We start from the raw sequence: 144,179 nt of genomic DNA, 5'->3' as shown, positions 1-144,179 counted from the left end.
CAGGCTCAAAGACACTCCTCATAACTACTTCACAGGCTCAAGGACTGATAGGTTCTTCCTTTTCTCTACACGTTAAGGGTACACCCAATCAGAAACGGGTCCACAAACTGCTTTAGTCACCCTGTTGTTTTACTGGGAAAAGTACAGGACAAGTGTGACCATGTACTCTTTGACAATAGCTTGTGAAACCATCAGGCATGCTATTTTTCTGCATAGGTTGTTTGGACTGGACACACAGTCCTACCTGCAAGCCAAATTCCAGAACATGATGCTAGGTGGTTGCTGTTTGGCTCTGTAGCATCCCACAGGGTTCCATCTTGTCTCCCATGTTTTACAACATCTACATGACAATGCTGAATGAGGTCATCTGGAAATTTGGAATCAGGTACCATGGAGTACGTAGCTGATACCTATTTCTCCTTTACATCTGATTTAAGTCAGGCAGTGGAAGCGCTAAATCAGCATCAGGCATCAGCAATGGGACTGGATGTGGCCTAATAAACTGGCAGAGAGAGCATTATGGGTCATTGTCTCAGAGAAGATGCATTCTGGACAGTGTTTGACACATGAGTGTTTGATCAGTGCTTGACAAATCCAGCTGTGTCACTGGAAGCTCATGTGCCTTTCATGGGATGGAATGCCTTCCACCATCTAAAGCTGGTACAGTCCATCCCAGATAGAGAAAACTTAGGCAAGTTAAGCCATGTGCTGCAAACCTCCAGATCAGACTACTGTAATGTGTTGCAAATGCCTTCTTTCCTCCCTAGCTAGAGCTCAAGGTAGATAGTTCTCCATCCTCTTAATTTATATCTGCAACAACCCTGTGAGGTAGGTTAGGTTGAGATCCTGCGACTGGCCTAAGGTCACCCAGTGAACTTCATGACTAGATGGGGATTTGAACCTTGTCTCCCAGATCCTAGTGTGACACCAGGGGTGCCAACCTGAATAAAATATTGGGGGCGGAGACGCAAGCCCCGCTCCACATAAGTGTTTACATGCCACACTGCATGCACACCATTTGAATGGCAATGCCCATAAACTGGGGGGCAACCCCCCAAATATTTTATTGGGGGATGCGAAGGGACCTCGACTGCTAGGAGTTGGCTCCTATGTGTGACTCTCTTAATTACTACTCCTTTTAAGCCTCTTGAAGACGGTATGTTTATTTCTCTCTTTCCCCCCAAATGCTGCTGTTGTACCTGCTGTTTTCACTTCCGACATCGTTTCTTTCTCGGCTTTATTGATTTCATTTGCGATTGCTGCCTGTGGGCCGCCGCTCTGGAAATGCTTGCATTGACTGGAGGCCGACGGGGAGGAAATAAATCTGCAAAATAAATACCTCAGTCAACGAACCATGCCGGCGCGCCTGCCTGCCTGCTCGCTCGCACATCCCGCCCACGCCTCCTCCTTCCCCCTCCAGGCGCCCGGTCCCCGCGCGAAGGACGAGCCCTTGCTTCCCCTCCGTCCCCCCCTCGAAGGCCTCGGCCGGCAGCCGCGCGGGATTCCCCGCGCTAGGGACGCGCTTGGGCCGCGCAGGCGGGAGGCGGGCTGGCAGCGTCTGGCCGAGGCCTAGCTGAGGATGCTGAAACGCTTGTGTCACTAACCGCGAGAGACACGGCGTCTCCGGCACCGGAGGAGTCGCAGCCAGGCGCCTTGTCGTGCGGGATGGGGGTCGCTCGGAGGGGACTGGCTTCGCCTGCCACACATATGGGGAGGAGGAGGAAGGCCCAGTGCGGGAAAAGCGGGGCGCCAAAGCGGAGAGATTTGGCGTGGGGGCTCTTGATGAAACCCAGACCGACGGTTCTGAAGGACAAAGTTGGGGGTGTTGCGGGTAGGTGGGTAAGGCAGAGAGAAGCTCCATTCTGCGTTTTCTTTGCGCCAAATCGGGGCCCTTGCCCACCACCACTCTACTAGGTCTCCTCCGTGTGCATCGCACAGCGGGATCCTGTGCTCAGTGCTCAGGGATCCTGTGCTTCTTTCTAGGAAGTGTGCTTAGGGTTGCAGCCTCTGCAATGATTGATCTTCTTAGGGCAGGAGTGGGAGGGCATTAGGACTTCCACTCGCTCAGCTCTTCCCTCCCGCTCCAATCCCCAGTAAACAGCTGCAGGCAGAAGTTCAACATATGGTGTATCTCCAGCCTGTGACAACTACACATGACCAATTCCCCCCCACCCCCCGCTTTAGTTTTCGGATGGGGGTGGGTCAGGGAAACAGCCTGAAGGCTGAGTGAGAGGTATGTGACACTGCATGCTTGCAGGGTGAATTGTCATCCCAAAGTAATACAGGGTTCTGGATCTGATCCTCCTCAGGTCAAGCTGTGCTTTTTCTTTGGCAAAGACATTCCAACTCCAAGGGTGTAACTGCAGCTAGGGATTCCTGCAGGCTTCACCTGCAACCACTTTCTGGTACCTTTCCTGTGAAGCTATTCCGAAAGGGGTGCCTTTGAACATGTGATGAGTGCTTCCCTACCACCACTGCTTAAACACAGCCAGCCGGTCCCACATCTGAGATGAAACACTCTCAAGGATGACTTTCTCAGTCTTACCAAGTTATGCCTGTATTGGCTGCCTGCCCATGGTGTTCTGGTTAGGTGCTGGCATAAGAGAGCACAGGGTTTAGCTTTGCATGCCAAAGAGAGCTTGGCAGTGGTGTGTTAAAAGCGCCAGTGTATGGTGGCAGTTACAGACCTGGCTTAACCACATTAGAATTCTCTTTAAACAAAAAACAAAACAAAAACCCCTAGAATTTTTAAAGTAATGAATTTAACTGGATTTTTTCTTTTTAAAAAATCAGTACAGAATAAGGATATGGTCATTATTCCACTTTAACTGAAACATAATTATAAGAACATGACCATGTACATATATGAGTATCATAAGTTAGATGTGGCTTTATGCTGGTGTTTCTGTATGTATGCATATATCTGTATATAAATGCTCCTGTGTATCATCATGAAAAGGAATAGTGTTTTGTGTGCAGTTGTGTGTGTGTGTACATCTCTGTTCAAGTATACACATTGTAAGCACAGCACATATAGATGTGTGGTGGTGGCCTAAGTTAGCTTGTGTTTGATGGAACAGCAGAGTGTTGTGTGTGTGTGTGTGTGTGTGTGTGTGTGTTTTATTCAGATCAGTATGCAAGGGGAAGGCAGCCTGGAACAGAGTACTGTGTGTGGGGAGGGGGCTAACCACTCAGTCCTGCCCCTGTACAGTAGTGCCTGCCCCCAGCTATGAAAGCCCCCGTGTCTGGCTGCCAAAGTAGCGAGCCTGCCTGGTGCCAACAATATTTCTCTTGGCCAGTGGCCGGGCTTCAGGGAACACAGAGCCCTTGTAGTAGACTCACTCCGGCTGCCTGTGTCCCTGAATCCCACCGGGGTTGCACCTGTAGGTGGAACAGCGGCACTAGAGGGCTCTTTCCTTCTGGAAGTTTCTCTTGGCCTCTTCTGAAACCCATTGTTTTTAGGTGCAGGCTCTCTTTTTTGGTACCCAAGTCAGCCTCCTCATCCCCCATCACCTCATGCCTTTTCATACAGCATGACATAGGGCAGCCACAGCCCTCTGCATCCCAGAGAAGAGACAGCTAGCTCTCAAAGTAGGGCTCAAGCCCCCTGTTGGAGTGGCCAGCACTTTTTCCTGGCAGAGCTCCTGCCTCTAGGCCCAGGGGGGACCACCTTGGTGTGCCCTCCAGATGTTTTGGAGTACAACTCCTACCATCCTTGGCTATTGACCATACTGGCTGGGGCTGATGGAGGTGCAGTCCACAACAGAAGAGGAAAGGGTGCAGGGAGGGAGGAGGAAACAGCTATCCCTGCTCTAGCTGTATTTGGAAGTTGTTTGCTTCTGTATTGAATGATGGGGATGGAGAGGAGGAATGTATTTATTAATTTATTACATTTGTATACCACCCTTTATTCGCAGATCTCAGGGCAGTTCACAACATAAAAATACAATATAAAAGCAAAAAATCCTTTACAAAAACAAGGACAAAGCATACAAACAAACCAGTAACCCCTCCCCCTCCCTTCCAACAAACACGTTTAAAAGGGGTATAAGATGCCTGGTTGAAGAGGAATGTTTTCACCCAGCACCCAGAGATAAATAATGAAGGCACCAGGCAAACCTCTCTGGGGAGAGCATTCTAGAAATTGGGAGCCACTACAGAAAAGGCCTGTTCTTGTGTTGCCACCCTCTGGACCTCTTGTGAAGGGGACACATGAAAAAGGGTCTCATATGACAATCTCAGGGTCCGGGTAGATTCATATGGAGAGGTGGTCCATGTGGTATTGCTATCCTGAGCCAAATGGGGCCATGGTGAGTAGCCCCTGCTGTGCATGCCTTCCCAAAGTCTGCATGTCTGACGTAAATGGAGGAGGCTCTTGTGCATATAATTGTATGCAAGAAGGCTTCATGTTCCAGGGAGGACTTTGAGTGTACACATGCGAAGGGTCCCTGCTTTAGTAGACATTCTTCTTTGGTGACCACTCATAGCCAAGTAGGATTGTCTTCCATGAATATGGTCTTAGCAGTGTGTCCGTAAAGGACTGTGGAGGCCAATTCTGGATCTGCACATCCTTCCACAGTGGGGAGACATTAGCACAGTACACACAGGTTTTGGGGACAGGACCGCTTGGCGTGGCCGCACTCCTTGCTCCTGCCTTGTTCAGAATGAGAACGCCCCAATAGGGCTTTTATAGCAGCTGCATGACAAGCTGAAACCCAGCAGGTGATGCTTTGCATCTCCAAACTGAATTTCTGTTTACAGAAGAGTCCTACTAGGAAATAAACAAAAAACAGTTGGCAACCATATATGCTGTTCTTCTGGGAACCCAAAATGTTTCTCCACATCCTGTCCTTGAACATTTCCATACTTTCTGTCGCTTTGTTCCTTCGGGTTGCTGTAAAAAGTCAAGCCGTTCCTAGAAGCGGCTGTATTTCCATGCATGGTGGTCAACAGGGCTGCCAACTCCCCCCGCCCCTGTGGCAGGCTTCTTGCGCCATGACGGAAACCCCTGGATATTTTTAATACTGAGAGTGCTCCCAGTGACTCCACCTGCACAATTTGAAAGGCTGAAGCTCAGGGGTAGGACATCTGGTTAGTAGGCTGAAAGTCCCAGGTTCAATCTCTAGGTTGGATTGGGAATGTTCCCTTGTCTGAAACCCTGGAGAGTGCCTGCCAGTCAGTGTCAACAGTACTGAGCAAGATGGACCATGGTCTGTCCTGGAACAAAGCAGCTTCCTAGGTAGGCCCTGCTCTGGGTCCCACCACTGACTGAGATACCATGCCTGGACATTCAAAAGAAGGACCTTCTTGGTGACTGCACCCGTCTTTGTGAACTCTTCATCTCCAAGTATCTATTTGGTTCCTTTCTTATCGGCCAGTTTGGAAGATACATTACTATTTGAACATTCTTTTGACATGTATGGAAGTTGATGGTTGGATTAATTTTATTCTGATTATTTTTACCCCAGCTATCAGGGCCAAGATTTTGGGTTCCCTGCCTAGGTGGTTATGCTTGATTTTGCTCCTCCTGCTGCAGAATTGTGATTTCTTAAAATTATTTTTGTTTTTTGCTGATTGGTATTTTTTATATGTAAGTGTCTTGAAAATGTTTTTGTGAGAGGGAAAGAAATATATAGAACATGATAGTTTGATTCATTGTTAGTAGTCTTGAGAATTCATAGTCAAGGTGAAAGTCCAATATGGTGGAGTGGTTAGAGTGTCAGCCCAGGAATGTACTCAGCCATAAAGCTAATTGGGTGACCCTGGACCACTCACTCAGCCTAAACTACCTCACAGGGTTGTTGTAAGGGTAAGAGTGGAGGGCAGTGGGGGAAGAATCATGCACAGTGCTTTGAGATCCATGGGATAGACATGTAAGTAAATAAGCAAGCAAGCAAGTGAGCAAGCTGCTCCTTCAAAAACTGTGTGACAGATATTCAAGAGCTCAATCTCTTCCTGGTTTGGAGATGCAATGATGGGGAGAGCTTCACCTCTTGAAATCTACAACCATGTGATTGTTTGCTTCATCCTGTCTTTTTCACCCAAAAGCAGTTGAATGTGGGTGCAGTCAGTGTGGGCTGAGTTGCAAACTATGATGCAGCCATCCCACTCATTCAGATCTGTTCAAATCATTTCCCCATCAAGCTGGTCTGCACACGTGAACCGGATCTATTCCTTCCAGTTTTCGTGTTGACATTTCCAAGCTGAGGAGGAATACAAGGTGAACAAAAATTTAGCTATAAATCTGGATCCAGAGTTTGCACCCACTGTTTGAACTGTTCTGCCACAGGGACTGAGGCCAATAAAATTCGGAGTCTGGTCATGCGTCATGAAAAAGGAAAATGAGGGAAATAGATCTGGCATATCCCAGATCCCCTACAGAGATTAGCTGTCCCTACCCACTCGAGCAATCAGGAATGACGCAAAGGACAACTTAATAGAATCAGGACTACGGTCTTTTCTTGGGTCTGCACCCGCTAGAGAGATCCCCCTTTGTCTGCTGGGGGCTGTGTGCCTTTGGCTGCCCATCTGTGGGACCCCTGTCCCATTTGTTATGGCTGAGGAGACACATTTGCTCCTGGGATGGCCTGGTCCCCCTGGTGGATCCTTCATGGACCCAGCTCCTTACGATCCAGGCAGGGCCCAGCTCGGGCTGCACGGGTGCCTGTAATTAAAGGCTCTAATCACAACCAGGCGCCCTCCCCTGCACACACATCTGCACGCAATTTAATGCTGGCGACGATGAAGCCACAAGGGACAGGAGTGTTTCTGGCACACTGTCCCGTCTGCAGCCCCCGCCTCTCTTTGGGCCCCAGCTTTGTCTGCCAAGAGGGGATAGTGTGGTGGGAGGGCTTGCTGCCATCTCACAGGAGCAGCAGCGGTTGTCAGACAATGAGCCAGAGAGCCCACTGTCCCTGCTGGGGAAGCTTCACAAGGCCGCCTAGGTCCTGGGTGCAGCATGTTTTCCTTCCTTTCTTGTTCCTCAGGAAATTGGCAATAATCTATTCCTGCAGGCCTGAGGAAGGGGAAGGAAGCCAGGATGGGGACCTGGATCAGATTTTATCTGCAGGGAATTTATTGGTTGGCTCAAATTGTTGACTTTGCGAGCCTGGGTTTGTCATTTGTAAAGGCAAAGATCCGATTGCTTCGCAAACTAAGCTAACGAGCAGCTTGCCCCTCCCATCTTTTGATTTAGTACTGTAAAACTTTTCATTTTTATGGAGCATTTAATGCAAAATACTCTACAAGGTTCACTCTCATGACTCCGCCTCTGACAAAGGTCATCGATATTCCCATTGTGCAGATGAGATGGGAGAAACAAAGGCAGAGAGACAATGACTTGCTCAGTCTTGCCTAATGAATTGTGAAATGAGGGAAGAATTGAACCCAGCACTTCTTCCGCCTGGTCCAGGTTCCTACCCATCAGAGTACACTTGTGCGCTGAAATCTATCTGGCTGTGGACTCCCGCCTAGCGCAACCTGCCTTCCTGCTGCACCCCACAAACCCAGGCCAAAGTAGTGTGGGGTTTTTGCCCCTCTCACAGGGCAAGGCTAGTCATGTTTACTCGGCAGTAAATCCAGCTGTGTTCAGGGATGTACCTATGATTACAGCTATAGTCAGTTTTGATATCATATTCAGAGGGAGAGGGAGAGAGAGAGTGTGTGTGTTGCATTGTCCTCCACAAAGGAAGCCGTATTTCACCACTGGTCCTAGAGATAATCCTAGGGTCAGTGTCATCAGAAACGGCCCTCCTCTCTTTGATGGATTTAGCTGTCCATAGTCAAAGAGAGTAATTTTCCAGAAGCCACTTCTTCCAAGACGCTTCCCGTACAATATCAGGATCAGCCCCGACCCATCTCCCCCCACACTTTCCCCTCTATTCTTTCCCCACCCACCCCAACCTCCTGACCCATCTCACCCATCTCCAGGTCCAGGCCCCATTAAGCACAAAGGCGCCTCTCCCTATCCAGGCCTGACAAGTGTGTGAATTCCCTGCCCAGACGACCAGCTGAGGGAGTGGGGAGGGCGCTCTAATCCATGACGAATGGCTGCCCCAAGGTACTGAAAAGCTCCGGGGATGGAGGTTGCTGTCTGCTCCCCAAACAAAGCTGGGCGCGGGGAGAGTTGAGGGGGCGGGAGGGGCTCTCTCTCCATCTCCTGCTCATTGAGATGTCAAGCTGAAAAGCCCCCATTGTTCACCCGTCGCTCTCACCGGAGATGGGACCAACATGCCTTGCAACTCAATTTAGCACTGGGGTGAGAGGGGGTGAGAGTGGGAGAACCTATCTCCCCACCCCCACCCCGCAACCATATATACACGAAGCAAATAGTCTCCCATGGGTCCCAGGCCTGACTTAGGTATTCCTGCATTGCTGAAAGGAGCTTAGCTCCCACAGTAGTGTTAATCCTGCATTTGTGGGATACCCACGAATTGGAGCACGGAATCTGCTATCACAGTGTGCAAGCCTGGCTGCTTGCTGGAAACCAGTTAGCACAGAAGGCTGCAAGCCTTTCAACTTGGGCAACTCACTGGGCACGTATCTCTCATGCCAGTGTTAAAAGGATATTCGTTGGCTGGTAGTTCATATCTGAGCAGGTACTTTGAGGCTGTCAAGCATCTGGTACCAAAAAGAATTGGAACCCTGACTCCCATATCAACCAGCTAATGTTCTCTCTCTTTTTTTAAAAAAATAAATTTTATTTTCCAGTTTTCACAAGATTACAAATACACACTACAAACACATATTTCGAATACAATTACATATTTGACTTCCCTCTGACCTCCTTTTGTGGTTACTTTTCTACTTTAGATTTTTAACACTGCATATTCCATTTTATTCCAAGTTATTCTTCCTTTTGTCTTAGTAATATTTTTAACTGCTTGTTTTAAATTAATCCTACTAATGAACTTATTTGTATGCCAGAACATTTCAGATATTCTACAATTTCCCCCCATTCTTTCATACCCCCCCCCCCTTTCTTGGTTTCTTATTACACCCGTCAGTTTTGCCATTTCGGCATAATCCATCAATTTAATCAGCTGCTCTTCCTTGGTTGGTATAGCATCTTCTTTCCACCTCTGGGCAAACACAATTAGGCTGTTGTTGTGGCATACAATAACAAATTTTTAAGGTCCTTCAGAATCTCTATGTTCACAACCCCTAAAAGAAAAGCTTCTGGTTGTTGTCGTGTGTTTTTTTAACTAAAGGTTATCTTAAACATTTTCTTCAATTCATTATAAATCATTTCCCATAAGGTTTTTGTTCTTTTACAGGACCACCACATATGAGAGAAAGTGCCTTCCTTTTCTTTACACTTTCAGCATGAGTTGTTTTTTATTTGTACATTTTCTCAAGTCTCCTAGGAAATAGATACCATCTACACATCATGTTCATATAGTTTTCTTTCAGTGTACAACATGCTGTGAACTTTAAATTGATATTCCACAACTTCTCCCACGTAACCATTTCAATATTATAACCAAAGCTGATGTTCTCCTTCAGTTATACCCTCCATCTAAGGAGTAGTGCAGGTGGTGATTAAGGAGGGGGCATTTCCAGCTGGAGGGCCCCATGAGGACTTGCCTGCCGGCCACCTTGATAGCCTTTTTGAGTCAGGCAATTTTTTTTCTTTTCCCCAGGCGGCTCAGGCTGCTGTCTTACTGCTTTCATGGTAATTTTATTTTGCTCAAATTCATTCTGTAAATAGCCCTGCACGAACATTATAAACAGTCCTGCAGATGTTATTTTCCTTCTATTTAAATGCATCCTCTTAACACAGGGAGCCTGTGGTGCTCCCAATATCCCTCCCTGATGGCTAGCCATGAGAGCTGGGGCTGGTAGGTGCTGGAATCCAACATCTGGAGGGCCACACATTCCCCATCCCTGCTCAAACACTTCCTGCAACAAGAATGCTGATTGAAATCAGGCAGCTTATAGCCAATCTTTTTTTTTTTTTAAAAAATTTTTTTTTATTAAGTTTTCTTTCGAACAGTCAGGAATTTACAGAATAAAGAATAAAGAATGAAGATACAAGAAATAAGAAATACATAAAAACCAACTTTCCAGAATATTTTTACCATTCCAATCGGACTTCCCCACATCTTCCGAACCCTGCGTTCTTTGCAATTAAAACATCAGCAATTTGTTACCTTGTTTCATATCTTACTGTATCTTTCAAATACTATGTTTCTAAGTTCAAAATACTGTATCTCCGTTATTTGTACCTTAAAAATAAACATAGTATAGTTATTTCATATTGTCCACCTCGTCTTTCTTATAACTTAATTTCCAATTCACATATTCAAGTTGCTGAAGCAAAAGTTTCCTAATCGTACACATTCTTAACATTCATACAACTTATATTGTTTTTGCAAATAGTCCTTAAATTTTTCCCAGTCCTCCTCCATTATTTCCTCTCCCAAATCTCGGATTCTGCCAGTCATTTCAGCCAGTTCCATGTAGTCCATCAACTGCGTCTGCCATTCCTCCAGCGTGGGTAAATCTGGTGTCTTCCAATACTTTGCAATGAGAATTCTTGCTGCTGTAGTAGCATACATAAACAGAGATCTATCCTTCTTTAACACCTTCTGGTCCACCATGCCCAGGAGGAAGGCCTCTGGTTTCTTGGGAAAGGTATATCTAAATACCTTTTTTAGCTCATTGTAAATCACTTCCCAGAAGGCCTTCACTTTTGGGCAGGTCCACCAGAGATGAAAGAATGTCCCTTCCGCCTCTTTACATTTCCAACATTTGTTATCAGACAGGTGGTATATCTTAGCCAGCTTAACTGGAGTCAAGCTTATAGCCAATCTTAAAAGAGAGGAGAGTTTGAAGTCTGAGACGCTCCCTTTCCCAGTGTAGTAAATGCAGGAAATATAAAGGAATGCAGTGTCAACTGATCAGGGTCTGCACATCATTTTTCTTTTAGAAAGTGGTGAGGAGAAACTATGCTCAGGATTTGAAGTTCTGTCGCTCACGTGTGCAAAAAAACCACACAAGCAAGTAATTGTCCGTATGTCCTCCTGGGATGGGGTAGCACATCACCTCCCCCCGGTATGTGCATGCATGGAGATGTGCAAACACACCCCTTTGATAAATCCCTTTTCACAAATAATACACAACAGTGTATGCAGCAGTGTAGCTAACAATGGCGACTATTTTTTAAAGCACTACTGTGTCCCAGCAGGTGAGAGGTTTGGGTTCCTTTACATAGACTAATATACACACTCCTCACTTCTTTCACGCTATTCCCAGTGGAATGATACCAGATTTAGGTGTTCACAGATGACCTTTCTCCCATAGCCCTCTAAGTTTCTCTTCATTATTTTCTTAAGTTGCCCAGGTCCACTGCCTTGAGCGTTCCTTGATTGCTGCTGCTGTTCCTGATTTCCCCCTCTTCTTTCAAGGCTGGCTGAAATAGCACCAAGGTTCTGTGTGACCTTCTTCCCAATCTTCTTCAACAGAGTCATAGAGCTCGAAGCATGTGTGTCAAGGGGTGGGGGCTGAGGAGTCTTCAGCCCCTCCAAATTTATAAAGGAAGGGGCTAGGCTCCCCCACAATCCTGTGGCCCTACTCCACCTCCTCCTCCCAGTTGATGTCGTGCAGGGAGGAGGGGCCCAGCTCCACGCTCCCCATTCCCCACCTGGGGCGCGAGTACTGGCATTGTGGTGGCAGGACACCCATGCGTCCCAACCCGGCGCATGAGCACTCGCGCACTAGCTGGAGGCAGGACACATCACGTGACATGCACATTGAAGTGTCATGTGATGTTCCCCTGCAATGTGGGGGGCAAGTTGACTCCCTTGGTTGGAAGGGACCTGTGGGTTACTGAGTCCAACTCCCTGCAATGCAGGAATCTCCACACACAGTCCCCCATCCAATTTGAAACCACACCAAACCCTGCTTAGCTCTGCAAATGTGCTTCCTGTTGGTTAAGTCTCATTATGCACAGAAAGGGAGCACAGGGTCCAGACTGACGACTTCCCAGAGGGGAATAATACAAGGCCCCATGGTTTCTCCAAGTAAGGCTGAAAAAGACTCCTGTTTGAAAACCTGGTGAGCTAGATAGACCAACAGTTTTGTTTCCACCTGAGAGTTCTATGAGAGTTATCTAGCAATAACCCTGGGTCCTTGTAACACTGAAGGCTGTCAGTAAGATAGCAAGTAATTTATTGATATTGCTGTACGACGCATTGCACCTGAATGCCTGAAGAATAGAAAAAGCCGTTTAAATTTTAGTCGGAATGCCTATTGCTGTGCTGACTAGAGTACTGGGTAACTACCTCCCCACCAAAACTCAGCAGCTAGTAAATAACTGCATTTCACCTGCTGAGGCAGCCACCATAGTTCAGCTTTATTCTAGGGTAGTAGGGTTTGAGCAATCAGCAATTCCACCATATCAGAAATGCTTGCTGAGCTGATCATCTGGCTGATTTAGTGACAGTTACACAACCCTCAGAAGCATAAGCCACAGAATCTGGAAAGGCCCAGTTTCATATAGTGTCTGGCACATTGTAAACATGACCTATTTGTCAAATAGCAGTAACTGTTATCAGAAGGAAGGGCAAGGGGAAGAGCATCAGAGGGAGAAGCAATGTGCGGCACAGTTATAAACTGAGATAGCCAGAAGGCAGGGACATGGCCGGACACTTGGGGAAGGTTGTTTGCTTCAGACTGATGTCCATTCCAGTGGGGGTGTACTGAACCAACAGGGGGCATTTCTCAGCTGTTTCACCTACCTTGCAGAGTGAGGTAGAGAAGTGGAACAGCTGCCATTTTGTTTCCCCAGAAATCCCCGTTCTGAAGGGGTTTTTAGGAAAGTCAAAAAGGCCGCACCACAAAAAATGGTTGCCTCTTTTGGGCATATCTCCTAGGCTTGATAGGGAAAGATATACCGCAAGTGAAAAAAGAGAATTTTTCTATATGCAACTACGGCAGCCAGGGTAGTGATTGCTTCTAAATGGAAATCTCAAATCTTGCCCTCAAAAGAGGACTGGATTTGCAAATTAAATGAATATTTAGAACTGGCAAAGCTAACCTCAATCATAAGATATCAGTCAAATCAAAAATTTAAAAAGGAATGGAAATGTTTCGAATATTATATGTTAAAATATTGTTCTAAGAAAGATATGCTAATATGCCTAAAATAAAAATGTAAAGTATATCTATGAATTGGAAAAGAGAGATAAAAGAAATACAAAGAATGATACATTTGGAGAATGCAAAGGTAAAGGTGGAAATAGAGATTCAAAGAAGTCGAATTGTGGTGAAGGGAAGCTGGGGGGGGAGTATTATATGGTAAGTATGTAATATTTGCTTCCAATGTTTTTGGATTGTCTTCAATCTCTTTTTCTTTCTTTTTCCTTTTCTTTTTTCCTATACTACTTACTTAAACAAAATAAATAAAATTTGGAAAAAATAGAAAAAAATGGTTGCCTCTTTTACCACTCCCCTGGAGGCATCCTTATAAAGATCAGCTGGTGATACAGAAAACCATTTTTACAGAGTGGGTAGATCGTTCCTCTAGCTAGCACTTGCCATTTTGTTTGAGTGGTGCAGTGTTAAATACCTCTCCAAAAGAAAGGGAAGTGAATGAAGCAGGCTATTTTTCAGCTAAATCACTGTGTGCATGGAATTACACCCATGAGAGCCATGCAATGTCCCCTTTCTCTCACCCCCCTGCACCCCCTACGACTGCTCTGGAGGATATGGGACACCCTCTCAGCAAATTTGGGGGACACAGGGAAGGAGACAGAGGTGAAATCCTGCTGTGTTCATGGAAGTTATTCAGCATGCACAATGTTAGTTGGATACAATCCATAGTCACAGTATGCTGTTCCACACCACACTATTTTTGAAACCTGAAATTGTACAGGACTTGTATTGCCTTTGGATTTAGAAAAGAAAAGAACGCCTTGCAAAGCCCCAAAGATAACCTTATCTAAAAGCAGATTCCAAGCTTTAAAAGCAGTTCATTGCCCACTTTTGGGACGTGTGTGGGAAGGCACCAGCTGCATATTGAATCAGCAGTAAGGCCCATTGCATTCAATGAACTTGGTTCCAAATAAATGTGAGTTGGTGAAATGCTTTAGTGAAACAAAGTTGGGATGATTTCATGAAACAATTGCTCCTCAAATTAAAGGGTCACTGTCATATTTTGGGGGACAGATCACTCTTTCACGCCAGCTCTACTCTACTGTGTAACCCCCCCCCAAATAACATAATCAGCACCATCAGTGCCTGGAATGCTAGAGAATTAAGCTTAGGCAAGTACAAAAACTTGATGTCTATACAATAGATAGCCTACCAGGAGGCTCAGATACAGCCCTCAAACGTCCCTCATTGCAAGGTACTCTTCCCTAAAGCTCTTTCATTACAATTTAATAGTCTTTCCCTGTGTGTGTTCCTGTATTGCTGGCTTTACAGAGCTACAGTTAATGGTAATGAAGACCACTTTGGGGCCTGAACCATCAACAAAGTGGCTGATGTCCAGCAGCTCCATTGCTATTTAGAGCAGAAAGCTCAAAGGAAACAGGAGGGATATATTTATTCTATGTGCCTCAAGTTATCTCAGAGGTTTTGGTGTTCCACTTACTCAGCCATAGTTCCCAACTGCTGTCAGGTGCAAGACTCCCCTTTAAGTAGGGAGAAGGAATGCTGAATGCATACCCTCCAACATTTCTCCAATGAAAATAGGGACGTCCCATTCCATAATGGTAATTTTTCTATTTATACCTCCCACATCTTACTAGGTTGCCCCAGTCACGCTGGGCAGCTTCCAACATATATATAAACATAATAAATCATTAAACATTAAAAAAACTTCTCTATACAGGATTGCCTTCAAATGGCTTGGGAGTCGGATCACTCCATATCCTCCAACATTTTCCCAATGAAAATAGGGATATCCTAAGGAAACATTCCGGGATCAAATCAGAAACCAGGACGGCTTCTCTAAATCAGGAACGACCCTGGAAACTAGGGACACTTGGAGGGTCTGTGAATCTAGGGCTCCAACCGAGGGTTCCCCCCTCCAAAAACCCCTACACTTACTCTGCCGAGGGCCATTTTACATTTGGCTTCCAGCGTGATATGCCTTGCCTGGCCACAAGATACATTCACTTGAAGGCCCACTGTCTGCCTTCCTACACTTTCATCAGACATTAGCAGCACAGCCATTAGTCTCAAACAAATGTCATACACACCCCAAATGATATGTTTTTAAATCCCTCCCTCTCCCTCTCCCCCCCCCCCCACATTATTGTTCTAACATGTGTGTGTGTTGCCCTGGGCTCTTTTGAGAGGAATGGTGGGACAGAAATGTAATTAATTAATTGTGGTGATGCAAGTATGCATCTTTGTGCTTTGTATTTCTGTTATTAACTGGAAGAGCGTTTCAGCCTTTTTGATGTATTGTTTTTGAAGAGATTTCTAGTCTGCTTTGTGGGGTGGAGTGAGGAACCTAAGGCCAGGGCTGAACCTGACCCCCCCCCTCCATGTGGCCCTTTGGACTCTCTGCAGCCTCACCCCTCAGCTGTCCTTCTTTGCAGCCTCCTTGCATGTTTTTAGTTGGAAGGCACCCCGTTTGCCTGAATGGAAGACAGAGGTGTTGTGTGTGTATAAACTAGCCTATTGCAGAGAGAAAATTAGCATTTGTTGCTCCACCCACATTTGGCTATGGTCCCACCCACCAGTGGCATGTGGCCCTTGGAAGGTTGCCCAGAAGACAATGTGGCCCTCGGAGGTGAAAAGTGTTCCATTTCCCTTGTGTGTACCCTCCCCAAGCCAGGCTGCACATTCCTCTACGTCCAGCCAACTGCTTTATGCAACCCTTCATGCCAAGACACAGAAGGGAGCTTTATGTTCCACCTTCCACCATACACAACCCCATCCTGCGAAAGCCAAAGACTGGCTCCATCTCCCCAGTCACTACAGCCACAGTTCTGGGCCTCCTCAAAGAGGAACGTTTGAGGTGGAGAAGCCTGGAGTTGGCAGCTGGCAGAGTGACCTGACCTCTCCCCGTTTCTAATGGACTGAGTGACTCAGAGTGACCAGCAGCCAGCGGCACCTCTTGGGCTCCTTATTCCACATGCCTGCGCTGATCTGTGCCTACCCGGGAAATGCTGTAGGTGATTATGCTAATCCCTCTTCCCTCTCCCACTGCAGAAATGGCCAGAAATTAAGAGCTTGTTCCATTCCTTCCAGGAGTAGCTGTCAGGCCTCCCCATTCCTAGTACTGCAAACCCCAGCCCATCCCCCTCCCAGCCAAGCCGAAGGAATGTTTAATCCAGGCGGCCTATTCTAGTCACGGACAGGAGCAGGGGTTGTCTGATCCGTCTCTGGGAAGAGGTCAGGCAGGCATGGGATGCGGGGGGTGGGGTGGGGCTTGTGCTCCGGGATGCTTTAGGGTGCTGAAAGGAGGCAACAGGAAGGGTGCAGAAAGTTCCAGAACCAAGACAAAAGCATTATGTGGGCTCAGTAGGCACTTGAAGAGCTAGGGCTTGGGGCAAGCAAAAGACTAAGGAGATAGAAAGAGGCCGAAGCAATTTAAGACTCCATTGCAATAGCACAATGTGAGAGGAACACTAGTGTGGAAAATGGGAATAATGAGGACCATGACCACGATGGGACTCAGCTTGCGGCACAATAAACGTGCATTTACTGTTTATTGTCTGCCCAGGGTTTTACTGATCTTGCCTTGAGGTTCCTACTATTGTGGTGGGAATACTGACTTTTCAGAGCGAAGTGCAGCAATTCATACCTGGAAGCTCCGCCCTGCCCATCTGTTGCCATTAGCTCTTATCAGTGACATGTGGCTGTGTGAATTATCAATAGGACATAACACTAGACCAGGATCTAGTGAGGAATCATTAGAGAACCATGACTGCAAATTCCACAGTGGGCAAAATGGCAAAAACCTACCACAGGCCAAAGTGAGCAAGTGCTTCATTGCTATTTTGGCTAATATATATGGCCCTCCTGCAGTACATCTGGCCCAGTGGAAGTTTTAAAGCTTCCTATTCACTAGCTAGGTCATGCCCTTGTGAATAGAGTGGTACCTCAGTTTAAGAACGGTCCGGTTTAAGAACGATTTGGTTTACAAACTCCGCAAAACAGGAAATTGTGTCTTGGTTTGAGGATTTTACCTTGGTCTAAGAACGGAATCCGAATGGTGGAAGAGCACTGGTGGCGGGAGGCCTTATTAGGGAAAACGCACCTCAGTTTAAGAACGGTTTTGGTTTAAGAACGGACTTCCGGAACGTATTCAGTTCGTAAACTGAGGTACCACTATATATAGCTCCTATTTCAGGCAGACCCAACCCAAGCCACTTCCACCTCTTGCATCAGCCACTACCAGCTTCATTATTAAGATTTAATTTACCTGTCCTGGCTCTATGCAGGCACTGCTCCCAAGTACAACAGCTCTTGAAGCTTATACAGTGGTACCTCAGGTTACATACGCTTCAGGTTACAGACTCCGCTAACCCAGAAATAGTACCTTGGGTTAAGAACTTTGCTTCAGGATGAGAACAGAAATCGTGCTCCAGCGGCGCGGCAGCAGCGGGAGGCCCCATTAGCTAAAGTGGTGCTTCAGGTTAAGAACAGTTTCGGGTTAAGAACGGACCTCCGGAACGAATTAAGTCCTTAACCCGAAGTACCACTGTAGTTATAAAAATCTAAGAACCCTGTTGGATCGGACCAAAGATCTATCCAGTCCAGTATTCTGTTCTCAGAGGCAGCTACCAGATGCCTCCAGAAATCCTACAAGCAGGGCAGGAGAATGCAACAGCATTCTCCCCATTCATGATCCTAGGTATTTAGGGAAATTTAGAGAACTGTCTGCCCAACCTGCTAAGAGGTGCTCAGCATACATAAACCTGACAGCCCAAAGCCTTAGTCAACACCACTTGGGATTTGACACAGGCTGAGCTAGAGAGTTCAGCTCACTCCCACTCAGTTTTTGAGGTTAGCGTATTAAGCAGCTGCATTTCTCTCTGGCTCCTGGAAGTTTTCAGAGGCTGGAATTTTGTGAATGAAGCTCAGAAGGTAGGACAAAGAGTGGTATAGTAGTGGCTGAAAGTCACATTGCAGCTGCCTGGCTGAAAAACACAAACAAAAACAGGAAGCTGTCCCAGGCACCAGAAGTGGAAGCATTTAGGTGGAATAAAATGCAATCTGGAGGGACTGCTTGAGTTAGACAGTTACGGACTCACATGTAAGTCTCTGTTATTTGTTGTAAATAGCCATTTAGAATAGTGTTAGAAACTGAGATATGAAAGCTAGGAGCTAAATGGCACCTTAAACCCAGGTTATGTGCACAACAACAGAATTCTAGGCATGCTTTTTTATAACAAGAATACAAAGCTGAAAATAAACTGCAGCTAAAATATTATGTTCATTTTTCACATGGTCTAGACCTTCCCCTGCCCACCCCCTAATATTCTTAAGAGGGTCTCTTCTCCAGTCTTCAGAGAATAGCTGGAAGAAGGGTGGCAGAAAAAGGTCCTCCTTTCCTTCCACTCTGCAGTTTTATTCTGAAATCTTTGGTGCAGTACTGTGCCCAGAGCTCAGAAACTGCTCACACTAATGAAATTCCCTGCCACAAAATGCGCCTAGAAAAATGGGAGTTTAAAACACTGATTTAGAACCAACAGTATGCTAGGTATTGCATTACCTTTACCAAGTTTACTAACATGGACACAACCAAAATGACAATGGCAGGTGTGAAAATGTTAAGGAAGCAAGAATATGAGATCCCTACTAGATCAGAACTAGGGCCCACCTAGTACAGAGCAGGGGATGCAGGTAGCAGCCCACTAATGTTCTTCAGACTCTTGTTTTTAGATATATACTGTCTCTGGATGTGAAGATTCTCTTTAGCTATGATGGCCAAGAGCCACTGATCAATCTATTAATTTAATAGTTTTTCTATATACGATTAATTTATATTGTTAAAAGCCATTTAAGCTAGTGACCCCCCCTCCTTTTTGGAGTGGGTGTCATTAGCTATAGCTATGCTATTATGTGAAATAGGGTTTCATTTTATCTGTTCTGGGCTGGTTGATTTAACTGGGTGATCCTAAGTTCTAGTATTGAGGGAGAAGGATCTTTAACCACTTTTTCAAAAACATTCCTAATTTTGTAAGCCTCTACTATCATTGATGCCATTTTCTAAACCGGAATGATGCAAAATACTTTCTTTCTTCAGAGAGTGCTGCGTTGTGCTGATGAGTGTTATTAACTGCTCTTTTCCGTAACTTTCCAGTACAAGATTATTGTTTAGAGGTGGAGTTATCAGAATTGAACACAGTATTCCAAATGTGGCTCCGCCATAGATTTATAAAGGCATTATGATATCAACTAGCAGTTTTAAACCCCTTTCCTAATAATTTCCACATTGAGTTTGACTATTTGACTGCTCTGCACAGCACTGATTTTTTATTTTTTTGGGTGAACTGTTTATCGTAACTCCAAGATCAGAGAGCTCTTTTTGGAGCTCCTGGCAGTCTGTTGGAATTTTCACCATCCTGATAACTTGGGTATCATCTGCAAACTTGGCTACTTGACTGATCACCCTGGCTCCACAACATTTATGTGTAATTTAAATAGCACTGGTCTGAAGACAGGTCTTTAGGGGAACCCCACTGCTTACTTCCTTGTGCTCTGAAAACTATTTAATGACTGCCCATGTAATAACAGGGGAGGTAAAGGCTTAAGTGAGAGCAAACATTGTAGCTAAGTTGAAAGTGAAGGAGGAAAGGCTTTGTGGAGAGGAGGATGCCAAGAAGCAATTCAGAAGCAGAGAGGGAATTAGTTTCATGGAGAAGAAGAGGAAAGCAGCTCCAGGAAAAGGGAGGGGCACTTTGTGACAAAGGCTCAAAAAGAGTGGATGCAGCCCTCAGTCCATGTTGCCTTATAGAAAAACGTACTTATTCCAGATGCATGGTCAGGTGACTTCCTTATTTGATGCAAGAGAACATTGCCAACCAAAGACATTGAGCTTCCTGACCTGGAGCCCAATTCCCCCATCCCCAGATATTTTTAAAAAATGCTGTCCTAGACACAAATCCTCTCTTCATATATCCCACCCACTACTTTTTCAGGTAGCATCTGAAAAGCAAGTTCTTTCACCCTGCTTTATGGAAAACCTTTATGGTAGCACTATGTTTTAACATAACCGCAGTGTGGTTCCCTCTCTGCTGGGATGTAGGCCATTTGTTTAGCCGTTCTTGGTTTATCAAACTTTTGGGAAATACGTTTCACTACCTTTTTGCATTTATTTTATAACTCTTGAGTTGCTGTTGTTTTTAGGATGCTAGACCAATATATTATTTTGAATGTAACGACTTCAGATCACATTCTGTGGCAATAAACTGCCTTGTGTGTCCACTGGGTGGGAAAGTGTGGACAAATAAATAAATTAAACCTTTTGTGAAATCTAGCAGTGGAAAGGTAGGTTCGTTCAGAGCCAGAATGTATGGTAGGGTGGCACTTTTGTAGCAGTACGTGGCTCCAACCACATATGCAACAAAACTGCACTAGGAAAGTCTTTCTAATGTTTGACACAAAAGCAGTGTTATTTACCAACCCTGCATTTCTGCAAAAGAGACTTCATCCACATACCTGCTGAGCCAACAAGCACGTCCACCAGATATGCATGGATGTAACTGTTTACCTGCAGTGTCCACAATCTTTAGTGTGTATGTCACTAACAACAGGAAACACAGCTGGAGCTGCGGCAACAGTAGTTATGTGCCAAAGCTAGCAAAAAGCAAGAGGATGGGGCAAGAGCACAGCAGAGGAAGTTGCCTTGTAAGCAGCTCAGACTGTTTGCCCATCTAGTGCAGCGTAGTCTGACAGGCAGCAGCTCTCTGGCCATTATAACTAGAGATGTCAGGGACTGAACCTGGGACCTTTGGTATGCAAAGCTTCTGCTTTGCCACTGAGCTGTTGTCCCTCCAATGACATTTAAGTTACAATGTCAGATATTTCTGGAAAAAGGTTACCAGATTTTTTTCAAAGAATCCGGGGACACTTTTTTTGAAGAGAGAAAAGTTATTTATTTTTTAAAAAGAAGTAATATCTTCTCTTCTGTGGTCTCCTCTGTCTCGTGGCCTTCCTCTGGGCCCCAGCCTGCTCTCTTGGAGTGCTAGCTGCCATGGAGTAGGCTCGGGTCGGGCCTGGGCTCGGCCACGTGTCCTTGCCCACCCTCTCCTTCTCAGCAGCAGCGGTGGCAGTGGCACAGCAAGGTCGGGGCTCCCCTTTTTTCTCCTTCCTCTTTCTCTCTCTTCCTTCTCCTTCTCCTCTGCTCATTCTCCTTGCGTTGGCTCCGGGGTTTTCCTGGCCCCGGAGTGCTGCTGGGCAGTTAGCCAGGTGGCTGGGTGCTCTCACACCCGGCTCGATTTGAGTCGTGGGGTGTGTGTGTCCCCATATGATGTGTCTTGTGCCGTTGAACCAATCACGCAACATTCATTCCCTACTAATAAATCTACAACAATTAAAATATAAATCCAGGGACATTAAATGAAATTTGGGGACATTCCGGGGATGGATTTTGTCCGGGGACAGATTTGTAAATCCGGGGACTGTCCCCAGGAAACGGGGATGTCTAGTAACCATATTCTAGAAACAAATCCAGAGACAGCACAGAGGACCAAGCAGCTTTGTAAAATGGAGAACACAGAACAAATGCCTAACCTGCAGCACCTTCTCGCTTTCCAGTCCCAGCTTACTCACTTCATTCCAAGAAAGAAAACTGCAGCAATGAAAAGCACAACTACATTTTATGAATCATGGAGCTAGTCAGTGAGGAGAGTGCTCCATGCAACAAAGCCAAGGAAAACAGCCCACATCAGATTAGGAAGCTAGCACAGCAGCGAGTTTGTTTACTCCACAGAGGTACATTGAAATCAATGGTGCTCATTTTCAAGCATGTTTTGGATTGCAGTTTTAAAGCTGTGGGCGACTGAATGCTCCTTCATCACCCCCGTGTGGCCAGAGATGTTAAAAACCCAGAATTCTGCATTTATTCTTCTGTTCAGGCAGCCGGAAAGTAGTTTAACACACTGTATTCTGAACTCAAAACATGGTTTGGGACTAGTGCTTGCCAACAGATGAGGAGGTGGTAAGCCTATGAAGAGACTCATCGGCAAGAAATGGAACTGTTTTCAGATCACAAACATAGCCGTATGGCAGAATGCTCTCTCTCTATACACAGAAACATTCTTTTCTATATGTAGAGTAGTAGTCAATTATATAAGCCTGCTGCATGAAGTGGAACAATGTAGATGGAGGCGTCCCACCTCATTGAGTAGTGAGTAGGTCCTAGTTGGAAACCATAGTTCTGTTTTCCGAGTTTGTAATAAGGCACAGAAGGACAGAGACACCAAAGGCATTCCCTGCCCCTTAAAACAGAGAGGAGGAAACTGGTGTTCATTCAGATTCCATCAGCTGAAGTGAGCATAGCCAACAGCCAGCAACATCTGGAAGACCCGATTCTCCTACCCCTGCTTTAAAAACACTGCAGTAGGCCAGATATTTCTCTCCTACCTCCCCTTTTCCCCATGCGGTTCTTCGTCTGATAAAATAGCTCTTATGTATCACCAAGCTGATGTTCTGATGTGTTTGTTGCTTGAAGCTTTGGAGGGCCTGAAAGAAGCCAATTTCTGGTCTGCCTTATTCACCAGGGAGGCGCATGGAAACCCAGGCATGTCAAGGAAGCAACACTCAACTTTCAAGGGCTGAAAGATCACAGGAAATAACTTTCAAACTATATTCAGTTAAGTGACCCTTACACAGAGCTTATTTCACATATTACACAACAGAAAGACTGTGTTTGCCACCGTATCTACATATTAGAGGGGGCCATAGCCCAACTGGGCTGCCACCAGTGCATGTAGGATAAACACCTTGTGTTTGCTTTTAGGTGTAAGCTGCCCTCCCTTCATGTGCTCCTAAAAACTGTAACAGATGAACAGGAATGACTCCAGCTTTTTACCAAGCTCCAGCAGTGGGGATTTTCCCTTGAGAAACCATGTTTGTCCAGTTGAATATAGAGTTTATACACACACACCTCTGTCTCTCCAGGAGCTCTTTACAAGAAGCCCAAAGACAAGTTGCGAAATTTTTAAAAAGCCTGAGGACCTGTTCATAAGTATCTCATGACTCAGACCCTATTGCATGATCACTGAAAACACATTAGCTTTTTTAATTTTGAATTTGCAAATGCTAAGGAAGACCACATTTACCTAAGTTAACTCACACATTTTACGATCTAGGCCCCAGATTCTAGGCGTAGTCACAGAAGAGGTGTGACTTGAACGGGACAAAATTGATTTTCACAAGTTTGGAAAGCAATGAAGTTCAACTTTGTTCAGCTGAATTAATAAAAATCTAGTGCTAGCAATAAGTATTCCAGATGTGTACAAGACTTGAATTCAGTGAGCAAGTCTGGTAAATTTAGTGTTTGACATAGGAAGGAACCAGTGTTCCAGTCTTAAGAGGACGTCAGGTAGGCAAACATCATTTCCTCCAGGGAAAGATGTCCAGGGCCTTTGCAATGAGGACCTCTTCCTCCACAGCAAAAGCTGTCACACTGAACTCCTAAGCACAAGGAATGTTGGATGAGAAAACATGGAGGCTCCCTACCAGGATGTAGGTACCATCCTGTTTGCACTCAGATGTACAGGAATAATTGTTATTCCATGCCTAACAACTGGTGTCTGTTTATATGCAATAAAACCACAGTCAACTCGTTTTTTGAGGGGCATCCAGCTGTCTTTCCTCAAAGTATGTTTCCGCAGCAGGACCGTCATATTTTCTCAGCACTCACAATTACAGAATTGTGCCGTTCTGAAAATGTATTTTATCTACACATCTTGCATCCATGTGGAAACCCTCTGGGAATGCCGTGCTACAGCAGGTTCTACAACATGGATGAAGTGCTTCTTCATAGTATACAAAGGGCCATGCTGTGCTTCCAAATCATCCTTACACTTCAGTAAGCTTCTGTCGTTCCTGCTGTTTCTCAGACAGAAGGGCTGTGTCCTTGAAAGAGAATGGTGATATGGCTACTCCACTCTGTGCAACAGCAGCCTTGAAAATAGGAGTATTCATAGCAGACCCACAGCACTACTCATAGTAGACCCATTGACATCAATGGATGACTTAGGTTCATTAATTTTAATGTGTCTACTCTGTGTATCACTTAGCCAAATACAACCAAATGTTCAAGCAGGCAGTCAAGTTATGCTATGGGCAGAAAGCTTCTTTTTTCCTTAACAGCAACAGAAGCCAGACAAACCACGGTTTTCAGCTTACAGGTGCCCCGATAGAGACGGATGCAAAATCCTCCCTGATCGCCCCCTGCTCCGACTATTTCCCTGTAATCCATCTGGTCTAATTCCTGGGATGCACGTGATCTTTGCTTGTCAATTTCTCTCTAAATTGGGAAGTATTTATGGTTACTTGGGGAGATTCAGCAAAGATCCAAAGATTCCTTCTCCGTGATTAAATATGACACAGAGAGCCATGCATTAGCAAGGCTTTGTGCTGCCACCTGATGGTAAAGCTCCATTCATAATGAGGAAAACTTGCCCCAGGACATAATATATGCAGACACTTTCCTCTAATTTGCAGGCACATGAAATATTCAGGGATCTCAGAATATATATATTTCCACAGCAGTTTCAACGATGAGTGTCTATTGCAGGCAGAGGAAACACCACACTGAGGAACAGCTAGGTTCTTTGGTACAACGGAACAGCGAGTTTAGCAAGCAACAATCTAACTGGGTCATCCAATCTAGGGCTTGCTTTTACCAAACTCTTAACCATTTCAGAACATATGCCTTTGCTGTAAAATATGCTGCTTCACACACACTTTGTTTTTTCTTCCTTCCCCCATTATCCTGAATCTTCACACTTCTATCATTGCAAGAGCATATATTACCTGATAGTGTGTGTGTGTTTTTTTGGGGGGGGGGGAGTTTATTTTAAAAAAGGACGAATGATTCAATTATTTCTAAATCATATTAATAATAAAAACCAAAGAGGGAGAGAGGGAGCAAGCAAGTACGAGACTAAACTCAGTCCCCTACATTATTACAAAGTTCATTCACTTGTGCATCACTGGAAAAGTTAGGAAAGGCACAGCGAACCCTGCAGGAGTTTTACCTGCCCTAAGACAAGCTTTTTCACATTTAAGGAACCATTCTGCTAATGATCATAAACTTCTTTGATTTGAATTTGACCACTTGTATCTTTGGTTCTTGTCGAAGAGATTCCTTGAGTCTCTATGCATCAAAATATGAATTTGCACTGTAGTAGCTAGTCTTCTGCTACAGAAGCAACCAAGAAGCAGGACAATGTTCAGGTAGCTCACTGAAGTTTCTTGAAAGCCAGAACTTTAGCAGTGTTTGTAGAGGACATTGTAGTATCCAGACAGATGAGACGTTTCTTGGCATCCTTCAAATATGCCACAAACATATCAACAGGCCTTGCACTGCCACTTCTATACTGTCAATAGTTAATATTGTCAGCAGTTCCGGTTCAGTTCAACTCTATTGCACCTCATCCCAAGCCCTCAAAACAAAAACCCAATAGGTATCTACTGTTACTAGATCATGGTAACCTCTTTGCGTATTGTGCTGAGAAGTGGATCTTCATGGGCTATAACACACACTGCCATAGTTTCACTTCTATGCATGCTTTAAAGCAAGATTCAGCTCCAGTGGCTGTGGCTAAAAGTAGTCTCTCTCCCTTCTCCCTGTAATCCAAGCAAGCTGTTCAAGCACACACAGTGCAAGTAACACACATCAAATTATGGTATTTATGCTAATTTCTCATTTTACATAATTTGTCTCAAGTGCAGAATTTGGGTTTTCCTGGAATCATGTTAAGACCAGCCCTGTATGTTGATACTCAGCTCCTAGGGTAAAAACTTGACACAAACAGAAATGGAACATCTACTGTTAATATGAATAGAAAAACAAAACTTTAATCTCTAGAATAAGGCGGAGTGTACCTGGCTATCTATCTGTCTGTCTATCTATCTATCTATCTATCTATCTATCTAAAACCCCAACCCAAATAACAGGCAAGAGACAAATGGAAATTCATGAATTTATCATGACGCTTCCATATCAGGCTGAGCCAGCATAGTCATCATGTTAATGATGTAACAGAGTACTTACTCAGCTTTGGACTTGCCAAAAATATCTGTTCTTAGCAACTGTAACAGAATGCAATATACAACAGAAATCAAATTATAAGGTTAGATCTTCATGGAGGCAATCATCTTGCTCAAATCTCTACTCTAGGCTGCGAAAGTTCATTGGGCAGGTCAAAGACTAAAATCCAAGTACAGCACAAGACACTGGAGAACGCCAAAACAGAAAAGTCAAATGCAGGAAAAATATGAAGTTTAAAATAAAGGGTTAGGCACACATAGCTACTGTTTAAGTCAGAAGATACATTATTTGTCCCATCAATTATTTTCAGAAAAGCTGCATAGCATGTGCATGTATGCAGATAGAGCTTTTCACCACATGTTGTAAGAGCAGAGCCTTCTGCACAAGGTTACTTCAATATCTCCCCTTTAGTCATGGTGTTTGATTGAGGCTAAATAAAGAAATAAAGCAATTTTAGGGACTTACAAACACGGCTCAGTCTGTTGGAAATGGGAGATGTATATCCAGGAGGACACCTAGCCTCATCACTCCACCCCAGTACATAGTGGCAATATATATATATATATATATATATATATATATATATATATATATATTCATCTATGCTTGTCCTGTGTTCTACATGTAGAGAATATCTCATACACAAAAACCTGTCATTGGTGAAAAGAGAAAGATAAGCTTTTTATTGTAAGAAAGACTGCTTACTTGGAATGCGGTAATGAATCGTCATTGTAGGGAAGATAAGAGGGAATGCAAGAAAATGCACCGCTGGTGTGGTCTGACATGAACCTTACCCTGACTAACAATACTGCTGGGAAAGCACAGACGAAGACTCTCTTAAGTGTTCTAGGGTGGTACAGACTGAGTACACAGACATATCCAAGAGGAGTTGCATGTTAAGTGTAAATACTGGTAGCAATATTCACTCATTTCTATCGGAGCAATACAGCAGATGGAGGCACAGAGGGTATCAGAAAAGAGAGAAAGAGTGTGTCTCCAGTCAATACCCTGCCCCACTCCTGTAGTCAGAATGGAAAGGGGAGCAAAATCACAATGAAAGCCACCAGATAAGGTAGAGGACAGGATAGTCTATCTCACATACCTAGGTTCCAAAAATAACTGCCACCCAGAAGATGAGGTCAGGAATGTAATGAAGAATGAGAGGCCCTATGAGACACAGAATTGAACCGTCTACATAGAATACTGTTTTGCTGCTAATTATGGGGACTCATGGGCTAAACAAACTTATAAGCAGGGACGACTCCAAAGCTGTAGTCAGTCAAGACTCAAGAGTACAAGCTGTCCAATTTTAATGAATGTCCATTTTGATCAATAACACTGAAGCAATTAGGTAGGAAGGGAGAAGCACTAAGGAAAAAAGAACCACATCCTGTTTTGAACACGAGTAGAAAAGCAGTTTAACGATGGGCTAGGCAAGAGAGGAGTATCTCACATCTCTTGCCTTTATGCTTATGTGAGTGGGGTTTTTTTACAAATAAGATTAGCATTTCAACTGATTGTTTTGGAAACAGGCCATCTGGCAGACTTGAAACAAACTCAGATGTTAGGAGACTTCAAGCTTACCATCTTATATCCATACAAGGGAAAAGGAAATGACCAAAACGCAAACTAATTTTACCTCTGTCCAAACAAAGCATAGTCAGTTTGCCTCAAGCAGCATTCCCAGCTGCTACCTATGTTGTTTTCCGAGTCTCAGGAAGCAATCGGAAAGAATGTCTTGTCTCTGAGAAATGGTTTCACATGGATGGAAACTAGTTCTTGGACTTGCAAAGTTCACAAGTGGAAGGCCCACAATGCTATGCAAAGCACTATTTTCCAGCTTAGAATTGCCTCAAAGTCAGACCATAGCTGCTTCTTCTTTCACCCTTGCTAAACCTTTGTACAAATTAATTAAAACGCTTTAAGGTTCTGAAAAAGGACATTTTTTCAAACCTTCCATCATACCAAAAAAACATTTCTGATGAACATTTAACACAACAGAAAGCTGTACATAGTGAGGCTCAAAAGCACAAGTTTCCACAAGTATGCCAGGAACCGAGGGAGAAGCGCAGTTTTCTGGAGGCACTCCTTCTGCTTGCTTTTCTGAAGCAGATTATGCATACTACTAACAGAAACAGCTTTTTATTAAACAGATTACCAGATGTTCCAGAACCAACATCTGCAGAACTACAAAAAGGATGCAAATGGCATATTGGTGACCTAAGAAACTCTGCACACAAACCCAGTTAATTCAGAAAGGGGCACGACAAACACAGCGATGCAACACCCCATTTCTAGGCAAGGAGGAGATCATCAGTCTGTCCATTATGCCCATTCCACATCTCACATTTAACAAGCACCCCATAACCAAGAATTATGAACTTTCTTCCAAAGGTTGCTCTTCTCTGGCTGGTAGTGGGTGTAGAACTCCCGCCTGCTTCTTCCGGGCAGAGGGAAAGGATGGGCTCGAGATAGAACACTGGTAGGTGCCAAGTCTTACTTGTGCCAGACACAACTCCTACTCCTTCCCACCTCACCCATCAGCCGTTACAGCAAGAGATTACACAATGAAAACTATTCTAAAGGTCTTTGCAAATGCCAACTAGTATATCTGTCCCTTCTAGATCCTTTAGCCAATAGTTAGTTCTGAATCAGCTAAACTTGTACACTGCAGGATAGGAGGGTTTCATTCAGCCAGAGGAACAATAAAACCGTAGTGGGTTGAGAAGCGATGTTCACTTTTGGGCCACCGGCAATCCAAAAAGAGTGCAGGAGCTTCCTCTCTAGAGATCTTGGCTAAAATAGCTGTAGCCATCAGGGCCCGTTGTCTCCTCTCGTGTGTACAGCTGCTTCTGGTACCGTGCTGTAACAGGTATTCCTCCTGGTATACTGTGGATTGAGACAGAGATGGGACAGATTATTGAAACCGCTTCAAAAATTATCACTGCAAAGTGTACAGAAAATGAACACCTGCTTATTGTGGAATCTCAAGCTGGACCAATACTGTGCAAAATCCAGTTGTCTTGAAAAATCCCACTTCCATTCACCACAATAAAACACCCTGCAAGTGAGTGATGGGTGGGGAGAGCAATCCGATAAGATCTGCAGTTTTAGCATACAAAAATGGCCTCACCTGTAGATTTAACTTCATACCAACGGAAAAGAATTATAAATCTTCAGATGATTTCTGCTAAAAGTTAACAGGATTATATGCAACAAGGCAGTACTGTCCACTTTTGGCAGAATGCCTAACCTGCAGCACAGACAGAGCCACAGCCCTAAAACTTGTTTGTCATGTAAAATGCCATGCATTTGGCAAACAGAGTTTCCCCAGCAAGTTGAGTGCATCCACGTGCTTGCACAGACTTGGTAAGACCAATGCCACCATCAGGATATAGCATCACCCAAGTGCTTAACGTATGCCATACAGAAAAGGTAATAAGATTTCTTTGATGCCATACCCTGTGAGTCTTCATGTTTTGCGGCGATTCCATGGTGCTTTGACTGGTCCCATAAAAACAAAATTAATATAATAGAACAATCTGCAGATCTCTGTGTTAAAATGATATAATAGAAAATATTTTTCCTTGCCACCCCCACGGTCCGAAAGACAGGCAACACACCACATGACATGTTCTATGTAAAATATTTTGCTTTATGGAGTTCTCCAAGAAAACCTGTACTCATTTGACAGTGACATATACTGGAAGTCCCCCCCCCCCAAATTTCTCTACAAACTTTATCAAAATTAAAAATGCTTTGGTGAAACAAACAAAAAAACAAAACAAAACTTTGAGTAGTAGATGCTGGGTATGGTACCTAGGAACTTGATGCTAATGACCAGAATAACAAGAGAAAGTCAAGAGGCCTGTTGACCTGTACATGTCTGAAGCACATGTATGGAAAGGCTACTACCCAAACCAAATAAGAGGTTACAGTTGCCAAATTGGCTTCATCAATTTGGTTCTGACCAAGTAGAGGGGCTCCACACCAGACAGCATCATTTGGAAAATCTGCAATGTGTCATTTGACTCATAAACCTCTCTTTCCCCAAAATGCTTATTACCTTTGGTACATAAGTAGCAACATAGACCTTTTAAACATTAGAGCTGCCTGCAGATGAATCTGATTTTTTTTTGGTAAAAATCCAGACTATAAGCCAGATGCGAGACAATGCTTCCTATTCAGTGGCAGATTATACAATGTAGCTACTACAGACAGAAGAATATTTAAACACTTACTGGTTCTTGTGTTTGAAGCCGCTGATGTGAGCTTGGTACTGCTCTATGGAGTTCAGTACTATGTTACAGCTTTCACATGGATATCCCTTCCCAGCTGAAAGACAGGGTTAAACAAGTGTGAGCACCAAATTCACTGAAGCAAACACCCCAATGTCAATTACCAATTCTGAAGTGTTGCTCACAGTGACTAAGCCAAAGATGATGGTAGGAGTTCTAAGCCAGGGGAGAGGAACAGGATCCATCCAAATAGCTGGATTGTGAGTTCCCCCATGTGTCACTGGACAGGTGGAAAGGGCCATCCTATGGCAGGTCATCATGACAGCAGGAGACAAAAATTCATAGGAAAAATTTGAGGGACTCATGATTTTCCCTGCTAGCTTAGCTTGAACTCAAGCTGGGCTGCAAGGGAAGATTCCTGCCAAAGCAGAGTTTGCAGAGATAGGCTCCACTCAGGAGTTGAGTGGAATCAGCCACAGCATGGCTTGCATTGGGCACCAAATATAAAAGGTTGGTCAAATACAAGCCCCGCTTATCAACCAGGAGTGCACATCTGTACCTACCCCACAACCGATGCCGTATGTCAAGTGTGGGGCAGGTGGGCTTGATTTGGGGGACCTTGCTGGGCCTAATTAGGCCCGTATTAAGCTCATGGTTCCAGAGCTTCCCCACCAGCACACAGTGAGCTTAATCAACAACGTTTCCAAGAACAATTCCTCTGACTCAGGGTCAATTACAGAAGATGTGAGAGATCCACGATTAGATCTCCAAATATATCTATTTTTGCTGACAACTACTGAAGGGAGTTTCAAAATCTGAGTAGAGCACTGGTGCTGGGTAATTCTCCCTCACACCATTTTTATTATCTAAATGTTTTTGCCCCAGCTGCTGTTTGCCCCACTGGGGAAAAATACACAAGTATCTTTTACCCCGCATGGTAAACAGCAGCAGCTGCTGCAATACATGGGGGTGTGTTAGATAAAGAAAATGACATGGAAGGTATTAGGCCTAACCCCCTGCTTTCCTAGGGCCACTGCTCCAATTAAATTTAGTGGGGGGGGGGGCATTTAAAATAAAAATAACCAGAACAGGGTGTGGAGGGAGGGAAGGAGGGAGGGAGGGAGGGAGAGAGAGGAGGTTATTCCATTTGGCAAGCAATGCTTGCACTGACAAACGACCGGCACAGTGTGATGCTGAATTCCACTTCAAGTGTCTTGGGGCACCTTAAAGAATAACAAATTTAATACGGCACAAGCACTCTAGTTCTCAAAAGCTTATGTACTAATAAATGTTACCCTTTAAGGTGTCACAATACATTTTGTTGGTTTTGCTGCAACAGTTTCAAGTACGTGCCCTTCTAGAAAAAGTAAAAACAGAAATACAGGAAGATGTGATCACCGATCTCCTGTTCTTCACAGGACTCCCACTGCAATTTTATTTTCTATATTTGTCCCTTTTGCTCTGATGCTTAAATTGTTCCAGAAGAAAAGTAGAATATTTTAAAGCAAAGAAACAGAATGAGACACAGTGTGTTTCATAATGCAGTAGTATTCCATTTTGTGATTCATCTGCTTCAGGTCATCTATAGTTACTAGGGCTGCAATCCTAAACCAACTTGCATGGGACTAAGTCCCAAAAAACACACTGACACCCAATTCTGAGTAGATATACACAGGATTGTACTGTTGAACCACCTTTTGTAAGTATGGTATATAATGTATTCAAGCTATGTTGGTGGATTTTCTTCAGTATAGTTCTCCAGTAAAGACACGTATGTCTGTTTTATCATCTAGGGGACTGGTATCAGTGAGAGGAAAATTTAAGAGGCAAGGAATACACCAGTGTCTTCATGCTAATACTGCACAAGTATGGATGCCACATTGTAGGAAAGAATGAAGAATGGGTATATTATAATGGCAACTGTGCACTATGGAGAATTCCAAGGCTCAAAGCATCTGCTCAGATGAGAAAAATTGTGTTAAGGCTACATTCTAGAACGGTTTCTAACTGTGAAACTGGATCAGCCACTTGTAGAATCAATTTGGTTGGAAATACAGATTGTAACCATCTGATGCCTCAGAATTCTCACTTGGGAAGCATATTAAAGTGTTCTTGCCTGTAACTACCATCTCCTTTGCTGTAACAGCCCCAACTTTCTCTCTCAATGGGCTTTAATTATAGGAAATGCAGTTATGTAAGTAACTTGAACACTGTTGGAATATCTGTTCCCCAATGGTTAGGAAAAGCAACTTTTTACACAGCAGTAGTAGGAAATTTTTGAGTTTGTCTAGGCAAGGGTGGCCAATGTGGTGTCCTCCAGATGGTTCTTGGACTACAGCTCTCCTCAACCCTAAACATTGACCATGCTGGCTGAGGCTAATGGATGGAAGGCATTCACTGGCAAAAGCCTAATCCCCTGCTGTAAACCCACCTCCATAGTACAAGTCTACCATGCTACCCTGTGTGGAATATAGGAGTCAAAATGGGCATCCACATGAAAGGAGGTGCAGCACACACAGAGGCACAGTCGACAAGCATGTGATGTGGCTACTTAATACTGTATGACTATGAAACAGCAGACATCAGTCTTCGGCATCCTTCCACTTCCCCCAACTTATCTTAGCTGGAAATAGTTTTTAAGCAATTTCTGTGAACAATTTTCTCAGTTCTAATTTGCAAGTGTTGACAGTTTGGGAGTTCCAGATCTTAATAAAACTAACATTTTTGGGGCCTCTACCTTAACTCCCACCTGTTCCCATTTCAATGAATCAAATAAATCCAAACCAAGAAAATGAATTTTCTGTCTTTTCACTCAAGGATCATGAGAAATGTAAAATAAAGTTCTCTAGTCAGCTAGAAGGGGAGTCAATTTATCATAAGCACAACAGCACTAAAGGCTTAATCAAGGCGTATTTACCCAAACCTTGTAAACAGCCTGATGAAAACTCTTCTCAAAAGGATTGAACATACTATGGTGAATTCATGACACTGCTTCTGTACACTGGCTCACCAATCACACTGCTAAAGACTCAAGAGGAGCATTCTCAGCAAGGAGGAACAAAATACATTAAAGGTTTCAACAAAAAACAACACACATAAAACTTGAAATATCTCCCACCATTCAACGTTAGATGAGCCTGGGAGAAAACGTGTTCCTATCCACTTTCTCTATACCATGCATAAATTATAAACCTCCGTTATGCTCATGGGTCTCACACCACCGTTTTTTCCCAAGCTAAGAAACCTCAAATGTGATCCTTCCTAATAGGGGATTTTCTCCTCCACAGCATCATTCAGGATGCCTCTTTCGGCACCTTTTCCAGATATACAACTTTTCCCCTGACGTGCAGTGACTACTACTGTACACAGTATTTCAAGTGTGATCACACCATAGACTTATATAAAGGCACTTACATTTTTTACTTTTCAATTCCTTTCCTAATGATCCCCCATCACTGAATTATCCCTCCCCCCAGCAGCCAAACATCAAGAACAAAGGATTCATTCTGTATGTACTGGAAGAGAAGGTGAACTATTAGCCTATGGGGAAAAAAATCTACTGATTTCTAAATGAACAAAAAACGGGCATGAGAACAATACTGTTGCAGAACTGTGAAACTTCACTGTCTTTCGATGGAGGAAGATTTGGGCTTTTAGTTGAATTTACTGAAATGACACGCAATTCTTATTCCTGCTACGTTGTGCCACAGAAGTGAAGGTAATCAGCTGTTGATGATTGGTTTTATTTTGAAATGCCAAACCCCATTGAGGAGTTGGAAGTCAAAGTATTATGCCTTTCTACATACCTTAAATTAAAAACTCATTCACACTATTTGTCTGTGGTTACTGTACGGCAATTCTCATCAACAGCCTTCTAGGCCTCCTGAAAACCTACACAAATGGGTTGGGGGACACTCTGAATGCAGTGGGGGAAAGGGGTACTGCCTCTACCCACCCTTTCCTCCTCCAGCTCACCACACCACAGCCTACTGCATTCAGGAGTGCCTACCAACCACTGACAGTGGCTTTTCAGGGGGCTTAAAAGGCTGTCAGAGAGGGAAAGGGCAAGATGATTACCTTCCGACTACACCATTCTGCTGCCATTTCCCTGTTACCAAGCAACTGATACCAAGGTCTGCTTCATTAACACTGAATAGTATTTTCACAGCCTTTATATACAGGATATCTGTTTGCAAGAGGGCAGCAGATTTCCCACTTGCACAACAGGACTTCCTCTTTCTTTCTTCTTCCTGCATTCTCCCCCAAAACTGCTCCAAAGGGTTGGGGGACCCCTCCAGAGCAGCTCTGAATGGTGCATGGGGCTTCTGAGGAAGGAAAAAAGGGGGAAGCCTGTTCGTATGACCTTGCATTGTAGTCATATTTGTATAACATATATAGTCATGTAGTCCAGCACTGGCTGGTTTGCTGGCTACAGCTCCTTTCAGACAGAGATGAGTTGGCTACTGTACTCCATGCTTCCTAAATTCAAGATGGGGTTATTGCAAAGCACTCTACATGGAGCTGCCCTTGAAGATGACTTGGAGACTTCAAGTGGGGGTGGTGGCCTGGGAGAGGACATTCTCTGTGGTGGCCCATATGTTGTGGAGCTCCTGCCACACAGAGGGTACCATCATTATACAGCTTTCAGCAAATGCTGAAGACACACCTCTTTACCCTGGCTTTTGAAAATTTAGATGTATATTTTTAGGGCCCACATTGTTTTAAACTCTTTTAAATATTGTGGTTAAATGTTGTAACCTGCACTGGGATGCTAGGGTGAGGGGTTGGTAATTAATATCATTCATATCCTCTGCTATTTTTTCTTCTTCAGTAAGGACGTTTTCTGTACTTTATCAATATTCTTTAAACTTGACACCAACTGTATACATCTAATACAGCCACATCATACAAATGTTTGTTCCTTCTTGAATTCAGCATTTTTTTTCATTTGTATGTTTCACATTTATGCCAAGAAAGAGGCCCCTACGGCAGCTAACAAAATTGCAATGTAAGATATAATCACAAACAAGTTTCCCTAACATTATCAATAGTGCTAGCAGTAGTAAGAAGAACAGCAGCCCAGAGCACTTTCCTCAAGGGACTTTTCCAGGGAAGATCAGTCTTGGGACCTTTGGAAGGGGAGGGCATACCATTTATGCCTCCTTGGAAAGGAGGTTCTAAGGAAGGAGCTCCACTGGAAAAATCCCTGCCTATAGTAGCCATCCATCTGAATGTGGAGGCATCTAGAACAGGACCTCTAATGAGCTCAGCTTGAGAAGTTTTGAGGTGGTCTTTAAGATAGCTTGATCTAAGTCCTTTTAAAACCCTGAAGGTCAAAACCAGGACTCTTAATTTGGGTAGAATCCAGTGGATTTATTTATTTATCATTACTGTTCCACTCTTCTAGTGCTTCTGCTTGTTTCCAAACAAAGCAATTTTGAATTGGACATCACATATCATTTGCTTTTTATAACGTATTTGTTTCTTTTCTTCACTGTCCCTAGGAATTCTCTTTTCTCTTTCACCACTTCTTCCATGCCCTATAACATTGCTGCTCTTGTATTATCATTTTAGCTATTTGTTGAAAATAGTATAACCTGTATCAATGTTCTTGTATATCTATTTCCCCCCCTTGATTCTTACCAAGAGTATTTTTGTGCTCTCCTTCCATAGATAAGTTCCCTGGTCCTTGGTAAGATTTTGGTTCTGGGTTTCCCCCTGGGTTTGATCTATATTAAATAAAGGTTATTATTACTTTTCTATTTTTTAAAAAAATATTTAGATCTGCAACTTACCCTCTATGCATACATTGTTTGCATATTATTTGTTCTATATACTCTGCTGACCATGTTTCCCTCTCTCTCTTAAATATGCATTGCTTTATTTCCCCCCTTCTTCAGGATGTGTTTGAGGAGCTTGTTAGTTTGCCTGGATTTTGTAACAGGACATGGGGGATAGTCAACCCTGTGTCTTCTTTTCCCTCCACAGTCCCCTGTACTCCCCAATCTCCTCCAGAGGGTCCCCCTCCCTCTGGAAGAGATTCCCGGGATGTGCAGCGGCTGGAGAGGTAGAAGAAGTCCCATTTGCACAATTGGAAATCTGTTCTGACGCAGCCGGATGTCACCCATATTTTTTGTGTGTGCTTTTCTTAACAATTTTTTTAAAAAAACACCCTCAAAAAGTATCTGAGGATATCAGATAGCAGCACAAATGTAGAATTACCAAACCTCTCCACTGTTGCAATACCTCGATAAAGTTATATTAGTATAAGTTATATATTATATTTTAAGACAAATGTTCTTATCTGAGAACACTGCCCCCAAATTACAGGCATCAAGGAGCTAAAGGGGGGCAGGACTGGTGTGTGTGTGTGGGGGGGATGTGATGAGCAAAGTTCAAGCTAGGTGGCAAAACTCAGCACTGCTCCTCCTGGTAATGCTAGCTACCTTTCAAAATCCCCAGAGCTGCTAGAATGAAAATATGCAATGATGAAACATCTTTCTGACAGGGGCATCTAAGGACTTGTCATCATTGACTTTTGCCCTCTATCTTCTGAAACATTACCCCACCCACCCTTCTTCTTTATTCTGTGGTGATCGCTCGTGGCACAGTAAGATTGCCTTCCATGAACATGGTTTTAACAGTGAGTCCGTATGGTAGCCTGCATATGGAGAGGCTATTTTAGTTCAGCCTTTTAGTTTTGACTCACATTAAATTTATATAATCTGCTTGTGTTCATTTGGATACCAAATTCTCCTTCTGCGTTTCAGTTCTCTCTCCCTGCTTCTACCCTTTGCTGAACTGCTCCTCTCTGCACCTACTATCTGCCAGGCATGTGAAAAGCACATTGGCACATTAAATACCCTGCTCCTAATCATTATGTTCCTATCAGTCCTACTCTGTGCAAAGTTGTGCATTCCAGTCTATTGTGTGGCATGGAACTTATTCACATCAAACTCTGTACAGAATCACACTACGCATTATTAAAGTTGAAAGGCAGAGGCTGTTTTTAATTGAGAATTACTTTTTACTTGGGAATTACTTTCCCAATTAAATGCACTTAAAAATAAATAAGGTTTCTGGCATATATATTCAGTATTCATCTTTAGGTTCTTATTCTGCAATCTTTAAGAGTGAACAATTTTTGTATATGTTCAAAACACACAGTTGAGAGCTCCACTTATTATGCCACTTTGTGTTAATGAACCTTAATACCATCACAATGTCTTTTTTTCAACAAAATGCATAGCTAAGTCACTACTTTGAAAGAAATTTCTTGGATGCTTTGCACTGCGTATCATTGCTTGATACAAGCTGTAATAAAGGTTCCATTTTCTAATCCAGAGAGATACTGCACAAACCTTAACAGGTTCTCATTGTTTTCTACAGATGTATATTTTGAATATTCAACTTTTTTTTCCAAATCAACCAACTGTGGCTTGACTTAAGTGATGTAATAAAACTTCAGCTACTTCAAATGGCTTTGAATTTGCCAATGCTTGCACTGTCAGACTAATTTGTAGATGGCTCAAGCTTTGGGGTTGGATAGCCCAGACTCATTTATTAAACCATATGTTTCCAAGATGTTACTTATTTAAATTCCATAGTCTTAACTACCTTGCTGAGGCAATTTTGAAAATACATTAATTCCCTCCCATAGGTCAGCTTCATTTGATGGTTGTCAAATCCACAATGTATGCAAACATTTGTCCTAATCAAAAAGGCACTTTGAAAGATATTGTTTCTTCAGCGGCCTTTTCTATATACCCTTTTATATTGCTTACTTTTAAATGTTCATAGCTGCTGCTCTACAGTACATAGAGTTAGATCCAGGTTAACAGGTGGATTTTATATTCTCAGAAATGGGGACTCAGTCATCCTTCTAACTGCTGTAAATGCAACCTCAAACCTGCAAAGCATCTATCATACCTTCATTTACTAGCTCTTCCCACATTCCATCTTAATGCAGACTCCATACATGGAACCAAGACCAATTGTTTTCCCTCTCTCTCTACCACTTTAGGGCTAACCTCTTTGAGTGCCTCAGTGGTTAGCCCTAAAGTGATCAGACCTAAACTAGCATCTTGATAATCAAGCAAGGAGTTAAACCTGGCCTGCATCCAACATCTTACATCTTACATGCTGATGAGGTATTCAACACAGGTGACTATCTTGGAAATGGGTGTAATAACACTGTTTACTGCCATGGTTGATGTCTTCTATATTCTTTGTACTGAATACAATCATGTTGTGAACGACTATGTCACGTTGGGAGCTGGATTTTTATCCCAAGCCAAGGAGAATGTTCTATGCTGGATATGCAGTACTGTATGTCTTCACTATTTTGTTTGACCTATTGATTACAGTGTAACTATCACAGAGCCACAGTGAAGCTTTGTCTCTTTCTCCCACCTACCCCCCATGCTCATGTAATTCAGAAAGTTTCCTTTTCAAAGTGTTTAGACCAGGCATAGGCAAACTTGGCCCTCCAGATGTTTTGGGACTACAACTCCCATCATCCCTGACCACTGGTCCTGTTAGCAAAGGATAATGGGAGTTATAGTCCCAAAACATCTGGAGGGCCGAGTTTGCCTATGCCTGGTGTAGATAGACTATTAAAAAAAGAAAGAGAGAGAGAGAGAATACACTGTCAATTCTCTGCTCTCCATTCAATCCAACACCTCCAACTACCTGGTAATTCTCAATATAACCTGGACAACTTCTCGTACTTTCTCAGAAGCCCTTATTTCCCCATTCACATGCTTTTTCAATTGGCACTGTCACCACACACAGGCATAAACTGTTGCTTTTCTTTTCAACTTTTGCCCCCCAAAGTCGGTCTATTTCCAAGTCATCTTGCTTCTCCCTTTCCAACATTACAAAAATATGGGCCCTTCTCTTTGCCCCTTCAGCAAAAGCTCTTGCCCATAACTTGGTCATGCCTTGCTGTGACTCCTACATTCTTGTCTAGTCTTCCACTGTCTCACCTTCACTCACATTCATCCAGCACTCTGCATTTTCCTCTCACCCTTCCAAGTTTCAACCACCTCCCTCCTTTCAAGTACACATGTGTGGCTGGAGGTTCTTCTTCGTGTTCAGGATTTTGTGGGGAGCTGGGAGTCTTTCCCACCTCAAACCAAGATTTTCCCGACTACTTCTGCCTGTCCCCAACTGAAGGGATCAACTCAAGCCCATTCCCTCTACAACTGGTATACCTAATGTAGTGAATTATTTGAGAGCTTGCTTTCCATGCAGGGCATTCCCAACAGAAGGCGAGTTGTGGCTTTGCAAACCTTTACAACTCTTCACGCTCTTTATTCTGGAAAGTCTTGCTGTTAAAAACTCACCTGTTGAAGCTGCAGGTTCATCGGGGCTTCTCCCATAGTGTGCCATTAGCTTAAGTTTGGTCTCCTGCTTTTTGTGTTTCTTGCCCACGTAGTGTTGTTTTGCCATCAGGGGATTGTTGAATGTGGCATGACAGAGACTGCAGAATTTGTCTGGGTCAGAAGTGTTTTGGTTCTCTTCATTAGAGGGCACAGTAGTGGGAGGCGGGTTAGCTGGTTGTTTCTGAGCAGGTACAGCTCCTGTAAAATCAACCCCCCCAAAACATATGAAGAAAATCCAATCAGAAAAGTCTAAGGCACAATTTCATGTAATCAGAACAAGCACAATAATCTCAATTGTGCCAAAACATCCCACTTAGAATAATTATTTTCTACATAAGGTTTGGATGAGCTTACTGTGGGCATATACATAAATATTAGCTACCAAAACAGTGATCAAAGATAACAAAGAAAGATTTTGGTGTAAGGTTTTTTATGTCTATCTATCTCTGACCTCCAGGGTCATCAAGAAAATTAATCACACCAGAATGCAAAATTTCAACTGGAAAACATGTTTTCTTGAACTCCCTCAGTGTCTGCCTCATTATCATATATGTGAAGCAGGGTTCACTCTTCTGTGTTTGTACAATAGATACCCAGGAGCCTATTCTGACCTGGACTTTTCAGCACAGCACCAGGAGACAATTCCTCTGTACCTTCTGCTTTAGGAGGTTGCTGCTTCAGCTTCAGATTCTTGGCATGGGTCTTGCCTAGGTAATGGGAGTTAGCCACAACAGGCGACGAAAAGGTCATATTACAGATGGGGCAGCATTTGTTCCTGTCTTCTTCACTGCTGCCCTCCTGTTTGTAAGAAGGAATGAAAAAAAAATTACTGGGGCTGCAGAATGAAAGTTCATCAGCAAAGTGTTCCACGTTCAGTAACTGGAATTTCTTTTGTTCAGATTCACCCTATCCTTTACGGAACACACTGAAAGAAGCTAGAGAAGACTTTTAAAGCTATTCAAGACAAGTTATGCAGCAAGATACAATTGCCATTCAGTTAGTAGTTTCTGTTACTACAAACAGAATTCTCAATAGTGTGCCAAGGCTGAATTCTACTTTTCAAATAAATTTAATATGAAAAGGGCTTATTATAAGTAGAGCATATAACCATTTTATTCCCAATGGTTTTTGAATGAGTTATCTCCTTGCACTCAGCTTCTTCGTTTTTCAGTGTACAGGTACATACAATTAGGTGGGCAAAGTTTAAATGTGCATTTGCCTAAGCAGAATAATGCATAGATTGTTCTTGCAAACAGTGCCTGATCTTCAAAATCCTCACTGGTGCATTATTCCACAATCCAAGAAACGCTATTTGCCAAACTTTCTAGTGCATTAAATTCTTTTACTTGTCCTTGGATTTCTGGCCTGACTGGCATTACCTGCTTTGTATCCAGCTTTATTTTCTTGCTTGAGCAGACCTCCTCTTCACCATGGATAGCCATGTATCGACGAACTTTGTTGGCATGTTTCTTACTCTGAAGGAAACAGTATAGAAGAGCAACATAAACATCTCAGGAATCCCACACACTCTGGGCAAATTTCAGTAACTGCCTGTAGATTTAAGCATACCTGATAATGAGCGAGCTTCTGTGACTCGGAAATGAGCACTGCACTACACACTTTACAATGGGCATCTGTGAAGATGTGGCTGTTCTCTTTGATCATACGATCCACTGCAAAAAGCAAGCACACCAATATTAAAAACAAAACAAAACAAACAAAAACAACAGGAAACTTTGCCAAGGACCCAGCTATCGCCTCTTAGGGGTTTTGCCAGCATCACACAAATGTTCGCACCAACTTTGAACACTGGTTAAATAAAGGTCTTGTGGCAGATAATGACAATTCTAATTCCCCAATCGAGGAGACGTAATTTAAAACATGTAAATACATTAAGGCAGGTTTTTTTTTTCTTATCCCACATTCAAAGAAGGGTGAAAATGCACATGAGGTGGGAATCATCTAGTAATAACACAGCAAAGAATGAGATGTCTACTGTTTCTTTGATACGCTGCATAGCATACTTTCCATCAGGGATGAAGTATAGGATTGAGCAATTTCCACACTGCTACATAAAGGACAGGCTAACAATAAGGAATCATGCAAAGGCAGAAGTAACTCTACTGTTAAGTGACATGCCAGGAGTCCGCTGCAGAATAAAACCATTTCCAACAACTGCAATTAATGATTTACCATGTAAATAATGTCGTTTAAGTCAGCACAGAACACTACACAGAAAGGCTCGATATTTCTTCCTACCATTGATCCATGCCCAATTTTAAGTACAATGCCAATGCTTTCATTAGTCTTCAGCTAAACAGTCAATTGGCTAATGGGTCTTTCAGTTAGAGACGCACAGAATGTCTGGAATTGTTTTCCATTTCCAAAGTTGCAATGCTTAGTGCCTCAACAGTGTCAAGATGATAAGTATCACTTTGTGGTCAGCAGCTTGGTCAGTGTGGTGTGCATGTATGCAGGTCTCTTAGGCAATGATCTTACAAGCACGAAGTTGCTATTTACACACTGAGTAAGAGGCAGACTGGAAATATACAAAAGTGAGGGTAGAAAACCTTCACAGCTGTGATTGATTTGTAACTGTCTTCAAACACATCCCTTACATTCACTTTACAAACTCCTCAAAATCATTATATTGACATGACAAAGTGCATTTCAAATACTGCCATTAGGCACATCAGGGGAAGGAGATCTATTTTTTTTTAATGACCCAGTACAACTTAGTATCATCAGCAAACCTGGCCACCCCACTGCTCACTCTTAACTCTAGTTTATTAACAAGTTAAAAAGCACAAGTCCCAATACTGAACCTTGTAGGACTCCAGTTTCTACATCTCTCCATTTGGAGAGCTGTCCATTTATTCCTACTCTTTGCTTCCTGCAACATAACCAATTCCTGATCCACTAGAGGAGCTATCCTCTTATTCCTTGACTTATGCAGGACTCTTTGATGGATTCGAAAATCCAAGTATACTATGTTAACTGGATCACCTCTATCCATATGCTTGCTGACACTCTCAAATAACTCTAATAGGCTTGTGAGACAGGCCTTGCCCTTGCAGAAGCCATGCTGGCTCTGCTTCAGTAAGGCTTGCTCTTCTATATGCTTGGTTATTTTAGCAAGTTTCCCCAGTACAGACATTAAGCTAACTGCTCTGTAATTTCCCAGATTCTCCCCTCACGGGTTCCTTTTTCAAAATTGTTGTTACATTGGCTACTTTCCAGTCCTTGGGTGGGAAGGACAAGCTGCATATTTTTGTTCGAAGATCAGCAACTTCACATATGAGTTCTTTGAGAACTCTCAGGTGGCTGCCATCTGGACCTGGCAATTCGTCAGTTCTGATTTTGTCTATTAGGCCTCTCATCACTACTATCTGCCTCATCTATACATCCCAGATAAAAACACTCAATCATATATCCTCAATTATTTCCAGCTCATTCTGCATAATCATAGAGGCTGCAGCAGAGGGAGAGAAGGGAAGAATAACTATTTTACCAACTCTGCTGAGAGACCAGCTCCTTTCGTGTCTTTTAGATTGTAACTCTGAAGGCAAATACATTTTTTTTTAAAAAAAACTAATTTAGAAGTTACTTTGGGACTCTGTTTGGCTGAAGTATGTGGTGAAAATGCTTTAAATTACTAAAATAAAAAAAATGAAAGGGAAAACTTGGTATCAAATACCGTATTTTTCGCACCATAGGGCGCACTGGACTGTAGGGCGCACCTAGTTTTTAGACGGGGAAATCAATAAAAAAAATCTCTTCCCCCCCCCAGCCCCAAAGAGCAGCGTACATGCTGCGCACAACCTCTCCCTGCCGGAGGGGTTGTGCGCGGCTATGTAACAAGCCAAGGCAGCGAGCGGGATGGATCCCGCTGGCTGCTTTGGCTTCCTCTTTAGCCACGCGCAATCCCTCCCTGCCGGGAGAGGCTGCGCAGGGCTAAAGAAGCCATAGCCCCGCGCAGCCTCTCCATGCCGGAGGGGTTGCGTGCGGCTATGGCACAAGCCTGCATTCGCTCCATAGGATGCACACACATTTCCCCTAAATTTTTGGAGGGGAAAAACTGTGTCTAATGGAGCGAAAAATACGGTAGGCTATCCTTAGGAAGGTTAGTGACAGAAGACTTGTGGCACCTTTGCTGAATCCACAAGTGCATTTAATCTCATTATCATTATTTGCATAGCATATACAGAACTTGAGTAAGTTTATTCCACTACCACCCCATCTCACACAGAAGTATACAACTCTTACGTCTTGAGGAACCAAGTAAAAAAAAATTACTACTAAATTAAGGTCATTTCCAAAATAACACTCAGTCTAAACTCACATATTTTATATAATCTAGGTTAATATCATTCTAACAAGCAGTTAGTGATGCTTTTATCTTGAATTTACGTTGTAAGAAATACCTTACTTGCAGAGGCAGTCAAAAGTTAGAGTTGATTTAATAAAACAGATAACTTGTAATAGTTGACTTTCAGCACACTATCTAGCATTACTTAGATATCCAATATTACTCTCGAAATAAAAAAAAAAAATTGTCCAGTAGACCCTAGAGACCAACCAAGTTTGTTCTGGGTACAGTGGTACCTCGGGTTAAGTACTTAATTCATTCCGGAGGTCCGTTCTTAACCTGAAACTGTTCTTAACCTGAAGCACCACTTTAGCTAATGGGGCCTCCCGCTGCCGCCAGAGCACGATTTCTGTTCTCATCCTGAAGCAAAGTTCTTAACCTGAAGCACTATTTCTGGGTTAGCGGAGTATGTAACCTGAAGCGTATGTAACCTGAGGTACCACTGTATAAGCTTTCATGTGCATGCATACTTCTTCAGATACACTGAAACAGAAGTCACCAGACCCTTATATATAGTGGGAGGGTGGGGTGGGGTTTTTCTCAGAAGGGTTGCAGGAGATGGGTGATTGACTCAATGGGTATGGTAAACCTGTTGACGACTAGTTACAGGTAGGTGTTGGTCTGCCAACTTAGAGGCCAACTAAGTTTGTTATTGGTATGAGCTTTCATGTGCATGCACACTTCTTCAGATACACTGAAACAGAAGTTGACAACTGTTAACGACTGCAATTAGTCCTACAGGAAAAAGCAAGGGATAGTATGCAGATGACCAAAAATAGCTTTAGAATGTGTGATGAGACAAGAATCCAATATCTCTATTCAGACCAGGTCTCTCCATAGTTTTCAGTTTAGTAGTAAGTTGTAATTCAGTTTAGTAATGATTAAATATGACAATTGCTAACAGCACAAAGTATTTTCTGCAGCCTAGTGACATACGGTGGCTTAACAAGAAACATCAAACTTTAAACAGAACTGTACTCACTACACATTTCTCCCAAAAGGTTCACAACTGGACATGGTAACAACAGAACAAAGTTAAGGGGGGGGGAGAGCTTTGAGTACATTATAAACAGTAGTTTTCCTGTAACAGCTGGGCAGAGACTCCTGTTTCACCTTTTCTACAGTAAACAAAATGCTTCTAAAAATTTTAGCAATTGTGAACAAGAGTAAGACTGCTGTCCTAAGACCACCATATTGCATTAAATATGTATTTGTACAGCTATTTCGAAAGAAGCTGAATGGGGGCAGGGGGAATGCTCCAGTGAGACTTGCATTTAAGGAATTGGGTCTATAAAAATACAAAATCAGCATCGAAAGCAGGGATAAGGAACCTGTGGCCCTCCTGATGTTGTTGGATTCCAGCTCCCATCATACCTGAACATTGGCCAAGTTGACTGGGGCTGATGGAAGTTGGAACATTTGGAAGGCCACAGATTTTTGAGTCCTGTCCAAGGCAGTACAGTACAACATAACAGAATAAAGTTTGCAAGCTGAATATTTGCACTGTCCATAATCTGGCAAACCTACATGTCACTGAATGACAAAGATTCAGAAAGCACAGGGTTAGGATTTCAGTGATTAAGGGATGAGGAAACACACCCAACCCACATGTTTATCACCCCCATTCTCATGCCTTCCCGTTATTTCACCAACATTTTCAATTTCTTGCAAATTGTCTAACTTTGCTGTGACCACAGAACACGTATTACACAGGTTGCAGACCAGTAGACAGTAATGCTGCAGTAAATCAAGAGTTCTCTGCAGGTACTCACTCATCCTAGGTTCATCCACCCTCACCCACATCCCAACAAGAACATTTTGCTGCTGTTCATAAATTTTATTGTTCTGAACGGGAACTGCAAGCACATCAATAACTGAAATGTATGGCACAGAACTTGGGACACTGTAAAGTTTGTTGTTTCTTTAAGACACCACTCTGGAAGTTTAAGGAAGAAAGGAGAGTATGTATTTTCAACCCATTAGGAGGAGGATAGAAATCTAATCCCGTTCGTAAAAAAACAAGCCAAGGGGATTTAGGAAATCACACAGCCACACATTCACAAACCATACATAGTAGGGGGAGAGCTGCATATGTACCATAATCTGCGAATCATACACTGTCCCATAAAGCAGACACGAAAGTTCACTTCCCTCATCACACAGAAGAGCAAGGAACAAATGGCATGTGAGGGGACAGAGAAGCCAGATCTAAAGCCACTCTAACGAGGATTTCACTAGCAGGGGGAGGACGACACATTCTTCTACGCCCGCTCAATAAGCACTGAAGCCTTGAGGCAGCTGAAGTGATGGCTAGACCTGAATGTGTAAGATGCAAGCTTTTGTGGGACCTAGCCTACAAAATATTACATTTTGTGAGTGTGTGTATATTAAAAACCAGGATCGATGGGAATTGGAAGCTTCAGGCTGCGAAACAAGCAGCGGAGGACTTCTTGGAGGTGGCGGAAAGAACGCAGCGTTAAAGGGACGCTCGCTCCGCCTCCGTGGGTCAAAAGAATCGGTAGCCACTGGCAGCCACACGCGGGTCGAAGTGGGGAGAAGAGAGGCCAAGAGGCCCCACCCACCACGCTCCTGGTGCAGCGCAGTAAAGCAGAGCCGGGCGGGGCAGAGTAAGGAGGAGGCAAACCCCCGCCTCCCTCAGAAGGAAGATGACAGAAGCGCCCCCGCCTCACCTGCCTCCTTCCCCACCGGTAAGGCTGAAGCGTCCCCGTTGCTATCCGCCTCGTCCGCCATCTTATCCCCGCGTCGCCGCCCCCGAGGTACCCGCCTTCCCCCGGACCTCTCGTGGATCCCGCGAGATGCGCCTCTCTCCAAGACACGTATCGCGAGACCTCTCCCACCGCGCAGCCCGGGAACCGAAAAGATCGGGAACCGCGAGGAGAATCGAACGCCCTCGCGATATTTGGGTTGCACGTGATCGAAGCCGCCTCTCCCTGGGCGTCCATTTCTCTTGAGGGCACTGGGAGGGCCGAGCGGGAAGCAGTTGCTATGGGGATGCAACCTGGCGGCATGGCCGCTGTCGTGAGGAGGCGCCGACCTGCACGCACCGCACCCCCACTCCAAAAAACGCCTCCAACTGCTGTGTGTGTATGTGCCCACTCATTTCTACGATGTCTCATTCACACACCTCATTTCTGTGCACAAGAGAGTAGCAGCTCTGTTAAAACCACACACCCCTCTTGGGGAACATGGCAGGCTACTAATAACTACGCTACGGCCTAATTAGGCTGCAGGACATGCGTGTTCTTAAATGGAGAGCCCCCTCGCGGAAAACCCGATTTCAATCCGGTTGGCGGGAAACAAAAGGCAGAGCCCCCAGAGAGTGACTGGAAAGGCCGCGCGTGCAGCAAACCACAGCTGGGAGTGGAGTGAAGTGACCCCTAGAAGAAGCCGAAAGGGCTTCTGTGTCGGCCGGCGGCGCTGATGCTATCCAGGGCCGGGGAGAAGTAGACAGGGCTGCCCGCCCGCCCGCCTGCTTGTCCAATGCTGAGCCGCCTTCACCCAGGATGACACCGAAGGACCGGGCTGTGGGACGGCGCGAGAAGAACGGCTCCCGTGACCCCCGCAAGCCCCGCCCTTCCCCTCAAGCGAGGCCGCCGACTATTTCCATTTTAGCTCCGGGAAGTGAAGTTGCTGGCGCCAGCTTGAGTGCGGGCAAAATATCCGCTGCCGAGCCGCCGTCACTCCCAGCAAGGGGCAGCGGAGCCGCCGACTTGCCTCCGCCGCTAAGCTGGTGGGAGGGGAAGGCGGGGTAGTGGCCCGGTTTGGGGAGGAGCCGGCCCCGGTGAGTAGCCTTGTCCGCCTGCCCGCCTCCCTCCCTCCGTGGGGCCCGTAGGACCTTTTCCATGCTTCCCCTGTGGGGGCTCTTCACTCCCTCTCGCCCCCCCCCCCATTGCAGGGTCGCCCCTTGGGTCTAGCAGCCTCTTCGCAGGGAGTCTTGGTGGTTGGGTGGCGCTTCGTTGCAACCTTAGTGGTCTAAACCCACCCCGTCCGTCTAAAATAGGGGAGGATTCAGTAGGACCTGGACTGGCCTGTCCTTCCACTTTTTAAACAGCCGTTTAATATGCAGAAATCGTCATGAGACGCTTTTCATGGCCTGGAGATGCCTACCAAGCTGGCAGAGCTTCAGGAGCCCTTTCAAAAGTTTGCAACCTTAGAGTGAAATCTGACAAAAAGTTCGTTCTTTCTACAAAGGCCCTGCCTCTCCACAGGAGGCCTGCCTGCTCATTATCTTTTGCAGGTTTTTTAATGTGTCTGTTTTCAGTTCTCTTCTCTGTTTAGCTTATGCACTCCTCTAGAAGTACCTTCTGCCTCAGGTTCTTGATCTTGGAGGATGCAGAACTTTTAAAAATATTTCTTATGCCCGCTGCCTTGCAGATTGGTTGTGTTTGTACTTGATAACTGAGCATTCCTCAGAACAGACTGTATAAAAAGAGCCCACAAACATGCACAGGAGTGCTTAGCAGGATTTTTACTTTTTATTTTATTTTTGCAATATTTTGGAAGTCACTGTTGATAGTTATCTTTATTCAAGCTACCATATATATTTCATAGAAATAGCATCTTCAGCTCTTGCTACCCCCATCCCTACTTTAGTGTCTCCTACAGTTTTGAGTGTTGTGTGGTCACATGATCACAGTGCCATAATTCTCCTAGAATTTATTTGTGGTATTGTCTCTGTCCTTAGAGGTTGAGTGCTCTCTCAGATGCAGTAAAGTTGAGACAATGCTGCTGGTACGCCAGCTGAGACCTGTCTGTGCGTTGTGTGGCCAGGTTGGTACATGCTCGGTTAACTCCCACTTGCACTACTGCAATGCGCTCAGTGTGACTCGGAAACTGCAACTAATCCAGAATGGAGCAGGTAGACTGGTGACTGGGAACAGCTGCCAGGACCATATAACCCCATTCCTAAAAGAAGTGTGTTGGCTCCCAGTATGTTTCTCCGCACAATTCAAAGTGTTGGTGCTGACCTTTAAATCCCTGTATGGCTTTGGCCCTGTATGCTTGAAAGAGCATATCCACCACCATCTTCTAGCCCGGACACTGAGATTCAGCTCTGAGGGCCTTCTGGTGGTTCTCTCATTGTGAGAGGTGAGGTTACAGGGAACTGAGCAGAGGGCCTTTTCGGTAGTTGTGCCCGCTCTGTGGAATGCCCTCCCAGCAGATGTCAAACAGCTATGTATTTTTAAAAGACATCTGAAGGCAGCCCTGTTCAGGGAAATTTTTGTGTGTGATGTTGTATTGTGCTTTTACTATTTTTTGTTGGGAGCCACCCACAGTGCCTGGGGCAACCCAGTCAGATGGGCAGCATATAAATTATAAATTAATAATAACATTCCCTTTAAAGAAACAATTTCCCAGTGACAAAATACCAATAAAGCATTCTGCGTTTCCTGCCGTGCCCGTCCCCTGCAATTCTTTGGTTATAATTATATTCACATTTCCTTCTTAGTTTAGATTTGTTTCCATGCTTTGTGTGCTATTAGCATTTCCAGTTCTGGGTTATAAAGCTCCCTTATTTTATTTTTTTAAACGAAAGTCTTGTCTAGTTTGCTCATCTGCTTATGGTATCACATACGAGGTTAGTAAAGCATGTACCATATGTGCAGAAGGGGGAGACACAGAGCAGCATGGCTGTCTTCTAACAGCAAGCAGTATTCTGTAGCATCTGTATAGGTACTTTTACCATGGGAACTGGAAATAGTGCAGAGGAAAAATTAATGGAGTTGGGGCAGCTTTTAGGTTTCCAAGCTGTATTCAAACAAAAGAATGTTTGGTTTAGAAGGAATTTTAGCGTAATTTCTCCTTTTTAAACATGGAACATTCTTATTTTGGTCAGGATGAAATATAAGGGATTGGGTGTTCCATATGAAAAGTGTGTTCTAGAAAGCCGTGGATTTCTGGAAAACTGGAAATTGTCAAAATTCTGTTCTGTAGAGCTGTGTATAATTGAATTAGGGTAGCATAAGTGTGCCTTGGGATGGGGCTCCTTTATGGACTCTTTTATGGCAATCATTAAACTTGGTCATAGGTTGATTTGTACAGGAATACAATGCGATAATTGATGACTTTCAAGTTGAACCTTATTTCCTGGCAAACAGGAAATATTTTATTGCTGCTGTATCTAGTCTGCATCAGAACTGTAATAGGGTCAGGTCTGATTTGAACATTATTTACTTGCTCATTGTGGATGAAATGTTTCCATGTGGCATTCAAAGTTGATATTGTACATACCAAATTGGCAGAATCTCATAGAACATCATGCCAATATTAGATGCTCTGTAACACTGATATGGTGACATTCCATGCAATTGGAATGACTAACGTGCTGAGCCTAATACAAACTTTACTTTCTGCTGTGCGGAGTGCTGTCACAGATATATTTTATTAGTCTCCGCTTGTGGCCTTAGTAGATCTGAATCAGCACAGAATAGTTGCAGCCCCCCTAGAGGCGGACTTGATTATTGGTGCATGTGTTTTCAAAGGTAACAGCCTCAAGCCAGAGATATATTTTTTTGTACAAGCAGCCCATCTTAAACCTAAACACATTTTCTCAGAAGCAAGTTCCTTTGATTTCAGTGGTACTTTCAAGGTATGCTTAGACTCTCAGTCGTTGCATAAAAAAGACTTGTCTGATGCATAAGGTATGAATCTGCAACTCTGCTCTTCTGAATCCTTATTCCCACTTTGCTACCACTGTATTTGTTCTTTGAGCCTCTGCTTGCAACCACCGACATGAATGCTACAGATCTGTTCTACATTTGGGAGACTAGGCTGAATTCATCTTTCCTTGTAACTGCCGAGTGCATCTAAAAATTGATTCATTCGATTTTACCAGATTTGGGTCAACCTTATGGTACATCCTCTGGTTCTTCCTCTTGCCTTTGATGCAGACAAAAGTCACACACACAAAAGGACCTGCAATTGACTCTTGTAAGAGTCTTATTAATCTTGAGCCATCAGCAGGGATTCAGAGTGCAATAGTGTATATCCTTTCTGAAAAAATTGTAACATTATGTATTCCTTTCATCTTGCGACCCAGGTCATAAATTCATAGAATTGTTGAGTTGGAAGGGACTCCAAGGGTAATTTAGTCCAGGCTCCTGCAGTGCAGGACCCCTTTAGGAGTTTTCTGAACAGTGGGTACAATAAACCCAATCTGTTGGTGCTGTTGTAAATTTGTTAGTTTTCAGAAAACATGGTAAACTGTTGGGAACAGAATTTTTAAAGGAGAGTACTATGTATTGTGTTTAACCTCAAATTTTGAGTCCATAGTGTTGATGCTCATAATTCCCCCCCCCCCCATATCTAAATTTGGGATAGCAGCTTAGAAACAGCCGCCTGTAGCTTGAACCTCTCTAACTCATTTGGGGATGAGAGTCATTCATTTTTGGCCTTATTTTTGAGCATTTTAAGCTGTCACAGTTTGGCAGGTCTAGTGGCTGCAATGTCAAGATTGTGAATTATCCTGCTGGTAATTGTTTTCTGATTCATCAAAGTGATAGATGATGATGAAAGAAAATGGCAAATAATCATAAATGGGGAATTTTCAAGGATGCCCCTGAAAAGTGCAAGTTCTGAAATGAAACACATGTGGGCTTGCTTATTAATGGGTCACCTTTACTGTCTGAGTTTAAAGAAAGAAATGTTCTTAAGCATCCAGAGATGGGGTTGGGGACCCAGATGATTGGAAAACCAGCCTGTGAGCTAACATGCAGAATTAGTTAACAGCAGACTCCCAGGGAGAGAGTAAGATGGGGGCATGAAAGCAAAACAAGATTTTCAATGCTTCCTGACTTGAATTGGTTTCTTTAATTTATGTTTGCAGGGACATCAGCCCTGTTGGCTTCAGAGCACCAGTGACAGTTGTGTGGTTGAGTATGCAATCCTAAACCCTCTTACTCGGAAGTAAGCCATATTAAAGTCAATGGGACTTTTTCTGAGTAGACATGTATAGTGTTGCTTCTATTAAAATGTTAGGGATAAGTGTGTCATCCTACCTGTGTTTTGTGCTTCATAGCAATCCCATATTGAATGTGATCTGTCAGGCAGATGATATACTGCACAATCTGAGCAAGTTGAGTGCTGGTGTGAATGTTGTTTTTTTTGGCAGGCTTGCAAATGCTCTTCCCCAATCTGCTTCCATGTATTTCACAGGCATACTAAGATACATGATCGGATTTATTGAATATGAAGTAATAACACCATCAAATCTTTCTGAATTGTCTTTTGTATTGCATTTGCCTATTGCTCCAAAGTGTGCAACTTGTAAATACGGTATTTGAGTGTTTTTGCTTCCCTTTCTGTAAGCAGTGGAAATTTCAGAGTGGCAGTGGTTGTTTTCCCTTCAAAGTGAGAGCATTGGAGAGGGTCTTTGTATTTACAAACAAACATACAGGGCAGGATTATGAGTCATGCTAACAGAAGCCTGCACAGAGACTTCTGCTAATGCATCAGAGCTTTCCCCTCCTTTCCTTTCTATGCAGAGCCTGATACTGGCTGTGGGGCAGTCTATATCGCCATATATATCTGCAGCACTTTTTATTTCTTTGTTTACTTTGCTGCTGGATCTTTGATTGTCTAGCTTGCTCCTGGACTGTTAGCCTGCTCTGCATTATTACCTGAGTTCTGAAAGTTTTTGGGGTGAGAGCAGGAAGTTCTGCTGAAAGAGGTGGGGTTTAAAGTTGGCTGCAGCAGAGAGCTTCTATCAGGGAGGGGAGGACAACAAAGCAGGGAGACAGGTAACTGTCTTCTTGCTGAGGAAAGTAGCAAGAAACATAAAGGTGAAGCTGAAAGAGTTTGCTGGTTTATGTGAGGGCTTATCCTCATTTCTTATCAGTTAAGAGGGAGGAGGGAGAGAGCAAACAAAGCCAGCACACTATCTGCAAAGTATCTGTAAAGTATTGGTTCAGCTGAGCTATCCCCTGGGAAGCTGTCAAGTCTCAGCCTTTTGTTCACCGGTATATTGCCTTGTTGAAACACTTATCACAATGTTATTTCAATACTGGTATTCAGCTGCACAGCCCTAGTCTGGAGCCTGTGGGAGAAGGAGAAAGGGAATTGTTTCATCTGGTAAACTGAAAGGCTCTGCTAAATTCCTCTCACAATTTTAGAGAAGAGGATAGAGACCTGCAGCACCCAGTGTAGACAGCACTGGTTCTGAACCCAGTAGAGTACATGAGTCTGCTCCATTAATCTTCTTTTCCTAATGTCAAATCTCTATCCCATTTCTTTCTGTTAATAACCTTATTGCTAAAGCAATAGCTCAGACAGAACTAGTACAGCTATTCCTTTTTTTCACTGCTGCCTGAAGGTATCTTGTTCTCTCAAACAACTCTGTGCGTTTCTCCTTGCTGTCCCTTGTTCCTGGATTCCCCCCCTCCCCAGAACAATCTTCTGGTTCTACCTCTCTCTTCTTCCAAATCCTTCTTCCATATAGTTCTTGATTATCTGTCCAGTCATCCTTAAATGTGTGTTACTGCCCTTGCTCAGGTTCAGCTCTTACGGGCCTTGCCCCTCCTATCCATTCTCTTCCATTATTGATCTTGAGTTCAGAGGTGGTAGCTACAGAGGTCTATGGACTACAGCTCCCATAATCCTTGACCATTGACCATGCTGGTTGAGACTGATGAGAGGCGGGAGTCCAACAACACCTAGAGGACCACAGGTTAACCACCCCTGCTTTAGAGTGTGGGCTCCTGCTCTGGCTGCTTTTCTTTCTACTTATGCGGTAAAGCACCATTTGCATTATTGCTGCATTCTCTCATATAAAAGCAATTTCCAACATTTCATTGCATTGTAGCATGATCAGGAAATGAAAAGCAGAGAAATGCAGTTTGGAATTGGTTTAATTCTTAGTGGTTCTCATTGCATTTTATGATATAGAGTTATAGGGATACATCCAGGAAGATGGTCATGGTAACATCTGCATTAGATATATGGTGAGGTGCACAAAGCCCCCCTCGGCCAGTGCAGTAGGGCGTGTCATTTTAGGGGGTGAAACTTAACTTTCGCAAATTTCTTCAGTGAGGGGTCTTTAAAATATGTTTTTAATGAATTCAAATCTTCTTACTTTTTGATTGAGTAACATTTAGCTTGGTAAATTATGTTTGATTAGAAAGCACATAAACTGCTCTTGGAAAGCCAAAGAACTTTAATTTTGCCTTCCGAAAAATGTCAGGAAGTGCTATAAATTTTTTTGTTTCTCTGCATAAAACATATCCTTTTAAGCATACAACATTACCTTGTAATCATAAGACAATGTTAGAAAGTAATGACATCAGACACTCCCGTTTATTCCACATCCAATACACTCCCACCACTGATTTTGGAAGTGGTATACACAAGGTTTGATCTGAACCAGCTTTGATCTGAATTCAGAAAAAGCCCAGGCTGGTCTTCACCGCTACCAGCACCGACGCCAGAGGGAAACCGCGGTGTTTGGCACGCCTACCGAGGGAGCCACAGCCTCCCTCCCCACCCAACAACCCAGCGGAGCTCCAAGGCCGGAGAGATCTCAGAGCCAGAGCAACAAAAACTTGAAACCACACAAAGCCCCAGGCCCAGATGGCTTCACAGCAGAATTCTATAGGAAATTCAAAGAACCCCTGATGACCTACATGACCCGCCTATTCAATGACATCATGAAAGGGGGGCCTATCCCCAAAACCTGGACCCACTCCAAAATAGTCTCCATCCCAAAACCACTGAAAGACAACCTCAAAGTAGAATCATACCGCCCAATCTCATTAATAAACCAAGACTACAAGATATTCACAACAATCTTGGCCAACCGCCTAAAAATCTTCTTATGCAAGTTAATAGCCCCAGACCAGACTGACTTTGTCCCTGGTCACAATATTACAGACCCCATCAGGAAACTACTGAACCTGATCGAACACAGCAAGGCAACTAAACTCCCTCTGACAATTATGTCCCTAGACATCCTCAAAGCTTTTGATTGCTTAGAGTGGAAATACCTATTAGCAGTACTAACTAGCAGGAAATTTGGCCCCAACTTCCTACAAATCCTCAAACAAATATACTCCCAAGCCTCAGCAAAATGCAGAACTAACAATATGTAACACCCTAGCAATCCAAAGAGGCACAAAACAAGGATGCCCACTGTCTCCTCTTATTTATCCTGGCTCTGGAACCCTTAGCAATCCGAATCTGAGCAGCCTCAGACATCAAGGGAGTGGAAATAAAAGGCAGAACCTATAAAATAGGGCTCTTTGCAGATGACCTAATGGTCACAACACTAGACCCCATAAACACAGCAACCTCCCTAATCAGGGAACTCAACACATTGGCAATGGTGTTGGGCCTACAAGTAAACTTTGCAAAGTCAGAAGCCATGTGCTTCAGCACCCCTCCTCACACCCAAAAAGAACTCACTAATATCACCAAGATAACTTTGCCACACCAAGGTTCAGATGCCTAGGGGTACAAATAACCAGAAACCTCAATAAATTATACCTCCACAACTACAAGCCCCTGTGGCGCCAAATAAACAAAGACCTAAAGAGATGGAACAACACAAATTTCACTCTCTCAGACAAAATAGCCATGATCAAAATGATCACCCTCCCAAAACCTACCTATTTCAAACCCTCCCAATCTGGATTCCCCAAACCCAACTCTGAATAGTTACATGGAAAAAATATGAGAGAGAGATATTGCACATACTTTTGTAAATCAAGAAAATCTTTAATAACAATACATTAAAAAAAGAAAAGAAAGTAATGACATCATCAGTTAATAAGAAATGTAAACAGGAAGTTTAATCAAGTCTTGCTTTGATTCGTTCTTGGACATCAGCCGCTAATTTGCTTCTTTGCCACTGATGTAGCCCTCACACTTTTCTTGTGTATACACCCTGCTTACTGGCTCTGTGACTTGTTTCACACACCTCTGTATAGACTGAACATGGCAGGGCCACTATGGAACTTGCATGGGCTTGTCAGTGGACTTCTTTACTTTGGCTGTAGTAAGTTTACATGTCAAAGGAGGTTCATATGCCCAGTCAGACCAGTCCTATCAGCTCCAACAGGAACAAAGCACAGGGGTTGATGCAATACGTCTTCCTTGGACATACAGAAATGCCTCCCAGTATGTCATCATCTCTGCCCCTTAAGTCAACAATCTTTTGGACACCAGCTCCCCTCTCTTCACTGTCATCTGAGCACAAGAGTGTCTGGATTATCATTTCGCTGAATGCATACCATGCTGAGCACTAAGTGGTTGGCAAAACAGCATCCACTACAGCCGCCTTTTGTAGCTGAAACAAGATGCAGCGTGCGCCTTCCACCCAACAGTGTTTTACTGTGATATTTGAACCAGCAGGGGTAGTATACACAAACAATGTATTCCACTCTCAGTCTTAAATTGTTGAGGTGTTTGCCTTTAAGTCTTTTTTGAAACCCATATGCAACAAAGCCTGTTTGCTGCTGTTACCACCTTGAATAGTTCACTGGACCAATGTCTAGAAGAGCCAGATCTGTGGGATGTTTTTATGTCCTTATGGCCTGTGTGATCCGATACTCGTACACTTAATCAGTGGACGGATCCTTAACAACATTGTCACTCAGTGAAATAAGAGGCTGTCCAATTGAGAGCTGGGTGAATGAAGGATCAATTTCAAGTTCTGCAGCAGTGTCTAGCATCTTGCTACTGCTACCTGTCCACTTGCTGTTAGATAAGGTCTTCCCATCAAATGGTGTGATCAAGTGTCAGAGGGGTGTGGACACAAACCAACCAGATCAGCTTACAACCTGGCTTGACCTCTACCCAGTGCATGGTACCACCTACCCAGCCAGTGTTAGCATTTGTAGAATCACCTCCAATGGCCTGCAGGCTCTTCTTCTTCATGAAATCTACAATATAATTAGCAATAATGTCAGCTGGTTTCGCCCTATTTGAACCTTTCTCTGGAGTGAAGTGGTAGAGATACCTTCCACCTGGCTCACTGCACACAGAATAATGCTGTTCTGTGATGATGCTGGGGAACTGCTGATCTGAATTGTCTGCTTTCAGCATATCTTTACTTGTATCTTCGCGGCCGTCTAAAAAGATGTAGTCAGTTTCATCCTTCTGACAAAGATAATCAAATTCCTGATCCAGGGTTTTCGTTACTTTTTATTGGCCCCTCTTGACTTTATTGTGACCAATGACAAGTCTCTTGTGTTCTTCAGCGACCAAGCCAGCATCCACAAAGGCAGCAGTGGTGATGGCAGCTGTGGCATGTAGGCCAGCACCATATCTAATGCTATGCATAGCAATATTATATATTTTGAATGTGTTGTATACATTTTTCTAATTCAAGTGCTATTTTTGAAGTATTAGAAGTGGAAGGTATACTTGGTTTTCCTAATGTCAATTAATAACTTCCATCATTTCAATCTTGGGCATCAGCTATTTGTTCTTCATTTTCATCAGCAGAGAAAATCATTTAATTTGATGGTATTGAAGCATCCTGCTTACTTCTCTGCTTATATTCAGCAAGACTTATTCTCTCATCTTCTTGCCACTTGCTTTTTGACTTGTCTCTTATACCCTGGCAGATCTGGCAAGCCAGACTGATGTGATCCAATCATTTTTAATGATTTTAATGCAAATTTAAAAAACAAAACAAAACCCTTTTTTTTAATATGACAATTTAAAAATTATTGGAAATTCCACAAAAATGTTAAAAGGTCATTATTTTTTATGTAGCTATATACCAAGCAAAACTAAATTACATTAATTTAACCAAAATATCATTTGAATTCCCAAGTGATGCTACAACCTTTTAGCACCCCTCACTTGGAATTTGAAAGTTGAAAAATTCAACACACCCTACCAGGGCAGCCCTTTGTGAGCCAAACCTAACCAATATGGCCCTTGACCATCATCATACAAATATCTCTGCTGGCTGTAAGATAACCCAGAAAGTTATTCCTACCATGATAGCTTTCATGCTGTGGGACCTTGGTTTTTTCTCTACGCATTCTTTTGGTTTCCTGTTCATGTTGTTATCACTTAGGATGCTGAGCTGATAGCCAGAAAAGCTTTGGAGAACATAGTGCAGGGGTGGGGGTGGGGAGGATTTGCGGTGTTGCTGCTTCTCTCAGTTGGCCAAGAGCCCTAATCAGCTTTTCTGGCTGTGCTTTCACTGTTAAAGCTTGTTATGTAGCTCTCTTGCTATGTATAGTGTGGCAATGAAGGACTTTGCCGGAAGCGCCAGCTCTAATTGCACTTGCACCTGCCCTCCCCTCTGTTTCTCATAACTCTTAGCATTTCTGGCTTTTCAGCAGTTTTCCCCCTCTAGCTGCAGAATGCCCTTTCTGGAACAGGTAGCCTTGGTTTGTCCCAGCAGAGGGCACTATCAGCATGCTGTTCAGTGGGTGACTTAGGCTATAAAAGGAGAGCCAAGTGTCCTTGACTTTTCTCTCTCATTTTCATTTAGTCTTTTTGCCGTTCTTCTGACCTTTGTCTTATTCCTACAGTACACTTCCAAGCTGTTGCTCTGTGAGCATATTACTTGAAAAATGCAGCTCCTTTCCCGTGCCTAATTGAATATGAAAGCTGGCAACTGCTTCTGATGCTTTGGTTTTCCCCTTCTGTAGTGCTGAGTCTAGCACGATCCGCTGTCCCTTTCTCAGTTTTTCCTGCATCAGCAGTGGAGCCAGGTTTAGGCTAATAGGGATTTGGGATGGCAGGCTGATGTTTTCTGATGTTGCATGAATAACTTTGGGCAAGCTGGAAATGTGTTTTTGTAGTTGCTATTCATTGCTTTGGAACATGCTGTTAGTCTGTGTTTTCTAGCTTCTTCCTGATTTAATCAGCTATATAAGGTAGTCTTAATTGGGTGAGCGGGGATTTATGAATGTGCCTCTGAATAAGTCTCAGGTCTCCACACCTATGAGACAAGAATGGATTGCCTAGGGTGCTCTACCTCCCAGTAATCAATTAGGAGGGGAAACTGAACCAGGATCAGTCGGACAAATAAATATTTCTGTTTGTTCCAGTGGAAAGGATGCCAAAGAAAAAGCGGAAAACTTCAGATGGGCCTGATTCCCAGAGCCAGGATCAGGGAGAAGAGTCAAGGGAATTGTCAAATGCCATGGTTGTGGATGCGTGCATTGTCATATCTGACAGTGATGGAGAGGTGAGTAGTCAAGAACAAACAATGCAAATTCTGACTTGAATTCTATTTGTATACCAGTGCATTTTCTTTCCCCTCCCCCATAAAATTCTATTTTGAAATAAAGTTGGAAATACAGGCACCAAAATGAAAGAACACTACAGAATATTATATCATGGTCACTAATTAAGAGGAAACGGAAAAAGGAACTCACTGATTACTGGTCTTGGTATATATATCAGGCGTGGGCTGCTGGGACAATTAGAGTATAACAGCCTGGGGAGAGGGTCACTAACTACTGGATGAGTTTGGATGTCCAAACTACAGTTAGGGGGAAAAAAAGCATCTGTATTTGATTAGAATGCAGTCAGGTGTTTGATGGGCTTTCACGGGAGATAAGATAAACAAAAACCATTGTGTCAGAACGCCCCGCCCCCCCAATACAACTGCTTCCTTATTGAGCAACTTCATACATAATCATGGTCCCCCAAATTTAATCAATCTACTAATTTATTTTTATGGGAGAGTTTATTCTACCTCTCTATCTGGAGTCAGGTAGCTGGACACAATAGTCTATTCTGCTGAATGTATTTTTAGGAGAGCTTTGATTTATTTTTCTCTAAGTAATCATATTGTCATACATGGAAAGAATAGGCATTTGGCATTGGAAATAAACTCTCCACACCCCCAGTTTCCTCTCACTACTGTATTGGCCGAATATAAGCCGCATCCGCAAATAAGCTGCACCTTTAAAATTAGGTGGCTTGGGGGAGGCTTGGAAGCCACGGAAGGGATGGGCACCATTGCCCCTCACTCCCAGGCTGTTCGTGGGGTGGGAGGAGCCACACCGCTTTGCCGGTGGCGTAAGGTCACAAATATAAGCCGCACTTTAACTTTTAATGATCGGAATTTGGAAAAAAATGTGCGGCTTATATTCAGGCCAATACGGTATATCCTTTTTTGGTTTGTATTTTTTTATTTTTTATTACCGTATTTTTCGCTCTATAACACGCACCTGACCATAACACGCACATCGTTTTTAGAGGAGGAAAACAAGGGAAAAAACATTCTGAATGAAACAGTGGATGTATCATTTTTGTGCTTCATGCTGTGGCCACAGACATGTGATCTGATGGTGAATTTGGGGTGACCCAATGCAAAAATCCTGATAATTCCTGTGGATCCATGCTTTGTAACCACGTTTTTGCACCATTGCAGCCCCAGGCAACAGTGGGTGCGTGATTTTTTGGGTGCAGGCTGTAGCCATGGACATGCTATGTGATCTGATGGTGAATTTGGGGTGACCCAATGCAAAGATCCTGAGGATCCATGTGGATCCATGCTTTTTAACCACGTGTTTGCACCATTGCAGCCCCAGGCAACAGTGGGTGCGTGATTTTTTTGGTGCAGGCTGTAGCCATGGACATGCTATGTGATCTGATGGTGAATTTGGGGTGACCCAATGCAAAGATCCTGAGGATCCATGTTGATCTATGCTTTGTAACCACATTTTAAGTGGGGAGCGAAGGAAAAACAAAGAAGGGACATGAGAGGGGTGTGCAGAGAAGCAGCTGGCTAAGAATGCTGGAGAGGGATTTAACGGGTGGGAGGCAAAAGTTCCCCCCCAAGCCAGCCATCTCTCTCTCTCTCTCTCTGTCTCCCTCTCCCTCCCCCACTCTCTCTCCCTCTCCCCCAGCAGTACCGGAGCACAGAGACGACACTTTCCCCTCTGCTTGCCTGGAGGGGAGGGGCTTTCCCTGCTCTTTGTTCCGTTTCAGCAATCACAGCAACGAAACAGAGGAGGGTGGGCAGTAAGACCCTGAGGCAGAATACAGGAAAGCTGCCACTTCCTCTTTTCAGGTTTCCCTTCTCCGTGAAGAGCGATTTGACTTTTGCTTGATTTTTTTGGCTCCAGGGACCACACATTCGCTCCATAACACGCACAGACATTTCCCCTTCCTTTTTAGGAGAAAAAATCTGCGTGTTATAGAGGGAAAAATACGGTATTTTACACACACACACACACACACACACACACGGCTCTTTGCAGTATATTTGAGACACTAAACAAAACACTTTAAACTGAAATAGCTGCATGCTCATAGGGGGAAGAAATCTGTGTCTCATGTAATTTGACAGGACAAGTCCTAGTTCATATAGCTCAAAATTGCCACCTTGAATTCTGTGCAGAAAGAAGCTGAAAGCTGACTTGAAACACCTCTGTCAGGAGGGTGAATGTGTTCTGCATCAGCTGCAGTCACCCAGCAGTCCTCAATTCTCTGTATACAGTTAATTACAGGAGCCTGCTTTGAATCTAAGAATAGCTTGCTGGAGAAGGCCAATGGCCCATCTAGTCCAGCATCATATTCTCACAGTCTAACCAGATGCCTGTAGAAGCTTAGGAAGGGATGAACAAAGGCCAGTAGATATAAATAGGTAAAAAAAGGTTTGTGGCCAGAGGTGGAGAAAAGCTTCCCTATATACCCTGTTCTCCAAGTGCAACATTTTATATTTATTTATTTAGAATATTTTAGATACCACCCTTTAAGGAATCTTCCAGGGTGGTTTAGAGACAGAAGTGCGCATGACCCCTGAAAATGTTCCCATGTTATGAGAACTTGCCCTTTAAGCTGCTGAAGGAGGATGGTAGGTGCCTGAGGTGTTGGGGATGACACTCCAAAGTTATTCCAGTTGTGGTATCTACCATATTTTTTGCCCTATAGGACGCACTTTTTCCTCTCCAAAATAATAATAATAATAATAATAATTTATTATTTGTACCCCGCCCATCTGGCTGGGTTTCCCCAGCCACTCTGGGCGGCTTCCAACAAAGATAAAAAATACACTAAAATGTCGCATATTAAAAACTTCCCTGAACAGGGCTGCCTTCAGATGTCTTCTGAATGTCAGGTAGTTGTTTATCGCTTTGACATCTGATGGGAGGGCGTTCCACAGGACGGGCGCCACTACCGAGAAGGCCCTCTGCCTGGTTCCCTGTAACTTGACCTCTCGTAGTGAGGGAACCGCCAGAAGGCCCTCGGAGCTGGACCTCAGTGTCCGGGCAGAACGATGGGGGTGGAGACGCTCCTTCAGATATACTGGACCAAGGCCGTTTAGGGCTTTAAAGGTCAGCACCAACACTTTGAATTGTGCTCGGAAACTTACTGGGAGCCAATGTAGGTCTTTCAAGACCGGTGTTATATGGTCTCGGCGGCCGCACCCAGTCACCAGTCTAGCTGCCGCATTCTGGATTAGTTGTAGTTTCCGGGTCACCTTCAAAGGTAGCCCCACGTAGAGCGCATTGCAGTAGTCCAAGCGGGAGATAACCAGAGCATGTACCACTCTGGCGAGACAGTCCGCAGGCAGATAGGGTCTCAGCCTACGTACCAGATGGAGCTGGTAAACAGCTGCCCTGGATACAGATTTGACCTGTGCCTCCATGGACAGCTGTGAGTCCAAAATGACTCCCAGGCTGCGCACCTGGTCCTTCAGGGGCACAGTTACCCCATTCAGGACCAGGGAATCCTCCACACCTGCCCGCCTCCTGTCCCCCAAAAACAGTACTTCTGTCTTGTCGGGATTCAACCTCAATCTGTTAGCCGCCATCCATCCTCCAACCGCCTCCAGGCACTCACACAGGGCCTTCACCGCCTTCACTGGTTCTGATTTAAAAGAGAGGTAGAGCTGGGTATCATCCACATACTGATGAACACCCAGCCCAAACCTCCTGATGATCTCTCCCAGTGGCTGCATGTAAATGTTGAAAAGCATGGGGGAGAGGACAGAGCCCTGAGGCACCCCACAAGTGAGGGCCCAGGGGTCTGAACACTCATCCCCCACCACCACTTTCTGAACACGGCCCAGGAGGAAGGAGCGGAACCACTGTATGACAGTGCCCCCAGCTCCCAGCCCCTCAAGACGGTTCAGAAGGGTGTTATGGTCGATGGTATCAAACGCCGCTGAGAGATCCAGCAGAACTAGGAAACAGCTCTCACCTTTGTCCCTAGCCCGCCGGAGATCATCAACCAGTGCGACCAAGGCAGTTTCAGTCCCATGATGAGGCCTGAATCCCGACTGGAAGGGATCCAAATGGTCCGCTTCTTCCAGGCGTGCCTGGAGTTGTTCAGCAACCACTCGCTCAATCACCTTGCCCAAGAATGGAAGATTTGAGACTGGGCGATAATTGGCCATCGTGGCCGCATCTAAAGATGGTTTTTTAAGAAGCGGTTTAATAACTGCCTCTTTCAGCGGGTCTGGGAAGGCTCCCTCACGGAGGGAAGCATTCACCACCCCACGAAGCCCATCGCCCAGTCCTTCCCGGCTAGCTTTTATAAGCCAGGATGGGCAAGGATCCAGGAAGCAGGTGGTTGGCTTCACTCGTCCAAGCAGCCTGTCCACATCCTCGGAGGTAACAGGTTGGAATTGATCCCATACAACTTGACTAGACAGGACTCTAGCACTCTCCCGCCCTGGCTCTGCTCCCACGGTGGAGTCTACTTCTTCCCAAATCTGAGCGATTTTATCTGCAAAAAACTTTGCAAAATCATTGCAGGAGATCATGTGGCCCATACTGGGCCCAGATGTCGCAGGTGGTTCCGCTAAATTGTGAACCACCTGAAAAAGTCTCCTGCTGCTGTTTTCTGCAGATGCAATAGAGGCGGCGAAGAAGGTCTTCTTCGCCGTCGCTATCGCCACTTGGTAGGCTCGACGTTGAGCTCTAACCTGTGTCCGGTCAGATTCGGAATGGGTTATCCGCCACCGGCGCTCTAGCCGTCTCAACGATTGTTTCATTGCCCTCAGATCCGTGGAGAACCACGGGGCTCTCCGGGCTCCATGCAATCGGAGAGGGCGCTTTGGAGCCAAACAGTCAATAGCCCTGGTTAACTCCACATTCCAGCGGGCCACCAGGGAATCGGCTGAAAGGCCATCAACATGGGATAAAGCATCCCCTACCACTCTCTGGAAACCATTTGGATCTATTAAGTGGTGGGGGCGGACCATCCGAATTGGTCCCACCTCCCTGCAGAGGGGATGGGTCGCAGAGAAGTCCAGTTGCACCAGGAAGTGATCTGACCATGGCACTTCTTTCGTTTCGCTTTTACTTAGTGTCAGATCACCAACATCCATAGAGGTAAACACCAGGTCCAAGGCATGTCCGCGGCTATGGGTTGGGCCAGACTTATTCAGGGACAGCCCCATGGAGGCCATGCTTTCCACGAAGTCCCGAGCAGCCCCTTTAAGGTTGTGTCGGCATGGATGTTAAAATCCCCTAGGACAACCAAGCTAGGTGTCTCCAGGAGGACATCCGCCACGACCTGAAGCAGCTCGGGCAGGGAATCCTTGGTGCAGCGGGGAGGTCGGTACACCAGTAGGAATCCTGTACTGCCCCTATTGCCCAACTTCCAGAACATGCACTCGGAGAACTGGGTCTTCCCAATAGGACGCCTGGTGCAAACTAATGACTTCCTAAAAATCACTGCAACCCCCCCTCCCTGCCCACATGACCTGGGTTGCTGTACGTAAGAGAAACCTGGTGGACAAGCAGCGGCAAGGACAGGCCCATCTGCTTCATCCAACCAAGTCTCTGTCACACATGCCAGGTCAAGTCCTCCATCCATGATCAAGTCATGGATGGCAGTGGTCTTATGAATCATTGACCTGGCATTGCACAGCAGCACCTTCAGGTCATGTGGGTATCCCTTGCTGATTCTAGTATCCATCCGGTCAGGACCAGACCCGGAGGCAGGGATAGTCCTCAGACAACGACTAAACCTGCCTCCTCTGTAATGACATGGTCTGGTCTTAGCGTAACTCCTCCTCCTACCCGTGATCACTGAGATCGGTTGTCCCAGTGCATCCTCCCCTGTGGAACATGCCCCAGCCATTTTGTGGGCTGGGGCCCACTCCCCGGCAGCCCTGACCCCTCCCCTTAAGAACAAGATAACACCTTAAAAAAAACAACCAATAAAACAATACAAACAAAAAACAGTAAAAATTACAAAAACATAAAATCAAACAGATTCCCAGGCCCAGTAAACATCCATCCCACCCCCACCCCCCCACTTACAAAAAATTCAAAGGAATTTAAAAACAACAACAACAAAAAAAACCAAAACAAAACATTTTAAAAGCACTCTGCACCCCTCCAGCAGTAACAGCAACTGTTCTAGTGATGCCCGTCAGGCCCTCTGCAGCAGAGCGCAGCAGTCCTTATGAGGAGGCTTCAGGCCCCGCCCCAGGCCAGATGGTGAGTGGCAGGAAGGAGCAGGGCCCTCAGACACTCACGCAGGAGGGTCCTCCTGGGCAGCAGAGCGCAGAGCAGAGCGCAGCAGTCCTTATGGAGAGGCTTCAGGCCCCACCCCAGGCCAGATGGTGAGTGGCAGGAAGGAGCAGGGCCCTCAGACACTCACACAGGAGAGTCCTCCTGGGCAGCAGAGCGCAGCAGTCCTTATGGAGAGGCTTCAGGCCCCACCCCGGGCCAGATGGTGAGTGGCAGGAAGGAGCAGGGCCCTCAGACACTCACGCAGGAGGGTCCTCCTGGGCAGCAGAGCGCAGCAGTCCTTATGGAGAGGCTTCAGGCCCCACCCCAGGCCAGATGGTGAGAGGCAGGAAGGAGAAGGGCCCTCAGACACTCACGCAGGAGGGTCCTCCTGGGCAGCAGAGCGCAGAGCAGAGCGCAGCAGTCCTTATGGAGAGGCTTCAGGCCCCACCCCGGGCCAGATGGTGAGTGGCAGGAAGGAGCAGGGCCCTCAGACACTCACGCAGGAGTGAATGAAGGGGAAATGTGTGTGCGTCCTATGGGGCGAATGCAGGCTTTCGCTGAAGCCTGGAGAGCGAGAGGGGTTGGTGCGCACCGACCCCTCTCGCTCTCCAGGCTTCGCGCACCTCTCCGCAAGCAGCGGAAGCCCAGCACTGGGCTCCCGCCGCTTGCGGAGAGTTGCCTGCATGCTGAAGCCTGCGTGCGCTGAGCTCAGCGCGTCCAGGCTTCGTGGACCTCTCCGCAAGCAGCGCGAGCCAGCGCTGGGCTCCCACAGCTTGCAGAGAGCTGCCTGTTTGGGGGCTGGGGTCAGGGGAAGCTTGGGTTTCCCCTGCCCCAGCCCCGCGCCTGGGGAAAAAATAATTCCCCCCCCTTTATTTCCCCCCCAAAAAAACTAGGTGCGCCTTATGGGACGGTGCGTCCTATAGGGCGAAAAATATGGTATTTGTTTAAAATATGCTGTAGTGATGGCAAAGTGTTGTTCAGCTGAACTTTAAGATTAACAAATGACCCTGTTCAGAGAGGAGTCTCATTCTGTCCAGTGTGACATAATTATGTTTAATAGAAACCATATGTCAAGCTTGGGGGCATTCCACAGAATTCCCTAATGACAACCTTTTACTATTAAATAAGTGCTGATAGCAGCATTATTTACACAGCTTACTGATTCTAGGGAAGGTCCAAATCCTTCTAAGCTAAATCCAAGTCCAGCAAAATGACCACCAGAGGAACTCATTTGCCATTGTATATTTGCAGTTTTTACGGTACATCCTCACCCAGTACTTTTAAAATTTCAGGGTAGCATTTTACACAATACCAAGGGATCTTGACTTCCCTACTGATTATAGATCTTGTGCCTAGTTCCTTTAGTGGCCAGTATTGATAAGCAGATAGTTATTATGTGCAAAGACTAAAAACAAAGCAAAAACCACAAAAACAAAACACAAACACAAAAAATTCCACATAAGCTAAACAGAGGTTGGGGAAGACCTTTACATCAGATGATATTGAAAGTTACATCTGCATCCTTATTAGAGATCTTCCCTGCTGGGAAAATTCTTTAAAGAAATACATCATGCAGCAGTGATTATTCCTTTTTGTTAAACCCCAATCTTGGCAAATATGCTAAGCTAACTTCAGATTTGTGCTGTGTTGCGAACTTCATATTGAAATCTGCAAGGAAAGACAAAACCAATAATGACAAGAGAGTCTACAATGCATGCAAGATCAGGACCTATTGTTGGCCACAATCTTTTATCTCAGTGTGCATATATTTGAAAATAGAGAAACAAAATAACTCTTAAAATGAATCTGTAAAAATAATGGGCACTTTCACTTGACTGTACGTTCAGACCTATAAACAATAAATTCTGGTGGCATAATCTCTCATATTACAGTACAGGATATGCTCAGGGAGGCCATTAAAGAGCCAATTAGGTTCTGTTTAAGTGAAAACAGTTCACAGCCAGTTGAGTAAATGGATTTATTCTGTTTGCTCTGTTTTCAGATCTGAGGCTATAACCCTGCCTTCTCATTTTCTCTCCTGCAAAAAATACCTTTCCTGGGAATTGTGAAAACTGTGTCTGACTCCTGAAACATTTCCTCAGATTTGCCAGGCATGCAATACAAAATTCAAGTCCTGAATTCCAGTGTTGCATTAAAGTAAAAGGCATGTAATAGTCTGGATAAACGACAGTTTTAGAGAGGAGTAGATTCTCAATTCTTCTGGCAGCTGCTCACATGTGGTTCCCTATGATACACAGATTTATAAGGCAGGCTTGGAAACCAGAAGTTCATTGGGCTCTTTCTTTGGCAACCTCCTGACAGGTATCTTTAGAACAAGCCTCCCATCCTCCTCTTGAGCCAGGATGCTTTGTAGCAGTTGCAGCTGGAAAGTCTCCAGCAACTCGCTTTTGATGATCTCTGGCAGGCTGAGTCTCCCTGGTGTTTCTCAGTCATGCTTTGTTGTCAAACTCCTCTGTGCTATTTTGCAAACTTCTTCTTGCAGTGGGCTTTGCCATAGCATCTGTTAAGGCTAATCTGAAGCAACTTTTCTGCCCAGTGGCCTGTCTAATCAATACTGATTGCACCATAGGCTCGAGTTGCTTTTGTCTTCAACTTGTGCTATCTGTGCATATGTGATTAGACCCTTTATCAGCTTTTTACTGATATCGACAAAAATTGGTTTCTTTTCTCAGTAGAGTGTATGTAGATTGTGAAGCGATGTTAAGCTGAATTCACTCTAACATATTCGTTATATATTTATCACACCCTCCTTTAGAGAACTCAAGAGTGCTACCCTGTAAAATAAATTAGACTGAGAGGGAAAGGAAGTTCTGTTTCACAGGCAGAGGTCTCTGTGTTAATGGGATGATTTTGTTGGATACAACACTTTATACTGACTTTCTTCTGTAGTTTTACATATTTCATTAGGACAACTTGTTGAGCTGAATCAATACAGCTTTCAAAGTATAAGAAAGAAGATGTGGAAACTGGCATTGGGGCAGCCTTTTGGTCCATGTAGCTCAGGACAACCTCCTTCAACTTGCAGTGACTCCCTACTCTGTTGCTGTCATCCTTTCAATTGGAGATGATAGGAATTGTACCTCAACCATTCCATAGGGCGACTTTCTATTTATTTTATATATATACACCACTTACATTATAGAATATCAAAGCAGCGCAGAGAAAGCCAGAAATAAGTATAAAATGCACATCAGAAATAATACAATTAAAATATCAGTATAACTCCAGGAGATGATCAGCGGACAATAATTAAAAATCGCATTCAGAAAGTGGGTAAATAAAAAGGTCTGCATAGGAAACCACAGATTGTTGGAGTCACAAGAGGTCTGGAGGGTGGCAACACAATAACAGGCCTTTTCTATGGTGGCTCCCCATTTGTGGAATGCTCTCCCCAGGGAGTCTTGCCTGGGGCCTTCATCTTTAGGTGCCAAGTGAAAACTGTTTCTCTGTAATCAGGCCTTTGGCTGATTAACATTCTATAGTATTTTAAATGTGTTGATGGGAGAGGGGTTATTGGCTTGATTTCGTTTTACTATGTATTTTGTGCTCTTGTTTTGTATTTTGTATTTTGAACTGGCCTGTGATCTTCAGATGAAGGGTGGTATACAACTGTAATAAACAAACAAACAAACAAATCAATAAAATTTATACATTGAACATGGCCTAGATTGAAGCATATGGTCAGCCAGTGCAGCTGCTTCAACAAAGGTGTCATATATTTGATGGCAGTTAACTCCAGACAGCAAGCTCACAGCAGCATTTTGCACTAACTGCAACTTCTGAACCAGCCTCAGGGACAGTCCCAATGAAGTGCATTGCAGTAATCAAGTGAGCGGTGTATGTGGCACAGTCGTGAGATTGTCCAGGACTGTCAATAGCTGGCATGGTAGCTGGTAGAAGGCAGCCCTCACTACTGAAGCCACTTGAGCCTCTAGTGACACATGAATCAGTGAGTACCCCCAGACTACGAACATGCTCCTTTTAAGGGAGTGTCCAAAAAAGGCAAATGACCAGTTTCCAGGATGCCCAAACCACCTACCGGCAGTGCCTTCATCTTGCCAGGATACGATTTCAGTATATTGGCCATGTTCTATCTCCACTGTTTGAAACAGTAGGCTTCTGAATACCAGTTGCCAGGAATCGCAGGCAGGGAGATTATAGTTGCACTTAGGCCCTTGTGGGCTTCCCATAGGCATCTGGTTGGCCACTGTAGGGACAGGATACTGGACTAGGTAGGCCTTTGGCCAGAACCAGCAGGGCTCTTCTTATCTTACATATTATTTGCAAGCCCAAGCGGGGGGCAGGTTTTTGTGACAGAGGAGAGACTATTGAAATCTCTCAGCTACCTCTGTGAACTACATGCACTTATTTTACTCTTCTTCAGTACAGAAGCTATGAACTTCAAAAGTCAAAGTGCTTGAATGAAATATATTGGATGAATCTTGAACAGGTCAAGACTACTGGTCATTCCAGAATATTATTTCATAGAATAAAACACTTTTCTTCCACTAGCATTGATCCAGCATGTTTACTGCTTGTGGGCTTCTCATAAGCATTTAGTTTTATTTATTTTATATTTTATTTGTATAATTTATATCCTGCACCCATCATATGTGATCTTGGGCCCACAACAATAAACAGCCATGTATCTTTGGGTTATATAACGGCTCATTCAGAAGGCCTGAAGCAGGGGAGAGTCTTCAGCTGGTGCAAAAATAATAATAACTAAAGTTGGTACCTGGCAATGCTTGGAGGGCAGGTTGCTGGTCAGTGTGAGGACAGGTTGCTGGGCTAGATGGTCGGTGCTGGCCAGACTCCTATGCATTAGAAGGAAGTGTACAATTCATAGCTGCAGGGAGAGGGCTTGACTTACTGGTATTTGCCACTTCTGAAAAAGGGCTACATGAAGAGTCCAGCGATTAGAATAGGAGAGTTTTTTTGGGGAAATATCATTTTCTCAATGAGAATATATAGTTCTTTGGGTGTTGGGAAGCTACAATACTGGAAAGACATTTAAATCCCCTGAAATGTGCAAAACAAGTGAGCGAAATAGTGATAGCCTCAATAGACCCTATGTATGATTTGCTCTATTGGATAGCTGCAGTCCAGGGAGCTTCTGCAGTGAATCCAATTAATCCTCGTGGCCTAAACACACACGCGCGGTTTTCAGTGACTCAGATTTTTAAAAGCATACTTATTTAATAAAACCAGAAAATGAAAAACACTATTTAATTAGGTCTTAGATCTGCTCATGGGAAGATTTTGTTTCTAGTGGGAGCAAACCCCTTAATCCAGAAGTACTCTATATCTGTGCTGGCGAGAATGGCCTTGAGATACCTTCATTGAATGCAGAGAAGGAAAGAAATCAACAAAGGCAGTGGGGCTGCTCTAATCTGACCCAGCCTTTTAATAATGCTCATCCGCCTACGAGAATATCAACTACTCAAGGGACCATTCAACCAACTGCCTTTTTAATAAGACTGCTAGTCCAAAAATAATCTTAATCAATTAAGTATCTCCAGCACTGCTACAAGGTCATTCCTAATGCAAAACTTACAAGGAAAACTAATAGTTATGCTTGATTTGATCTCTGTGCTGTATTCCTCTGTTCACAGGAAGAATTCTGGATAGAGTTTCCCTTTCTTTGGGTTAAAAAGCTTTCAGAATATCATCATCTGTGTTGCTTTTTTCAAACAGGGATGTGCAGTTTAATTTATGCTTACAAGCAACTGCAGCGTCAGTTTTGTCCAAAGACTGCAGAAAGAGATTTGTTCTCAAAAACTCCATACATTTTCATTCAAAAGGGACTGATTAATTTACCACTGTTTCAAGCTAGATGATTTGAAAACTGTTAATGAATTCTTACAAAGCAACCTTATGTGCAGTGACTAGAAAATAAGGACCATTGAAATCATCTTAAATAGCCTACATAACTCAGTTATCTAAAATCTAGATGTGCACAATATTAATACATCCAGTACTGCTGTATAGGACAGAATCTTGGGTAACAATGAAAAAATGAGAAACACACATTGATGATATCTGGAAACAAAATTATCAGGAAAATCTTTGGTCATATCAGGGAAAATGAAACCTGCAGATGAAGGATTAAAGAAGAAATAAGAAGTCTCTATGACAAGCCAAGCATAGTGGGGGAGATTAAGGCAAAATTATTTCAGTAGCTCGGGCGCATCCGAGATACGGATAAGCAGAGAGCAGTGACAAAACAACTTTTGTAGTAACACCATGCCTTATTATTATTAAATTTGTAAGCTGCCCTTCATCTGAAGATGACAGGGTGGTCCACAACATAAAAATACAAAATGAGAACACAAAATACAGAATAAAACAAAAACAAACCACTAACCTCTTTCCCACAAACACAGAGAAAAGCCAAAGGCCTGGTTATAGATGTTTTTGCCTGTTGCTTAAAGATATGTAATGAAGGTGCCAGGTGAGTCTCCCTGGGGAGAGCATTCCACAAGTTGGGAGCCACCACAGAAAAGGCCTATTCTCCTGTTGTCACCCTCCAGACCTTATAGAATCATAGAATCATAGAATCATAGAGTTGGAAGAGACCACAAGGGCCATCGAGTCCAACCCCCTGCCAAGCAGGAAACACCATCAGAGCACTCCTGACATATGGTTGTCAAGCCTCTGCTTAAAGACCTCCAAAGAAGGAGACTCCACCACACTCCTTGGCAGCAAATTCCACTGTCGAACAGCTCTTACTGTCAGGAAGTTCTTCCTAATGTTTAGGTGGAATCTTCTTTCTTGTAGTTTGGATCCATTGCTCCGTGTCCGCTTCTCTGGAGCAGCAGAAAACAACCTTTCTCCCTCCTCTATGTGACATCCTTTTATATATTTGAACATGGCTATCATATCACCCCTTAACCTCCTCTTCTCCAGGCTAAACATGCCCAGCTCCCTTAGCTTAGCTTAGCTTATGAAGCAGTTCATATGGGAAGAGGCAGTCCTTGAAGTACTGTGGTCCTGAGTCATTGACCTTTATAGGTCAAAACTAACACTTTAAATTGGGCCCAAAAACTAATGGGCAGCTAGTGCAGTCAGGCCAGGATTGATGTAATATGCTCAAACTGTCTTGCTCTGGTGACCTTATTTCATTTTAACTTTTGCAGGATAGTCCTGAACATTCCAATTTGGGGGCAATATGAGGGTGGGGGTAATGTTTCAGCAGGGAGGTAGCTTTGTTGCTGTGTGGGAAGCCAGCCATGCTGCTTCCTTCTCACCGCCTACAGTGGTACCTTGGGTTACAAATGCTTCGGGTTACAAACTCCGCTAACCAGGAAGTGGTTGCTCCAGGTTAAGAACTTTGCCCCAGGATAAGAATGGAAATCGTGCACCAGCAGCGCAGTGGCAGCAGGAGGCCCCATTAGTGAAAGCACGCCTCAGGTTAAGAACCGTTTCAGGTTAAGAATGGACCTCTGGAATGAAATAAGTTCTTAACTTGAGGTTCCACTGTACAGTGGTACCTCTGGATACGAATGGGATCTGTTCCGGAGCCCCGTTTGCATCCAGAAGCGAATGCGGGTCGCCGCTTCTGCGCATGTGCGAGCGGCGAAACCCGGAAATAACGCATTACTTCTGGGTCGCCGCGGAGCGCAACCTGAAAGTGCTCAACCTGAAGCAACTTCAACCCGAGGTATGACTGTATTTTTCTTAAGACAGGCCTGTATTCCAGTGCAGCAGAAAAGAATAGGCTTGGCATACGTTCCTGTCTGGGCAGAAATCACTAAAATGTATGGGAAAATCCAGACGTATGGCAGCCTATATTGGCAGTGCCGTTTTTGCCGACTCTCTCTAAAAACTGCTCAAAAACGGCTTTTTGTGATTTTGGGCAGAACTAAAAAAGCTCAACAACTTTTCTGTCCGTATTTTCACTGTTTGAAATATGGCAACCCTAGAAAAGAAGCCACCAGCAAGGACTCATCAGTGAGCTGAAACTGACTTGTTTCACAGGGAGTCTGAAGAAGCCTTTTGTTAATGTCACCTTGGCAGAGAGTTGAGCTAAAGTATCAAGGCAAAATCAGAAGTCTGGCTGCCAGGAGTAAAAGTGTCAAGGGGTTTCTCTGAACTTTGTCGCGAGAAGAATAGGTGCAAGCTTAGAGTCCATGCTGGGTAATTGCCTATCCGACCGTAGTTTGTTAAAGAGGACCAGCTTTCCAGTGACAAATATAGGGCACTGACAGGGGCTAGCTGTTCCTTTTTACGCAACTGCAAAATGACGAAGCTTGTAAAAAGAATATTAAAGTGTAAACAGGGGAAACGAGAGGGGAGAGCACAGCAAGGGGGATAAAACAGGATGGCTGTGTAGCTGTCCAAACCCACCCACACAGCATCAAGCAGCAGCAGCAGCAGCAGCAGCAGAAGCAGCAGCTTTGCTCTGTTTTAGGCATGCTGTAAAGAACCATCTGGGAGTCTCTGGAATGGTTAACACCTGTCATGTTACTACAGCCAATAACAAAACAGTCAGTTTGTGAGCGCCTTGATAAAAATGGATCATCAAAAAGAAGGCTAGATGGATTTGTCTGGAGAGAAAACACACACATATCATGGTGAGCTAATGCTGTTTGTTTCTAATAAAGTGGTGGTTTTTCTAGCCAGTGCAATTACTATGCCATGATCATGTTAAGATATTTGGTATATGTCCCACCATATCTTCTCATAAGCAATTAGGAAAATATGGATTGTAAGTGTCTGCTAGGGAGGTCGTTCCCTCCTCCAGATCCAGATCCCCTGGATTCCCAAGGGCTCTCCACTGCTATTTCACCAGATCTACCAGAAATAGTAGACCCTTTCTCTGGTGCTATTCATTTATTTGGAATATTTACTTTGCCCCTCACCTGGAAAAAAACCATGTAGATGCTTATGGTCGTACATCTGATCATGGCTTGGAGGAAATGCAGAATTGCAGAATTCTAAAGGGGCAGGCTGTTAGATGAAGTAGAGCAGAGGTGGCTACCCTGTGGCCCTCCCATTGTGCTGGCTTGGACTGATGGGAGCTGGACTTCAACAATATCTGGAAGCCCAAAATGTAGATAGATAGTCACTCTTGAAGTATTTTCAGATAATGCAAAGCCAGAATAAATTCCACATGACTATTCACCACCCTGCTTTCTAGTAGAAGTCACTATTGACAGAATTCCCCCATCAAAGTTAAGAATCTACCACTACTTCGACATGCCTTATTTCTTGACAGTCCTCCCTAGCACTCCTCCTGTCATTCTGCATAGCATACTGCCCCTGTTGATCTTCTCTTTGACTCACTTCTTCTTGCATCAGTTCTGTGTCATCGCTGCCCTTTTTCTCAAAACACCACACTTTCAACTTTCTCAAGTCTATTCCCTATATCCTTCTTTCAGTTTCCTTGCCTCTGGGCTCCCTTTGTCTTTGTCCTGGGTCCTCAGCCTACCCAAGTAATTTTTGATTCCAGCAAAACTGACAGCTTTACTTTCCCTCACAGAAGTTAGACTATAGCTGGCTTAGTGTCCTTGGTTTACTATACTAGCTCAGCCAACCACAAGCCCCAAAACAATATCCTGGCCCTAAATGTTCTTAACACATTGGGAAATGGAAGAGCAGAAGTCAAAATTCTCCTAAGACAAGCATAATTATATGAACAAGAGAAAAATCAATGTCGTATTAACAAAATTGGTTAGATAATTGCTCCACTTAGAAAAATCTGCATGGTTCTAGGGAACTACTGTATAGCCTAAATAAGTATGTTGCAATGCTGATATGCCCAAAAGGCAACTTGAACTAGCAGAATTTTAAACATTGCTTCCATATGACAGAAAATCATTGTTTCATTCTCTTCCATACTAGTCAGACCTTAGTACGGACTTGGGAGAAAAATCAAGAGCAGAAAAAGGATAAAGCTTTTGAAAATAAGACTTAGTAGAAAAGGCTGATGCTGGAGCCTGGAGATGACAACCACTTTCTAATAGATGTACATTTTTTCTATAGCTGTTCAAGCAGAAATGCAACTGACAGGAAGTAATGGACTTTTGTTGAAGGAGGGAAGATTTTTAACATCACGTTCAAAATTGAGAAAAGTTAAGAACTCAATAAGAGAGGTTTGGGAATACTTCGTCTGTTGGATGTTTTTCAGTAGAGACAAAGATCAGTTAGGGGCAGTTAAAGTAGAAATGATCATACTTAAGGTAGGCATGGGTCTAAATCAGGGATGGGTAACTAAAACCAACTCATCTGCTATCTACTGAGCCGTGCTCATTTATTGGTCCACTAGAGTCAAGGATCAATCAACAACAATGAAATGACAGATCATTTCACTGTATATATCCCAGGTAGGTAGGTACATTTTAGGTGTGTCCAATTGCCGTGCAATTGCCAACTCATGGGTCCTCTTGGGGTACAGCAGAATGGAATGGAAGGTGGGGCAGAAGTTGGGAGCAGAATTCCTGTGCGAAATGGTCACTGCCTGTTTATAAATTGCTTCTTAGGTGGTGGGTCAAAGCAAAGAAGTATGCAACTTACAGATTATATGTTGTTGTTATTCCACCACCCAAATAGGTTACATATTCATTTTCTGCTCCAAAATCATCTGATTCTAGGAAAGCATATCTTTATTTTTCTTTCTAGTTTTATGTCATAAAAATATATTTTCCCGTAGATAGAACCAAGGCCCTTGGGCTGCCTGTCCTCTTTAACGCATTAAGCTGAACATGGAAAGCAAACGTACCTCCAGGCGCTCTCTTAATCCTTTTAGCAGGTAGACTCTGAGTGGTCTGCAAGCAAATTTTTTAAAGGGATCAGATGTGCACTAGGTGAACATCCAGTCGTTGCATTACATACTTACTGAATTCCAAGTTGCAGGATCAGCAGTCACTACCTGTTCAGTCTGCATGGATTTTCAAATCTTCTTGGTTTTTCAGAGAATCCTTTACCTACTTCCAAACAGGGGTCAATTCAAATATGCAGAAATAGCAAGTAATACAGTCCTTCCTTGACTGTTGCACATTAGGACTGCAGGTGGAAGGATATGTTTAGATAAGCCCCTACCTAACTGCCTGGTTCACTGCAGTGCTCTCTATATGGGGCTGGCTTTAGATGGCCTGGGAATCCAGAACTGTTTCAGAACACACCTGCCAGGATGTGGTAGCAGCAAGGCAGTTGGGACTTATTACACTGATTCTATACCAACTACATGTGTTGCCAGTTTTTCTGGGCTCAGTTTTAAGAGCTGGTATTGATTTTGTTCTAGGTCAGTGGTTCCCAATTGGTGGTCCGCATAACCCACTCGGGGTCCGTGGCACGTATCCGTCAACTGTCTGGGACATTCTGTTTTGGGAAGCCATGCTCTTGTGTGAGAGCATGGAACGCCAAAACATGCAGGTCATGTGACTCATGTGGGCGTGCAGCCCAGAAGACGGGCTTCCCAGTTTTGCACTGGGACATGTTGGAGGGTATAGTAGCATCATTCACATAACAAAAACTACCCCAGATAGAACACTTTCAAAAGTAGGGGTTCCATGGCTTGGCTTTTGAAAAACTGGGTTCTGTAGTACTTAGTTAGTTGGGAACCACTGTCTAGGCCATTTAAGTATTGAAGGGTTATCTGGTGCAAGAACTGCTTGTACCAATATTAGTTTGCCAGAGCTCAGTATCAGAGGCTATTCTCTCTCGCCTTTGATTAGCAAAATCTGAGTGGCAGATACCAGAGATGGAGCCTTTTTGGTGGTAACAGAGCATCTGAGGAATTCCTTCCCTGAAGAGTTCTGAAAAGCCCCTTCTACTGGATTTTTATGCTGATGTGTTTTTACCCCCCCCCCCTTTTTAACTGTTATGACTTTTCTAAGCTGCTTTGGAGGAAATATTTTAAAGAGTAGAATATAAACAAACAAATAAAATAAAGCAGCAGAAGAAAGTAGTCCTGAAGGCAAGCTTTCTGCAGTTTTATTCAGGTCAAAGCAAATGAATGGCTGGGGAAATATTTCTAGAAACTATAGGAAGAGGAGAGCCAATGGGGGACTAGAGCTTGTGAGTGTGCAGCCTACAAGCAGGTGAAAGCAGGGTGGTGTCACCAGGTCTGGTAGGGAGATTAAGCAGATCAGCTCAGAGGACAAGGGATGCCGGGTTGAAGACTCTTGGACTAAGCAGGGCATGGAGTGTAAACTGTGTTGGGAGAAGAAACTGTGTTGGGAGAAGAACCTGTTTTTCAGAGAGTGAATGAACCATATTTTGAATTTGTATATGACAGGGAATAAGGCCTTTTTAAAAAGCATTAGTATTAAAGCTGGAAGGTACTGTGAGAAATAAATGGAAGTGCTATCTCTTAAGTGAGTGGAAAGGGAGTGGTGAATAACTACTTCTGTACTAAATGGCTTGCTTGTTTGATTATTTTAAAAGCAGTGAAAGAAAATGCATATTGGGACTTGGAGAATCATATAATACTATGCCTTGCACTTAGTTTGTGAGGCATGCTCCTGGGATGAAATTTTTTAAAAGCTCAAGACAAAGGGTAGCACAGAACAGCAGTGAATTCAGTTCTGAGTAACAGCACAGAGAGGAAGGGACTGCTGTTGGGTTTGCTTGTGTTTAACGTCTAAATTAATTATCAAAATCTACGCACTAATGAAATCCATAGATGAGATTAAATAGTGAGAAGTTGCAAGCACACACCATAGCAGAATCACATTCCAAAGGGGCCAGGAGTACTTAGAAAACATGAACAGAACTCCACAAAATTAAGCATGATTTGCAAACATATAGCTTATAGATGTGACCAATGCATTATGCACCAGCAATACATTAAGCACCATTCCCTTCTCTTTGAATATTTCTGACCATAGGATCTCACCCAGTAGTTCAAGCTTTTTGAAATCAGCCTTCTTAAATTCCGGAGTCCATGTATGATTACACTCAGCTTTCCCTTGTCTCTGTGTAATGAAACCCAAGAGAACAGGATCACTTTCTCAGTACTGAATGTTTGGTAATCTGATCTAGGAAGGTATCATCCAAGCCTTTACTCTGGCTTCGCAGGCTATAGCAGACACCCACAGTGTATCTGAAGAAGTGTGCATGCACACGAAAGCTCATACTAAGAACAAACTTAGTTGGTCTCTAAGGTGCTACTGGACAATTCTTTTTAATTTTTTAATATATTTCTAACCACAGTCACCAACAGTGTAATCTTTTTTTAAAAAAACACAATTATTTTTATTAAAGTTTTCTTGGTTTACAAAGGTATGCACAATGTCTCTTTTTTCAAGTTACATTTTCCATAGGTCAGTTTCATTTGTGGAGACATTAGGGTTACATTAGGAAGAAAAAGGGTGGAAGAGGCGGAGGGGGCCGTGGGGGTGGGGTTGGGAGGCGATATTTCTATTTTGCTTAATGTATGTGTGGGTTTTTGTGTGAGTCATTTGTGCAGGTTATCTTTGCTATTTGCTTGTGTTCCTTTGGTGGTGAGAGAAATTGGGGTTGGCCTAGGGTGCGGTTGCTTGTTTGTGATTGGCTGTGGTGAACTTTGTTTTCATGTGTGAGTGGGGTGTGTGTGTGTGTTTGAATCAGGTTAGCCATATTGATTCATATGCTGTTGGTGGATTCTTGTTGTTGTCTTGTTGGGCTGATAAAGGGGAGCCATACCGGGATGAAGGTATCTTCTTCTATTTGTCCCTGTGCCAGTTTCAATTTGTTGGTTAATTTTTCTAGTAGGGCTGTTTCCCATACTATTTGGTACCATTGGTCCATGCTTACTCCTGACAGGTCTCTCCAGTGTCTGCCTATGATGTTTCTGGTTGCTGAGAGTAGGTGGGTTATGAGTTCTTTGTGATATGAGTGGGCATTAGTGTCTTGGAATATGTTTAGTAGGGCTAGTTCTGGGGTAATTTCCAATACTTGCTTAGTTATTTTACATATTTCTTGTATGGCTGTTGTCCAGAATAGTTGGATTTTGGGGCATTCCCACCACATGTGTAGGTATGTGCCTGTGGAGGTGCACCCTCTCCAGCATTTTGGTGAAGTTCCTGAGCGTATTAGCGCTAGTTTCCTTGGTGTTAGGTACCACCTTTAGGTGAGTTTCGGAGTGAGTTCTTTTCTTTTCGTTGATATGGATTTAAAAGGGGGTTTAGACCACATTCTGGTCCACTGAGTGGGATTAATCTCATAGCCTATTTTGTCTTCCCATTGTTTTTTTATTACGTCTAGCGTGTTCGTGGGATTTTGGAGTAGTATTTTGTATATTGCGGATACCATCCCTTTGCCGTGTCGCTTTGTTGTTAGGAACCCACCGTGTATCTGAAGAAGTGTGCATGCACACGAAAGCTCATATCAAGAACAACTTAGTTGGTCTCTAAGGTGCTACTGGACATTTTATTTTGTTTTATTTTTTATATTTCTACCCACAGTTAAGTCACTCTTGTTTCCCTCTCCTACAATTTTTACTCATATACTCAGTCTGCATTCTATCATTCAAGTCATGGATCTCTTGATAAGTGTACACATTCTTTACTACCTCTCCTTTTGCTAATTTTGCTACCTCTCCTTTCCTGTATGGGCTATTCCTTTTGAATAGGGTATACCTCTCAGTTTCTACATTCCAGTCATGAGTTTCATCCCACCAGGTTTCACTAATGCCTAAAATATCATATTTGCCAACCTGTGTTAAGAGTGAAAATTCTTCTTGCTTGTTTCCTGTACTCTGTGCATTAGTGTAGAGATAAGTGAAACAATGAGTCTTTCCTCTGCACACTGCTGCCTCTGTCACCCTCAGTAGGAAGTCATCTACTGCCACCACACATCACTTTCTTCTATGGAGAGCAGCAGGAATTGTTCTATTCACTGTACCTTTCACTGCCACCTCAGTGTGTTTTGGGTTTTCCACTTCTATTCTTGCTGCTCTGGCTGAGAATCGGTGTCCAGGGTGAGGGCATGGAATTGATTTTGCCACTCCAGAGACAAAACATGGCTCCTGACAGTCCTGCTTTCTTTGTGTTATGTTCCTTCAGGGGGTTGCCTCCTGTATTGGGTGATCTTGCTCCTCCCTAGGGTTCCCTTCCTGCATCTCTGCTCCAAGATAGTCCACTCAGGTCTAGTGAGAATTTCCTCATCTTGCCTGATAGCTCAGAGTGTGGTTGTCAGGCCTCATGTTGCTGTATCTTCTCTTCCAGCAAGGTAATCAGCTTGCACTTGCTACATGTGTAGTTTTGCCCGTTCTTAGGCAGGAAGACAAACGTGGCACAGATGTTGCTGGTAATTGCAGCAGCTCCATTACTCTCCAGGTCTCTTGGTTCCCCACACACTGTGAGACAGCTCCAGGCTTCCCCCTCAAACTAAACAACCTTGCAAATGCCCCTGTTTACAAGTCCTGGCCATGAGAGCTTCACCTGCTGGATTTCCTCCTGTAGTGCTTGTATTAAAAATACAGCAGCCCTGTCTTGTTGCAGGTGGCGCTGTTGCCATGTTTGAAACCGCCTGTGTTTGAAGCATCTGCTGCGCCAAGGTGGTGAGGCCCGTGAGGCCCAGCGCTTGAAGAGGGGGTGGGGCAGGGAAGCCACAGAGATGAGTTTTGCCAGATGCTGAGAGGGGAACACGACTGCCTGAGGAGTTCCAGGCAATTTTCATCCCCCCACCTCCCCACTTTTTCTTGCTTGTATTCTTACTTGCCTTAAGACTGCCTTCTCAGCAATGCCACTGCCTCAACCTTTTCAGACAGATAGCCGAGTTAGTCTTTTGCATCAAAAACAACAAAAGAGTCTAGTAGTGCTTTCAAAGACTAACAAAGATATTATGGCATAATCTTTCATAGACCAAGTGGACTGTAGTCCATGAAAGCTTAAGCCATAATAAATGCGTTGGTCTTTAAGGTGCCACAAGACTCTTTGTTGTTTTTCACTACAACAGATGAATACTACTGCTCCTCTGGAAACTCTTCCCTGACATTATTTATGAAGCTAAACAGCCCAGGCCCCAGAACTCACTGCAGACCTCCACTTGCCACCTCTTTTCTCTTTTATGTCAATTCATTATTATCCACTGAGTGCAGTTATTTTTAGACACTTGCATACCCACTTTATGGTTGTTTCATTTAGTCCACATAATTCATCCTTGCTCAAGAGGATGCGATTTGGGGCTGGATCAATATCCTTGTTGATATCTGGGGCTGTGAGGCTGCTTAGTGAACACTAACAGGACTTTCCAATTCCTGGCTGAAGAGTGGGAGGAAACTCCTTGTACGTGTGGTGCTGTGTATTTATGGGCTGTAGATTGCAGCCTAGATAATTTCCACCTGTATACTTAACTGACAAGAGAAGAGAACTAACAGAGCATTTCTAATCCCCAGGTCTGCTGGCTAGAGATGGTTTAGGATGAGACAGAGGTACCTCTCAGCCAGGGGAGGACCACGCTCAGTGCAGTGGTCCTGCCGTGCTCGTGGTTGTAGATCTGCCAGTGGTGTTTTGGCTAGTGGAAGCCATTATTAGCCCCCAATATTTGGTTTCATGGGGACAGATTGAAGTGGGACACAGTCAGCCTGGGACCCACTGGATCTAAAGCCCCAGTGCTCCCCTGAGAGGCACAGGATCAGTCCCATTACTTAGGCCAGCCAGCTGAGTCATTTCCCTTGCCATTAATTTCAATGGGAAGTTGTTGGTTTTAAAACAAAACAGGAAGTACATTGTACAAACACACACACACACACACACACACACACACACACGTCCTGTCCTGACCAGTGCAATCATGCAGGGCTTTGGAAGTGGTGGATCATCCACTACTTCATCACACACACCCCCAGCTTTGCCCATCAGTTTGCCATAATTTCTTCTGTAACATCACTACACTTGCTATGAGGAGTTGGCTTTGTTTTTCTCTAAACAATTCTACCAGTATTTTCCTCATTTTGAATCCCTAGCTCTATCTTCTTTAGCCCTTTTAAAAAACCAACCCTGTACAGTGGAACCTCGGTTGACAAACGTAATCCATTCTGGAAGACCATTTGACTTCCAAAACGTTCAACAACTGAGGTGCAATTGCCGGTCGGGAAATTCCATTGAGAAAAATGGAGAAAAAGACTTAAAAAAGTTTTAAATGAAGTAATCCACAAGGACCAGGCAGGCTTTCTCCCAGGCAGACATTTGTTTGCTAATACAAGGAATATTATTGACATTTTGGAGCTTTTGCAAACAGATATAAATACAAAAGCAGTTTTAATTTTTATAGACGCGGAGAAGGCCTTTGACAACATCTCCTGGAAATTTATGAAGGGAAATCTAAAGGAAATGGGAGTGGGACGGGGTTTTGAGAATGGGATTGAGGCGATATACTCAGAGCAAAAAGCTAAACTGATAGTTAATAATGTGGTTACAGAAGAGTTCAAAATTGAAAAAGGAACACGACAAGGTTGCCCTATTTCCCCTTTGCTATTCATTTCGGTCCTGGAAGTGCTCTTGAATATGATTAGAGGGGACCGGTTGGTGGAAGGGATTCAGGTCGGAGAGAAACAGTACAAACTTAAAGCTTTTGCAGATGACCTAGTTTTGACCTTGCAGGAGCCAGAATCTAGTACGAAAAGAGTATTACAATTGATTCACGACTTTGGTCGGGTGGCGGGATTTAAATTAAACAAACAGAAAACTAAAGTTTTGGAAAAAAATTTGACAGATACAGAGTCAGAACGGTTTCAGAGAGAGACAGAACTAAATGTGGTTAAAAAAGTAAAGTACCTAGGGGTAAACATGACAGCAAAGAATTTGAGTCTATTTAAGGATAATTATGAAAAATGTTGGTCAGAAATTAAGAGAGACCTAGACAGTTGGTCAAAATTGAAACTTTCATTGTTAGGCCGAATTGCTGCTATCAAGATGAATGTATTGCCAAGAATGTTGTTTTTGTTTCAAACACTTCAGATTGTGGACAGGGCGGAGTGTTTTCAGAAGTGGCAGAGAGATATTTCGAAGTTTGTCTGGCAGGGCAAAAAGCCTAGAATTAAGTTTAAGATATTAACTGATGCGAAAGAAAGAGGGGGCTTTGCCCTGCCGGACTTAAAGTTGTATTATGAGGCCGCAGCTTTCTGCTGGCTAAAAGACTGGCTACTTCTCGAAGACACGGACGTGTTGGACTTGGAAGGGTTCAACAATGCTTTTGGATGGCATGCATACCTATGGTATGATAAGGTTAAAATCAATAAGGCCTTTAAGAACCATATTGTCAGAAAATCATTGTTTAATGTCTGGACTAAATATAAAGACTTGCTGGAAAACAAAACTCCAAGGTGGCTTTCACCTTTGGAAGCAAAGGCCCGAAAAAGACTTAACATGGAGGCCAAGTGGCCAAAATACTGGGAAATATTAGAAAAAGATGGAGATAATTGGAAATTGCAGAGTTTGGAGAAAATGAAGGATAAAGTGCGTGACTGGTTACACTATGCCCAGATTAAAGAAGTTTTTAAAAATGATAAGAAACTAGGGTTCCAGGTGGAGAAGTCGAAATTAGAAACAGAACTGTTAGAACCAAAGACTAAGGTACTTTCTAGAATGTATAACTTGCTGTTAAAATGGAATACACAAGATGAAATGGTTAAATCGGCTATGATAAGGTGGGCGCAAGATATTGGGCACAATATTATGTTTGAAGACTGGGAAAGGCTGTGGAATAAAGGGATGAACTTTACTGCATGTAATGCTTTGAAAGAAAATGTAATGAAAATGATATATAGATGGTATATGACCCCAGTCAAACTTGCAAAAATATACCACCTGTCTGACAATAAGTGCTGGAAATGTAAAGAGAGTGAAGGAACATTCTTTCACCTCTGGTGGACATGCCCTAAAGTGAAGGCTTTCTGGGAAATGATTTATAATGAACTGAAAAAAGTATTTAAGTACACCTTTACTAAGAAACCAGAGGCCTTCCTTCTGGGTATTGTAGGCCAAGGGGTGGTAAAGAAGGACCGAATATTTTTTATGTATGCAACAACGGCAGCAAGGATACTTCTTGCGAAGCACTGGAAAACTCAAGATTTACCCACACTGGAAGACTGGCAGATGCAACTGATAGACTATATGGAATTGGCTGAGATGACCGGCAGAATCCGTGACCTGGGAGAAGAGAGGATGGAAGAGGACTGGAAGAAATTCAAGATTTATCTAGAAAAATATTGTAATTGGATTGAACGTTAAGCTGGATGCTAGATTATAAATAACTGAGCACCACTAAATTAGATGATATGGGATGACAAGTGAGATTGAGAGAATATAAATTTTATTAACTATTACATTATAAATAAATAGATGGGTTATAAGAATGCAAATAAGATGATGAATTGCTGGCAACAGTCTATAATGATGAAGGTGGGAGCGGGAGACGCGAGGAAGTCCAAGGAAGATATGAAAATATGTTATGACATTTGTTTTATTCTGTACTATATTTTATTTGTACTTTAAACTATAATAAACATTTATTAAAAAAAAAAAGAGAAAAATGGAGAAAAACACCTCGGAAGCCGTTCGACTTCCGAGGCGCGTTCAAAAACGGAAGCATTCATTTCTGGGTTGTTGGCATTTGATAGCCGAAACGTTCAACTTCTAAAGTGTTCAACAACCGAGGTTCCACTGTAGTAGGCTTTGTGAATCATATCAATTCTCTGAATTCAAATTTGTATAGAATGTCCCTTTCATATTGCCCAAATATTATTTTACATGCTCTTTTCTGCTACTAACTTCATGTTTCTCTTCGATTTTTGTTTCTATTAATATCATTAGTTGTTTCAGTACTTCACCTTTTTTAAAATAGATGTTGCACTCTATTGTATACTCTGTTGGTATCTTTTTCTGAGGTAAACAACACACTTGAGATGCCTTTCTTTGTTTGCAACATAAAAATATCTGTCTCTGGCTGTTTGCAACTCATTGTGTACCTTTCTTTTTCTGACTTTTGTCCAGCCTTACACTCCTGTGCTGGATCAGTATTCTTGACCTTAGCAATCTGTCTCTCCTTCTCCTTTTGGTCAGTTTCCATTTTAGACTCTTCAGTCATTAAAAAGATTCCTGCGTCGCCGTTATGTGTCATGTTCAATTTCTCCTGTTCTTTCTCTGCTTGGATATGGCTTGCAATTGTGCTTCCATTGTTGCATCCTTTAAATCTTAACTGTCCCTGACAAATGCTCATACTGTTGACTTTTAAAAATGTACTTAGTTGTCAGTTCAGGGAGGCCATAGCATGATAGCCATTTTGATGGATGTGCCCCCCTCCCTTCCTTCAGAGGGAAATAAAAGAAGTTATCAGTCTAAAGTATGATACATAGGAGGGTGACGTCTCATAGTGAACAGCATTAGATTGTGGAGTCCCCCCCCCCCCTTATTAACTAAGTGCCCCTTGCCTTTGGGGAATCAACTTTGCTGGATGATACCTTTTCAGCTGTACTAAGAAAGCACCTTGCCCTGTTAGATGTCCCTGCTGGAAGATCTAATCAAGTTTTTCTTTTGCATTTTCACTCTTTATAACTTCCTGAATGTTAAAGCAAACAACTTCTTGTTAAAATCCTATGCAGCTGGTACTCTGCATGGCAGTGACTGACATGAGGTCTATTGTCCTTTGCTGCTAATCTGTTTACACGTTTGCCTGCATCCCTCGTTGCTCATTATACTTACCACACAGCTCCTTTAATAGCTACAGAACACTCTTTTATTTGTGTCTGAAAGTCACATTTCTCACCAGTCGAGGAGTCTGCCTTTGTGTGAGCTTTTCCTTTTCTCCCCTCCCCCCCTTCCCTGGGCTTGGAGATTTGGATGAAGGTTGAGGCAGGAGGGATGGGGGAAGGGTGGCAAATGGTAGCATCTTCTGTAGTTTATGTATTTACCATATTTCTTCTCTTGCAGCAGGAGTCCAAGGAGGAACATGGTCTGCAGAAGAAAAGAACAAAGCAGCAGCTGGATAGACTGAAGTTTGCCGCAAAAAGGAAAATAGCACGTAGGTCTCATCTGCGCAGGGGAATGTGGGAGCTGGAGAATGAGCAGTACACTGGTTTTTTGGTATGGAGTTTCTTACATATGCCTTTGCACGACACATATGCCAGGGCCTACCAACTCAAAAGTAGCCGCTTTGTATGAGGTCTGACATTGTATGCGGATAAACAATGTCACCACAGATACATATAGATATGATACAGCTAAGTGTCATTGTGCATATCTATTGGCATAAAGGAGAAGAGCCTTGTAAGGTTGCCAAGGTTGTCACTGTTTATGCAAAGTACAACATTACTATCTATTTCCTCTATGAAGACAATGGAACAAGGGCTATGTTATATGGCAGCCGTGAGATGAGAAAAAGGATAAGAAGACCTTGAATCTAAGCTCTATCCAGAGACAACTGTAGTTGGTGTGTAGAGTTACAGTGAGCGTCTCACGGACAGAATATTCTTGCTTGTTGCTTGATTGGTTATTAGGGCAAGAGTGCATGCAGTTTATTTAGTAATTAGCCTTCTGGGTGACTCTGTAAGAAGAGTTTGGATTTGATATCCTGCTTTATCATTGCCCTAAGGAGTCTCAAAGCGGCTAACATTGTCCTTTCCCTTCTTCCCCCACAACAAACACTCTGTGAGGTGAGTGGGGCTGAGAGACTTCAGAGAAGTGTGACTGGCCCAAGGTCACCCAGCAGCTGCATGTGGAGGAGCGGAGACGCGAACCCGGTTCACCAGATTACAAGACTACCGCTCTTAACCACTACACCACACTGGCTACACTACACGCTCTTAACCACTACACCACACTGGCTGTAACTTACTTTATTGGTGAATTGAAATTCTTTGCTGTGATTCCAGGATCTTGTTCTTCTAAAAACATGCTGTTTCACAGAGGTAGTCTTGGTTAGATCTCCTCAGCTGAGCCCATTGCTGTAAGTTTGCAGCAGCGGTTTATAAGTATGCTCCAACTCACAAGATTTATTGTGAGTGGTGCTGGTTTTACAAGGAGCATCTGATTTGGAAATATAATGGAATACATTTCTGAATGGACCCCAAGCAGTGGTTGTAACCTGATAAACTCCAAATGGAGGAGATGGGAAGTAGGTTGCAAATAGCCCTCTTTGCAAATCCCTTTGTAGGAAGAAAGAAGTGCATATTCAGTACTCCAAACAAGCTAAAGGCCCACAGATGTGAGCAAGAAGGCATGAAATCCTCTGTGTGTACAGAATACCTAGGAGAGAGATTAACATGAAGCCATCCATGTTTTGTGTTGAAACTGTAATGTGTAGAATCCATTTGCCGCTGGCAGCACAAGACTAGATCCTCCATCCAGCATCCAGTAGAATGTGGTCTTAGAACTGCGCTTGATAATTGGCATGAGCAAAGGTAGTGAGTCTCCTCATCAGTTTGCTCCTTTGGATGCAGGTCTCATACCTACTACATTAGAGCAGTCAATTAGCAATAATTAATTAGGCACATCCACTTACATGTCTGCTCTTTTATTTATTAGAACTATAATTAGCCTTTTAGTGTTTATTTTTAGGCAAATTAAGGTTCATTTCTTTGAAATATAAACCACTGTCAGTGTTTTAAAGGGTTGCTTGGGTTTTATGACAAATTGGCCTCTTGGAGATGTGGCTGCCTAGGGAGGGCGGGATTGTTTGGCCCCTCCTATGTAGGCCAATTGAGACTTATTCAAGCAATTAATAACTGTGTGTAGTAGTAGTGATGTTTTTATTCAAGAAAAGGCTGTTTTCCTCCCAATGCAAACAGCAATCACCGGGGGCAGGGGCTGGAACTGGGGTATGGGCAAAGGGTTAAAGTCCCCCTCCCTGCAGTTGGCATTTCCCCATGACCACTATTTACTTAAAACAAACATTCACCCAACTACTAATCCGTGAATAATGTCACGTCTGGTTTCATCCTGTGTAGAGAAATAAGGACCACATGTGCTGCCAATTTCCAAAGCTGGAACATTTCTCATATTGTTAGTGTTTAAGGCACATTGTTCCTTTCTGACTTTGTAATTTTTAATCATTTTTAACGTTGAGCTATAATTCAAATACACCTGTGACGTTATATTCTCAACAAGCTAAGATTAAAACACACAAACCTACATAAATCCTTTTCTTTGGAATGTTTCTGATGTGTGTCTTCTAGAACAGTAAATCTCTTTTCACTGTACAGTAATTTCACTATGATTGTGAGTGTAATACAGCCAACATTTTTGGGGGTGGGGGTGGGGAATCTGTTAGCAAGAGAACTCGGAACTGGTGGCGCTTTGCATCTAATTCGTTTTCAAACGTCCAACTGAAACATGAATTGTGTAGTAAATTGGCATATTAGCATGTAAAAAGGCTCAGAACTAGTTTAATTTGTTTAAGGCTGTAATGTCTTTAAAAACAGTGTATGTACACCCCCTCCTCATGTTTTCTTGGCGGGATTGATCATATGACACTGACATTTTTACCTATCAATGGAACTAGGAGTGTAGTGGGAGCCTAGCTTTGGAACAATGAAACTATGCTGACTTTAGCACACAAACAAAAAACCCCTCAAGTTTTATAATGGAGCTATTCAGAATTCGTGGGCACATATGTGCAAGCACATAATTTGTGTCCGAAAGGGCATGCAAATGGTTTTCTGTCTGCTAGACGTTGGTTGTATAGACTACCTGCCAAACCATTCAGACAGTGCTTGCTTCTGAGAGCTCAGCTTCTATTTTTGTGTCTTGGAGCTCTTAAATAGTCTGTTTGCCCACACCAGTAGGAGGCTAACGCAATACTTAGAATTTCTAATCATCATAAATTATGACCAATGTAATCAACATCAAGCGCACACAAATTGTGAGCGTTTGCAGACAGCGTTTAGAAATGATCAGATGTTAAGCAGAATAATACATGATAGCCAGAGATACGCAGCATGGCTTTGACAGAACAGATGCCCTGCTTCTCTCAGGGAGATGGCTTGCTCCTTTCACTGTTGTGCAAGTTGGATGTATTTCATGGTGGGTGGGGGGCAAAGATTTATCCTTTTCAATGCACCCGTGAATTTGGAAAGTGGAATAAATGTTGTTTATTTTCTCTCTCTGATATGCCAGAAGGATTCTTGTCTAGAGTTTTTCCGTGTTCCATTTTACTATGCCCTTTTTTTCACTCCCTGGCAGCGTGATACACCATATTGCTTCTTAGATGGAATTTCATTTGCATTGTGTTTTATAGTTGTTGACAGTCTGGTTATGCAGTCATGGTTTTGTTTTGTTTTTAAGTGAGAGATTGAGAACAGGTAACTGATTATTGTGATCCTATGTCCATTAATTTCTGCTTAGGTCCCTTGTAATCAGATAATGCAGTTTTGCTGCCAGTATCTTAATTATATGAATTCCAGTTATTATAAAATATTCTGCTGGTTCTTGAGGATGTCCAGGCCCTTGTACTGTATATGTACAAGAATACACATTCCAGTGGTAAAGCTATAATATGGCTGCTCAAAGCACTGTTGCTTTTAAGAAGGGGGGGGGGGGATAACTCAGCAGCTTATTTCTGCATACAGCTGTTAAAGGCACAAGAACCCTGTTTCCTTAGTGCCAAACTTAAACCAAAGCCTACGCTGTCATCCTGTAGACACATACCTGGGAATAAGCCCCATTAATCCCAAAGAGACTTACTTTTCAGTAGACATGTATAGCATTGTACTGAAAGTTAACATAATGAGTGTCTGGCTTTAGGCCCTGCACAGCAGGAGACACACCTAAGCATACTGTATTTGAAAAATTTACACGTTTTGCATTTGCTATTCAGGAAAGGGATTCTTTAACAACCAGTTGTACTTACTGTGTAGTAGTATTTGCAGATCATCACCTCTAAGGAATACCTGATCTCATATGAACCCACCACAGGTGCATCCTGGTTACCAGGAAAAAAGGAAGGGCCAACTCTGGAAATCTCAAGGACTACTATAGAATAAGACAGAAGCAGGAAAGTGCACTAAAGAACCCCAGGGGTCCCTGCTGCCTGGTGTCCAAACAACTCGCCTATCAATCGCAGCTCTGACATCACTCATTGGCTAAACCCACAGACAGCTGGGAGCAGCCAGGCTGGCTCACTTCACAGAAATTGCTTAGAAGGATCCCTGCATATTTTGCTTCATAGCTTTCTTTCTAGGAGGGCTAGAGATTTTCTTTAGAAAATAATAATAAATAAACTTAGGCTATTGTGCCCTGATACTGTACCCATGGGTGGGGCATTGCCCCCACCCCCCTGACTTAAACTCAGCTCCAGGAAAGCTAATGCCCATTAAGCAGGGCAAAATGAAACTGCATTGTGTCACGTAGTTCTTATTCATAGTTCTGACCATATCCAAGGGGTGTTGCAAAGTCCATGTTTCAGTTTAGACCTGCTGCTTTTCTCTTGGGAAGAGGGAGTGATGAGGTTCAGTAATCCACAAATGAGGTTTCCTCTGGAGGCATTTCTCATGTGTTGAGAAGATGCTCCTGAGGAGGCTGTGATGGCGTCCTAATTGCTTTGGTGTCCAAACACTTTACAGTAAAGGAAACTGAGGTATTCACCGTGTCTGGCAGGTGATCTGTTTCTTCAGAGCTCTTCTCTTTAGTTTCTTCTATGGTGTTTTGTGCTCAGGTGCACTTGTTGGGTTAAGAGTTGTTATGTGTGAGAGAGGATTTCTCAGAAAGTGCTGCTCAGAATCAACCTACAATGGTTTGACTGAAGAGCGTTTCAATGTGCTCTTCAAATTCTCAGAAAGCAGGTGAGTTGCTGGAGTTTCTTTTTCATTCTGGTTTTCAGGCTTGGATATTTTTAGCTAAGTGAAAGTGGTGGGTCAGAAATCTAAAAAAACACACACCCTGGTGTTTTCCAGAACAGCTTTGTTTTTTTTGTTTTTGCAACGCTTGTGATTTTTAGTATGTCCCAGAAAATCATTTAGGGAACAACTTTGTATAGGTAGGGAGAGAGTGGTCTCATCCCGGGTAGGAAAGCGTGCAGATCTGAAGATCATCCTCTGCCTTTTCCAGGTTGTTCTTCTAATTTTATTTTTTTATTTTTTGCACCAGTCCAGGCGACTGTGGCTCATGACCTTTGCCCGTTTACATTTCAGGAGGCTTGGCAGTATACACCACAGAGCACTATGACTTTTAAAGTTAATAATAATGTTGAGTGGAAAGGAACTAACTTCATTGTGCTCTACCAGCAGACTGTGCCTTTTAGCAAAAGTCTGTTCATGCACAGTTCAGTGTTCAAAGTCTACCGCTTTTCCTTTGTGCCCTTTGATGATAGTATTGCATGTGGAAGTACAAAACAGGGTCGCTGCCAGATGATTATGTGATAAAATATTTCATTGTGATGAATTCAGCAAAGAGTCAAAGCTGAGATCACTATGGGAACCTTAACTAAATGCCCTGACTTGGTTCAGTGATTTGATATTGCACAAAATGCATTACTCTGCATTTAGCACTGTCTGTTCCAGTTTTGAAGGCACACGGCAAGGTAAGCTGAGATGTAACAGCTTTGATCCAATTTAGTTGGCCTTTTTCCCCTGTGAAGGTGAAAGTCCCCAGGCACCTTCTTCAGGGCATAAGGAATGAGAGCCTGCTGCATTGTATTGTGTTACGCTTTTCTTTTTCACTTTTTTCAGAGATGACGGAAGATGAACAGTTTGCCCTGGCTCTGAAAATGAGCGAGCAAGAAGCCAGGCAGTTGAACTCGCAAGAGGAGGAAGAGGAAGAGCTTCTGAGAAAGGCCATTGCTGAGAGCCTTGGTGTAAGTGAAGCAGAAATACTTGGGCTACAGAATTGCCTGTTCACATCTTTCCCTGCCCTGTACTCCCCCTCTGCAGTTCAAATGAGGTGTTTGTTATGGGACAGGCTTCCATCTGGAATTCTAGCCAGTCTTCTGTAAGGCATAAATGCATCTGACAAGGTGAGCTCACAATACATTTGTTAATCTTCACCATGTTAACAGCCCCAAACACGGCTAATGAATGATTTCACCTTTAGCTATCATTTTGTAGATTAACATGGAAGTGTCCATTTATATATTTTACTCAGTGGAGCAGCAGTCAGTTTGATTTAATAATTAGGAACGTACATTTTCAAAGGCAAATCACTTGTGTGCATTTTTCACCCTCCTTTCTAGAGCTGCCAGCCTTCTGAGTCTTCTGCTGCAGCTGCTGTGCCCCATCCTTCCAAGGCACCAGTGTCTTCAGCACCAAGCTACCCAGCTGGGCAAGAGGATCCTGAGCTCCTTGCAGCTCTACAGCCTTGCCCTGAGTCTCCTTGCTCCGAGTACAGCTCCCTCTCACACAGTGACAAAACTGATAAGAATGGACAGACAGATGTCGCCAAGAGGCCCCTAGTAGTACTGACGAGGTTAAGCCAGGCAACAGTTGAGAGCTCACTAGTCTCTAGCATAATTGTATCTCCAGGGAAGAGCCAACCTTCTGCAAGGTCAAATGAAAACCCTTCCCCATCAGCAAGGAGCAGTTCCAGCGATACACCACCCAGTCTAGAAGAAGGGACATCAGTTGCCTTAAGTCCCACCTTTCCCCAAAGGCCTCGGGGCACTTTGTCACTGGCACCTCAGAGACTTTTTGCAGGAAGGTTTAGCCCTCCAAAGCCAACAGGCAAGGAAACTGAAAAGCATTCCCAAAATTACATGGAAGGAGATTCCCTTCCTGGTTGCTCAGAAGCTCCGGAGAAAGTGGCCCTGGAGCACAGCATGTTGGACTACTCCAGACAAGGGTCTGAGCTTGGACATCGGTTGGAGTCCATCAAGAAGGCATGTCTTTCTCCTGGGGTGGTGGAAAGGACTGAATTGCCCAGAAACGCTCCTCCACTGTGCGCACTTCATAGGGGTGACGAGGAGTGCCAAGAAGGTGAAGAGAGAGACATGGTGCACTATTACTGGGGTGTTCCCTTCTGCCCTAAAGGCGTGGATCCCAACAAATATACCCAAGTCATCCTGTGTCAGCTTGAGGTTTACCAGAAAAGCCTGAAACAGGCTCAGCGACAGCTTCTACACAAGAAACCATTTGGGGAGCCCATTGTCCCCAATTTGTGTCCCTTGAGGCGAAGTGACCGTGGCAAAGCAGCAAAGGAAGCATCTAAGAGAGATGAAGGTACAGATGAGCAGGAAGGAGAAGAAATGGATGAGAAAAAGGAGCCTGAGAGCATAGCCTGGCTTCTGTCCCCAATAAATGGAGAGCAGAACATGGCAGGGGGAAGAAACCTTGAGCGTGATGATGAGCCAGCAAGCAGCTCATTTCAGGTAAATTTGCTGCGCTGTCTTTGTCGGTCTGGTGAATTCTGAATGAAGGAGGGGGAGTGGCTAGTTATCTTTGCTTGATGTTGTGATCTATACAACAGACTAGACCCCAAAGAATGTTGGTGCATATTTAGGGGTACATTGGTTCACTACGACTTGCCACACTTCTAAGGTCAAAGAGATTTGGTGAACTTTGCAGCTTTTTAAAAGAATAGTGGACAACTCAGAAATTTATAGGATCTAGCATTATAGTGAATTGAATCTCTAGTAGGTGGCTGCTCAAGCAAGGGTGGAGAAACTTTTCAGCCCCAACCTTGTGGCTTAACCTTCTGGGGGCCACATGCCAGCTGTGTGCAGGGCCAAAGCAAAAAGTGGGTATACACACACTCCTTTACATGAACACAAACACTTCCATGCGCTCTCCCTAGCTTCAGTCTCCAGGAACTTGCCCTCTCCTCCCAGAGTGGCAATCAGATTTGAAAAAAAGCATTGGAGCTAATGGAAGTCATTTTTTCAAGCCTAATTGTCACTTGGGGAATATTGGGGGCATGTTGCAGTCAGATGAGGAGGACTCATGGGCTGTGTCTGAGCCGGTGGGCTTGAGGTTCCCCATCACTGAGATAGCTTGTTTCTGCCAAGAGATTAAATAATAGACTTGAAACCCAGTTTGTGCTCTCTGGTTTCTAAATTGTAACAAATGCGACTTTCCTTTGCAAGATCAATCTTAGAAAGCATATACCAGTGTATCTAACCGCCAAAATTTTCAGCTCTTGATGGTTATGCTAATAGCTATGAAGGCAACCGTATGACTGAAAATTGTGCCTTATACACAAAGAGTTCTAGTATAGCAAGTCATCTCCTATTGCTGGCATGAGCATTGCTGTATTTTTTTTTTTTAATGTTTGTTTTGCTTGGCCTGTTCTCTGCCTTACTAGGTAAATCCATATGCTACCAGAGATAGTAAAATGCCATGTGACCTAGTTCTAAAATACATTTTCAGCAGGAAAACATTTGCTATTTTGCACTGAGTTTTTTTACATTATTTTGCTCTTTGGGAGATGCACCATTCATAAGACTATGCAGCCTCTTGGGATTTCTCTGTGTTTCTTAGCCAGTTGCACAACTTAGGTTTTAAGGGCGCCTAAGCAGCAGTGATTGATTTTAATGGGCAAGCTTTCCTATGTGTTTATCATGTCACTGGACAGAGGATGAGATGTGACAGGGAGAATGCTATAATCCTTCCTCATTGGTGTGGCATGCGCAGCCAAGCCAAACATTAACCTGTTCCTCTTGCTTTAATTGTTGTCTCTGTGTGCCATTTTTTAAGCTGCCAGACAGCCACTAGGTGTCAGTGTTTGTTTCATTTCAAGAGCTGGGAGCAGCTTTCGGTCATTGCTGCTGTTTAAACAGATTGCTAGTCAGATGAAGTATTTATTGCTGCTGTATTTTAGGTTTGTGTCAGCCTTTTCCAACCCTCATTTTTCATAATGACTTCGCTGCTAGATCATTGTATAACTTTATCTTCGCTCTGACTGAAGCTCAACCTTGTTGTTACTATTTTCAAGTGTATTTGATTGTTTACCCCAGTGATGGAAAGATACTTAACTTGTTTTGTGATATTTATATTCTGTCTTGTAATATTGAACGCGCTGAGGAAAAACTGTCATGTCTGCATTTTCTTTCAGAAGCAAAAGTGCAGTGCAGCCTTGCTTCTGGTTTCACAGTTTTGGATCCAGAGAGGCTATATTTAAACACACCTTAAAGGTGACCTGCGAAGGAGAAAATGTTGGACTTGTGCCCTATTTTTGCTCGTTTATGATAGATGGAGATGACCGAGATGACCGAGTGTTTTTGTGTCAAAGCTGTTTTTATCTCTCTGCCTCAGTTGTTGGAAATCCAGGCCTTATTTAGCCTGGATTTTTTTGTGTGTGGCATGTGAAGTTCTGATGAAAATCTAGGAAAACCCCAAAGGCCTGATAGCACTGGTAGCCAAGAAAGGGAATTAATAATATAGGAAGCTGTCAAATGGGAGACTGTGATGAGCTGATACATCTAAGCACAGAAGTTAGATATACCCCAGCTTCTTCAAAGCCATTCTTAGGAACACGGGGAGACTCTTTATACAGAGTCAGACCATTGGTCCGTCTAGCTCAGCATTGTCTACATCAGATGTGGGGAACCGTTGACCCTCTAGCGGTTGCTGAACTACAACTCCCAACCTTGTGCTTGCGACAGCTGGTGGGAATTGTAGTTCAACTACATCTGGAGGACCAACGTTCCTCATTGCTGCTCTACTCTGTGATGTAGCAGCTCCCCAGAGTTTCTGATAAGGGTCTTTCTGAGCGCTGTCTGGAGATGCCAAGGACTGAGCCCAGGGCCTTCTGTACACAAAGCAGCTGGGGAAGAGTCACCACCCAGTGGTAGAGCATCTGCTCTGCTTTCAAAAAATCCCAGGTTCAGCTCCCAGCATTTCCAAGTAGAGCTGGGAGAGAACACTGTCTGAAATCCTGGAAGTCTGTTGCCAGTCAGTGTGGACGATGCTGAGCTGCATGGACCACGGAGCCACAGCCTTTCTATTTTTAAGCCCTAAACGAGTTCCTGGAAGAAGGCGCGCCATAACGCAAGATTCAGTGTCCCTTTCGACTACATCCTCAAGGAATGCAGGCGTTGAGTGCACAAGTCTTAAGCAGTCTTCCAGCAAAAACGGAGAGTAATAGATTTGACATTTAAAATGGCTCTAGGGCCGTGAGAAACAAATGGGGTTGTTGGGGCAACCTGAAAACACAATTAAAATGTAAAAAGCTCAAGTTCCAACTCATAAATATACACTAAAGCACCTTAAGATATAGCAGAGAAGCCAAGGCAGGGCTTCAGCCGAGTATGACAATATGCTTTGCGGCAGGTGATTCTTAACACCCCTTTTCTTTCTTCCGCCATGTAATGGAACATGGAGCTGATGGCAGGTAATTCAAAGACCACTTTTCCATGTTTTAAGCCTCATTTGAGCACTACATTTTTCTCCGCCATAATTACCCACCGGCGTTCTTTGTCACTGTTTCAGCACCCTTTGTGTTGACAGTAGTGTAAGTCCTAATGTATTTAAGGTGCCAAAGTGTCTCCTTAGCTGTTGAGTCCGGGCGGCTGCTACCTCTCCCCCCCCCCCCCCCCGCTTCTGACTTGTTGCTATTCCAGTACAGCTGAATCCGTTCTAGTCTGGGATGTTAAATCTGCATCGTGCTTTTCCTGGCGGTTTGAGCTGCTGGCAAGCCTGTTTGACTATGCCCCCTGCATCTGCCGAATTGCAAAGCTGTTAATCAAGACAGTAACTACCGTTGCCTTCAAGTCTTCCCTAGTGGTTCCTCGCTCCATCCTGCTACGGTGAAATGCTGCTAAAATGGACAGTGTGCTTGAGCTACCCCTTCAGACTCTGCTTCCCGCTGTTCTTTGGGAAACGATATATACCTCTGTTGTCTCTTTAGATGAACGGCTTTCATGATTCATTGCCTAGAATAGATTGAAACTAGATGTTATGGCAGATGTGGGCCTCTACTGAAAACAACAACCCCATGTCTCTGTCTCTTCCTTTCTTGTTGTTCGTAAATTCTAGGGATACTGCACGCCTGATGTAACATCATTACCTTGCAAGTTCCCACCATTGACCGCTTCTTGTTCTTCCCGTAAATAAACAATCCTCAATACAATTTTGGGTAAAGTCAACACCCCAAAAGTTGGAAACAAGTGGGAGATGTATAGCAATCACATAGCTTTGTGTATGATCACAATTTATATACATCTTATCTAGAGCAAGCTCTGCCATGCAGCGAGGCGAGGCTATCTGCTTAAGCCATTCCCATGCCAGGGTGGAATACAAGACTCATAGTTCTTTGTGTGATTACCCACACCTTCCGTGCAGTGTCTTTATGGTTGCCACAGCATCACTTCCAGCTTCCAGTGCTTCATTTGGGTCTAGCACAGTGCTCCAATAATATCTGGTGTATGTAGAAAGGAATAAAAATATTGGAATGTGCACCACACAATAAACTCTGGAACAACCCAAATCATACACCCCATATACCATACACTGGATGGGAGGGTCTTCCAACACATAAGACCAGGTGTTCTCAGGACAAAATAAACATAAACATAGACTGTTACAGGTTTCTTGTGAGATTGCTGTAAATGCAGTCAACATATGCTTGCGTGGATGGTAGCTGGGATGTTTAGAACAATTATTTAAAGCAATGCATAGAACATTGCATTCTTGTCTTAATTCATATTTGATCTATAGGTCAATATTTCCTGCAGGTGACTATTGAAGAACAATATGCACCTACTTTTTAACAGATGAAGAGTAGGAGTAATAAGATTGCTCAGGGTAACCTTTTTTTCTATAAATGACTATTGACTCATGGGGAAAATCTATTGGGGTCCAGAGCCAAAAGTGGGAGAGCCATCAATAAGATAGAAACATCTGTAGAAGAAAGCTGTAGAAAATCATGTATTTCCAACCTTTTCACACCCAGGCCCACTTTTAACCCAAGCATGCATTTGGGGACCCATTTCTTAATCTTGTACTATATAAGCCCACAAGGTGGCTTGATAGCTTAGACAGACATGAGACTCCTAATGCCAGTGTTGTGAGTTTGAGCCCCATGTTGGGCAAGAGATTACTACATTGCAGGGGGTTGGACTAGATGACCCTTGTGGTCCCTTTTCAGTCTATGGTTCTGTGATTCTATTTGCATGGTGGTAGTACTGCTGTTGCGACCCACCTTCAATCAAGCCATGACCAACTAGTGGGTCCTGACCCACCTGTTGAAGACCAGTGAGGCTAGATGCTCTTGATGGGTCTGGAAATATTTATTTGTGCATGATGTATGAGAGATGAAGTTAGTTTAATATGGAATGAGCAGGAGTAGAATGCAAAACCCCATGACAACTGCATTTGGAGTCTAACACAGGAAATAGGAAGTTCAGTGATGGATGGCTCAGTGACGGATGGCTTGATATAAGAATAGGGCAAAATATAAGAATGAAAAAATTAGAGGAGTCTACCAGCATCCCCTTTCTTTCATTTCTTGACCCCCTTTCCTGTGGCAACTTATCTGAGTTCTTATTTGGGGAAGGACTGTAGCTCAGTTGTGGAGCATCTGCTTTTAAGACAGAAGCTCCTTGGTTTAATCTCCAGCATCTCCAGACAGGGCTGGCACGGATTTTTGTCTGAAACCCTGAAGAGCTGCTGCCTGTCAATGTAGACCAGGCATAGGCAAACTTGGCCCTCCAGATGTTTTGGGACTACAACTCCCATCATCCCTGACCATTGGTCCTGTTAGCTAGGGATGATGGGAGTTGTAGTCCTGAACATCTGGAGGGCCGAGTTTGCCTATGCCTGATGTAGACCATACTGAGCTAACTAGCAGTGGTATAAGTATGAGGTATAAGGCAACTTACTCAGTATAAGGCAACTTCCCTCACTCCTACAATGCCGCTGGCTACTTAAAAACCTTGGTGCATATTGGGAAGGAGACCAAGTGGTGGCAAAAGCATTAAACTTCAGTTGTGGTTTGTGCCTGATCCAAGAGTAGGCAAGAGAATAGGAAAAAGATGGGATGTAGAGAAAGTGAGAGGAAGAGCGAAAGAAAAAAGTAGAAAGAAAAGAGGCAAAACTACAGTACAGTCAAAAATTAAAAGTTGGTTTGTATTGCCGGATGAGGTTAAAGATGGTCTGAAAGGCTGAACATTACTATGCTGCAGAACCTTACAGATTCCACCTACAGATTTTTCTCCCTCTTTCCCCTTTATATCAAGAAAGTGGCATGTTAGAGAGCATGGACAGGTGTGATTCAATTTTTTATTTACCTAAGGAAGATACAACACCTGGATCTCTTTGCAGGAAGATGGGTAGGATTCTGAAATTCAAAGAGCCATTTAATGCACAGCTTTTTAGAGTAAAATACATTTGCGCACGGTTTATACAGTTAGAGTGCTACTTAATTAATTGTTTCAGTGGCTTCCATTGACATGTAATGGTAATGCATTTCCCAGTAATGTAATTACTTGGCTAATTCTGGCATAGCACTAGTTTACAGTTAGTTCTGAGCTATGAGTTCTCAGAACATCTTGCAAGATAGTTCTTTCTGTTTATGTTCCAGCTAAGGACAATGTTGCAACCAACATCTTTGCTTTTCAGTGTGTTCCTGACAGCTTCTGTCTCAGCTGTGAATTTTGCAAGTGTTTTGCTCTGAAGTTAACCCTTCGAGCTTAATGCTTTCAGAGGGCCTAACGTCTTTGCCTTTGTCTCCTGGTTCATGCAGCATAATGTGCCTTTTTTGATGCAACTCTTTGCTTGTGGCACAGTCTGTCTGGATATGGGTTGGTATGTGGATCCTACCTTACAGTGGCAGGTTGGTCATGGTAGCTATCTGGTTTCTTCCAAGTTTTATGATTCTATGACCAAATGACCTTCAAACCCTTTTAAATGCACGTTTACACGGTTAGCTGATTCTTATTGCACAGATATATTTCCGGTCTCTGAAGGACTTTATGTTGCTGCTGCCCTACTTTTTTCTTACATGGATGTTCTAGCTTAGAAGTATTGAGCTGCCGTTAAAAGATTGGCTGGTTTGATTATTTTCTTTCTCCTTAGGCCACCCAAGTGCTGTTTGCAGAAGATGTGCTTGAAGAAAGGGAGCCCATGCAGATTACCCAAAGGTAAGTAGGTGTATATCAGAGTAGTTCATTATGGGAGATAATAAGCCTGCTGGAATGACCTGGTCTTCCTGGTCTTCCTGGGATCTTCTTCAGAAGCTGTTGCACAGAAATTGAGTTTTTTCATGCCTGCGGCTGTTGTATATTTCAGGTTGTAACTATACTGTGCTGGAATGTGATAAGCGGACAAAGGAACCTAATTTCTGTTTGTATAGTGTCAAATGTGTGCGACTCAGAGCCTTGAACGGATATTCTGCCCGAAATCTCAGCATGCGTTATCATTCTTGCAGTATATTTGTGTCTAATGTCAAACAGAGAAGTATGACCCTCAACAGTACCTGTGTCTTAAAAATGTAAAGCAAGAAGTAGCCATTGCAGTAAAGATAATAAAGTTCAATCCTTGGCCTAAGGAGCTAATTTAATTTGATTTGACACCACAAAGCAATAAATTGTGGCTGGTTGAAAGATGAGTTTCAGCAAGAGTCTCAGCGGGTATGCAAACAGCATGGCGGAGCAGTATTTAAATATATATAATATGTAATATATATATGCAGTTCTTTGAAGAGGCAAGAACAGAAGACAAGACCAAGAAAGCATATCGTAATAGTGGCAGCACATTTATCTCCTTGAGACAGCAAGCCATGTTCCGGGAGAACAACCAATTCAAGTATGAGCAAGTAGCATGTGTGGTTGGGGAGGGTCCAAACCCTGTTTGCTTCAGATGATTAAATAACAAGTTGGGGAGGCTGCTGCCTGTGTCTCTCATTTGGGCCCCTGCTGCTGCTGCTGCTTTTTCTGGCAGGGCACAGCATGGTGGCCATTTCTGGAATACCTCCTGGGAGGACTGCCGCCTTAAAGGTTCCCAGAGCCCAGGAGTAAAGCATCCTGGCTGGGATGGCTTGCAGTAGAGATCAGGAAATGAAGGAAACGGTAGGAGATGGTGCAGATAGGGGAAGATTCATGAAGTGATTTGCTAGGAAGATTTCAATATTTGCTGCTCAGCCACAAGTCTAGCTGTGAGAAGTTCCTTGATTCTTGGGTTAGTTTCCCCAGGTTTTATAATTAAAATGCTCTTGGCATGAGGCCACTGGTTTTTCTCTGCCTGATATCCTCTCTTCTCATTGATCCAACAGCATTTTGGCTGAATGCTCAATGAGGGGAGCAGACTGACTAATGTGATAGCTCTTCCCACCCTGCAGTGGGGTAAGCTCTCCTATGTACATAGTCTAATAAGGAGGATGGCAGTTTCACCCTTATGGTGATCATACTTGGGAGGAGAGATTCAAGTGTGGATGCCTTTCTTTGCCATCACAGCTGTCATAGAATCATAGAATCATAGAGTTGGAAGAGACCACAGGGGCCATCGAGTCCAACCCCCTGCCAAGCAGGAAACACCATCAGAGCACTCCTGACATATGGTTGTCAAGCCTCTGCTTAAAGACCTCCAAAGAAGGAGACTCCACCACACTCCTTGGCAGCAAATTCCACTGTCGAACAGCTCTTACTGTCAGGAAGTTCTTCCTAATGTTTAGGTGGAATCTTCTTTCTTGTAGTTTGGATCCATTGCTCCGTGTCCGCTTCTCTGGAGCAGCAGAAAACAGCCTTTCTCCCTCCTCTATGTGACATCCTTTTATATATTTGTACATGGCTATCATATCACCCCGTAACCTCCTCTTCTCCAGGCTAAACATGTCCAGCTCCCTTAGCCGTTCCTCATAAGGCATCGTTTCCAGGCCTTTGACCATTTTGGTTGCCCTCCTCTGGACACGTTCGAGTTTGTCAGTGTCCTTCTTGAACTGTGGTGCCCAGAACTGGACACAGTACTCCAGGTGAGGTCTGACCAGAGCAGAATACAGTGGCACTATTACTTCCCTTGATCTAGATGCTATACTCCTATTGATGAGGCCCAGAATTGCATTGGCTTTTTTAGCTGCCGCGTCACATTGTTGGCTCATGTCAAGTTTGTGGTCAACCAAGACTCCTAGATCCTTTTCACATGTACTGCTCTCAAGCCAGGTGTCCCCCATCTTGTATTTGTGCCTCTCATTTTTTTTGCCCAAGTGCAATACTTTACATTTCTCCCTGTTAAAATTCATCTTGTTTGTTTTGGCCCAGTTCTCTAATCTGTCAAGGTCGTTTTGAAGTGTGATCCTGTCCTCTGGGGTGTTAGTCACCCCTCCCAGTTTGGTGTCATCTGCAAATTTGATCAGGATGCCCTTGAGTCCATCATCCAAGTCGTTGATAAAGATGTTGAATAAGACCGGGCCCAAGACAGAACCCTGTGGCACCCCACTAGTCACTCTTCTCCAGGATGAAGAGGAACCATTGATGAGCACCCTTTGGGTTCGGTCAGTCAGCCAGTTACAAATCCACTGAGTGGTAGCATAGTCAAGACCGCATTTTACCAGCTTCTTTACAAGAATATCATGGGGCACCTTGTCAAATGCCTTGCTGAAATCAAGGTAGACTACATCCACTGTGTTCCCTTCATCTACCAGGCTTGTAATTCTGTCAAAAAACGAGATCAGGTTAGTCTGACATGACTTATTTTTCAGAAATCCATGCTGACTATTGGTGATCACAGCATTCCTTTCTAGGTGCTCACAGACTGTTTGCTTAATGATCTGCTCCAGAATCTTCCCTGGTATTGATGTCAGACTGACTGGGCGGTAATTATTTGGGTCCTCTCTTTCCCCCTTTTTGAAAATAGGGACAACATTTGCCCTCCTCCAGTCTGCGGGGACTTCGCCTGTTCTCCAGGAATTCTCAAAGATGACTGCCAGTGGTTCTGAAATCACATCTGCCAGTTCTTTTAATACTCTTGGATGCAGTTCATCTGGCCCTGGAGACTTGAATACATCTAGACTAGCCAAGTATTCTTGTACTATCTCCTTAGTTATTCTGGGTTGTGTTTCCTCTGCTGAATCATTTGCTCCAAATTCTTCAGGTCGGGCATTGTTTTCTTTATCGGAGAAGACTGAGGCAAAGAAAGCATTGAGGAGTTCAGCCCTTTCTGTGTCCCCTGTTTGCATTTCACCATCTTCTCCTCTGAGTGACCCCACGGTTTCTTTGTTCTTCCTTTTGCTACGAACATACCCATAAAAGCCTTTTTTGTTGCTTTTAACCTCTCTAGCAAGCCTGAGTTCATTTTGTGCTTTAGCTTTTCTGACTTTGTGTCTACACGTGCTGGCTATTTGTTTGAATTCCTCTTTGGTGGTTTCCCCCCTTTTCCATTTTTTGTACACATCCTTTTTTAATCTTAACTCAGTTAAAAGTTCTTTAGATAGCCACCCTGGCTTCTTTAGGCACCTTCCATGTTTCCGTCTCATTGGTATTGCCTGAAGTTGTGCTTTTACTATCTCCCTCTTAACAAACTCCCAGCCATCTTGAACTCCCTTTCCTTTTAGTATTACTGTCCATGGGATCTCACCCAGCACTTCCCTAAGCTTTATGAAGTCGGCTTTCTTAAAGTCGAGAAATTGAGTCCTAGTATGCTTGGCTGCTCCTTTCCGCTGTATAGTAAACTTCAGAAGAGCATGATCACTCGCGCCTAATGATCCTTCCACTTCTACCCCACTAACCAGGTCATCAACATTGGTTAGGACCAGATCTAAAATGGCTGTTCCTCTTGTTGCTTCTCCCACTTTCTGGACAATGAAGTTGTCTGCAAGGGCAGTGAGGAATCTGTTTGACCTTATGCTCTTGGCTGAGTTTGACATCCAACAAATATCCGGGTAATTGAAGTCCCCCATTACTACTATCTCCCTTCCTTTTGCATGCTTGGCCATCTGTTCCAGGAAGGCATCATCTATGTCCTCCGTTTGGCTTGGGGATCTATAGTAAACTCCCACAATGAGGTCACTGTTATTCTTCTCTCCCTTAATTTTAACCCAAATGCTCTCACTTTGGCTTTGAGTTTCTAAATCTTGGATCTCTTCACAGGTATACACATCCCTGACATATAACGCCACTCCTCCTCCTTTCTTGTCTGGTCTGTTTCTTTGAAATAGATTGTATCCCTCCATTATTACATTCCAATCATTATTACATTCCAATCGTCAGGAGGTTCTGGGACTGCGTGGGGAAAGAGAGAGAGATATAATGCTCCTGTTTCCTCACTAGGGCGTAATATTTCAAGTACTCATTAGCCAGAGCTTGATTGGAAAAAATCCCCCTAGCTCCATCCAGGGACAGCACTCATATAAACAACAAGTGGCACTGGTGTGAGGCTTCTACCCTTAAGGCTTGTTCCATTTCCCCCTCAGACTGTAGGTAATAGGATTAGTCTCCTCTGTTTACATTGGGCGCCTTGCACATTTTTCAAGCTGCAAGCAGGGATCTCAAAGTACATCCTACTTGCCATGCTGTGACCCCGGGAACTTTGCAATGCAGCCGGCGGCTGCCCTCATCAGGCTGCTGGGATCAAGATTGACCATTACGTGCTGCGACATCTAATTTGATCAGACGGCACATCTGCATTAAGATGACAGTGGCTGCAGTATTCTCAGTTTTGTGCACATTAAGTGTGGCCATCTGGCACCTGGCAGTTTGCCAGCAGAGCCCTGCGCTGGGCAGAGCACAGGCAACCTGGTCAGCGGGCTTCAGATGCTCTTTGGTTCTTATGCTGCTGGAGTAATTTTGAAAGCAGCTTTAGCCAACGGCATCTTCCTCCCCCATTTTCCATTGGCCACTCAGCTTTGTTGTTTCCTGTGTTGTGCAAAGTATGCTAGATTGAGATTTTAATAAATGATTATATGCTTTGTTACTGGGAGATAGTTGGTGTAGCAAGCAATGTGGGTTGACTTCAAATTGATTAGCCCATTTTATAAATGTCATAGCAAATTGTTTAGTGTGAGGCCTTTTGAAGTGAGTCGTGATGGTTTACACAGCATAAGCTGTCCTCAGCTTGGGCTCATAACAAATGCTTTGAGATGGTTTATTTAGCGAGAGAGCGAGAGAAGTCACTTGTGGTTTCCCATCAGGATTTTCTTATTTACCATAAATCTGTGGTGGCTGTTCCCTACTCTCCGAGGCTCATAGCTGAGTTTAATAAATCTTTCCTTTTGTCAGTGTGGGGATTCGTGTTTTTCAAGTGTGCACTTGCATACTTGATCAATCCAATAGGAAAGCCACATAGAACTCTAAGGTTGACAGGGTGGCAATGTCACAGTGGCTCAGCCTGTGTCTTCCCGTGACGTGGAGCGACTGTGCTTTGCAGAGAAAATGGCGGCACTGGAAGGTCAAAATGAGAGGAGCCAGGCACAGTTAAATGCTGCATAAAAGAGCTGCTTGGTTCGTGTTGGCAGAACTTTGCTGTAGGGAAGCTTTGAGTTGTGTCAGATTCCTGCTGCTTTAGAGAGCTGTGTGCAGTGATGAAATTTGGGGGGGAGAGAGAGAGAATAGCAGTAAAGGATGGGAGAGAGAAGAGTTCAGTGTCAAACAGATCTCCACCTCTTCCCACTCCTCGCTAAGGATTAGGCTGCTCTGCTACCTGCAGTACTCCTGTGACCAAAAGCAGAAAGCATCAAAGAAGCCTTTGCAGTTCTGAGTAGATATTCTTACTTCTCTTGCATGACACAATGACCCTTTCTTTTGCTTTAGAAAGTGTCTCTAGGGAAGAAGGGCTTCTCCACGGTCGTCTTGTTTGGGATGCTTCTTTCAAGCCTGTAACTTTCTGCATTCTCTCCCGCTGCCTTTCTTGGATAATCAGAGCTCCCAAGGCTGCAGCTGACTTTCACAGGCCTGCATGTTGTGACACTGGTTTATTCTGTGTTTGCATTTCAATAGCATTTCTGCTTTGACCCCGTTGGACAGTAGGAGAAGCCCAGACATGGCCGCAGAGAATCAAGCTGAGGAAGAAATCACTCTTTGCCCTGGTATGAGCCCTCTAACAATTCATTTGTGGTTTTGAGCCAAGAAAATCAACATCCTTAGTTGCAGACAAAGCTGTGCTGCTTGGCAGGTTGTAAATCATGAGGTCAAACTGGTAGGTTTGGTGGGTGGATCCCTTGAAAAAGGCCTGATCAGTTCCTTGGGAAAACGCAAAATCCTGCTGGTCCCTTGCCATTCCAGCCCTAGTGTGTCCAGATGCAGGCAGGAGGAAGGTGGCTGACTCAACTCCCTTTCTGCTCTTTCATTTGGGTGGTTGCATCAATGGTACCCTGGAGAGGGGCTTCATGCTGTTTCCTGTGGACTTCTTGCCTCCCTTGGAGCACCATGACGGATGCTGCTAGTATGCTGGCACTGTCATCATTTATTTGCTTGGCCTCAGAACAAGGGTGACACTGAGCACCACCTGCTGAGCCTCTTAAGTTTTGTCCTAGAACCACTTATGTAAGTGTTTATGTTAGTTTATATTCCTTGGTTAAACATACTGGGAGAAGGACTCCTGAGCTTATCTTTTAGAAACTGAATGAAGTATGTCTTCCTTTCAGGATGAGCAAATGAACTTCCTCCTCTGCCTTTTGCAGTCCTGTGTTTAATGAAGCTGCAATTGCTAATCATTGTTTGGACACTCAAAGCCAGGGGTGTCAACTACTACGGCTTTAACAGGAGGGTTACCTCCTGTTAGAAGAGCCAGCGGTCCCCACCTGCTGGGTTTGTCAGTGACATCCTGAATGATGTATTTTCCCCGCCCCCCCCCCCCCCTAGTTCAGAGCAAATCAGTCATACAGCAATGCTTACAAATCCATCTGCCCTGAGCATACATTTTCAAAATCACGCTAGGGGAAAGGAATTTTCTTATATTCAGTAAGCAAGAAAATTGTTCAAGGTTAAATTGTTCTCTTCAAGACCCAATCTGATTTCGAAATTATTTTTCTAAAGCAAACCTTTTTTCAGTGTCACATCTCATACAGGAACAGGTTTAATTGTGAGGTTCCCTGCAGGAGACTGGATGAGGTTTTCATTGTTGGTAATAACTGAGGGGTGGTGTTCTAACAAAGAGGCAGAGCGGGTACAAAGGAAAGGCAAGCTGTACAGCAAAGCAATAGGTGTGTTGCCTTTCTCCTGAGTTGAAGCGCTTGCTCCTGCATTGTGCTGCTCGCCAGCAAAACCTACCCTGGCGCACAACCTACATGCCCTATTGATTCCTGCTCCCTGTTAAGCTGCAGCGTGGCAGTAGCCTTATCCCCACACCGCTGCACTATAGCTTTAAACTTCTACTCCAGTTATGTTGTTGCACGTTGTCTGCTAACATTTGTGACAAGTCTAAAAAATGTTTAGAAACTGTGAAGACACTGTAAAGCAAATGGGATAAGTTTTATCTGCTAGTGTGGAATGTGCTGGGGGGTTGGAGGGGGGCTTGTGGAGAATAATAGGGAGGGGCTGAGCTGCTGCTAACATGGGAGGCTTCTGTTACAGAGACCCAGCCGAGTCCATTGCAAGCTATCGAGCCTGAGAGCGGAGAAATCCATTCATCCAGCAAAGATGTCTCTCTGCAGGTAAGCAAATCCCTAAGGGATAACAGCCAGTGAAGCGTCTGGAATGCAGAGTCTCGTTTCCTGCCTGTCTCCCAAAATGAGCTGCTTTGCAAACTATGCAACCTGCTAGGAAATGTTTGTGTAGGAGTGTGTGTGTGTGTGTGTGTGTGTGTCAGGCCTCCTGTTGTTCTCCCTCCCTTTGTCAGCAACTCCTCCCATTCGTTTCTTTTCCTCCATCTATGCGGCCATGGACTACAAGCCTAGCACCTTTGTTAGCGGAAGGGATTGCTGTTGACTTTCTCACGTTTGTCATCTTGCGGGCGACACCTATTCAATGTGCTACATGGGTTGCGATGTGCCAAAGGACACCACTGGGCCCAATGAGGGAAAGGGAGCTAGTTGCTTGTCCCCGAGCTGCACGTGTCTGACTGAACAAAGAGGTTGCAAGCATGTTGGCAAAACTGTGACTCTGCAGTGTGATTAAGCTGTTGCTATTGGCTCTTTACAGCTTTGAGGCTTTGACAGTAGAGCATGTGTACACAAGAGGGGAGTGGGCAGAGGGCTTTAAGATTTGGCACTGGTCTGAATGCTGCTGCTTCTTAATTTTGGGGTGCTCACTGTGCTCGTGTGGGCCTTCTGACTATTACCTTAAACGAAGTCTTCGCAGTCATGATTTATCTTGGATGTGCCTCTAGATTAATCCAGAGAAAGGCCTTTCTTGCTTGTCTCATTGCCAAATGAATGCTGTTGTCTTTGCTCTGCTTTCCTGAATCACCACACCTGTGCTGCAGTCACCATGCCGCTGTCACAACAGTGACATCTGACTTCAATGGCTGTTTCTGGTAATATAAAAATAATGCCTATTTAGGTTGCTGCTGGTGGGAATATAAAAGGGATTTTCAAATACTATTCTGGCAGGATACATAAATCTAGGTGAATTGGAGAGCACTTGACAAGATGATTCATATGTAAAAGGCTAATTCTTGGAGTCTTCAGCCTGTACAGGGTTGTCTGTCTCCATGATGATGACTGTTAACATGTAGAAGCAGCATCACATTGTAACAGGTACCTTAATGAACTTCATAATAGCTCAGGTTTTTTACGTTGTGTGCTATTCATCAGTTAGACAGTGTCGCTGAGTGGAATAGTGCACCCAGTGAGTATCTGAACTCTCTCAGCCTATGCTATGTTTGCATAGTGATTATGAAACTTAGGGAACTCTAGGGAAACCAGAACTAGTGAGTTGTCTCTTGTGTTATGGGACTAGTTCCTGGGTGGGATTTGTGCCTTAAAAAACCTATCCAGGCAGAAAGACAGCAAGCGCTCAGAAAGGCCCTAAGGATAGGTCAGTAGCCCATTTTAGGCCTCCCGGTGTTAACTTGGGTGATCAGAAGGACTTGAACGCTGTGGCAGGATTTGAACCTTGTATTATATGGTTCAGTGGATAATGGGAGCTGAGCCATACACCAGCCAGCCTGATCTCCTGCCTCTGCTGCTGGCCCATAGGCACGAGCCCTGTTTGAACGGAGGCGGCCTCAGTCGCTCAGGGCACCTCTTCTTGTAAGCGCCGGCGTGGGATGGTTCTGCTTTCCCCTTTGCTGGGTGGGCAGCCAGTCATGCGGTTAAGGCTTCTCTCAGCCGTCCTCCCAGGGCTTGTCAAAAGTCATTCTCAGGGAGGGGGGTGGGGAGAGGGGGCTGATGTGTTGCTACACAATGCCGCATTTACATTTGCAATTGAGTTATTTACTGTGGGAGTGTAAGCAGTTTATTTGGACACCTGGTATTTGCAAAGGATGTGATCTGCAAGGCTGTGTAAAGTGGAAATGGGAAGGAGCGGAGAGCTCTTCACATCTGTAGATGTGTCATCTTATTAGATTAACACCGATTTGATCAGAACACCTTATCGTTGGCATGTCTTGTTTTGTGTTTGGCATGTCTTCACGACACACCACAGCCTCAAAGCACTTAGCAAGATGTAGCAATGCCGAGATGCAAAATACTAGGAATGTATGGCGTAGCAGTAGTAGCTGTAGTGTAGCTTAATAACTGCAGAATGCACAGAGCAATTTTTTCCACTTTGGAGTCAGGTCTCTTTAGAAAAGGATTTTTAAAAAATGACTTTTGCCTGAAACAATTGTTGACGGTCCCTGCAGTTTGGTACTGATCACCTGTCAGCAGGGAATTTGGCACATATGAGATTGGGCTTTAAGAAAACACCAGCCAATCATACACACCCCCACATATACAAAGCAGTCTTCAATAAGTCAATGAAATTCCTCACATAGACTTAGGCTCTTGCTTGACAATGTAGATTCTGCAATGAAGCTGCTAAGCAACAGGCCTACATAATGGGGACCACTCATAAGACAAAACATGAAGCATGCCTAAGCAGTCAGTCAGGCTCACGTCTAGTGATGGTTTCCTTGGAACTGTGCAGTTATAAGGACACAGATGACAGTTTCTGTGTATGTGTAAGAGAGAGAGTGTGTCTGCTTGTCTCACCCCAATAAAAATCACCAATCCTAGAATATTTCCCACAGGTTCCATCTAGCTGGTTTAATATTTAAACAGACGTTTTAATGGTTCTGGCAAATCTTCTTTGCTTTTGAATGTTTAGGAACCTTTGAGATAGGCTGACATTATGTAGAAGTCTTCCAGTATTAAGAAATAAGATGGCAGTAGTCAGCCTTCTGCCTCTTTCAGACATGACTAGTTCAAGGCAGAGGCTGTGCGTTTCAGAGGGAGAAATGCACTGTGGCTCTGAGACTGTTGGGGATATCAAAAAAATGGGTGTATTTAATGACATGCAGATAATAGTACTTAACTTTATCCTACAAAAAAGCCAAGAAAGAACTCCCATGTGTTTTCTTGCTCCCATCCTGTATCCCTGCCAGAAAACTAGGGGCTGATCTGGTTGGACCAGCAGGCTTCTCACTCACAAACCGAAGGCCCAGTGAGGAGTTGGGAGTTAATTCAAAGTAACTGCTGTAACTCTTCCACATATTTGTCACTAGAAAGTCAGTGGGGTGGATAGAGTGCTGGACCTGGACTAGGGAGAGTTGAGTCAAATCTGCTGCAGAGCTCACAGCATAGCCTTGGGCAAGCTGAACCTCTGCTCCGTGTACTCATCCCTGAATTGCTTGGGATAAAGGTTGGGATGCAAAGGTGAAAAGTATACACCCAGATAGGCTAACAGGCGTACCTGGAACAGTCATGAAAACTATGCTTCCCTTCCTTACTGACCTCAGGATTGTTTCAAACATTTGCAACTCCAGTTAGACACAATTGTAGATGATATCCAGAGCCAGTTCATTATGACTACCAGCTGTTAGGAGCAAGCAGCAGTGGCTGTTTCAGTCTTGTCTGGTTTGGCTTTAACAGAGACCATCCGGATGCCCATGGGAAGCTCGGGCTGCTGAGCTAGTTGGACAGTTACTAAGAATGTGAGAGGAGCTCTGCTGATCAGACCAAGTGCCCATCTAATCCAGCCTTCTACTTTCAGCAGTGACTTTCCAGATTTTTCTAGGAAACCCACCAACAGGGCAGGAGACAGCAGCAGCACCTGGCCTGATCCTGCACGACAATTTTTACATTTTTGTGCTCCGAGCCCTCATAGTTCCCTGCCTTGAGAATATCCAAGTAGCACAGTCCCAAGATGATACCTAGCTCTCTCTCTCTAGTGGCAGCTATGTTTTATTGAATAGCAACAAAAAGATCATATTAAAACAGGGTTTATTGAGAGAAAATCCTCAAATGTAAAATGTAACAAAATAAGTGTAAAAATAGCACATGCAATTCTTAGGTACCAGAGTTCTTTAAATTATCAGTCCCTTGGTAGTGATCTCCATCAGAGGGCCAAATGAGCCACTTGTTCACCACATTCGGTAAGCTGCATTTCAAGCCCAGGTGTTGTTTTCCCAGGGACAAAGCCACACTCTCCTTTTGCGGGATGGTTGGGGAATCTCCCATATTAGATACAGCTTGGTTTTCTGGGTCAAGCTGCTTTGAGAAAGCATTTTAGCAACATTTCAAAAATTGTACATATAATTTGAACCTAGCTGGGAGTCAATAAAGGGAAAATTTACAGGTGGAAGCCACAAGATACCCAGAGTCCCTTTTCCTCCAAGAAACATCACTGAATGGAATTGTGATCAAAGGACTAGCCAGTAATTTCAAGTGTATGTCCCATTGCAACAATCTCAGTCTTGTAGCTTAACCTTTGGATTTAGAAAACCCGACATCGTATAAGATGGCTGTACTTTGGTAAAAATAAATAAAATGCCTAAGCTTGTGTATAGAACAGCAACATGCCTCCACCTCACGAATACACATGCAACTTGCTGCTATGCAGACCATGATCTAACTCGGTGAACATTTCTCACTGACTCAAGCTAGCCATGAGTGTGACGTTGGCGGTTTCTTTTCATCCTGGACGGGTCCACACTCTGAAGGCAGTACTGCCAACAAGGGACTGACTGACTCTGACTTGGGTGCTTTAATTTTCTGTCAGTTGTGTGTTTTTTTCTCGCTGGCACTCAGACTTTCTCAATTTAAGAGTGTTTTACGCTTTCCCAAGAGAGCCACAGTGGCGATGCAGGTGATCTATGCTTTAAATAGAACATGTGGCTCTCCAGAGGGAGCGTCATAGTGATTTGGGAGGGCACGGTGCCTTTTGAAGTAAGCATAAGATATTAGGTCTGTTGAGTGCGCTCATCACTGCAGGGTTCTTAGATCTGACCTGTTCAGTAGGAATGAAAACTGGTGATGGAAGCCCAGAATCTGGAGAGATTCAGAAACTGCAGATCAAGGGAACTAGGATGATTGTTGAAATTGCAACTAGATCAACTTGCCCCTTCTCTTCCTCTCTTTCTCAGGCTGATGCAGCTGAAGATGCTGGGGAAACAGTGTCTGCGGGAAGCTTTCTTGGTGACGAACCTATTCCATGTCCACTGTGTGATCGCACATTCCCAGTTCCGGAAATTGAGGTGCACGCCATGTATTGTAATGGCACCAGAGAGGACCCAGCTGAAGATGCTCCAGGTTTGCTAAGCACCTGTTCTTATGTGCCGTTTGTTCATGCTAGTCATTTGGAGATCTTGCCCCACACGTCTGTATTTGTTTGTCAGTTGTGGAATTAGCTAGAGTAGTCCATTTGGGACTAGTCTTGGGCAAATTCTTAAAATCAGAGAGTCAAAAGGCACCTAGTGTGTCACCCAGTCTGATGGCTTGTCCTAGCGCAGCATATTCTGTACTTAAAAAAACACAAATCCTGACAAATCATGAGTGTGTGTGTGTCATGTGTTCAGTTCTGAAGGGTATGCAAGTACCCCAGAGGTAGGCAGGATGGAGACAAGGGCCATAGTCTGGGCGTGCAGAGGAAGGACTGAGCAGCCTCCCTCAGATACAAGCTGTGCACACAAAGGGAAGTGAGAATCTTTCATAAACGCCAGTGGCAGCAGATTGGCTGTCCAGTGCTGCCTGGCTTCCTGTGCAGTGAACCTCTCAGCCTGCAGTTCCCTCCTCTGACCAGGAGCCCTGGTGGTGTAGGGAGCCAGTGCCCTGTGGCACCTAACAGTTTGCATGCCCACATCCATGCATCCTGCTCTGGGCCTCTGAGGCCCAGCATCTCAGTCAACCCTTCAGGCCCTGTGATTTGTTCAACACAGCTCTATCACATCCTCTCCTATCATTTCTGCTGTGCCTGTTAGTGAGCCCTGGCGCTTCATTCTTGGCTGGCTGTTGTTTCTCATTCACAGCTCACGTCTGGCTCCAGGCCCACTGCACCTCTTGCCAGTCACTTCCTCCTGTCATGAGAAATGTTGCCTGTGGTTCTGGCAGAAATCCCCTGTGTCTGCTGGTGGGGTAAAAGAGCTACCCCCTGTGAAAAGTTTCTCTAGGCAACGGGTAGTAGTACGGCACACAGGTTCTGCCTCTTACAAAGAGCACCCTCAATACTTCCAGTGCCATCCTGGGCATATCTATTCAGAACCTCTTACTCCTTTGCAAGTGTGCTTAGGATTGCAACTTTAGACTCCTTCACTTCCTTTGTGCCCTTTGGAAACAGACAACATCCTTTATGGCTCTTGTAATCTTTCAGCCTGTAGAATGCTGGGCAAGGCTTTCGGATACCCCAGCAAATATAGCTTTGAGCAGATTGAATGCGAATGCATACACAGAAAGACTGTTCACTATTAATTATCTACCTCAAATGGGGTAACACTTTTTGTGTTTTAATTAACGAGGATATCAATCCCGTTTTCCCACAGACATGGCGATTTTATGTTGAGCTATTAGTCACTATATGAAATCTGCTAATGCAGTGCCTGGCTTTCCTTTCGTTAAGGTAGGGGAAACCTGAGGACCACATTAGAAATAGATCATAAGCCAAAGGCCTGTTGCCAGTTTGCATGTTTAATAGCAAGCGATTAACATAATTGGCAAAGCTTTTTTTTTGTTTTTGTTAAATTTGTTGAGCCAAGCTGAAATAAATTATTAGTAGGCATGATTCCTATTCCGAAATTGTTGACCTCAAATGTGAAAAACTTGACTTCACCTTTAAACACCTTGGTGTGCAAAATTAGACATCGCGAATGTTAAATGCAGTGAATTGGGGCTGCTTTTTATACTTTGCTTTCTGCCATTAAACTCATTTGCCATTAATTATTCAGATATCTCTCTGCGGCAATAAGGAGTAGGAATTTTCTAATAAAAGCAATATTATAATGTTTTTTTTAAAAGGAATCCTAGCAAGTGTTGGTGGGCTCTAAGGAGGTGGCTTTGGGTCACATTGCCTCCCTGTTGCCTTCCTACTGTTGAGGCATCTTGTGTACTTTTGTATACCTTTATGCCCTGCATACAACACAGGCTCGCTGATATTCGTGCCACCCTGGGATCTCTGGATAAAGGACAGTATATAAATTGAATAATAATACAGGGAAAACAATTCTTAGTTATGTAGCATTATCATTTCTAAGACCTTAAGCACAGATTGAGATGCAGGCAGAGATCCCAACTGCAACACAAAGGAAGTCTTCACTTTCACCATGCCTGGGGAAGCTGTGCAGCATCTAAGCAGGTCTTCGTTGGAACCATTAATACAACATTTATTTATTCAGACATTTCTGTACCACTCTTCACCAGAAATGGTCACAGGATGGTTTGCAACAAAATAAGACAATATGCTACATAATAAGCAAGAATATTAAATATAATTCTTATAAAATATATAAGGAACATAATTAGCAGTATCATAATTACAAAATGACCTAATGCATCAGCCTCTAAAAGGCTGCAAAAAAGGTGAGTTTTACCTGGTGTATAAAGTTGGGGAGATCATTCCACAGATGCGGAGCTGCCACCAAAAAGGCTCTCCCATGGACCCCCCAACAGACCTAATTTAAGGCAAGGACCACAAGGAAAGCCTCACTCGCTGATCTGAATGCAGAAGCAGCTTGATCCAGGGCAGGGCATTCTTTCAAATAGTTGGGGATCGGGTCATTCAAGGCTTAAATGTCAACAGAAAAACCTTGAAATAGGCCTGGCGAACAAGTGGCAACCAGTGCAGCTGTTTAGGAATATGAGCTATATGCAGCTACTCTCACCCAGGCCCCTGCGTTCTGCATTAGTGGCAACTTCTATGTCATCTTCCGGGGCAGCTCAACTTAAAGCACATTACAGTAGTCCACCCTGGAGGTTACCAGATCATAGAAAACTATAGCTAGGCTATCTTTGTCCAGACAAGGTTGTAGTTGATGTACCAACAAAAGCAAGTTGTAGGCAGTCGTAGTCACTGAGGTCACCTAGGAATGATCATTCTAGCATAGCACCCACCCACAGTGAGCTTGTTCCTTGGAGGACAGTGCAAATTCATCCACAATAGGCTGTCACACAAAACCCCACCCATAGGACCTTCATCTCCTCTCCACATCCTACCCACTACCACCTCCAGGCACCAGCCCAGCACCTTCACTGTCTCTCCTGATACTGATAGACTTGAGAGAGGGAGAGCTGGGTGTCATCAGCATATTGATGGTTCCTAAAACAATGTGCTATAATAGTAATGAGAACAAATCACATGCAGAGAATGAAATTTAATGCATGGGTTTGGGATCTTGGAAATAGGAGAAATTAGGCAAATGCAATATTAAGAAATTATCTCCCAAACCAAAATAGAATCCAATCTACTTCTCACTCCTTTTCATACAACCCCCCCCCCCCCATTTCCTCTTCCCTCCTGGAGCCTTTGCCTTCACCTAATACCATCCCTTCCCCATCTTTGAAGAGGCTAAAGCTACTGTGCCTCTTAACCCTTCCCATGACCTCCCTAGTTCCTGACTACTTATTCCCTTAAGGCTGAAAGCAAAGATATCCTCCTGGTCCTCCACACAATACAGGCATGTTCACACATACTTGTGCGCAACCGTGTCTGTGCACAGTGCCTGGAAATAAGTAAATAATTTAATTCATACCAGGAAATGGAGGGAGAGATGTGGGGAGTTCTTGTGGCTCATGAGGAGAACCTCCCTGGAGCTCAGAGAGGACATCGGTGAGGGTGGAGGAAGCCCCTAAGAGACCAGAGGCGCAGTGGGGCTTTGTTTAGGTTGCTCAGCCTCCCCACCTAACTGCTGATGTGCGTGGTAGTACACCAGCAGCAGCTGCTTTCCTGTGCATCCTCCAGCCAGCCCCAGAGCTTCAATTCCTGTTGTGGATATTTTTGATACAGTATTTTTGATTTGGTTTAAGAGAGAGTGGCAGAGAGGGCATCTAAAGGATGTTCAGGGGGTGCTTCCTCACTTATGCCATTTCCACTCATGCATGTGGGGCACTGGAACATAACCCACACGTAAATGGGGAGTCACCTGTATCTGTAACCTGGTAAATTGGGATGTTCATGGAATAGTTGAGGATGCGGGGGGCTGGGATACCTCCATCCCAGTAAGCTTACATCTATGAAGTTACTTGGGGCGCCTTCATAGAGCCATAGCTCAGCGGTAGAGCATCTGCCTTGCAAGCAAAAGGTCCTGAGTTCAATCCCCTGCATCTCCAAGTTGAGTTGGGAGAGGCTCCCCGCCTGAACCCCTGGAGAGCAGCTGCCTGTCAGGGTAGACAATATTGATCAAGATGGACCAATGATCTGACTCTATACAAGGCAGCTTCCTGTGTTCCCTGAAAAGCTGGCACAGCCTTGCCTGAAGCTTGCTGAACTGAGCTTGACTGGTATTCTTTGTTTTCCATCCCCACCACTTGATTAGTTCCTTCAGAATTACATGCTCATATTTGGCTGCCCTGTGATCAGACCAGTAGCACAGTGCGGGAGAAAATCAAAGCTCTGTGCACCATCCTCCCTCTTGATTTGCTTCAAGAGGGCTGCTGCAGTTCTTCCGTTCTGTTGGCTTAAGGGTCAGTGATCCACTTTCAGGACCTCTTAATTGGATTTACTCCAGAGATCTCTGGTACTATATAAACTCTTATCATCTTTCAGTGTTTTCTATTATAAAGGAACCTCTGTGGCCATCCGTCTACAGTTCTGTTACTTCTTAGGGTAAATTTGCTGGCTCTTGTTTAAAGCTTGTAACCTAAAGAAGCTGTTTCAGCTTGGATGATACTTAGAGCCATTTGTTCACTAGTTGCAGCTGTATGTCTTTTGTCTGCACACTGTTGCTGTGGCTCAGAGCACAGGCATGGTTGCCCATTTAAGTTGCTTGGAGATGTTGCCCTAAGCTGACCCATTTATTCTATGGCAAGTCTATCTGGAATCTATATTTAGGAAACATGCAGAGCACCTTCATAGGCACTATTGCAATTCATCAAGCCTGCAGGCAAGTTGGGAAGCAGACAGCAAAGCAGGTGTACCAGAATAAACCACCTGACAGCATAGTCTGTGCTTGGTAAAAAGAAGTGCTCAAACTGAGCAGCCAGGCTGGAGTCAGCAGCCTTACAGGACCAGGTGGGGCTCAGTTAGCCCCTTGTGCCACTTGGCCTCTGCTGATCAGGTAGCTGCAGTTCCACCCTTGGACATGAATGGCCCTTCCATTTAGCAGGGCAAAGCACCTATCATGTGGAAATAGATGAGGGCAGGCAGGAACTGATGTTCTGGATCCAACTCTGCCACTCAGGAAGCCTCAGTGGCTAGAAGCATTATTTCCCAACTGTAACTTGTTTGATATCTATGGCTGATCCTGGACTAGGAAAGCCTTGCCACACTAATTCATGCATTGGTTACTTCTAGACTGGATTACTGCAGTGCATTCTATGTGGGGCTTCCCTCATGCTTGATTCGGAAGCTACAGTTAGTGCAGAATGCTGCAGCACAACTGCTGACCGGAGTGAGGCCTTGTCAGCATACAACACCTGTGCTAAGAGATTGGCACTGGTTGCCAATTTGCTACAGAACCAAGTTCAAGGTGTTACTATTAGTATATAAAACCCTGAACAACTTGGGACCAGTTTACTTACACGATTGCCTTACCTTATATGTGCCCACTTGACTGCTTCAATTGGTGGAACATACAGATGCCACTTAATATCTGTTCTACATTCGTGAGAACTCAGTCATTTAGTATGGCAGCGTATGCACGTTGGAACTCCCTGCCTAGTGACATCAAACAAGTTTCTTCACTGTGTTTTCTTTGACACCTACTAAAAACATTCTTGTTTAGACAAGCCTGTTGTAGATTCATTCCCCGTGTCTGCAGTCATGGGATTGTTGTCTATCCCATGACGGTGTATGTTTTCATTCTACAGTGTGAGAAGTGACGGAGACGGGATTTTTTGGTATTACTGTGTTCCATGAAGTGGGACTATTGTCTTTTGTTCTTTCTCTCTTTGCTGTCTGATGAGAAAGAGGAAGGAGCTAAGTCAGAATGCTCCAAGTGTATTATCTGTAAATAAAGTAGATTAGCCAAAATGCTGTTTCCTTGGACTGGACACTGTTTCCTTGGACAAGGAAGCTGGACCACATCCAAAGGCCGTGTGTGCCAGCACTGATTCCTTGGAGAGGAACGAGACTAGGGTTCGAGTCCCAACAAAGCCAGGTGTGAAACTTCTTGATAGGAGAGCTATGACGCCAAGACTTGTCAGAAGTATGAGATGGTATGGCCCAAGGCCAATCCAGTTGCAGGTAGTTCCAAAGGTGGAACAGATGATACAGGGGTATACTGTGTGCATGACATCTGTATGTTTGTTGCAGTTACACTGATGACTGCAGCACAGTTCATGAATCGAGGAAGGATGTTGGAGATTCATTCTCCACGTCTGCAGACATCGGATTGTTGTCTATCACATGACAGTGTATGTTTTAATTCCACTGTGTGGAAGTGACGGAGACAGGATGTTTTGGTATTACTGTGTTCTGTGAGGTGGGACTATTGTCTTTTGTTCTTTCTCTCTTTGCTGTCTGATGAGAAAGAGGAAGGAGCCAAGTCAGAATGCTCCAAGTGTATTATATGTAAATAAAGTAGATTAGCCAAAATGCTGTGCTATTGGTTCTGTTACACAAACTGCGAAGACTCTGCGGATCCCTAAGTATGCTGATGTCTCCAAGGCATCAGTCGCTGTGATGTTCGGGTTGGAGAAAGCTCTTGAAGCTCCTGATCGACCAGGAGGGAGAGAACATGCCAGTCAGGCATGTGTCTCTGCCAGGGTTCTACATGAGAGTAGGGCACTCCTAACAAAGCCTACCCAGGTATTTAGAAAAATTGAGGTAATTTTTATCTATTTTAGTATTATAAGTTTTGCATATTTTAAAGTAGGATTGTAATTTTTTTCTTGATTTTCTTGCTTTATCTTTCTGTAAATGGCTTTGAAGGTTTTTTTCCTTCAAAAAACCTATGTACACATTTTATGAAATAAAATACAGTGGAACCTTGGTTCTCAAATGTCTTAGTTGACGAACAAATCGGCTCCTGAATGCCAAAAACCCAGAAGTAAGTGTTCTGGTTTTTGAATGTTTTTCAGAAGCTGAACATCTGATGTGGCTGTCAGATACTTGGTTTTTGAACCTTTCAGAAATCGAACAGACTTCCAAAACGGGTTACGTTTGAGAACCAAGGTGCCACTGTAAATATCTGAACGGTGCAGTAAGTCCTCTTAAAGTGTTTGCCTGGTAAGGTGTGGGCAGGCACCATTTGGTCTCCATTGGGGGCAGCAAGTGTGTTAGTCTTGCTCTTCTCTCTGAGCATTTGTCGTGATGCTGAAGTGCAGCAAAGTGCAGGCCAGCAGCTCCCCCTTGGGCAAGCTCCCCCTTGGGGCAGAGAGCAAGACACTTGGGTCTCACAGCTGCAGTTTTCCCTTTCAGACCCCCTGATGCCTTGCCCCCAGCCTCGGTATAAAACAGAAAGAAGCCTTTCATTTCCCTTCCAATCTGCAGACAAGAACATTGCAACAGACTGGCTGTTACCTTCCCCAAGTCTTTTTGTTCTCAACATGCCCTCCAGCTTTATTCCTCCGCCGCAGTGACCACAAAGCTAAAGCTGTCCAGCTCCATAATGGGTCAAGGCAGGGTACCTTTCTTTTCCTTCCTGCAGCCACATCTCAGGTGCACAGAATGACACAGTCTTCAGTTTTCTGAGCTGCAGCCATGCTGGTGCTGGTGCTGTTTTTCTTAATAAAGCTTCAACACCGAGAGAAGTGGCACTGATGCAGCATAAAAAAGTAACAGAACTGGCGCAGGGAAAAGCTTCATCACTTCTTGGAAGGGCCAACGTACAATAAATTATTTCCATTAATAGGATCCTTCACACAAAAAATAGCATGGCTGGTAAACGAGAATAGATATTTAGCGGGGTGGGGAGGAAGCCCTAGATAAAGGCAATAGGAAGTCTGTTGCAAAATGTAAGCAGTATACCTAGACACTTGATATAATCTGTTTCGTTTATGGTTTCCCAACAGTTGTAAAGGATGTGAGCTATACTCGGTTTTGATGCTAGGAAAATATGCTGAACCAAAAGGACCCACTTCTCGGCCAAAGGGTATCTTCTGAGGGATTTCTTGCACTCTTGGCTGTAGTGCTTTATCATAGAAATAGTCGTGCAGAGAGGAATCTCAGAGAAAGTATTATTTATAGATTATTATATAACATTTATACACCAGTGGATTGTAAAAAAAAACAAAAACTCAAAAGATAAAACGGTAAGAAAAATTTACAACCCTGCTTTAAAACATACAGAAGTCACAATACTAAAGCAGATTAAAATTACCTCAACTTTCTAAGCATCTGGTGGGCTTGTCTAGAGAGGAATATTTTAAGCAACTGCCAAAAAACGGAGTACAGTGATGCCACCTGCTTGATCTCAATAGGCAGGGAGTTTCAGAGTGCAGGTGATGGCACACTTAACAATTGAGTTCTTGCCGATGTTTTATGTGGCGCCTGTAGTAGTGCCAATTCCTCTGGCCAAAGTGGTTGAGTGGAAACATGTAGGGTAAGGCGATCTCATGTGTAAACTGGTCCCAAGTTGTTAAGAAAGTAGGAATGGAAAGTTGCTCTGCATTTCTTGGGTGGTGTGGGTTGCATCAGTTAAGTTAGCTCCCTGACCATTCTCCCTGCACTGTGGATAGGCAGGTGACTAGCACAGACTGCATGCAGCCACAGTGTGGATTACAGGAGTCCTGTTGTCTGCTTGCTGTGCCCCTGACTGCTGCTTCCCTCAAAATCGCCATGCAGACCCTGAGACAATATTTAGTTCTCTGCTTGTGGTTTCTTGTTTCCTCAAATCTGAAGGTGATTTCCAAGAGATCACCTGTAACTCTTAAGTAATAAGATGATGTACTTTCAAGGAGGTAAGGTCATGGGAAATCATTGCAGTTATATGATTTGCCCAAGGCCATATTGGAAGATCTATCTTTTTCTATAACTCAGCAAGCAGTTTGAGCTGTCAAGTTTCATAGCAACCAAAAGAGCTCAAAATGTACACAATTTTTTAAAGAAAAGAATGCTGGAATCCTCAGAAACCCATCAAGTTATGCAAATCGCTGCAGGGGAGCTGCGTATCGACTCCTCAAGGTGTATTCTTACTGTGATGTGCTGCCTTGAGCTCCTGGACCAACTCAGTATGGACAGAAAAGCCTAGGCAATGTGGAATGCACAAAAAAAAATGGTTTAGATGATATCTAGAGAAGTCAGGAGGATGCCAAGGTTCTTTTGTACTGACAAGAAGAAATCTGAAGCTGATAAAGTTTTAATTTGACTACAATGAGCATTGTGAACATGTCTGACTTAGCTCAGCATGTTTTGAGGGGAGATGCTGTGCTCATTTTGTATAGATGGCTGAGAGGCATGCTTGCCCACTCCTTTTCTTGCTCTAAGAGGAGATTTATCTTGTAGCTTTCTGTTAAGATTTCCCCCCACTAAGCTTCCTCCTTGGGAACCTTGTTCTAGGCTTGCTATCTCTGCTGGAGTTGAGCTCTGCTGGCGCAATCCGGCAATAGCACTCTTGGGTTGAGCGTTTGGAACGGGAGCAGGCCAGCTCACCTGTGACGGGCTGAGCCAACCGGTGATGCCACCCCTGCACTTCCTCTTGCTGCTCTTGGCAGCACAGCTGTCACACCAGGTCTTTTCTGGTGTTTCTGTAGCGCCAGTCCCAAAGGTTTCTAGCAGGATTGCTGTGCCAGATGTGTTCCTTTCTCTTGGAAAAAAATAGCACTGATTAACACCTGAGCTGTGCACAAGGCACTCTGAGAAAGACTGTTACAGGAATATTAACAACTGTGCACTGGCTTAGAGATCTTCTCTGCTTTTGCTGCAAACGAGCTTGTGAAAAAGCCTTTGGGAGCGTCAGGTGACTCGGGGATTAACAGCAGGGCATGGAAGCCTCATGCACCCAGGTCACTGATTCATATCCAGGCCAGGCTGGCGGAAACAAGGGTGCCCTCTTTTGATAACTGACTGGTCAGCATTTGAAAGAGAGAGAGAGAGAGAGAGAGAGAGAGAGAGAGAGAGTGCAGATCCACTCTGTAAGACACAGTGGGCACCCCAGAATCCTTTGCAAGCACAAGCTTCAACTCAGAGAGCGCACAGACTACACACTGGTCATTGTAGTATATATATTGGGGCAAATCCACTCATGAAAAGTAGCAGATGAACCAGTCAATTATAGCAACCAGCAAGGGAACAGGGACAAAAGAACTGTGGAGCAAAAATGTATGTTTCAAGGCCCCAGACTGCTCTGGCACCAATAAGGCATCTTTCTAGTCTGAACTCTGTGGGCACCCACTTTACAGCAGATGTTGAGCAAACAGTAACAGTTTTATAGTGCCTATAACACTGATTCAGACCTTTCTCCTAATGAGAATATTGAGCACAGGAAGATCTGATACAAGGCTGTAAAAGTGTTCTAATACACTGTCCCCTCCACTAAATTGCCCAAGAGTGCTTAAAGCAACATCTGTTTCTGCATTAGAAACTCCAGCACCCTGGTGGAAATGGCTGAGGATATCTGATATGTTCCCCAAGTAGCATAGCTGGTGGCCTGTCAACAGGAATATGTTGAAAGGAATTCAACTGTATGGAACAGCACTTTTAAGTTTCTCCTTATATATATTTGGTAAGAAAAGCTGGAGCATTTGGCTGGGCTTGCTGACAAACACATAGCACTGATTATTATTTTTTATTTTTTGGGTCACCCTCATCACCGGTTCTGATTGAAAAAAAGAAGTCAACCATTGTTTGAGGGGGTGTATGTATGTGTACTTAAGTGCAGTGTAAAATTTGGCTTAATTGTTGTTGTTGTTTAGTCGTTTAGTCATGTCCAACTCTTTGTGACCCCATGGACCAGAGCACGCCAGGCACTCCTGTCTTCCACTGCCTCCTGCAGTATGGTCAAACTCATGTTCGTAGCTTCAAGAACACTGTCCAACCATCTCATCCTCTGTCGTCCCCTTCTCTTTGTGCCATCAATCTTTCCCAACATCAGGGTCTTTTCCAGGGAGTCTTCTCTTCTCATGAGGTGGCAAAGTATTGGAGCCTCAGCTTCACAATCTCTCCTTCCAGTGAGCACTCAGTGAGCACATCCATTTTCTTAAGAATGGAGAGGTTTGATCTTCTTCCAGTCCATGGGACTCTCAAGAGTCTCCTCCAGCACCGTAATTCAAAAGCATCAATGTTGGCTTAATTAGCATCTGCCTTTTGTTTTGTTGTTGCTCCTGGTCCTTGTGGGTGCTAAGAACATAAGAATTGCCAGCTGGATCAGACCAATGGCCCATCTAGTCCAGCATCCTGTTCTCATAGTGGCCAATCAGTTGCCTGTGGGAAACCAGGGAGCAGAAACTGGAAACCATGGTTTCAGCAACTGGTGTTCAGAAGCATTGCTGTCTCCAGCTGTAGAGGTATAGCATAGCCATCATGACTACTAGCCATCAGTAGTCCTCTGCTCCATGAATTTGTCTAAGTTCTCTTTTAAAGCCATCCAAGTTGGTGGCCATCCTGGGGGAGCGAGCTCCATACTTTAACTATCTACTGCAAGAAAGAGTACTTTATTTTATCCATCCTGAATTCTACAGGTTCAAAGTACATGGTTAGTTCAGCTGAAAGTGTGGAATCTACATGGAACAGAGCAAAATGAGCAGAATGTCTAGTGTCCAGTAATAGGCAAAGGATTTATGCCATTTGTTAATGCCTACTTGTCGTCCCGTCTGCCCCCATGGATCTTCATCCTTATTCTCAATCTTCTTCCACTACTGAATCTTTGCCAAAGGATCCCAAAGTCTGCCAAAAACAACAACCAGGATCTCAATCAAAATAGACGATACAGTGCAAGTAAAGTCAGTGCAAGTAAATGTGCCTGGCTTTTTCTGAATATAGAAATAGGATATTTTTGGATTACACACTGAATAAACAAATCCTGCCCACAGTTCAAGCCTTCCTCCTTTCCTACCAGACTTTTAATGCTTAGCTATGCAGTGTATAGAAAGCCTCTGTAATAGTGTTCACCTTTACTCATTGAGGTTATCCAGCCAAGCCTTGACTGATCCCAAGGGTCTTGCACTTCCTCAGATTGAATCACAGTTCTGGAAGCGATGGAGAGCCTGAAACCTACATACAGGAATCCTGTGTTTTGTGGTTTTCCATAGGTTCTGGCCTATGTAGTGCAGCCAAGTAAGCAAACCTAATCTTTATTTCAGGCATTGAAACAGCTCTTTAGCTTAATTTTTTAGCCTGCCAACAGAGGCCATGTGAATGTTGAAACTGAGCTATACATTATTTGCTCAAAAAAGTGTTTATGTCAGCTGAGGCAAGTAACATCTAAACGCTGCTGTCATTATCTTTTTATGTTATATTATGTCAGGAGGACAAAGAAGTTAGCAAATATTCTTTCTGGGCGGAAGCTTTACAGCTGCAGCTTTCACAGTAGGAAAGACTAGGCCATTAAAAAAAGAGTCCTCTTTTTTACTTTTCCCACTGTGATGTCCCCAAACGAACTGGTACTGCCTGGGTAGGAGAGCTTTGAAAATGCTTTCCAAATGCACACTGTGTATTTTGTTGGGACTCTTGACAAGCCTCCTCAGGTTCTTAAGAAGTGAGGTGGAACAACTGTTCTGTTCTTGTTTTGAAGTGTTAACCCGACGACAGAGAGCAGCCAAGACTAAAGTCACCAGTTGCAAAGAGTCGTTAGAACCTGCTGACACTGACAGGTAAGTAGGCATGCTGCCATGTTACAGCACTTTTTCCTCTTTCCTTTGAAGAACCTCTTTGGGGCCATTTGTGGGTCCCTTTGCTGCCCCAGTCCATGGAGCTTTGGCACTGTCTCTCTCTGCTTGAAGGTGATTGCATTACTGCCTGCCTCCACCATCCTTCACTCTGGCATCTGAGAGACTCCTGTGAAAGGAAAGCCCAGCTGATTCTTACCTGTTTTTGCCTTTGGCTTCCCTTTCACTTATTTTTGACTGGCTCTGTGTTCTGTTTGTATTCTGTCAAGTTTTGCTGAGGCGCTTTTGATATGCTACTCTCTGTTTTAGTGCTTTGCTCTCCCCAGCTCTCCCACCCTTCCATTCATCTCCAAAGCCATTGCCACACATGGAACAATACTTTCCCCCATAAAACTCAGTGGGTGATATGAAGGTTGGTTCTGAACTTTCAAATCCCTGCCCTTGGTTCTTTGTTCTTGTCACATTCAATCTCTTGGGCAGGGAGGAAGAGGAGGAGGAGAGAGGAAAGGGGGTAACTGACAGTCTGATTTGGTGGCTTCAGCTCTGCACACAAACACCCACCCACCCACCACACACACACACACACATTACTCCTGAGAGAGTGCAGCCCTAGACAGAAAAAAGGTTGCCCATTTCAGCACTACAGGGATCATGAAATGCTAGGATTGGCATCTAAGTTTTATAAATGTTTGGCAGATCATGGCTGAGTTCATTTTGATTCAACCAGCTGCTGATCTGCAGTACACTATACAGTGAAATCATCTGGAAATGAGACAGTGCCACTGGGGATTGCATTTGCATGGTTCAAGTCAAACCATTATCAATGAGTCAAAATTTCTAGCCATTTTCATTATGCAAAAAGCCACATAGAGCTGCTACTCAAGTGCTAACACTGTACTTGCCTGTTGTGGCTGCCATGTTTCATCTGAGCTTGCATTTCCTTGCGCCCTGCTTTGCCTCTCCCTCCATTCCATGCCTCAAAGAAAGATCATACAACAAGTATGCCCATTTTCTACCAAGGTGTTGGAGGGGATTGCTTGTACAACTGCACAAATCTGTAATGATGGTGTTTCATTGTGGTGGAAATGAGCAGGTTCCAATTGCTCTGAGGTTTGCTTTTGTGTGTTGTTGTTGTTTTCAAAGTAATCTATAACAGTGGCTGACAAGCAAAATCCTATAGTGGTAGAAAATTGCCCCCACAAAGCTTGAGCAGCATTTTTTTTGTTTGTTTGTTTGCCCTGGGACAAAACATGCAATTTAGTTATAATTCATTGGCTACAGTTGCTAAAGTGAACATATATCAAATCCCTGCAAGCAGCAGAACCTTGGGCTGTTGACAAGCTCTAAGAACAGGTAGCTGTTGAAAGAGTGAGTTAGCTTTGAGTGGCAGATCTGCATGTCAGAGAGATGCTTGATGAAGAAGGCTGGCAAGGATGGTACCTGCAGTGATATCCTTAATGAAATTAGACTTTGTTCAGATGGAGATGGTTTAGTTTAATCTTTATTGCTGCCACCCCTCCTCCCCCTCCCACCCACGCAGCATCATAAGAAAGGATCTGACAGTAAAAATCCCTGCCATGGAAGTAATTTTGCTGTTACAAACACTGGATGGCAACATCACTAATGGAATTAGGCTAATTATAGAGAGGACAGCTTCTGTTTAGACACATTATCTTGGTAATCAGCAACGACTGGAAAGAAAATATGGAAAAGTACTGCAGAATTTAGCATGGAGGGGGCTCTTCAGAGGCTTGTTGAGCTGTTCCAGTTCAGGACCCCACAGTTCAGCAGCTGCACCCTGTTCAAGTTCTGCACTTGCATTCATATTGTTCTTGTGATCTAGCTGTCCTTCCTGCTTGGTGGGCACAGTCAGTTTCACAGCACGGAAACATGTGCACACAGTTTAGGAGGTTGGAGTGAAAGGAGTTTGGAGAGGATGACATTTCTGCCAAATTTTCTGGAAATTGGCCGACGCTCAGTTCTCCCTTGCAAGGTCTAAAATGGAGTCGGTGCCCTGGAAGTCTTGATGTGCAAGTTTAGATGAGTTCATTCAAACTCAGGAAAATGTATCTCTGATTTAATGCACATAGTATGCTTCATAGGCAAAATGTAACTCCCTTTTCCAAAAGCATAACACTTCATTTCAGCTGTGTTGACAGGGTGTTTTATGTCTGAAGGGAAACGGGCATTGTTTGAGATAGTTAGAGGAGCTGATTTCATTACCATCCCACTGCTGCAGCAGCAGGACACAGAAAAGCAGTTGGGGGAAAACCACTAATCACTCCATCCTTTTGATTGGCATCAGGCCAGTTTTATTGGTCATCCTGCTGTGCACATCCAGCTCCATTGACAAGCCTTCACCACAGAATGGCTTGGAGAAGCAAAAAGCACTCAAGGCAGAGTGAATCCTAATGTGATTCTTTCTCTTCTGGCCTGGTAGGTATGAGAAGTGTTACCTCTGTAAGACTCTGGTGCCATGGAAAGAGTATCACAGGCATGTGGACGACTGTCTTTGGAGTCGGACTGCTAATGGAACCCAGGGTGACAGTAGGCCAAGGCGCACAAAGGTGAGAATAGACTCTATCATGAAGCAGTTTTATTTTCTCATGCTTGCATATCTGGTCCAGCAGGTCTATGCATTATTGCATATCTGTCCCGTTATTGCATACATTATTGGATATCTGTTCCAGCAGGTCATATGCATTAGTGCATATGATTTTCTAAAGGGAAGCTGTGCATTAAAGTAAGACTTACCCCGGCTGCTTAAAAGCTGCTCTTAGGAACCTAAGAGACCGCCTTATACCAAGTCAGACTGTTAGTCTATCTAGCTCAGCATTGTCCACAGCGACTGACTGTGTCTCTCCTGGATTCCAGAGAGGGGTCTCTCCTAGCCCTATCTGAAGATACCAGACATTGAATCTGGGCTCTTCTGCATGCAGAGTAGTTTTTCTGCCACTCAGCTAGGACTGTCTTCCTTGAGTTTACCCCACACAGCAGCGAAGAAGAAGAAGAAGAAGAAGAAGAAGAAGAAGAAGAAGAAGAAGAAGAAGAAGAAGAAGAAGAGATTAAATTTATATACTACCCTTCATCTCAGGGCGTTTCACAAGAGAAAAATACAGGATAGAAGCACAAAATAAATAGTTAAAACAAAAACAGTAACCGCCCCACTCCCACAAACACATTTTAGAGTCTGTAGAATATTAATTGGCCAAAGACGTGGTTGAAGAGGAACATTTTCACCTGGCACATGAAGATGTATAGTGACAGTGCTAGGTGAGCCTCCCTGGGGAGAGCATTCCACAAATGGGGAGCCAATGTAGAAAAGGCCCATTCTTGTATTGCCACCCTCTGGACTTCAAATGGAGGAGGCACATCAAAAAGGACCTCGGATTATGATTGCAGTGTCTGGGACAGTTTATATGGGGAGAGTTGGTCCTTGAGATATTGCCGTTCTGAGCCACTTAAGGCTTTATAGGTCAAATCCAGCACTTTGAATTGGTTTTTATTATTTGTTAATTACCTGCCCTTTGCCCTAAAGTCCCAACCTTAAAAGATAATTGATGTAACTGTGCAGATGCCATGCTCTCATGGGCCTTTTGCATGGAACCTGGCAACCCAGGAGGGTGGATATTCTAGAGGTTTGACCCAAAACTTGCCTCAATCAGATGCAGCACCTATCTACTATACCTAGCATGACTTACTACAGTGCACCAAAAAAATGAAGCACTGTGCTCAGCATCAGAGTGTAACTGTGGGGAGCAGCGGGTGAGGATTAAATGGTCAGCAGGGACAGGAAGTAACTTTCTGTGGGGCAGCTGAATCTGATATTTCTAACAACAAAAGTAAGCTTGGCTATGATGCTATTCAGACTTACTACCTGCTGCTTGAGAGCTGCTCTTCCACGACATGATCCCATGTAGAGAGGTTCAAATCCCTGCTCAGCCACCAGCCTCTGTGAATGCCCTTTAGCAAGTTATCTCTTCAGCCTAATCTTTCTTGCAGGATTGTGCACCTGAGATTAGAATGTGTTATAATTCACCCTGCATTCTTGGAATGGGATGAGAAGTCTCGATTCTCCTGGCCCCCTCCTGTTTTTGACTTGGCACTGCATGCTAAGTACCGCATTTTTTGCCCTATAGGACGCACTTTTTCCCCTCCAAAAATGAAGGGGAAATGTGTGTGCGTCCTATGGGGCGAATGCAGGCTTTCGCTGAAGCCTGGAGAACGAGAGGGGCCGGTGCGCACCGACCCCTCTCGCTCTCAAGGCTTCAAGAAGCTCTGCGCAACCCTCGGGAGACCGGCTCCGAGGGTTGCGCAGAGCTGCCTGCAGTCCCGGGCTCAGCGCAGCTCTGCGCAGCCATCGGGAGCGGGGCGCGAAGTCCCGCCTGGCTCCCGATGGCCACGCAGAGCTGCCTGCAGTCCCGGGCTCAGCGCACTTCTTCCCATCGCCAGCCCCACAAGCTCGGGGGACAGCGGGGAGGCGGAGCGCGCCTTCCTGCTGTTCCCCGACCTGGTTCTTCCAGCCCCGCACCTGGGGGAAAAAATAATTCCCCCTTTATTCCCCCCCCAAAAAACTAGGTGCGTCCTATGGGCTGGTGCGTCCTATGGGGCGCAAAATATGGTATCTTTCTAGTCCTTGTGGATGTGGAAAATGGGTAAAATCTGTGACTCTCAGATCACTACTTTCCCCTGAGATGATGATGATTTGCTTACAAAGTATATACATTGTTCTGTGTAGTACACGGGCTCTGAAACTTTCTTCCCCCTGAGCCCACTTGAGAAGGTTAACATTTACTGACACCCGCCAATCACAAAGTGGCAGTGTGTGGGCAAAGCCAGTGATGAAATGACAGTGGTGATTGGCATAATCAGCCAACAGTAAACTGGCACAATTTTCTATTGACGTCCCCTCTTCTCTAAATCGTTGGATTCATTATCACAGCAATTTCCTTGTGCAAGGAGTTCCATAGGTCAGGTTTCCTCAAGCAAAATACAGGGTTGGCTCTGGAGGCGTCTGGACTCAGCCCTGCCATCCAGTTTTAGAAAGAATTTCTTCCTACAGTTCCATAAGTGTATTTTTATTTCATAGTTCCCTTTTCCTCCACCTCCCCCAGTCTCTCCAAATATTTTTTATTAAGCTCTGTCATGTCTTCTACCCTTCTCCTTCCACAGTTAGCTTGTACCCTGTTCCCACCCCCATACTGCCTGCTTTCAGCAATCCTCCTTCTCCACCACCTGTAACAGCTTCCCTCTCTTTAGTCACATATTATTACTTGAAAAACATTTTATATCTTTCTAGTTTCCTTCCTGCTCTTGCCCTTTCCCTTCTGAGGAGGGAGGAGAGGCTTCCTGGCTCAGCTGGTGACTAGTTGGGAAGGGAGATTGCAGCTTGTCTGTGAAGCAGATGAAGGGCCACCCTAGAGGCGTCCCCTCTCCCAGTCCCTTGGCCCATCTCTCCCTGTCCTCACCCTCCTTTCCATTCTTTCTCTTCCTTCCCTCATGCTCAGCCAGCCATGTGGTCCATTTCTCCTCTTTCCATTCTTCCCTTCCAGTTCTCCATGTTCCAGCCTCGTTCTCTGACCAGTTCCTATGCACCACACATATGCGGAGCTGCTGCTGTCCTGCCAACCGAAAGGCCACTGCATGACCAAGGGCCAAGCTGAAGGGCTGAGGCCCAATATTGGTCCCCAGCCCACAACCCTTCTCTAGTAGTTTTGCAGAAGTTGATAAGGGAGGGCCTCAAGGACACCTGCTTGTCTCTCAGGAGCAGGAAGTCTTTATCTCCTTTCCTAGCACCAAAATTCTTCCATTTCTCAGTGGTGCGTGCTGGGATTTGCACTGCTAAGCTAGAACAAAACAATGTCTGTTTCAGGAATAAGTTTCCATCTCCGCCTTTGCATCTCCCACAACCCATGTACTTGCTTCCACTTCTGAAGTTGTGTGCCACACCAGCAAGTTGAATGCTGGAGCAGCATATTTGTCTCATCCCAAAAGAAGTGTTACATTCACAGGGATGCGTTTTGCTAAGTCAAAATTGATTCCAAATCCCTGAATATCCATAAGAGGCATGCCTTGCTGTCCTTCAGTCCCCAAATAGACAGCTCTCTCTTTTTGAGTTCTTGTTATATGTTTCTCTACCTGCATGTTCCTCTGCAGTTTGTATATTTTGTTGTTTCAGCTGCACCATAGCTACATTGTGAAAATGCATGCTGTTATCATTTCTGTGCTCATCTCATAATATTATTTGTCTGTTATGAACATTTATGGCCTGTCCTTTTGTAGACAGCACAATAGAAGAATACATTGTTTCCTGCAGTGCCACAGACAGCAAATGCAAATATGTTTTGATCTAGCCCAAAGTTGGGACCTTGAGGAGAAAGGACAGGCATTTCCCCAGATTGCAGAACCTATCAATGAGAATTGGGGGAGCATCTTTCACATATGATCCAGGAACTCATAATGCTTCCATATCATGCCATGCCATGCACACCAAAGGCCATGAAGGGGCAGTTGCAAAAATAATTTATCATCATCATTACCACCATCGTTTATTAAATTTGTTACACCTACTTGTCTCACTTTGTCTTGCCCAGGGCAAACCAAAGTGACTTACAAATTTGCTTTCAGGAACATTTGTACATTTAAAAGTACTACATTGCAGTATTCAGACATGACACATTTAAAACCAAATTCCCAGGCAAAAACATAGAATAAAGGTATTGACATTGGCAAGCTCTTATTCACATTATGCCTGCTCATTCACATTATGCCTCATTCACATTAAGTCTGCAGGCATCATGAAAGAGTCTGAGTTGACACTCTTTAGAAGAGTGTGCATTAGAGTGCCATATTCTTTTAAAGAGAGAGAGAGAGAGAAAGAGATGCAAATACATGGTTCCAAACTCTTTATACTTCTCCCTTGGCAAAAAGAGACACTGGTCTATACTACACACCTGTACCTCTTAGAGCTTGTTTCTCAGGAGTGTCCTGTTCTTTCAAAAGGTAACTGTGCCCCCCCCCCCCGAGCGCAGAGTATGTGTTACAGAGAACCCCTTTGCCACAAAGCCTACACTACATAGATGCAAACCATAGTTAACTAAAATTTATGGGTGTTCCCAGTATTAACTGGAATGCAGATATTCAGATATTTTTGACAGGCCACTTTTCCTGAATCATTCACTGGGCCCCAGTTTGCTGCAGCCATTCGTTTTCAATTATACTATCATCTTTAAGTAATGACAAACTGGGTATATAATTATTTTGTCAAAACACTATTAATCCTGGTCTGTTTACCATCTGATAATTTAGCTGGCCCTCTCCCTTCGCATTGGTCACTGATGTTCCTCCAGCTAATGCCTTGTGGGCATTTAACCTCCGGCATATGAAATAAGGATCAGCATCCTGGTGCCCTGGCGCCCTCTGAGGCACTTGCCTGCTACCTTGTGTGCACTGCCCATCTTGTTTGCGGTAGAGGTCTGCGTGCAGCCTCCTTGCTGATTTATTTCTGACAGGGAGGTTGTAATCCATGGCAGCAGCGCGAGTGCTAAGGCAATGTGATTTCTCAGCAGGAAGATGCAACATGATGTCTCAGTTTTGTCTAATCCCTTAAATCCATCACATACCCCAGGCCCTGGGGGATTCGCATGCAAATGACGAGATTGCCTGTTGATGAGTTTGGCTGGGACACAGCCAAGCGTTATGCAGTTTCCAGCACTGTGGGAGGCCTCCGTTAATGCCACTGACTTCAAATCTCCTTTTCCCGATGTGGACAGAGCCTGTCTTATACTAAAACAGCAGGCGTTACACACCCCTTTGGCGTTCCGGGTCTAGGTCCTCTCCCTTGTTCCTCAGTACCTGCACAAAGGAGCTTCCACATGCTCTCACGTGACCTGGGCATGTTCTGAACTGAAAGTGTGCTTCTCCTGAGGCTCTCTCTCCCTCCCTCCCTCCCTCCCTCTCTCTCTCTCTCTCTCTCTCTCTCTCTCTCTCTCTCCGCCCCCCCCCCCCCGCCCTGTCTGTATTCCTTGGGGAGCTGGAGGAATGCCTGCCCAGAATTTTTTGATGTACATAAGATTTTTCTGAGGTTTTTTTTTTAAAAGAAAGGATCATAATCTCTAAAGAATCTGGAAACTTCAAAGTTGACAAATTTACTTTAGTATTCTACCTGATTACCACATAGAACTTGATGAGCAATTAAAATAAACTAAAAGAGTTTGATTAATGGTGGGTTGTATTTGGTTAGCCAACAGATGCACAGCATAACAGAATCAGAATGCAGTTTCTGGTCTCCATTTGATTCCTAGACTGAAACTAGATGTCCTACAGCTACCACCAAAAGCAGCAGTCCTACAACCCCTCTGCCTTCTTACTCCCCCAGCACAGCTAATAACCTAAAATGTAGGATTCAACATCACTACACTTAGCATTTCTTTACCATCATTCCCTTTGCTGGGTCTGGGGTTTTTTATTTTTTTGACAGCCAGGGACCTCTCATAACATCTCATCCCAGTTCTAACATAACAACACAGTTCTTGTTTGTTACCTCCTGGTATACCATCATGGGATGTGTGTGTATGTCTGTTTCATGTTAATTATGTTTGCCATAGCATGTAATCCAGATGATAAATCCCCAAATTCTTTCTAATCTTTAGTGACTTTTTTGTGAACCTCTCACCAAATCTGTTTTACTAAGGCCTTCTTTTGTTACAGCCAAATATACATTTTGGCCACTGCTAGATGCTCCCATCCGTCTTTGGCTTTTGATTTGTATGCTGCTGCTGGGATGGGCAGACAGGGGATTTCGTGGGTAGAGAGGAAAAGGGACAGATAAACTGGGATGACTTCCATGGCAATTAACATTTTGATGTGACAGAGACATTTAGGGAAGTTTCATCTGCATAGCAAAGGGTGTCACAGGAGGCCACTGGGTCCAAAACAGATTGCAGCTCCTTTCAGCAACCTGATCATGTTCTCTTCCATCCCTTTAGAATTAGTAGTGTCTAAGGTTGGTGCAGGGATTTTGCATAGAGGTCTCACCTTGATTGTGGAGCCCTGCTAAACTTAATAAGTAGTTTGCATCTAGAGTGTTAAAGCCCAGAAGTTGTCATCTCTCTCCCCACAAGCTGTTAAAAACTTGGAAGATCTGGGCAAATAATCATTTCTCTGTTTTTCCTTTCATCTCGGCTCATGGAACATCTTTACCTGGCTTGATTTGTGCATATTTTAGACATCTTCAGTGAGAATATGTCAAAATGGTGCTTCCTTCAGACAAGAGGCTGAGGTTATCCTCAGTCTACAGAATGAAATACAAAAGTTGATAAAACAAGGGACAAGATTATTTGCAGAGGCTAGACTTGGAGCCTTTGCCTGTCGATCCTTATGGCACACCTCCAGTAGAGCATTCTCTGCTTATCCGATTTAGTGCACCTACAAACAGGATGTCTAGGAATCTTGTTTACATAGATGACCCATGGGGAGAAGTGGATTATGGCTTTCTCCAATAATCATAGTTGTCTTAAAAACAACAACACATGTTCCTGAAGATTAGGGTTGCAAAGAAGTGCCTGAAAACACTGTGCCAATATCTACTAAAGAAAATAGAAGATAAAATGGGAAAGGGATGGCCTTCTTTGCTCAGCTCACTTGCAAATTGTTCATTGCTCCTCTCCCCCCCCCTACTTTTACACACCACTTTTCTATGAGACCCAAACCTTTTTTCCCATGCTCTGGCAAAGCTTTTGACCACGGTTCCTGAGCCATAGGAGATGTGCAAGTTTTGAAATAAGGTACAGTTTCCAAAATGTTTTGTGTTCCAGAATGTCATAATTTTGAAACCAGTGTTACATTGCCAAGTGCTTTCTACTCAGGTAGTCGTCTTCTCTGTGACATTTTCCCAATGCCTTTTTGCCTTTGTCCAGAATACATAGCAGGAAATGTTCTGCCTTAGGAGCTCTGTTTGTGCAGGACCTAATGAGGGTGTTTTCTTACTTTGCCACAGGAGAAGGGAAGAATGGAAGGCCACCTCTTGAGCATGCTGGAGCAATCCGAACACAAGGCTTCAGGTAGGAGAGCCAGCACACTTCATTGCATGGGTGGGAGACCTTGTTCAGCTGGAGGGCTACATGCCTTCATGGGTGCCTCACATGCTAGTGGTGAGCAGGACTAGAGGCAAAAATGGGTAGAGCATTAGATTCTTTGTACAGTAGGCTACATTCCAGCCACACCAGAGGTTTCTGACCTGCCACCCATGCACTTCTCTCCATCTACCATTCAAGCAAAGAAGAGCAGCCATTGCAATTCATTCCTGGGCACATTCCAGCCAGGCAAAAGCACTTAAGGAGGGCAAGGAGCAGGGCTGTCGAGAGATATGGGCCAGACAGATATGTCTGGAGGTCTGCATTTGGCCCTCGGGCCTGAGATTCACTAGACCTTTGCCTTATTGCTGATATATTGATTCTACTATTGCTCTCTAACATAGCATAAGCACATGATTGCCTTCTATCTATAGAGCATAGCTCAGCCTTGGTTGCTGCTATTCTCCCCCACATGCATGTTTTTTTCTGAAGAAAGACCCAGGCTTTTGCGCACCACAATTTTGTTGCTCTTAGCAGAGCTGTTTGGCCATAATGAGGGCAAAGGTCATTACTGGGTGTCTTGATTCTTGAAGGAACATCCCCAGAAGCTTTGTGAGAGGTCTCTTTTGAAACAAGGCAGCAGAAACGCATCTGCCTCCTTTTCCATGCATAGTAATCATTCAGCTATATTTTAAAAAATCTTTTCATTACCAGTTTTTCTGCTAACATTTGGTTTTAGTTTGTCTCTGTAAAAGGCGTAGGTTCAGGTGATAGAAGTCTAAAACAAAATCATTTTTAAAGCTCCATCTGTTGCCATGGGGCTCCTTCCAAGATTGCAACACCAGAAAAGGTATAGTTCCCCCTCCTCTGCCAAATCCAGTTTGGCTGAGCAGTGTTTTCCAAGGGATGCAGCTTCTCATTGAAATGAACGTTGTCTTGAAAGAGTGGCCAGCCATGATCACAGAGCTGTAGGTTTTGAGGGGTTTTCTACGCCTTCCAGTCCGCCCCCCTGCTCAGTGCACATGATACAGAACTGGAGCATCATCAATAGGTGGACATTTTAGACCTCTGCTTGAAGACCTCTAGCAAGGGGAAGAGCCCACCACCCCTCTAGGTAATCTGCCCCACTGTCGAGCTGCTCTTGCTGCCAGGAGGCTTCCCCAAACATTCAACTGAGTTCTACCCTCCTTAATCTTAAACCTATTAGATCTTGTCTTGCCCAATGGGGAAACAGCGAACAAGGCTTTGCCCTCTTCTGTGGACAACCCTTTGGGTATTTGAAGCGTGCTATTGTGTCTCTCCTCAACCTTCTCCAGGCTAAATATACCTGTTTCCTTTTAAGGTCATGTCTGTATATTTGCCCCTTTTTAATTTGACCAGTTGTCTTTGAGGAGCGGTAGAAAGGCCTTCAGGGAAGACACAATGATTGTTTAAGCAAGAACACACACACACACACACACACACACACACACACACACACCAGTCACCTTGCAACATTATGAACCCTTAAGGCACCCTTCCTCGATATTGTGCCCACTACCATTCCCATCATCCCTGACCATTGTCCGTGCTGGCTGGGGCCAAGGGTCAAGGACGATGGGAATACTAGTCCAAAACATGTGGAGGATACCGGATTGAGGAAGGCTACTTCATGGTAAAAGACAACCCCCCCCCCCAACAAAACTGAAGTTCTTTTCCCCTCCCTCCCCCACCAAGCAACGTGTTCACAGAAAAATGACTATTTCTTTCACAATGGGGTTCTAAACAGGAGTACAGGGGTCAGAACAACAGAACTGACCATCTTTGTTGATCTCCTCTGAACCTGTTCTCATTTGTCTACAAAATCCTTCTCAAAGAGTAATGCTCAGACTGGACAACTAATACTCCAGATGAGGTTTTATGTATTTCTGTATTTAAGCTTCATACTTGCCATAATGGCTTCTAAGCAGTCACTAGTTTAAAATAAAATGGAACTTGCACTTCCTAGGACTTGGAATTTTGGACCACTGCTGGTGGGATTAAGATCCTGTGATGCACTCTCATTTCAGATGCAGAGGAGGCTGCCACACTATCTGGAGAAGATGACTCAAGGTGAGCTAGTGCCACGGGGTCTTTCACCTGCCATAGCAAAAGTATGACCACCCTAGTGCAGGTTTTGAGCACCGTGCTATCAGCAAAGCCCAAAGGAAAGGCTTTAGTAAGGTGGAAAGTTGACTGTATGTAATAACATTACAGTGGTGCCTTGCAAGACAAAATTAATTCGTTCCGTGAGTTTTGTCGTCTTGCGATTTTTTTCGTCTTGCGAAGCACGGTGTCGGAAAAGTTTTGGAAAAGCTTGAAAAAATCACCAAAGTCTTCAAAAACCAAAAGGCTGTGTAAAATGCATTAAATAAATATAGAGGAAGAAGTTGGAAGAGTTGCATTTTGTAAGACTATGGCTTACAGACTCATGTTGTAAGACTAGCTGTCTGGTTTTACATTTTGTTTTCTTTTGTATTTCCCTCCTATCAGGTGCAGCTTGGCAGAGGCGGGCAAGAAAGCAGAGTGCAGTCGCAATGTCCAGAGCACCTTTCCCCAAGCAGGTTGTAGTGACTCTCCAATTAAATCTTTCACCTCCATTTCTGAAGCCAAAGACTGCCTAGTGGACTTCAAAAAACAGCTCGCCATTGGCTCTGGCAGTCAGAAGCAAGCCAAAGCCAGCCTCAGGAGCAGGAAGAAATACTGAGCATTGCACAAGAGAAAAGGGGCCTGGAAACAGAATAGGAAGCAAGCTCTTCCATTCCACTGACTTTGTCTGGCAGGAAGAGCGCAACTTCTCTACCAGCTTCAGACATCCCTCTTCTGTACATATTGTATGAATCATACAGGATTTGTCATGTATTGAATTGGTTGTGTACTTTATAGATGCCTCTTCAACCTTGCTTTTCAATTATAAAAGAAAATGAAATATATTTATTATGTTTTTATAATCTGCAATCCTCTTCTGTTTGGGAATCCTTTTTATTATTGTTTTATTTTATTACTTCACAACTTATGTGTCCATAAAAAAAGCCCACTGGTCAGTATGAAGCATCTTATTGCTTATGTCAAAAACTTGGTGAGTGGTCCAGCCAAAGCTGAGCATTTTTAAGACCTGTTATATGAGTGAGAGAGACATAAAAGTGTGCTTCTGCCATTAAAAACAATGGTTCTTTAGAGGTGTGTATAGCTTTGGTTATAGCCTGCCCTGTTTTGCACTAACTTCACACCGCTGGTGGAATATGAGTGTGATGGACAAGATTAGCCAGTCTTCGGCTTACGTTCTACACGGGCAGGTACCATGACTTGAGCACAGATCAATAAATACAAAAGAGGAGAGAAAAAGAGGACAAAAATTGGGTTTTTGTCCTAATATATTAGATTACATTAAATCAGAAATGGCCAACTTCTTAAATCTGGCAGGCTGGATTATCCCTGGCCAAAGTGCTTTGGGGTAGATTTCCAATCTGGCATAGGAAAGGAAAAATCAAGGCAGGTATCAAATGGGGTCTGTAGGCTGCCAATTGCTACCCTGAGTTACACGCACACATAGCAGATCTGTGAGGCTGTGGTATCAATGGTGTGGCTCCCCTGCTTGTCCTATGATCAATCCCCTCTCGGCTGCTGTTTTAATTTTAATTGAAGGCCACATTTAGCCTGAGCTCTGTTGTGCTGGGTACTGTACCGTAATATAATTCATTCAGTCCCTGCCTGAAAGAGCTTCGAATCTAAAAATTAGGCCCAAGGGGTATCTAACATGGCCTGTGGCACAGCAAAAGTGAGCAGCCCACACCTTGATGTTCTGTTATTACCTAATTGTTCCATGTTCCTACAAAATACTGTACATTCTTGGGACTTTATTTTATTTTGATGCAGAGCCTGCGCTATTGCAAGAGCTCAAGGGCAGGTTACAGGTAACAGCAATTACACATAAAACAAAGAAATCCCTGTCTCTAAATTGCTTACAGAGGCCAGGGAGAACTAAAGGAAGGATGACATGCTATCTTAATGGGACATTGTTTTATCTACTGTGAAAAGGCTGGTGTCGACTCCTGCTAAAGACAGAAGGATTTTAGTGGCCTAGAGGTGTCCTGCAAATGCGTATGTGCATTCTGTGTGTGCAGAAGAGAAAGGAAGGGGTAGAAGGGGTTTCCTTTTCAGGAAAAAAAACATGATACAGGATGGATTTTCCTTTATCTGGGCTTCAGGCATCTTGAGTTCCAACCCTACCTGGCTGGAAGAATGGAGGGGGGGGGGCTTTATTTAGAGCGTGCTGGCTTTGTCCATTCCATGGCCAAAACAGTGGTAGTGTTACCCTTCACCTTCACCCAGTACCATAGGGAGCCTTGTTGCTCCCCGAGTCCCTTGGGCTCCTCAAAGTTTTGTTTGAACCCATTTCATACATTCAGTGAGAAAGCTTTACTTGAACTGGGCACTTTTGGCTCTCTATGGAACAGTGAGGAGGTTGCATGTCCAATGCAATTCTTTCCTCTGTAAAAAAGAGATGTTTTGTTTTTGTGAGGAACCACCTCTCTTTACAGAGGAAAAAATGCATTGGGGGGCAGAAAGGCTCAATAAACCCTTCTTGACATTGTTGTTTCCTACAATCGATTAGATATGTAGGATTCAGATATGATTTGCCACCTGTTGTCTGAGGTGGGGCGGTATAGGAAAAGCTTCGCCTCTTGATTCTGTGCAGTGCATAAATGGGCCCTGAGCCAGCGGCTGTAATCCAAGCAGCCTCAGCTAGGGAGTGATGCCCATTAAATTCTGTGGAACTTAACTGCTTAGAATCACTCTGCTTGTTGCTTGAAGCTGATGGCAAGGCAAGGCAAAAAATGAATAAAAAAGCAATAGGGGGTATTTGGTGCTGCCATGTCTTCAGCTGCCATGTCCTCCACTGCCTTGGCACGCACTCCTTCCCTTGTTAACTTGCCAAATTTCAGTGCATCTGAGATCTTTCTCCAATTTCACTGCATAAAACATGTCTGCATAAAAGAAACCCTCCTGGTTTCTTCCTCGTTAACTGTCAATCCACTGCAGGCCTGCCGCTGGAAGCAAAACCCCTTGTTTATCTTTTCAATTGGTGATAAGGAAAGTGCAGAATGACTTTCCCAAGCTCAGCTGTCACCAGTGCTCAGGGTCGGCTCAAGGAGACACCAACGAAAGCAGCCACGGCAGGCTGGGGATCCCACCAGCAGCCGCTCCCACAAGCCTCCTTCCAGGCAAAGCTGACACAGTCCCAGGGCGTGCGGCGGACGGTGTCACCTTGGGACAGAGCCACTCGTCTCTGCACGGTGTCTAGCGGACGTCTCACAGAAATTGTCAGCCTGTACCGCCGCTCGATTGGAGCACTTTCACTCAGGGTACTTGATAGCAGTGAGCAAACAAAGGAAAGCTTGGCTCGGTAGCCTGGGCAGCAATAATCTCTGCTTTGCAAGCCTGGCTGCACCTTTTTCTGCAGCCGTGTCTGTCTCCTTTTGTGTGGCAGACTGGCTTCAAAGAAGCTAAGAGGGAGAGGATGTTCTGAGCATCCTGATCCCAGGTGTCGCAGAACTAGGGTGACCACACTCTGGCATGGTACTGAGCACATACTTTATACAAAACCAGCATTGGGCGAAGTTCCCTGGTGTCAACACTGGGATCTCCACACAGGAGCTACAATGGTGCACCCAGCCATCAGTTCTATTTCATTTTCCATTCCAAGCCAATAGAGAAATCACCAAGTAGGAGTAGTATAGGGCTTATGTGGTGGTTTACACATCACTTTTATTTCTTAGCTGGGTACTTTTCTGGACTCATCAGACACAAATTCCTTAAGGAATATTTTAGAGCATGATAGTGTTAGGCAAAATCAGGGAATATGAGGCAATAGCAGTAGAGAAACTGGGATCTGAGAGCAGATCACTGACATCATATGTCATTTAAGCAATCAAATGAAGAAAAGGCAGACCACCTAAAGGATCACCTCCCATGTATACTTAGACCTCAAGATTATTCCCAGAGACCATTCCCCAAATCACTCCCAGGTCCGTCCCCTCAGTGCACTTGGGGGAAGAAAGCCCAGACATTCCACGTTACAGATACTGCTTTGCTTTTGTGAAGGTGTAAAACATGAGTGAGCAATTTAACATTGCCTTAAGGTTCTTGTGAGCCACCCTCAGATCTTTTGATGCAGGGCAGTATATAAATAGTTATAGTAGTAATAAAATAACAGTAATAGTAACAATGGTTATGTTTGTTAAACTTTAAGTGTTAACTTCCAGAATGAAATTGGTGTTTTGAAATCCCCAAAGTTCAAATTAACATTCTCCATTGTTTGGTCACTTTTCTCAACACTTGCTGTCAGTCTCATGTCGGACTGCCAGCCCTGTCCAGCCTGGTGTCATGAACTGGCAGGACAACGGGCAGGAGGAAGAGGAAGAAGAGGATCCTGACAAAGGGTGTCTAGCTACACCAGAGCAAGCTGTCTCCCTGAACATGGAGGGCTCTGAAGCACAGGGAGCAGGGGTGGCTGAGGCAGGCAAGGGCCCACAATCCAGCTCCCTAGCTGGCCAGGTGCAGCTCGCTAGCTCTGGGAGGAGAGGTGATTCCTCAGCTGGAGCAGGCTCAGGACAGGTGAGGGTCATATGCCTCATCAAGCCAGATCCTGCAATAAGCATGCAAAGGACAAAGGGGAAGCAGAGCTGAGGGGCTGTGTCTGCTCAACTGCCCATGTTGAGGGACCTTGACTTGGAGGCTCCTGGACCTCCATGGTTCGGGTTTGACTCTGGACTGTATCCTGACTGCTGGACTTTGGACTTGGCTGCTTGGATTGACCCTGAATAGTTTCCTGACCTTTGGACTTTGGACTTCACTTGTATGGATCGACCCTCAGACTTTGAACTTTGGACTTGGCACACTGACTTGCTGCCAGGTAGGCCAGGGGTTCAAGACAACTGGAAATAGTGGAGGGCCACTCTCCTGCAGGTGGGAGGAGGGCAGGGCTAGATCCAATGGTGGGCAGGGCTGTGGGGTGTGAGATATAAAAACGTCAGTCCCAAGACTCTGGGTCCCGAGACCCTTGAAATAAAGTCTGAGCAAAATTGGTGAAGCAGCAAAGAGTTTTATTGATTACACGTTTCTTACAAGAAGTGGGGTGTCCCAAAAGCAGGCACACCCAAGTTCAGTAAAACACAAGCATATACAGTGGTACCTCAGGTTACAGACGCTTCAGGTTACAGACTCCACTAACCCAGAAATAGTACCTCGGGTTAAGAACTTTGCTTCAGGATGAGAACAGAAATCTCGTGGTGGTGGCATGGCAGCAGCGGGAGGCCCCATTAGCTAAAGTGGTACCTCAGGTTAAGAACAGTTTCTGGTTAAGAACGGACCTCCAGAATGAATTAAGTTCTTAACCCGAGGTACCACTGTACAGTCAAACCTTGGTTGTTGAACATAATCCGTTCTGGAAGACTGTTTGACTTCCGAACTGTTTGACAACCAAGGCTTCTGACTGGTTGCAAGAGCTTCTTGCACTCAAGTGGAAACCGCACCAGATGTTCAGGTTCCAAAAAACGTTAGAAAACCGGAGCATTTACTTCCAGGTTTTGGCGTTTGGGTTCCTTAGCTGTTGCAATCTGCTCAGATGGTGCAACTTGTCTGAGGCCTTTGGCCTTTTATAAAAAAGTGACATTTTCCATTTCTTACTGGGGCAAGGGCCCAAAGTGTCTGGAACCAAAGCCAAAAGTAAGCAGGACTCCCCTCTTTTTCTGCCACCCCCTTTCCCCCCAGCTTCCACCCCCAACTCCTCACCCACCTACATGACATCAGACCAAAGACTATGCAGGCCTCAGGTCTGCCCACCCTTGGCTGCTGAATCTGCAAAGAGCTGACAGGGTAGGAGAAAGTGTTTTTCCTGGGGCTGGCGGGACAGGGAGGGAGATGGCAGAGCCTCAACCTTTCACTCACCAGCTCTGTTCGAAACAGAGGCTGAAAGCAAGTGCGTTTTCCAGAAAAGCTGCTGTCAGGTCCTGTGCTCGCCCTTGTTGGTCACGGAGAGGCTGCTGCCCAAAGACAGCTTGTGGCGGTCTCTGCTGTTGAACCTCTGCCCAGCTGTCACGGAGGCCTCAAATATGTTTTATTATTCATTAAACTATCTCCCTTTCCCCATTCTCCAGCACACAGCACATTTGCACAGACAGGCTGTCCTCCCCCACCCCTCAGCCCGCTGGCAGGATTGTCCTTCGCAGAAAGGGAGCTCGCAATAAGGGAAGGCATCCGTATGAGGGAGCAGCGATGAGGCTGACCTCTCCTCATGTGTGAAAAATCCCTTTTCTCAGCAAAGGGTGTACCTAGGTCCTCCTATGATCTGAATTGGGAGGGTAACCTGGTCGAAATAGGAATCTGGGAGCTGCCTGATTCCCATCTGTTGCTGCACAGGAAGCCATAGGCATTTCCTACTAGGCGCTCTCTCCCCATCGGCAGGAATAACTGCTTAGCATAGCCATCTT

General features: G+C 44.1%; 2 protein-coding genes across 12 annotated transcripts; one reads left to right on the top strand and one right to left on the bottom strand.

Annotated features, from left to right (window-relative positions):
• Positions 1-27,484: 27,484 nt before the first annotated feature.
• Positions 27,485-47,026, bottom strand: ZNF346 (zinc finger protein 346). Of its 7 annotated transcripts, XR_003705268.2 has the most exons (8): positions 46,875-47,026; positions 41,385-41,488; positions 41,195-41,290; positions 40,427-40,613; positions 39,777-40,013; positions 36,073-36,158; positions 30,433-30,526; positions 27,485-29,080 (listed from the first exon to the last, which is right to left on the bottom strand). XR_003705268.2 is itself a non-coding variant. In XM_028718458.2 (7 exons), exons 1-7 carry the CDS (start codon positions 46,933-46,935, stop codon positions 28,975-28,977), a joined length of 885 nt encoding a protein of 294 aa, XP_028574291.2. In that variant the 5' UTR covers positions 46,936-47,025; the 3' UTR covers positions 27,485-28,974. The 7 variants fall into 7 exon arrangements, 6 of the variants coding, with proteins under 6 accessions (XP_028574291.2, XP_028574293.2, XP_077780774.1 ...); XM_028718458.2 differs by lacking the exon at positions 36,073-36,158 and having other exon boundaries at positions 46,875-47,025; XM_028718460.2 differs by lacking the exon at positions 36,073-36,158 and having other exon boundaries at positions 40,469-40,613; positions 46,875-47,025.
• A 226-nt stretch (positions 47,027-47,252) lies between these two features.
• On the top strand, positions 47,253-138,645 carry UIMC1 (ubiquitin interaction motif containing 1). 5 transcript variants are annotated; one of them, XM_028718454.2, is made up of 15 exons: positions 47,254-47,986; positions 52,031-52,110; positions 59,211-59,350; positions 86,471-86,558; positions 92,200-92,324; positions 92,700-93,830; positions 100,474-100,538; positions 106,323-106,411; positions 107,898-107,977; positions 112,831-112,996; positions 125,503-125,581; positions 128,037-128,163; positions 135,594-135,657; positions 137,718-137,760; positions 138,181-138,645. In XM_028718454.2, coding segments are annotated over exons 2-15 (2,412 nt in total). In that variant the 5' UTR covers positions 47,254-47,986; positions 52,031-52,109; the 3' UTR covers positions 138,395-138,645. The 5 variants fall into 5 exon arrangements, 4 of the variants coding, with proteins under 4 accessions (XP_028574290.2, XP_028574287.2, XP_028574286.2 ...); XM_028718453.2 differs by having other exon boundaries at positions 47,255-47,986; positions 86,468-86,558; XR_003705267.2 differs by lacking the exon at positions 128,037-128,163 and having other exon boundaries at positions 86,468-86,558; positions 138,181-138,272.
• The last annotated feature ends 5,534 nt before the right edge of the window (positions 138,646-144,179 follow it).

Source organism: Podarcis muralis, chromosome 2, assembly GCF_964188315.1.
Source record: "Podarcis muralis chromosome 2, rPodMur119.hap1.1, whole genome shotgun sequence".
NCBI classification, from domain to species: domain Eukaryota; kingdom Metazoa; phylum Chordata; class Lepidosauria; order Squamata; family Lacertidae; genus Podarcis; species Podarcis muralis.
This window is presented reverse-complemented; position numbering and strand designations above follow the sequence as displayed.

What these genes read in the sequence shown, in the direction of transcription:
- ZNF346 (XM_077924646.1), bottom strand. Translation starts at nt 46,935, where the DNA reads ATGGCGGACGAGGCGGATAGCAACGGGGACGCTTCAGCCTTACCGGTG. An exon ending in AGAAGCTCGCTCATTATCAG is followed by an intron (nt 41,291 to 41,384) that starts GTATGCTTAAAT and finishes TGTTTCCTTCAG; the next exon opens with AGTAAGAAACATGCCAACAA. An exon ending in TGCTGTGCTGAAAAGTCCAG is followed by an intron (nt 40,014 to 40,426) that starts GTCAGAATAGGC and finishes TTGATTTTACAG; the next exon opens with GAGCTGTACCTGCTCAGAAA.
- UIMC1 (XM_028718453.2), top strand. An exon ending in GCAAAGATGTCTCTCTGCAG is followed by an intron (nt 107,978 to 112,830) that starts GTAAGCAAATCC and finishes TCTCTTTCTCAG; the next exon opens with GCTGATGCAGCTGAAGATGC. An exon ending in CCCAGCTGAAGATGCTCCAG is followed by an intron (nt 112,997 to 125,502) that starts GTTTGCTAAGCA and finishes CTTGTTTTGAAG; the next exon opens with TGTTAACCCGACGACAGAGA.